General features: G+C 36.7%; 4 protein-coding genes across 7 annotated transcripts; all 4 read left to right on the plus strand.

The window, feature by feature from the left end:
* Positions 1 to 27,846: 27,846 nt before the first annotated feature.
* On the plus strand, positions 27,847 to 28,664 carry foxl2l (forkhead box L2-like). The gene has a single exon (XM_028453647.1). It carries the CDS (start codon positions 27,903 to 27,905, stop codon positions 28,662 to 28,664), a length of 762 nt encoding a protein of 253 aa, XP_028309448.1. The 5' UTR covers positions 27,847 to 27,902.
* Positions 28,665 to 30,209: 1,545 nt separating this feature from the next.
* Positions 30,210 to 45,286, plus strand: tmem201 (transmembrane protein 201). Its single transcript, XM_028454064.1, has 11 exons — positions 30,210 to 30,417; positions 31,576 to 31,696; positions 31,788 to 31,982; positions 32,061 to 32,240; positions 33,888 to 34,252; positions 35,601 to 35,801; positions 39,915 to 40,132; positions 40,996 to 41,058; positions 42,177 to 42,464; positions 43,687 to 43,818; positions 44,321 to 45,286. Exons 1-11 carry the CDS (start codon positions 30,308 to 30,310, stop codon positions 44,416 to 44,418), a joined length of 1,971 nt encoding a protein of 656 aa, XP_028309865.1. The 5' UTR covers positions 30,210 to 30,307; the 3' UTR covers positions 44,419 to 45,286.
* Positions 45,287 to 48,312: 3,026 nt separating this feature from the next.
* Positions 48,313 to 79,389, plus strand: pik3cd (phosphatidylinositol-4,5-bisphosphate 3-kinase, catalytic subunit delta). Of its 4 annotated transcripts, none has more exons than XM_028453573.1 (23): positions 48,313 to 48,637; positions 50,621 to 50,825; positions 53,140 to 53,368; positions 53,472 to 53,683; positions 55,817 to 55,993; positions 58,530 to 58,685; positions 60,253 to 60,339; positions 63,354 to 63,575; positions 67,490 to 67,586; positions 68,532 to 68,662; positions 68,738 to 68,788; positions 68,865 to 69,032; positions 71,748 to 71,869; positions 72,748 to 72,891; positions 72,973 to 73,072; positions 73,154 to 73,320; positions 73,770 to 73,879; positions 74,772 to 74,850; positions 74,943 to 75,110; positions 77,019 to 77,142; positions 78,013 to 78,158; positions 78,263 to 78,395; positions 78,524 to 78,661. In XM_028453573.1, the coding sequence occupies exons 2-23, from the start codon at positions 50,685 to 50,687 to the stop codon at positions 78,659 to 78,661; spliced, it is 3,102 nt and encodes a 1,033-aa protein (XP_028309374.1). In that variant the 5' UTR covers positions 48,313 to 48,637; positions 50,621 to 50,684. The 4 variants fall into 4 exon arrangements, with proteins under 4 accessions (XP_028309374.1, XP_028309373.1, XP_028309372.1 ...); XM_028453572.1 differs by having other exon boundaries at positions 48,314 to 48,637; positions 60,250 to 60,339; positions 78,524 to 79,389; XM_028453571.1 differs by having other exon boundaries at positions 48,314 to 48,637; positions 50,651 to 50,825; positions 60,250 to 60,339.
* A 2,561-nt stretch (positions 79,390 to 81,950) lies between these two features.
* ctnnbip1 (catenin, beta interacting protein 1) lies at positions 81,951 to 110,067 on the plus strand. Its single transcript, XM_028453315.1, has 4 exons — positions 81,951 to 82,091; positions 93,003 to 93,117; positions 95,773 to 95,863; positions 107,884 to 110,067. The coding sequence occupies exons 2-4, from the start codon at positions 93,022 to 93,024 to the stop codon at positions 107,940 to 107,942; spliced, it is 246 nt and encodes an 81-aa protein (XP_028309116.1). The 5' UTR covers positions 81,951 to 82,091; positions 93,003 to 93,021; the 3' UTR covers positions 107,943 to 110,067.
* Positions 110,068 to 123,458: the final 13,391 nt, after the last annotated feature.

Genomic DNA, 123,458 nt, shown 5'->3' on the forward strand with positions numbered 1-123,458 from the left:
GCCAGCGTGTCACAATGGCAACAAGTGTGTGGAGCTGGGGGCAAGCTTGTACAGGCATGGGACCCATAGCTCATGAATGATAGCTTAGCAAATGGCCCTCCTTTGACTGGCTTTCATTGCAGGGCCATCTCTCGTTTTCATTCATACCCACTCAAAAAACTTGCCCAGCTTTGTTAGTTTTGATTGGTTTAGGATTCAGTGTTGGGTTTTGTGCCATTTTTTCATGAGTCAATTATATAGTGAGGCAGAGGAGGTTGTGTGTCTGTGGCTGTCGGTGGTATTTGGGTTGGGGGGGGGGACTTTTTTTGGTGCATTTTTGCTTGTTAAATTAGCAGGAGCTACGGTCTCACGGTATGGTCGCCGTAGCGTTGTAGAGCCATCCGTCATTGACCAAAGGCAGTGAATGTGATTCAGTTTTATATGAATAGTCCTTCCTGGGGGGTCAGGACTTTTTTTTTTTTTTACACCACGAAATGCTGTTTTCACAGCTTACCATAAATTCAGCCAAATGTGCATTCATTAGACTTTTACTCTTATAAAACAGCACTGCATCCTTTTTTACCATCTACAATACTTAAGGTGGTTTCTATAAACTGAATCTCTTCTCTAAGTAACATCGTGTTTGTTCCAAAAAAGCCTGAGGTCTTTACTTTTGTACTTTCTGCTCTGAAGTCATATATTTGTCTAATATAATCTCGTATATCAGTATAATGAGCCTCTGTCTCGCCTTGAGATAAAGCCAGGCGGAAAGTGTGACCCCTGTTCTGACCCTGGGGTAGCAGTTTACAGGCTCAGGAACAATCGTCCTATTGGTAGATAACAACAGCATCATCCTTCCAGGCTCAGTTCATCACTGTCACCTCTGCCACGTCTGGTTAAAGTTTCACTAGTCTTCTGTTTTTTCTTTTTCTTTTTCTGGCAGCTTGACTCACGTGGTCATGGGAGGAGGAAGATGAGACGAGGGTTTGGTTAATGACAGGAGGAGCTGATCGATTGATTGGTAAACAAACAGGCTGAACTGAGTGAGGCAGACTCCTGGAGCTGACTAATCTGTCACCAGTGACATTTCCATCCATCATAGCTCATTATCAGGACGTGTTGATAGTAGTGATAGCTTCAACGTAATCTTAAGAAGTTGTAAAACTATCAGAATAAAAAGGTTTTTATTTATTACCATGCATGTTTTCACATAAAGGAGGAGTGAGTTTAGGGTGTGACTGGGGGAGAATTGCTCGCAAGGTGTTTGAGTTCTGGGCGGCTGAGCGGGGCGGAACAAACACGTGCAGAGTCACCAATCGAACGAAGAGCAGACATGACACCAATAGCACGTCAAGCATAGATCTTTTTCCATAAATGGAGCTGGCGGAGGAAAATGGCATGTAGTACTGTACAGATTTTTGGTTTTAAAGCTTCTTCTTGTTGTGCTTTCAACGATGTATCCAGGTCTTTTAAAACAGAGCAGAGCGCAGCTCTGACAACTTCTCTGTGGTGGGGGACATGGTTGTTTTGACACTGCTTGGTGACATTCTTTCTGGACGGCTCTGATTTAGTCGGTTTCATTCGAACCGGGGAAGTGAGCAGAAACAGCGACATTACCGTACCCACTTTCTTACAAAATGTAAAGAAATAGTTGTAGCTTAGGAGAATTGTGCAGTTTGGGAAGAATCAGATGCGATCTTAACTGTCCCAGAGAGAAGAAGTTGGATAGCAGCCAATCACCTTTGCAGAATGGTTTACACGCTGCAGTCCGCCTTCGTCCCAAGCTGTGGCTGCAGCGTACCAGCCAGTGATGGAGTTTGTAAGGATGCTATTAATGATGGCACAGACAAACTTTGTGAAACCACAAAAGCATACAAGAGACAGATTAAAACAGAAATAACCAAAACTATTTCCTTTCTAAATATAAATGAATCCTTACACTTATAATTGATTGATTGGGTGAAAAAATGAGCATTCACACACAGTGATTCAAGCTATATTGCATATTGTCTGATTTACGATACGATTCATGATTTGCACATCTCAACAATATATCCAATACTAAACAATACGCTATACACTGCGATATCAAAAATTACAAATTTCATCTTTAAAAGTACAAAATGTTATTAAATACAATTTATTTCATTTTTAAAGTAAATGGGAACTAACTATAATTCAAGTACCAATATCATAAACAAGTGGCATTATCAAACTGTCAAATTACATTTTTCAAAAAAATTAACTTTTGCTTCTACAACAGATTCTGATTCTCTTAAGTTCTCATTTTTATTTATTTATTTTAAGTAACCACATACATCTATCTTTGCGAAATTAAATGTTTTGGGGGGTTTTTTTTCATTAAAAAACATGATTTAAAAAATCTTTACATTTTTGGGATTGATATGATAATCACACGGTAAAATATTGTGTGTGTCATTTTTCTTACACCCTTACGAGCAATATGATCAAAGCAAATAAGAATCCATTGATGTCTTTTTAGTTGTATGTCTTGGATGAAAAGAAAGATCTTGAAAATTGTGTCAAAATACTCTTACCAGTACACAGTGGCATCAGCAATTTCTGTGGCATGGTCAAATGATTCATACAAGATAGTCAGGAAAATAATTTAACTTAATTCAAATAAAATGATGTTTCACATTATAACAACAGTTCAAAAGGATATGTCAGATAAATGCCCTTAAAGGGACCCTCCACTTATTATTTTTTTTACAAGTTAGCCTAAAAGCTTTGAAATATACTTTTTTGAAGATCTGTGCTTCAGAAAACTCATAATTATGTGCATATTATCATATTATTGTCTTTTTAAGATGGGCTTAATAGAGTCGGTGATCCTCCCTTGAATGCAGCATTGCATGTTTCTCAGTCAGTTCGCTTCTTCATTCGCTACATTCACGTCACGAGTCATTTTAACATTTACGATTGCCACAAATCCACTATTAACACACGTCAGACCACAGGATAATCTTATAGGATAATCGGTAACACTACTTGAAGTTTTACACTTAAGACTGATATTAATAATAATGCATTGGATTTTATATAACCCTTTATCATAGACACTCAATGCGCTTTACAGAATTAAGGCATTATTCTTTCACGCCACACTTAATGGTGGTAAGCTACTATTGTAGCCACAGCTGCCCTGGGGAGACTGATAGAGGCGAGGCTGCCATTGTACGCCATCGGTCCCTCCGACCACCATCAACACTCGCTCGCACACTACATTCATACTAGGCAATGTGGGTGAAGTGTCTTGCCAAAGGACACAATGACACTGGTCTCCCATCCAACTACTAACCAGGCCCAGACCTGCTTAGCTTCTGAGATCTAATGAGATCGGGCAATGATGTTGGCATTTTTTGTGTTAGGGTTAAGGTAAGGGTTAGGGTTAGGGGTCAGGGTAAAAAAGGGTTAGGGTTAGGGGTTAGGGTAACAAAGGGTTAGGGTTAGGGGTTAGGGTAACAAAGGGTTAGGGTTAGGGGTTAGGGTAGCAAAGGGTTAGGGTTAGGGGTCAGGGTAACAAAGGGTTAGGGTTAGGGGTTAGGGTAACAAAGGGTTAGGGTTAGGGTTAGGGGTTAGGGTTAGGGGTTAGGGTAACAAAGGGTTAGGGTTAGGGGTTAGGGTAACAAAGGGTTAGGGTTAGGGTAACAAAGGGTTATGGTTAGGGTAACAAATTACACTTAATGACTGCCTTCATGACACCTTGTTTATGCTAACGACAGGTGTCATGTCATAATAATAACAGCGTAATGTCAGCCTTTATGTGTAGAATTTCAAGTAAAGTGTTACCAGATAATCTTATAAAAATAAGATAATCTGGCAATTGCCGTCCTTGGTCAGGAAGGGGGAAAGTCAAGACAGCCTGATTATCTTTAAGTGTATACAGTGCTTTAGTTCAATCCTAAACATCCTACTAACATTCTGTTTTATTGTGATTCACATCCACAAAGTCCAACTATGTCTTCAGCGTTAGTAACGCAGAGTCAGCTTCCCTTTAGAAACACTATTTAACTTTTTCGTTGCCTTTATTCATGAGTTAACAAGTGTTGTGACAGTGATACCAGCTCGTCGTGTTTATGAATGAATGTGCAGCTGCTGCAGGTAAACAATGGATTACTAACTGAAACAAAGTATTCCTCTAAAGAGCAAAGAAGTGAAAATGAAGCATGAGGGGAAGAAAAGGATTCTGCGTTTATGTATGAATGAACCCTGCTGGTCGGCTGCACTTGCTTGTATCATTGTAAAAAGAAACAATTATTAATAAATACAAGACATATTTAAGTTTCCACCAGCCTGTTGAAGTTTTTTGGTTAAAAAAAAAGTAACAAAGGAACCAGCTAACTTTAAATGACAATGAACAGAAGGACTAGAAGCCAATAATACCTAAAGTAAATAAATGTAGAGAAAGAGAGACCAGGGGAAAGAACACAATCAACTGCTATGAATGTGAAAGTCTTGTTGTTCAACACAGTGTTTGCCCCAGATGGTTGAACTTATCACCCTATCACAAAGAGGATGAAAAAAAACTAAAAACCTGTGGTAGCGCTTCATTGGAGGAGCTCAGGCCCCCACCGCCAACATTTCCTGAATAGAAAGGAAAAAATTACATTTAATAAAAGCATTATAATATAAGTGTCTAGGATATAAACCGTTACAAACTCTCTGCCTGTCTAAGGTAATATAATTGTTATGTTCTACAAGAGACACAAATATTTTGTAGCTGGTATTTAATTTGTAAATGCTGATTTGATTTTCTTTATATCCTTTAAAGTATTTTTACAGTAAATCCTTTTTAATGAACTCAACCTGGCATTTATGACTGATTTAAATACTGTGTTGCCAAACCTTTTACAAAAAAGTACAGATATTTTCACTTTCTTCTCAGTAACAATTTAGGGCAGTGTTTTTCAACCTTGGGGTCGTGACCCCATGTGGGATCGCCTGAAATGTCTAGTAATAAGAAAATATTAAAAAAAAATACTGATAAAATTAAGTTTTTATATTTTTAATAAAATAAATGTATTTTTTATTATTATTTTACGTAATTCAAGGATTTTTTTTATTGTCATTATGTGCATGTACATGTACATAACAAAATAACATCCCCACGTTTCCTGTTAAGCCCTGAAAGAATGAATAGAGTAAAATGATAATAGTATAAAATAATACAAATAGAAAAACAGCAATATAAATATAATAGAAGATATAAAAAATCATAAAAAATATACAATGATATACAACAAATAGCGACAACAGTATCACAGAAATAGTTTTACGAAGGGTCCGAAAGCTCAAAAAGCTTAAATAATTACAATTCTTTTTCAAATTAAAACACCACGCATACTTTCTCTAACAGCTGTTTTTTCTCAAATATATAAATTTAGTTCAAATAAAAAGAAGTATGAAAATATGTGAGATGGTGCATATTGTCACTTTGTAATTGTAACACAGTATAAGAAACATCAAAAACTAATTTTAGAGAAAGAAAGTTTCTGGGGTCGCCAGAAATTTGTGATATAAAAATAGGGTCACGACAAGAAAAAGGATGGGAACCACTGTTTTAGGGTAACATTAACAAACCAATACCAGCCAAACAACTGTAAGAACAATAAAATGTTTCATTATCATCCCACCACTTGAAAACAATCAACAATCATTTACACACTTCTTACATACACTATAATCTTGCACATATGTATGATAGAAGACAGTTCACCATCTTCCAGCCACTATAATCATCTATTTTCATCCAGCCCATTTGCAGAGCCACTGAAAAGCTTCTGGGCAATTAAAGCATCTCCACAGACCTTCCTTTCCAGTACAAAGATGGTTGATAGAAAACCTTTGTCTGTTAAACAAGCAGGCCACACATTGGGCTTTGCTGTTGACCAGAGAGCAAATGTTCTGATTTTATTTAAAACCCAGGTGTCAGACTGATGTCCTGCCTTGCTCCCCTTTTGTCTCATCCACTCTGCATAGCAATGACGAGGACATTGCAATATGTTTGAATCGTCGAGGAGGGCCGAGCCCGTATTGTTAAAGAGGCAAGCTCTGCATATTAAGAAAACACAGAGGGAGAGCAGGCCTCTGAAAAGAGCTTTGAATGAGAATCAATTAATTTTCATTTACCTCCATTAGCACTGGGCAGCGATTTGCATCTGTGAAGCCATTGCCAAACTGGCAGCGGCCTTTTTAGATGAGGGAGAGGGCCACATTGGCCTAATGATGGGAGGCACAGAGAGAGGCCTGTGTGTGGGAGGAGAGTCCGGCCCGTCCTCTCTCCTCTCATTAGCACCTCAGTGCCCTGTGCTGCTGTCACACAGCGAGCCCTCACATGTAGGCAGATTATTTACCACAACTTCAGATCAAGGCACGTGAAATGTAGAAATCAACTAAAATCTAACAAAATTGTATCAAATCCATTGAAATCTATGAAAATTTATAAAAATAGACATTAAACAGATTCAAATGGCTTTTTCGTACAAAGTGCACCCAGCATTGCACGCAACAGGCACCAGCAAACCTCCACAACCAGTAAAACAAGGAAAGATGAATCAAGACGTTTAATAACTAGGGTTGGGACAATACACGGGTTTACGATACGATTCAATAGACCGGGGGTCACCAACCTTTCTGAAATTGCGAGCTACTTCAAAGCTAGTGAATAGTCCGAAGGGCTAGCCTGGCAAGAGCCAGACTGATGGGTAGCCCTCCCTCTAACTCGAGTTCTCCACATCGGTCTCGGTCTGTGTCTGGCGAATCCTTTCGGAACCAAGGAGGGACATGAACAGAATGCTTGAAGCTAATTGGGCAAAGCGCCTGTCCACCATGATTTGTTTTAGCCAATCACACGGTAACAAATGATGATGTCGTCATCGGCATGTGCCGCAGACGCTGCTACAACAACAACAACAACAAGGCTTAGCTGGTGAAAACTTTCTTTTAGGATAGTAATGCTGCGGTCATTATGTCGTTGAGTGACTTTTTTGCAACACGAATATGCTGCGAGTTAAGGACACATCAACAATCCTCCTGCGTCAACATCTTTCTATTTTGATAGCCTAGCTAGTTCCTCTCCCCACAACTGCGCATGCGCCAGTTTTGCTTTGGCGCTTCGGCTTTTGTCACACCCGGATATCCCGCCCTAAACCACAACACTGCCGCATGATTGGTTCGAACCGTTTCGGTTCGGATTCGAAAGGCAAAGACAGGAACAGCACAAGATGGATTCTGGTGTTTGTGAACACCAGGAGAATCCATCTTGCAAGCAAGGTTACCGAATGGCTACCAGTTTAAAAAGCAGTCATTACTAAATGTTCACGTTTTCACTTGAAGTTTCAACATGCAACACTTCTTGATTTACGCAATTGTTTTATTTTCATTAGTTTTCACAGGAAATCATCATGTTCCTTTATTTTACTGGCCACTAACAATTTTAAATAATCGTAAAACATGTAACATGTAAAATACATGTAAAATTTAATTTAATTATCTAATATTTTATGGAAATTCCACTTCTTTAAAAACAAACAAACAAACAAACAAAACATATCTTATCACAATCCATATACAAATCTGTGACACTTGAAAATGTTTGTCACAATGTTTCATTGACAATTAACATTTAAAGATGGGTAATTTAATACAAAAACATATATAAGTGCAGCAGTATGTATGTAACTCTATGGCACTGCCTTTATCTATCTGTTTTATCTCTGTGTGGGTTTGAAGCCTGGCAAGTAAATCAGATTTTAGTTGGAGCTCATTGGTGACAAGAGCTCCAGAACAGGCCTGAAGGCACCTCACATGCAGTCATGTGGGCTACCTGCAGGTGCCCATGGGCCCCCTGTTGTTGACCCCTGCGATAGACCAATAGTTCTCTAACCTTTTCTGTTTCACCCTCTTTTAAAGAATGGAGTTTGATAGACTATAATGGGCTCACGATAAAGATATGATATTTCACAAAATTGCAGTTGGAAAAATAAACATGCTTTTTTACATTTAACTCTGGACCTTCTTGTAAATTAATCTGGGTATGACCTTTTTCGATAGCAATATCCATCCATCCATCAATAGGAATATAAAAAAATTGAAAAAAAAGGGCATAACCCAGTGTGTCATAAATCATGTGGATTAAACAAAAGCAAAGAAGAGCATATGACTCCCATCATTTTCTCTCTTAGTTGCTTCCAGTTTCTTTCATAAATCACAATAAACTTTAACGTTTGTTTTTAAAGCTATTATTATCATTGCTCCATCATTTTTATTGAAGAAGTCGACTGTCCATGAGCACAGCATGGCTTTAAGGTCATCCAACCAGCTTCCTTCTGACTGGCCCAGGTCCAGCCAAATTAATGGGGTGACCGATCTTTTGCAGTTGCTGCCCCTCGGCTCTGGAACAACCTCTCCACTAACCTGGGCCTCTTCAAATTAAAACTAAAAACATTTTTTTTTATTTGGGATTACTTTTAATACCCCACAGTAGTGTTGCGATGATTTTTCATTTTATTTGATCTTGTTCTTTTTTTATCCTGTTTATTATTATTATTATTTTTGTTCCCTTACCATTTGTAAAGCACTTAGGCCACCGGCAGGCTGTTTAAAAGCACTATAGAAATAAAAGAAAATACATCACATTACATCAAAATCAACAGCTAATGAAAATTGTACAAATTACACAACTGAATGGTGTTTGAATAACTGTTGGAGCAATCTCATTTCTGCCCCATTTCTCACCAAGTAAGTGCTCTGTCTGAGGGTTAAATTACACCAGGATTAGACATTTATTGCTCTGCTACACTGCACACACGGCCTCTATAGTCCACGTGTAGGGTGGAACTCAGACAGTATGAAATTGAGCGGAAATTATGAGCAGAGAAGAGGATGAAAGAAGAACTGGGAGTGAGGGGGCTGACAGGGTCACAGATGTGACATTACATTAACAATAGGAATGGCAGAGGTTAAAGTGTGGGGGACATCGGAAGCAAAGCTGTCTCCCAGCTGTTTGCTTCACCTGTCTATTAAAGGGGAATATATTTCTTGATTTCAACAGGACAATGGAGTGATTTATAGGATCTAAAAGAAGGTGGACTGAAAATAGGCTGATTATTAAACAGGGATCAATGAATCATTTTGTTTCTGGTTTTCACCCAAAAAGTTTACTTTAAAACTAAACTTCTCATCAACGTCTGTCTGGAGAGCTTGGACCTTTTACAACAACATAATGTGGGCAATAGACAGATATTGTTGTGACTCTGTACAAAACAACCCTATTCTAAAACAAAGGGAACAAGACCAGAGACCGCTGAAATAAGATGGCTTAATTGTTTCTTGACAATTAGACCATCACTCAAGAGAACACTAAGCAACCCAGCAAAAGTAGAAAAGGGAGAAGGCGGCTAAAGAAAGAGATAAAAGAAAAAGGCACTAAAACACCCACTGAGCGCGAGAGAGTTGGAGGGAAAGCGGGAGAGGGTTCCGCCATTGAATACTCGACAGGCCAAAAAGAAGCAGAAAGCAGTTTACAATACTGTACAATGCTGTTCTGCACCATTAAGTGGCATGGAGGGCAGGACGAGGACAATGGGCTTCTATCCCCACGGAGAAGGCCGGCAGCTCCAGAGGAGTTCTCCCTTTCAGCCCATATGTCCACCACGGCCTCACAGGATGCTCCTCTCGCCCCGGCCGCACGCTCAGCATCTGGATGCAGGAGGTCCAACGTCTGGTGCTGGGATAGGGACGTCTCCCCAGTAACACAGCAGCAACACCCTAAAGATGCAGCAGGGCACCTCTCAAGAGATTAGGCAGAGGAAGTAATTTAGGGTGGATTTTGGTTGGATTTAGGGTCTTAAAATCCCACTGAAAACATAATCCCAGGACAATGGTAACCCTGTTATTAGAATGAAATTATCATAAACTTTAAATGTAATTACTTGAAAAAAAAGTTTCTTTAACCTGACTTTTCTGTTAGTCACTTTACAATGTTGATACTTCTTACACTATCGCTCTTGGTGATTTTGCTTTCCTTGTGTCTGCACCTGATTTGCTACGCATTATCATCATTTTGTGTCACAAGCTGTGTTTCCATTACCCTTGGAAATGCGCAAAATCTAAATAGGGTAATAAACACCTGAATTTTGAAAAAACAGTCAAATATCGCTAAAAAGTTTTTACGCTTTCTTGAGGAGGAATTTCAGATGTTTCAATATTGAAATGTGTTGCAAAAGCGCTATGGAAACACAAATACACGTCACATTTCGTGACGTACCTGGTCACATGACCATTTCTCTCTGAGAAAACATGGCGCGGTACGTGTAAACGGAAGAGGAGACCGAGACATTTCTTAGTAATATACCACATTAGATGTGAAACAACAAAGGAATGCGTTATAAGGAGGGTTGGAGCATCCATCTTCCTGCAACAAAGTCTTGCAGGATGAGGTTTTACAGGAGTTACAATGTTTCTGCCCAAAACAACCTTCAATGGAAACACGTTCACGAGCAAAATTGTCAACATTTAGAAATATAGCTTTTATTTTGCAAAAATCTGTAATGGAAACCCAGCTACAGTTTGTACAGAAAGTTTTGGAAAATTTAGGAATGGTTCCAAAGGGTTTTAAACATGAACAGATGCATGTCCAAACCATTTACATGACTTTTGTTGGTGCACGTTCCTCTGTGCTTGGTGGAACCGTGTCTCCCGTCCTCTTTGGATTGGTGACAAAGACCTGTCAGAATGATGGATTATGAAGCTGCTGCCTGAAATTCAAACAAGGGGCCAGCCTTAACTCCTGTCCACCCGCTCACAGAGCCACAAACCTTGCCAAAGAGAAAAGTATAAGCTGAGCGACCGCAGGAGAAAAAGACAAGGTGGGGGTGAAGCCGGAGAAGAAGAATCTTAACAAGTGTTTACCCTCTTTCTGTTGCCAAGCTGTGGTGCAATAACCGACCGTAGCGAAAGGCAGGGCCTGATCCACAAAGAAAGGCCTCAGTCTGCTGGGTCAGGGGTCACTAACTCCACCATTGTCTCTGACAGGGCAAGCACACTTCAGCTTTTCTCCAGCTTTCAAAGGCCCCACGATGGGGGTGGACGGATAGGCCTGAAAACACTGGGTCAGGACCGGGGACTTTATGGTAGTTTGGGAAGAAAGATTTGGACCCCAAAGGTTAAATGAAGAGCGAAAGAGCCCTTCTGTCCAATTACTGAGGGACAAATACTCCCTGTGACCCATCAGTGTCAAAGTTCACTGAAGCCATTGGTAGCGGCACACTTTGGTGCATTATAGACCAGATGAGATGAGCCTCTGCTCTGTTTATCTAAGTGACACCTAGTCCAATAGTAAAAGTATAAATAATTACAGGGGTTGTGCGCGAGCTGCCACTTAGTAGAAATAATTTATAGACCAGCACTGGGGTGAATGGCTCAAACAGAAAACCAAAGGCACCAATATTCTGAAAGGCAACCTATTCTTAAACAAAACAGGTGAAAAAGTATCATGACTGAAATCCAAAGTTGAAAGGCAAAACATAAAAAAACTGAGATCGTGCTTGTTATAGCTGTATGCTATAGTAGTTAGTTCTCCCATATACCCATTGCAGTGCAGCACTTATGGTCTTAATACCTGCTGATATAAGACCCAGCATAGCAGCCTGGTGAGAAGTTTCCATATCAGGAGATGACTGGATTAAAATTACCGAGTTCTGAGCCTATTGGCCGTCAAGGATTAAAGTGAGGAATTAGACCATCTACATTTGTTGGGTTAACAAGCACAGTGCAGCATTATGAGATTATTTATAGCACTTTCTTTCTCCGGGAAACAGAATCCTCCTCAAAGTTTAATATCAAAGTTAGTTTATAGGAGATCGATGAGGAAACCCCTATCTTAATCATTTGAATATCAATGGAATTTTGTATTGTTGTTGTCAAACTAAAACTATCAATAGTAAGATATTGGAGACATGCAAAGACTGAAATAATCATTAAAAATCTCAAGATTTGCAGAGATTTCTGTAATTCATTTGAAGTTTAAAATGTAATTCAAATCCCTGCATCTAAACTTTAGTTGGTCCATGAGGCTTACCTAACCTGTGAATTCTCACAGAGAATAAAAAAAATGAACCTGAGAACAATCCATCAAAGCCCTGAGATGCAGCCGCCTGGAACTCACTGAGCCCTTAGAAAGCTTTAAATCTCTTCCTCTGCAGAATCCATTTAGCATGGCTTTGCCACACTTCACCATGGGGGTGCTGGGGCTTGATACCAAGCGTGGCACCACAAGGATAAATTATGCATCCAGTGTTTGTGTGTGTCGGTCCTCCCTTGTGTTTTTCGAGTGTGTGACGGAGAGTCTCGCTCTTGGGTGTAAGGGTTTTCCCCCTCTCCTCTCTGCAGGTCTCATGAGCCAGTATAAGCCTGTTGGACACACTGGGGTAAAGGCGAGTCACTGGGAGTGAGCCAGGCTCCCAGAGTCTTACAGACCCTTAGAAGGAGCAGGATGACCTTTAATCAGGGATCAGGAGTCCAATCTGCAGCTGGAGGCCTGGAGGATCCCTGACCACTGCCCCGGCTCCAGGTCAGACCCAGCTGGTTGTCCAGTGTGAGCCGGAACACTAACCCAGCCTTAGACCGGATGAAGCACTCAGTGAACACATGAGGTGTACATTAATGAAGCAGGCTTAGCATTCATGTGTAAGGTCTTCATCAACATCACCGCTTCACTGTTGATGTTGGCTTTTCTTCACTTCTGTTAGAATAGAGTGAAGTTACTCTGTAGTTGGTCAAACCTGAGAAGCTTCAGAGCAACAGAGTCAGAGGTTTGCTTTGCTTGAATCAATCAATCGTTTATGAACAGATTTTAGATGACCAGAACGAATCAATGAGAATAGCTGCGTTTTCCATTACCCTTGGAAATGCGCAAAATCAAACAATAACAACCGGAAATGGAAACACTCAAATATCGCTGAAATGTTTTAACGCTTTCACGAGGAGGATTTTCAGACGTTTTGATATTTAAATGTGTTGCAAAAGCTCTATGGAAACACTTTTTCCACAAATACATGTCACAGAGCGTGACAAACCTGGTCACGTGACGTGAGGTACGTGGTCACTGGTCAAATGACCACTGCTCACATTTCTGAGCATTATACTTAAAAATGATTACTGCCACATTAGATGTAAAACAATAAAGGAATGCAGTATTATAAGGAGGTTTGGAGTGTCGTCTTTCTGCAGCAAAGTGCTGCAAGTTATGAGGCTCCTGCCCAAAACAAACACGTTCTGTGGACAATTGTGCTTTGTCGACATTTAGAAATATCGCTTTTATTTTGCAAAGATCTGTAATGGAAACCCAACTATTATCAAGTCAATAGGAAAACAAGCACTCATCTAACACAGCTGTGTTAGATGAGACAAACTTCCTGAATGCGCAAAGACATCAGCTGACTCCATCCCCGAATTCAGTTTATAAGATTATTTATTGATTTCTTATTTATCATTTGGGGTCTAGTGTGTGTGCTATGAGTTGTTTAATGTGTATTAAGTTTAGTATTTAAAAGAAAAGGCAGACTTTTTATTTGTAATTTTTTTTAGATATTTGCCTCAAACTGTTTTTAGTGATAAACTAACTGTCCCTGAGGTAGTTTTTTCTGCAATTGTGTGGTTGAGTCCCTCTGGTGGCCCCCAAACTTCTCTGCCCGGCCCTCATCCAACAGGTGTCCTATCCAGGGGGGATTCACACTGCCTCAGGCCCAATGTCAGCTGGTATAGGCTCTTTCAACCCAGTGACCCAATACAGGATAAGCAGGTATATGAGTGTAGAAATATTGTGGATAAATTATGATTATTTTTTTAAATTAAATATCAAAACTTGTTTTTCTACCTGCCTCTTACTTACAGTATATGAAGGAGTTTTAGTATCAAAGTATATACAGTGAATCAGCCTTATATTGTCTATTTAGGTAAAAATCTGATGATATCTTTAATCGTAAGGTTTAATTGTGTAAAAACTGACAAGTGGTGACATGACGTGAAATATTTAGTCATCAGCTTTTTTTTCCAATGGCTTTTTTTCTGTTGTCTGGTTTTCTCCAGCTCTAAATTCAGTTTCTAAAATGCGTTTTCCAAACGATTGGCCGACTAATGTGTACCCTGCCTTTTAAATAGTGTAAACCAGGGGTGGCAAACTCATTTTAGTTCAAATACGAAGCAGTTTGATCTCAAGTGGGCCGCAGATTTTATGAAGGAAAACCAGTCATTTCAACAATGTTGTGCCCTAGTTTGCACTTCGACGTATACATAAAAAACAAAATCTGTAAGAAACCGACCATATCCAAGCAACAACTGAGATATATCAGTCCCAAAAGGATCTTCACTTTAAATTCCCTAGACTTTGTGACCAATTTCTATTCAATTAAGGGAAATATTATGTATTAATTGGAGGAAACATAAAGGATTTTGTAAGAATTTTTATTTTTTTCAACTGTTTAACATTAAAAATGACTGGACCTATCATGCGATATAAGCACCGGGAAAACTCTGAGCTCCTGAAACTATTGTTGAGTTTCATTTATAAAGGCAAGGCAAGGCAAGGCAAATTTATTTGTATAGCGCATTTCATACTCAAGGCAACTCAATGTGCTTTACATGATAAAACATTCAATTGTTTAAAATCAATAAGAACATTTAAAATCATCAGTAAAAATCAATTAAAATCATCTGTAAAATCAATTAAAATCCTCAGTAAAATCATCATTACATCAACAACATGACAAAAAATCTCTCTCTCAATCATATGCAGTAGAGAAAAAAAGTGCCTTTAACTTTGATTTAAAAATGTTCACGTTGGATGCTGACTTCAGCTCTGCTGGCAGTTTGTTCCACTTCTTTGCAGCATAACAACTAAAAGCAGCATCACCATGTTTACTGTGAGCTCTGGGCTCCACTATCTGACCTGTGTCCATAGATCTGAGAGACCTGCTGGGTTCATACCTGACTAACATCTCACTGATGTATTCTGGACCAAACCCATTCACAGATTTATACACCAGCAGCAGAACTTTAAAGTCTATTCTGAGGCTGACTGGGAGCCAGTGTAAAGACTTTAAAACTGGAGTAATGTGCTCTGACCTCTTTGTTCTGGTTAAGACCCGAGCTGCAGCGTTCTGAACCAGCTGTAGCTGTTTGATGCTCTTTTGGGGGATTCCTGTCAGAAGACCATTACAATAGTCCAGTCTGCTGGAGATAAAATGATTCATGTTTTCTCTGTCATTTTTACTTTCTCCTGTGGGCTAAATTGAATGCTCCAAAGGGCCAGATTTGGCCCCCGAGCCATGAGTTTAACACGTGGTGTAAACTGTAATAGGCCTCAACATCCAATAGTAAGGAATAATGACATACGAGCATTTTATTAATTGACCAGATATCATAGGAATATTAAAATAGAGAGTTCTGTACATAAAATGTATGAATGCTTTAGTAACACACATTATCAGAAGTAAAAGTACTCACGGATTACAAGTACTCACATTACTGTAATTGGGATGTTTTGGTGGGGACTTGTCATTTTTTGAGTATATCTTTAAATCAGTCATTTTACTTGTATGTTTTAAAAGAAGTAAAGTGGAGTTACATTTCTAAATCCTACCATTACTGAGTAAATTATTTTATATTTTAAAATGATCAATGATTGTGAAACTACAAAATATTAAATGACCAGACAACAATCAAATTCATCACATCATAGCCGACCAATCATCATTATTTTCTCAGTTAAGTTCATAAATGTAGCTATACTTAGAACATGATAATCTTTTTGTTTTGAATTGAATTCATTAGTGTTATTTTATTCAAAAAAGAATTGTACATGTTGACAAACCTTTTATTTTATACAGATCCCTTTGTGGAAAGTAAATTAAGTTCCAATTGTGTAAGATTTCATCTCTTCCTTTTTAAGTTTAAACATGAGTTGTTTACTGTAGGGAACCGTGACAAGATTTATTACCAAAAACAAACATAACTAGTAACTTTTACTTTGAGTACTATTTAATTGAGCTACTTTTTACTTGTACTTGAGTATTTTATGTATGACTCAGTTTTACATGAGTACATTTTCAATCAAGTAACAGTTATTCTACTCGGGTAGAATATATCAGTATTTTTTACACCTCAGCACATTATCAACACATTGGCCACGTTTACATGAGAGCTTTAATTCCTCTTTAAAGTGGAATAAAAGTTAATTCCTCTTTAACCTGACCTTGTCAACACATAATTCCTAATGCTAATTTAATTTGAATTAAAGTTCATTCCGAATTAGGTGGCTGGTTTATTCGGTTTTTAATTCTGAGTTAGAACTTGTAAACACTTCATTTGGTTAAAGCGGCTTTAAGTTAATTCGTATCATTTTGCGCATGTGCGACTTTGCGGCGATGACCCGCTGGTGACGACATTATCCAAGATGGCGGCGGCCCAGACACCAGCCTAGACTATTTAATAAGAGCCTTAAAAGACATGGATATAATGAAAAGAGTGGATGGACAGAGGCATAAACATGCAGAATTACACACGGACCTCGGTAAATACGGTAAACGGAACAGGCTTCACCGGACGGCTGGTACTAGGACCTGGAGACGGAGTAAATGTGTCCCTGTACTCCATGTGCAGGCTATAATATCACCAAGTTTATCATTTTATCAGTTGTTAGAGCCACTGTCTTTACCAGGGAGCAAATATTTATTCCTGGTGATTGTTTTCCAGACTTTTACTGAGCTTTATTTACCGGTGATGAGTTCCTATCTCTCTTCCACTCAGCAGTCCAAACTGAAACCCTGTGTTATTGTTGAGCTGCTGCTTCAAAACTACAATCAATATAAAAGTGAAAACAGTTCTCATGTGTGGTGTTCTGTGTTATAGCCGACAATAAGAGGTTTGTTGTGTGTTTTCCCTGATAGACGTGATACGTCACGTTCTCCCACTGTCCAATCAGAGCCTTCCCAACCCCCAGACCGAAAGCGGAATTAACCTGTTTTCCATGGAAACACGAAACAGAACATTTTAATTCCGAATGATTTAATTCGGAATAAATAATTCGGAATTAAAAAACATCACGTAATCGTGGCCAGTTACTGTTACAACGCACGCTCCCGCCATCTAGAGGAATGCAACCCCCTCCCTCGGTCACCCACCACAAGCATTCGCACACACCCCCCACTTGTGTTCGCACTACCATCCCCTCTTGGCCTATTATCATATTTGATCCACATCGCCTCCTTGCGCTTTACTTTTTTCACCCTCCCACATGCACCACCAGCAAGGCATGCCCCCTTTTCTTTGGCCACTCTCAGGGAGAAGAAGAGGAGGATGAAGAGGCAGGGGCTTTCATAAGGAACAATCTACCAGGGAGGCAAAGAATGAGCGGGCACTCAATTAAGAGCTGCCCATTGAGCCTGCGGAGTGAGCCTGAATGTGGGCCCCTCCAAAGGAATGGAGTCCCATGAATAGATTGTGGGCCTTCATGAAATATTAAAGAGCGGACGGATTTCCCACAATATTTGTACACCTCCCTTTGTGGGGATTTCTCCCTCCATTGAGCCTGAAACTGTTAACACATCCGCTCTGAAGCGCGGCTCACAGACTGCGCTAAAGAGCCTCGCCCTTTCTCTCGCTGTGTTGTCCAGTCTGTCTCCTTTTCTTTTTCTTTCCTCCATCACCCACCTTCTCTTTTCTCTCCCTGTCTTCCAACTCGTGGGATATTCATGGATGGGATTACAGCCGTTCTAATCACCACCTGTCCTTGCCCCAGAACTGTGGCCTGGTCAAGCCAAGCAGGGAAGCATCCCCTTCGTATTAGAGGTCACGGTGCTAACTGGTGACCCCCTGACTCAACCAAAACACACCTGGAATACACAAATACAGTATACCCGGATTGATAACATATTAACTGTAAATCAACAAGACATGCACAATGCACACAGGACAAGGCAAATGCCCTTAATTTACTACACTTTTAAAGTTCTAATTATTCAAAAATGAAGTGTATTTCTCCACAGAAAGAATAGTCCAAACTACAACAATGTTCACAAAGATTCTTTACTCCTGCATTCACTTTCCTCTTTCCCCCCCTCTCTCACACACACTGGGATAAGGGTGAGTGGAGCTGCATGGAGACTGGGAGTTGTGTGGTTAAGTAGTTAAAGCTTCCATTAGCATCAGAATGCATATTCTGCCATGAGTCAACATTAATTTGCAGCAGAATTAGAGGGTCGAGGACGGGCCAAAAATCTAAAGCTCTCACTGAAAAGTGTTCTCGTGCACAGTATTAATGTTGGCTTGTGAATGTATGTAATAGAATTTGCGCTTTTCTTCTTATTTCTGTTGCACAATTTGAGCCTATTTGTGGCTTGTTTACAAGTGGTTCATTTATTTCTCTTTGAAGGATAGAAAAAATAGACAGACAGTCACACACTCATCATATCAGTCCTATGGCCAATTTAGAGACTCCAGTTTATCTAATTTACTGGGCCACCAATAGAGAAAACTCATTTTAAGTCCATCTCATAACTCAATTTGACCTGTTAAATAATTATTTTGCTTTTACTCATAAAGCTTCAATTTAAGTAACTTCTGCATGAAATAATTATTACAACACACAAAGTAATGAAATAAAGCATGTACAGTTGTATTATTACAACTGGATGGAAAGGATTGATGTTATTCATGCTTAACGCCTCAGTAATAAAAGGGTGTAGAAATCTGGGGCATCATTTCAGGATTGGGTCTTTCTAACCAGTGTCCCAAGGCTTAATAAACATGTACCTATAGGTAAACATAATAGTACAAAAATATTTTATTATTTCATAATTGAAATGACAATCATTCAAATGATTATTTGTCAACCAAAAAGTTATTTATTTACTGTACAAAACAATGCGAAATATGTTCTTTAAACATAAATAAAAACCTTCAGATACCAAAATCAAGTATGTTCACTTTTGCACAAAACAAACTAATTATTGCACATGATGTGTCTTTGCTCTATAGGATTTCATTATCAAACCCAAAGTGTTTCTATATAAGAGAATTTGACTTGCTTTGTTTGTTTACTAAGCGTTTTTGCTGTGTTTCTCCTGCCATGTTTCAACAACAACTCCTCGTGTTGGCCTGCAGGCTAGCCTTAGCTTTAGCTTTAGCTTTGTTAGGGGCGGGGCTGAGGAGCTTGCACGCGCATCCATTAAACAACTCAAAGTTAGTATTGATAATTGTTTTTTCTTGTGCCAAGCTTTATTCTTTATAGATATCCTAAATCGTGGAAGTTTGTTTTATTTAGCAAATGAAATGTAATTTAATAATCAAAATCATAATCGTATTCGAATTTTGATTAATTGCACAGCCTTACCTATAGGTACAACCAAATATGGCCCTGCTATTATTCCTCTTTTTGTTACCCTCCCAAACTCCCTTTCCCTTGTATTTCCCCCCTGTAATGCTGCCCCCCCCCCTTTTCTTATGTTTTTTTCTTCTAATAAAGTCTGGTTTACTACTACTTTTTTTGCAAGAACAAAACATGCATAGATGTGGCAAAAATATTATACAGTGTTATATGCAGACGTGGCAAAGTTTGTTTTTGTCTTTAAAGAAAAAAGGTAAGGATTTGCTCCAGTTTTGGGGGTCTACTTTCACCTAAAATGACTTGCTTTTGATCATTTCATATATAATAAATGTAGTTCATTAAAGCTGAGGGGAAAAGTTCATTGTAGTAAAGAGTTTGGCCTAAAATGATAATCAAAGTATGCACATATCAACTCAGTGAGCCCTCTAAAGTTTATGTCTGTGTAGAGCAAATGGTCACAGGAGGTCCAGCTTTGGAGCACATTGGCCAGCAGACCCCTTGGTCTGGCCCCCATATGCTTAGGTCTGTGGTCCAGGCTGTCAGCATTGCTCTAGCACATGGAGGACAGTTGGGGGCTTCCTGGGGTCATGGGGTGGGGGATCTCATCCACTACTATTGTACCCAGTGAGATAGGAACGGAGCAGATCCCAGCAGGAGAGATGGGGGGCTTTTCTATAGGCTGCAGCTCCCAGTGTCCTCCATTCCCTCCCTTCCTTTCCTTGGTAGATTGATACACTATTGCTAAAATGTGACTTTCTTGTGCACTCTTATGAACCTGCTCCCCCCCCCCCCAACACCCCCCCTTCCCACCCACGCATCTCACAATCCTTTTCTCCAGTGGAGCTGAATCCAGCCTTGCGTCTTTGTTTTTAATCATACCCACATCAAAGTCACTCTTGAGAAGATATTAAAATGGACGTAGGGGCCGCGGACAAGACAAATCTCCTTGGCTTCTCCCGCACACAATGCCTCTCATTTAAATTTCCCCATATATTGCTGATCAGCATGCTGAATGGTGCCCCTGATGAAGTGTTGTGTTTTTGTGGTACCTCACATGAATTCCAAAGACCCCAGGGATACATTTTCCTCTTTTTGTCTTTCACTTCAAAGTTATTTGGAGTGAAATGTGTTGGCATGAAACAAATGGGGGGGCCACCAGGTTCAACACATGAATGTTGTTTACCAATCTTCTCACAGAGTCAAAGAGCATTTGAACTATGTGGTCGCCACTGTGCGAAACAAAAAACATTCAACAGGCACTGAGCTGTTTTCAGACATGAATCCATGTACGGGGCAAAACCCTCTCCTTTGTTCCAGTCCAAAGAAGAGCTACTTGTTTTGATGATTTCTCTGTTGGGTTGAACTCGGCTGTGTATCATCACATGAAGGCATTCAGGGCAACTTAAGTTCATATTTGGATGTTTAAGGTCATTATTCAAAACATGACATTTGCATTGATGATTTGCTGTTCTCCGTTTAATTCGCAAAGCAGTGCATCATTCAACACCAAGCCAACGCAGTAACTTCACAGTTTGTGTTTAAATGTTATCCGAGGGTTACACTATGAATATTCATGTGAGCATTGAGAATAATGACCAATCTGACCATCAATACAAGTAAAGAACTGTGCGGTTTTTGGAGTGTTTTTTTATGTTGTTTGGTGTGTTTTTAAAGTCCTTCTGTGTGTGTTTTTGCTGTTTTGTGTGTGCTATAATTCATTTTGTGTGTTTTTCTGTTATTTTTGTACTCGTTATGTGTATTTCTGTATATGTCTTTGTTACCTTTTGTGGGGTTTTGTGTCATTTTGTGTATTTCTGAAGTCATTCTGAGTGTTTTTGCTGTTTTTAAGTGTTTTATTAAGTCATTTTGTGTATTTTCGTTTTCATTCTCTGGTATTTACAGTATTTTTGTAGTAATTCTGTGTATTTATGTTGTCATTTTGTGTATTTTTGTTGTTCTTTTGTATATTTTAGTGTAATTTTGAATGTTTTTGGATTATTTTTGTGTGTTTCTGTTGTCGTGTATTTTGATGTAATTTCTGCATGTTTTTGGAGCCATTTTGTGTACATTTTGAGTCATTTTATGTATTTCTTTTTTGGGGGGGCAAGTCATGCATGAACTAAACCAAACGATTCAGGAAAAATAATTCTCATTAACTTTGGCAAAAGTTTGCCAAAAAAAAGCATAAACATTTTCTAAAAAGCAGAATACATAAAACTGATGACTTTTGCCAAAATCACCACATATATTGTAAAATAATTGATAACACTTCACCCAAAGTCAGAGAAACACGACAATGAATTCTAAAAAAATTTGCAAACTGCTTTCTTTCTCATTATTTATTCGTAGAACAAGTGAAAATGGTCCATCAGGAGGCTAGTATTTTTTAGCTACCTATAAGCATAGAATACTATTGTGTCATATTTCAAGTTGACTATTAGGACTAAAATGATAGGAGTGAGACATTAAAGTGAAAAAGTAAATGCATTGCACACTGTGGCGGGTACGGGGATAATTATTTCATTTAAATACAATAAACATTTGCTCCAACATTTCAGCAATAGATGAGAGACCTGACAAAGCATCTGAGTATGTATGTCAACCTACATTTCTTAAAAATATGGATCCCACAACAATAATATATGTTTAAATGTGTATACGTACACTTATGTATAAAGACACATTATTTACACTTGGGCTATTTTCTGGAAAATTGTATTTGTGTTAAAATAAAGTTTTACTTTAATTGTCATTGGTGTGTGCAGTGAAACATGTTTAAAGCTCTACTGAAGGAATTAATTATTTCTCATAGAACACCTAATAAAAAAAATACCTTAGGAAAAAGTAAATGCATTAAGCAGGCATTAACAATGTGAATTAAAAAAAATATACCTTTATCTCCAGACATGAAATAATTATTTGATTTGATCAATCATTTAAAGTTAAAAGAAAGAATAATTTAAAAAGAAAAAGACTGAATGTAATGTTTGAGTGCCTGTAATACAGGATGCATTTGTAGATCTTTTTTCTTCTTATTCATTTCATTGATCCTGTTCTTTATGTTTGACATGCTTTCTCTGCTCAATCCTTTAGTTTTCTAGCTTCGTAAAGCGAGAGTTTGCTGCCACCTACTGACTAATACTTAGAATAACTACTCAATGTGACAGATCCACAGTTCATTCATTTCTAGGTTCTTGAAGGAAGCCATATCCCTTTGTCCCAAAGCATCACATTTAATAAAACTACCAGACATCTAGCTGTTGATAAATTACATGTTGATCAATGAATCAAAAGGACATGATTCAGAGCACAAATAGAGCTCACATATACTAATATTTATTAATATAGGAATTATAGTAGGCTATTGTATACAGAGCAGGTGTAGTGATGTATGATTTTTCTCCAGTTAAAGAAGTATATTCTGTATATATTGTACTATATCTATTTAATTCTATCTATTTTATATGTATTTATTTTTTTTAAAAAAAAGACATCAGGAAAATGCTTGCCATGTCTCATTGAACAGCTTAAGCAGGTATAGAAGATTGGTAACTTTTTGGTTACCAATTGGTGACTGTTTAATGTTTTATTTAATGAATTTGTGTGTTTTAACATCTGGTGTCTTTTTTCTCAAATGCTGTTGGTTTTTTATATGTAAATAAAAGTGTTATATGTTATTATGTAGTTGCATTTTTCACTGTTTATTTTTAACTTTATAATTCCTGTAATTTGTGTAATTTCTTAATAATTCTTTTAGGGTGACAATTGAACATTCTGTCCAGGGACTGCAGATGAAAAATAGCCTTTTGCATACAGTAAATCTGGTACATTTTTCAGTATTGATATTAACGTACACTATTCCTGTTAAATAACTAAATAAAATGTTTGTAAAGTTTAAAAAAAAACTTTAATGACAAATCAATTAAATTAATTATGAAATTAATTAAAATCTTTGAATGGAACCATAAGCATAACCAAATCAAGACGATGTGAACTTCTAAGAAGATATTATAAATGAGCATCGGTGCAAAAAATCCCGTAAAAGTAGTTTTTAAAGACGTAATCAGATAAGTTCTTAAAAACTGCTTTAGATATACGGTAGATTACATTATCTATAGGAATAACTTGGTCTGCTCTTATAGGAATGATACACATACGGCTGCTGACAGCCTTTTTTTTTTACTGTATACAGTAATGTAAGTATCAATCAAGAAAATAAACTGATTCTTCCTTGTGAAAAGCATTTCAATAGTTATGCAAGTGTTATGACTATGAGGAACATGTCTAATATTTGACTGTGTTCCTAACAAAACATAACATTCATACAACCAGGACGAACAAGCACACAGACACATAAACTCTTAAACGTCGGACGTACGTGGCAACAGGTGCATTATCAACAAAGAAACAGCTAAACAAGCTACAGCATAGCATGTACAGTACATCAGCTTTAGCCTTGTTTGTTGTTGTTTTTTTGTCAGCAAGATGCAAAATAAGTCTCATGCGTCGGTTTTAAAATTGATATTTTAAAATGTGAAGTACAGGTTTTGACATTGTGTCATTGTGAATCTGCACAGGTTACACTGAGGTCAGCTTATCTTGGACAAACTTGGCTTTGGTAATTAGGAGTTGATTATGACTGTTATTCATCTGTTTTGCACCTGAAAGCCACCCTTTTTACTTTGGGAGTCCATCAACAATTGCGTCATTAGATACACGTTGAATGAAAAATGTAAAACCTTAGTTTGGACAGTAGCTCAATTATATTCACAGCCAAACATGACATGGCATACATTCATATTGGGATAAGATGGATTCCTGGTCAACTGTTACAGATTTTTGTTTAGTATTGGGTTGGTAGGAAACTTTGGTAATTTCCCCGTCTGCCTTCTATGGGTTTATGCACTAAGTATATATGTTTAAGTTAGTTGAAATCAACACATCATGGTTCAGTTGGTATATAAAAGTATTTCAGCAGCTGGGCCTGTACAATATTATTTAATGTATGAGTGAGGTCAAGTTAAAACAATATATATATATATATATATATATATATATATATATATATATATATATACATATATATATACATATATATATTATACTGTGAATTGTTTGACTGTCAATGTTGAATACATATGTTTAATTGATTTATTCTTTGAAGCCTTAATACTCATTTATACAATTGCAATGTTTTCATTTTAGTGAAGTTAATACACATTCAGAGCCATGAATGCCAATGGGACTAATAATTTGCATAATATATTCGTCCTGTGTTTTGGTTTTTGGTCTTGGTTTTCTTATTTTTGGTGAATTTTTATTTGGGTGCATCCCTAATAATAAATACCATAAGATAGATCAGAGGCAAATGTGCATGAGCTGAAGTGTGTTTGAATTGTTTTGAAGGGCTTGGACTTTGATGTGACTTGTTGTTCTGCTGCTACCAAAGTGAAGATGGTCTTGTGGTGATCCCAGCAAAGGCCTGGGACTGGTTCCTGATATAACTACTGTACTTACTGTAAAAAGTCTACGGAAGCAAGTGATGTTGTTAGTAATATCTGAACTCAGAGCTCTTTGTGATCAACCTCTTCACACATTTTGCAACGTTTTTTGTTTCGGATTTTACAAAAGACTACCAAAAACCTTTTTTTTTATTTTCATAAATTCACAACAGATCTTCCATATTAATTCGAGAAGTTTCCATTTGTTGTTTTTGAGATTGAAAATATTTTCATTTATGATCCGTATTGTGTGTGGTAATGTTGATCTTTTGACTAGTCTGGAGTGACAGTCAGAGGACACCGTCACACACCATCAGTCCCTGATCAGCCTAAAGGAAGAGTCAAAGCAAAGGTGTGGAGTCACATGACCTTTTGAAAGCGGTTGCTGTTCTACACTACTGCAGCTCTATGTTTATCTATGTTTATCTATGTTTATCTATGTGCTCTGTGCGTAAAAGGTATTCGAGGTATGATGGCATGTAAGATCAAGATCGTGTGTGCGTGTGTGCACGTGTGCGCGTGTGTGTGTGTGTGTGTGTGGCTCTTTCCACTGATATCTTGATGGATTAGAAAAAAATCAGTGCAGACAATGAAATTTGAAAACACTAATTGTAAATAAAAGCCAAGAAGTAAAACCTTATAGTTTACTTGTAAATACAAATTAAAGTCATCAAGTTAAAATATAGTTACAATTGAATGTTTAGCTATTCTTAGTTTTTTAAGCCTATTTAGAAAGTATTATTATTATTATTGCAATCACACATGTTTGGTAAAAATGTAATTAAATTTAATTTAATTTAATTTAATTTAATTTAAAAAAAAACAACATTGTGACAGCTAAAGGGAAATAACATTTCATAATCAGTAATGCTTTATTTATCTCGGGGGGAAATACTTTCTTTACACAGGCTCAAGAAATATTTCAAATAAAAAGAATAAACACTAAAAAAAGAAAGAAAACGTACATAATTAAGTAAAACACTATTAATTAAATAAGGATTAAACACAAGTGCACACATTACTGTACAAAAAATAAATAAGATAAATAATAATAATACAAATATAGAAATGTAATGTTCTCCCCATGCTGCGTGGGTTTCCTCCGAGTACTCCGGCTTCCTCCCACAAACCCAAAACATGACTGTAAGGTTAATGAGTTTCTAAATTGCCCGTAGGAGTGAATGTGAGTGTGAGTGGTTGTCTGTGTATGTGTTGCCCAGCGATGGACTGGCACCCTGTCCAGGGTGTACCCCCGCCTAGCGCCCAGTGTGAGCCGGCAATAGGCATCAGCAGACCCCCGCAACCCTGATAAAAGTGTGAAAATGGATAGTTGGATATACAAATGTACAAATATAATACACATATATATACAATAGAGGTGTCCCGATCTGATATTGATATCAGATATCGGTCGGATATCAGCCAGAAAAAGAATATCGGATTTTATTGGACAGCATCTAAAATCTCCGATATATATGATATTATATTTATTAAATTGTAGAATACTGTAGATATTATGTTGAAGGTTAAAATGTATGTAACCAGTTGGTTAATAATAAATGGGTCAGTTTTTCTCATACCTCTGTTGCTGACTATTGTTCTCTGTTTGAGTAACATTACTTGATCAAGGCTTTTTTAACATTCCACACTACAAAATAAGTAATAAAGTATGTATTATTCGTGCTGATATCGCATCAGATCGATATCTGCCAACATTCAAGGCTGCAATATTGGTATTGTATCGGAAGTGAAAAAGTTGTATTACGGGGCATCACTATTACACAACAATCAAAGCTAATTTGTCCGAAAATGTACACTTAAATTGAAACTTATTCCTGCCCTTTTACTTCAATAGCAACCATGAAGAGCTTGTAGATACTATATATATATATATATATATATATATATATATATATATATATATATATATATATACCTGATGATTATTACTAAAACATGACTGCTTAATGATAGCAAACATGTGAGTGCATTTGTGTCATCTGTATTTTTTGATGAGAAACTTATCAAATGATTTGGTTATGCAGTAGTGCATTGTGTTAATATGGGATTTTGATTTGTTTAGAGTTCTTCAATATCTATTATAATCTGTTATAGCGCATTGAGTTATACATATTTATTATAGTGTTATAGTACTTGGAGTGCATGGAAACACACACACAGCGTGTGCATCTATGTGACTTAAATGTGTTTTAATGAGAGAACATATTTCATTGGACTCTCTTTCAGCAGCTCAGTCAGTTACAGGGCTGTAGAATATTATTTAATGTACGAGTGTGATTAAGATTTAACCTTTATTCATTTTATTGCATGTTATGCATTGCTAGAATGTCGGTGCAAAAAAAAATATTTACACATGTTTAATTGATTTATTCTTTCAAGCTATAATATTAATTTATACAATTGCAATCATTTAATTTTAGTGATGTAAGTACACATTCAGAGCCATAACTGCAATGGGAATCATAATTTGCATAATAATTTATTCCGGTGTTTTTTTGTTCTCGGTTTTGGACAGTCTTTTCATGTTGATACATCCCTAATATTTTCTATGCAAAAAAGAAAGCCATACCGGTCAACAGATAAGTTAGAATAATTTAGTCATCTAGTAATTAAGTAGTATTAATCAAATTATATTTATCTTGTTTTGTTGCTTTATATGACATGTCAAAGCAAATCACCAAAATGCATTAATCAGTTTATCTGTATTAATTGAGAATGTGTTTGTAAGTGATCATCATAATGTCATAGCTGAACAGCCTCCAAAACCACAGCACTTCAAAGAGGTTTACTGATAGTAGATCTAAGTCTAAGTGTAACCTCATCACATCAACAAGTAAAGCACAAACAGCGTGAGAACCACGGTGAGATGAAAGAGCCATAGTACCATCTGCGCCCTGCACCTGTGGGTGGGGTGACACTACCTGGAGACCGGCACAGGACTGCGGCACTCAGCAGCGCTCAGCCCCGCAGAGACGCACACTCAGACCTGCGCTATGGATGGAGATCAGAAGGTTCAGCTCCTGGACATCAGCTCCAACACCCCCACCACCTCAGAGGAGCCCCAAGGTGTGGAGGAGCCGCAGAAACCGCCCTACTCGTACGTGGCCCTCATCGCCATGGCCATCAAAGAAAGCCGGGACCAGAGACAAACCCTGAGAGGAATCTACCACTACATAGCCTCTAAGTTCCCGTTCTACCAGAGTGGTCAGCAGGGCTGGAAAAACAGTATCAGACACAATTTATCCCTCAACGAGTGCTTCTTCAAGGTCCCCAGAGAGAGCGGAGGGGACCGCAAGGGGAACTACTGGATGCTGGACCCTGCGTTTGAGGACATGTTCGCGAAAGGGGACTACAAGCGGCGCAGCAGGGTGAGGAGACACTACAGACCTCCGTGTGGGGCCGGGCCCTACCTAACCGGGCCCCCCGTGGACTACCCGCACTCCCTGTACGTGCACCCAACGTGTAGCGGCTCGTGGTGTCTGTGCCAGGCATGCGCGTACCAGCCACCTCCTCCTGCACTCACCGGGAACCCCTTCAGCATGACCCCCGAGTTCAGCGCCTCCTACGGTCCCCCAGTGCACTTCCACTATGGAGCCTGCTACCCCCGACCCCCACCGTTCCTGGTGCCCCAGAAAGGGTGTGTCTCCGGAGAGGTGAGTCTCCCGATGAGTCCCGAGGGAGGCTCCGGGTCCGTGGCCCTCAGCTACCAACAGTTCCCCGCCTGTGGGGGACAGGGACAGGGACATGGTCAGTAGAGGACCAGTGTGGGAGTCCTTTAAACTGACAGATCACTGACCCATGTTCACAGACCTGTTCCACGTTCACAATGACGTCACAGATTGTTCCAGTTATTGCTGCTTGCCAACAGACTTGTTCACTTTCTACAAAAGTTGTTTACCCAATATTTCCCGTGTCAGTGTTTAATATTTCATGCCAAAGTTGATGATAATGAAGTTGTTAGACGTCCTTTATGTGGCAACAAAAGCCTCATGGTCTAAACCAGCATTTACGGGTTACTGAGTCATGATAGACGAGTTACTGAGTCATGATAGTGCAGAGTGACTCTTGTTTTGTTTAAAACTGAATGTTTTTGAATATTTAATTTAGAAACTTTGAAAATATGTTTGTTTTATTGTTGGAAAACACGATTTTACATTTTATTTGTCCTTTTGTTTTGTGCACCTGAGTGACATAAAGCACTAAATATATATTTCCAATGAATTCAGGGTGTTTGCTTGATGTAAAATGCATATTGTTAAAATTAAAGTGTTGTTTTTTCCACGAAATACCCAATTACGTCATTATGTTTAGTTTTGATTGTATCGTTTTCTAAATATTTGAGTTAAAATTTTAAGTTGAGCAGCACTCAAAGTTGTCAGCACTTCTGTCTCAAACCATAAAGTCCCTGTAGAATTAACTTCAACTCTTGTTTCCAAATATTCAAAAACGTTGTTGTTAGGTTCCAAATAACCCTATATAGAATAAAGTAGGTAGATGAGATTAATGACAATTAGGTTAAGTCAATTAGAACAGTCAAAAATGTACGAATTTGTTTTTAAATGATTAGTTTATTCATATTATTGTTGTTTTTTTTTAGGAAATAACACATTATATGGAGTCACTGCTTTCACTACTTCTTAGAACATGAAAAGCACAGTTTCATAGATTTCTGAGTGTGTTCTAACCCAGACCTTCCCCTAAACAAGCCATGCTACAGAACTCACTCACACGTGCTGTCCCTTAGAGGAGAAAAAGATTAAAGTGGCACATATTGTGCAGTTGTTTGTTTTAATAAATGTGCCTGTGTGGCATTTTGCATCAGCACATTTAACACAGAATTGTCTTTCTGGTAGGACTTTATTGAGTTAAAAATATCAAGATTTATGTCGTATTGCCATTTTGAGGAAAAATATCTCCCAGCTCTACACCTTATAATGCTAATTATTATTGGCCTCGTTTTATTATGAGAAAAATATTTGATTCCAAAGTGGTACAGTGTAACTAAACACTGTACTGTATACAATATATCTACATGTACCTTGGATAGTGTGTAAAAACAAAACAAACAACCGCTTTCTGTTTGGTCTACAGCTATTATTATTATTTTACAGAGATCAGTACAAATAGAAGGGGATTGCTTTTTTATTTTGTTATTTATTCAAGTTGTATGAATAAAATATATCCACTGGTTTACAATTTAACAGAACAATATAAACATTGGAGGGAAGGGCTTACTTACGCTGGAAAGAGTCCATTGTGTTACGTCGCTTCCGGTTCCGGTGTCTGGGCGGTAACAAAAAACTCCCACTGTCGGGATTTGTTCTGCCGCGCGTGCTTAGCTGCACCGTGCACTGCTACAAAGATAATTTCTTAAACTTGGCCTTTTTTTCCACCTGAAATGGAGACTTTTAACAAGCTAATGCTGGAATACCCCGGGTTGATGTACAGCGGGGTTGGAGCGACTGCGTTCGTCGCCGGCGGGGCGCTCATCTACAAAATTGCCACCAGGTAACTGGTGTGTGTATGTGTGTTTAGCTAATGCTAGCCTCCCGTTAGCACACGTAAACTCCCTACACCAGGTTTAGATGTATCTTCTATGTTAAATGTGTCTGCGATGGCTCACTGCGAACTGTGTAGAAGTACAGACCAGAACTTTAAAAGTTTAAGATAAATGCGGCTCTTACCCGCGTTCATGTAGTGACATCTTTTAAAGTTTATTATCAAGAGATTCTGCATATTTGGGCTGGGCAATATGGACCAAAACTCAAATCTCGATATTTTTTTTTCAAAATTGCGAAATACGATTTTAATCTCGATATTTTTAATTCAAATAGTCTTACCAGAAAGACAATTTTGGGTTAAATTGGCTGACGTAAAATGCCACACAGGCACATTTATTAACAAACAGCAGCACAATATTTGCCACTTTTAGCTTTTTCTAAGGGACAGCATGTGTGAGTGAGTTCTGTAATGTGACTTGTATATGGAAAGGTCTGGGTTAGGACTAGGGCTAAGCGATATATATTGAGTTTTTCATTTTGACACACGCATATATATATAATAGCTTATTTTGTTTCAAAATACCTGTTGTAGGAGTCACTGCTTTCTCTTTTTATCAGAACAGCATAAAAAGCACAGTTAGATGGATTGCTGCTGATTGTGTCTTAACCCAGATCTACCTATAAACAAGCAACACTACAGATCTCACTCACATGTGCTGTCCCTTAGAGGAGAAAAAGCCTCAAGTGGAACACATTGTGCAGCTGTTTGTTAATAAATGTGCCTGTGTGGCATTTTGTATCAGCAATTCAAACCCAGAAGAGAACGCACTCAGAAATCCATCTAAATGTCCTTTTCATGCTGTTCTAAGAAGTAGCGAAACCAACAACTCCGAAAACGAGTATTTTAATACAAACTAAGCTATAAAATAAAATAAAAAAATTTCATGATATCCAAAATTGTAATTTTCTATATCGCCAAAATAAAAAAACTTTATTTCTTGAATCTCAATATATTGCCTAGCCCTACTGCATATGTGCATTTTGGTACACTGTCTCTGAGGCATTCACAATTGCTAATTTGAAGGTAATGCTTATTTATAAGAATCCACATTCAAGTGGTGACATCCACGAGTTTGAGTAACAGTTTTTCTTTTCTTGTGTACAGAAAGAAGCCAACCCATGCAAATGTTAACTGCTGGTTTTGCAATGGCAACACAGTGGTGCCATATGGAAACAGGAATTGCTGGGATTGTCCCATCTGTGACCAGTACAATGGCTTCCAGGAGGTGAGTTTAAAATATTTTGGAGACCTCTGATCAAATCTAGTCTCTCATTGTGTTTGGTAATTATCTCTGATGGCCTGTTTGTATTTTTCAGAACGGCGACTATAACAAGCCGATACCAGCTCAGCACTTGGAGCATTTGAATCATGGAGTATCTGGAAGCCTTCCGTTATCTGAGACACCCAAGTGTCTGCAGTATGTCAACTGTCAGATGCTGCTCTGCAAGAAGTGTAACAATAACCAGTCTGTAAAGATCAAACAGCTGGCCTCATATATGCCACGGGATGATGTATGCCCTTTTGTCATTTGATTTTATGAATACACAGATTATTGTTCTTAATGTTTACTTTCCTCTTTTTAACTCCAGGAAAGCTATGATGAGGAAATTGAAGCCTACAAGCATCACCTTGAGCAAACATATAAGTTATGTAGGCCGTGTCAGACAGCAGTAGAGTATTACATCAAATATCAGAATCGGCAGCTTCGCACGGTTCTCCTGAACCATCAACTCCGGCGTACCAGAGAATCGGATATGGGCTTTGTAAAGGTCAGTCTCTACATCTTCTACTGTGGATGAAACAATTAATAAGTCATTTATTTACTCTATAAAACTAAAGAAAGGAGTGCTGTGGCATATTGCTTTAGACTGAAATCAGTTAATTTAGTGCTGGGTGATGTACTGGTTCAAACAGAAACCCAGTTATTTTTTTAATTACGTTTTATTATACTGCTGACTGACTATGTAGCCTCCACACAACATTAGGAAAGCAGAGTGATGGAATGAGGCGCCGCAGGACATAGTTTGAGAGGGAGCTGTGTTGCAGTTGCACTAATTAAGCATGTGTTGTCCAACCAGTCCACGTCAAACTCGTTTGGTTTGTAACCAGATAAACAGAACCAACCAGCTCCTGTGAATGTTACACAGGGGACTGAAGTCTCTGAGAGCACCTGCTGTTAGCAGCTGTTAGCATAGAGGTCCCGCAGGGGGCATTTATTATTCAATCTGTTTGCAACAAAATAACTTAACTATCGAGTTAATGATGTTTTTTTACGACAGTAATTAATATGACCTCTTTGTAAACAGGGTTAACACCTGTATTAATGCTAGTGTGGACATTAGTGTATTTTTACAATATTCACACTTCATGAATAAAAAATGAATTTGTTGATATATCACGATCTTTCACCAGGCGATTATTATATCGCACCATAAAAAGATCCAAAAAGATTTTTTAAATCACGTATTAAATACTCATTAGATTCTGTTGTTGAAGCAAAAGTTAAACTTTTTTGAAAAAGGTAATTTTACAGTTTGATAAACATTCCACTTGTTTTTGATAATGGTACTTGAATTACAGTTAGTTACCATTTGTTTGTTCTCTCAAGTTTAAAAAAGAATAATTAATCGTAATTCATACCTTTTTTCTTGGAAAGGTGAAATGTGTAATTATTGATATTGTGACATATTGTATTGTTTAGTAACTGTATATCGTATCATAACATACAAATTGTGAATCGTATCTTCAGATTCATGGCAATGCACAGCCCTAAACATGACAGAAAATGGGTCATTCAAAGACACAGTAATTGATTGCTAAATAATGAATAAATGTGGTTTACAACTTTACACCCAGTTGTGCTTTAAAAAAAGAAAAAATGTATCAACCTGATGTGAATTTTTGGTCATACCGCCCAGTAGGGGGTGTCTCGATCCGATATTGATATCGGTTCGATATCAGCCAGAAAACTAATATCAGATTTTATCGGACTGCATCTAAAATCACAGATATAAGTGCTTCGATAACATTTTTTGCTCCAGCACTTCTATCCATAGGTGACTGTGGTTCACACTTTAACAAAGTTACCTACTGTTGCTGACTATTTTTCTTTTTCAGTAATATCACTTGATCAAGCCTTTTCTAACATTCCACACTAGTAAATAAGTCATAAAAGTATGTATGATTCGTACTGGTAACGAATCGATATTGGTCGATACGCAGGGCTGCAATATCGGTATCATATCATAAGTGAGAAAGTTGTATCGGAACATCCCGCCCAGCACTGTTATTTCATGCTTTGTCCTTTTAGATATTGGTTAAAATCCAACCATCTTGTCATTCTACATGTGTTGTGCTGTCTTGTGTGTTTACGAAGAACACTGTACATACAATGTAACCTTGTTTTCTTTTCTCAGAGTTCCCTGTCTCTGTCCTCTCCCTTTGGTGTCATCCTGCTGCGGGCCCTTGTCTTCCTGATATGTGCTTTCCTATTTGCTACGTCTATGTGGGATTTTCCAGAGCAGTCCTTATCACCCTCTGGCTCTCCGACTTTAAGCGGGGGTGTAGTTCCCCCAAAGCCTAAACCTCACAATGAATCTGCCTCCAAAAACGACAGCAGTGGACCCCTTCCCATGTGGCAGGATCTGCTGCAGCTGCTCCCAGACCAGGCCGTGGCTAATGCTAAGCTAGCATGGCAGTACGGCAGAGACAACCACCTGGTTGTTACTTCTGTGGGCCTCCTGACCTGTCTCACTGCTATTTTCTTAGCAGGACCTACCAGGTATGCAGCATCCAGTATTAACTTTGCAACAGTAGCTGGGTTTCCATTACATCGATATTTCTGAATGTTGATCAAGTATAATTGCGCTTTGAACATGTTTAAATTGAGCGTTGTTTTGGGCAGGGGCCTCACCACTCCCATGAAATCTCATCCCGTGAGACTTCGCTGCAGAAAGACGGACGCTCCAAACTTCCTCATAACACTCTGTATTCCTTTGTTGTTTCACGTCTAATGTGGCAGTAATAATAATTAAAGGGGACATATTATGATATTTTTCACCCAACCCCAACAACGTAGTATTTGAGGTTTATTTTCCCTAAACCGTCTGTTTTCTGGAGTTTTAGACCTCTGAGGAGTCACTATCTGACCAATTCTAAAACCGGGCTGTTTGAGTGGGCGTGCCTGTAGACACTGACTCCACACAACAGTTAATCACTAGCTACTTTTTTTTTGCTATACACACACTTTTGATATTGTTTTCAACCAAAAATGGATGGATGGATATTTAAGCAGATATTGTGATTGTGAGTCAGAAAAACGCTGTTTCATGAAGTGTGCGCCGTACAGCAAAAGTAGCTGTTTCAGCTGCTTCAAACACTTAACGGAGCTGCTATGTTTCTTTCTTGTCATCTCATGTAGAGATTGCATGAATAGTCCATTCAAGGTGATAGTTTTGCTGTTTTGTCCGACCGCTGCATCACACTGTCACAAACACAGTTTTGCCAGATTCGTGGTTCGTGTTTGGGCTGTTGTTATTCGGTGGGTGGGTTCTAAGATATGATTGGGCTAGAAATTGTCAATCTAATCTGGCGACACTGAGTCCCAATTTTACTTGTGACGTCACAAATGTAGAAAATTTGAAACAGCGCAATTTTCTCTGTGTTGTAAGACTTACACAGACCACAAAGAAATGACTGGATGGTTTTTTGTCTGCTGCTGGACACTCAAGTTACCTTGTGTGATCAAAATATTCATACATATACATTCATAATATAGTATAATGCTAAGAAATGTCTCAGTCTCCTCTTCTGTCTACACGTACCACGTCATGTTTTCTTGGAGTGCAGTGGTCATGTGACCAGGGACGCCACGCTCTGTGATGTGTATTTGCAGAAAAAGTGATTCTGTAGTGCTTTTGCGGCACATTTCAAAACATCATAAATACCTCCTCATGAAAGCGTAAAAACTTTTGATCAATATATGAATGTTTTTTCGAAATTCAGGTCTTTCCATTACCAGTTTTTATTGCGCTAATTAGATTTTGTGCGTTTCAAACGGTAATGGAAACGCAGCTACATTTTACATTTTTCCACACAAAACTAATGTGTTTTTGTAATTGGATGTTTAGGTTGAGGAGGATTGATGCCGTAGTCTCAGTCCTGTGGTTTCTCACCCTGTGCCTGTGCCTGGCTGAAGGATACTTCACTGATGTTGTGGGATGGCTGGACATGGTGAAGCTCAGCACCATCGGCCTCTGTTGCCTCGTCAGCTTTGCTGCTGGTGCAGCAACGCGCAAACCAATGGGTCCACGAAGAGCCAGATATCGAAGGTCAGAAGCTGCGCAGTGATGTTGTCGTTGTTTGACGCGTGGAAATGTCGATTCCCTCCAGTCTCCCTCCGTTCATGGCTCGTGTACCACAGGATTGGTTCAGTCAGATGTGTTTATCCCATCAAGTGTTGCCTTTCTTCACTTTTCACTACTGTAGATTTATAAACAATTCTTCTGTGAATTTTAATTTCATCTCACATATTTGACCTCCATTTGCATTGACTGACAACACAACAAGACTGGGACACCAACAAGTCTCGGATTGTGTGTGTGTGTGTGTGTGTGTGTGTTTCAACACATGATCTGCACACGCACCAGTTAACTGACAAGCCCACAGCAGTCGGGTGCATTCTACAAGTTTATTAGAGGAGGAAAATAACCAAGTTTCTGTATTGTTATTTTTTGAAAAGCATGTTCATGTTCTGTGTTAAGTTATCCAAAACGCAAAGTTGAGAACTCCTTTTTTTTGTTCTAAAGCAGACTTTGTAGGTTTAAAAACGTAATAATACCAAACCATAGTGTTTAGGAATTATTCACTGGAGTTAATCAAAAACTGTTTGAAAATATGTAGTTTTTGTCATTATCCATTGGGGTTTTTTTTTTCAGTCAATTTAGTCAAATGTGTGATTTATTTTTTAACTGTTGTGGTCTTGTGTATTTCTAACTAATTTTAGACTGAGAGACTTTCTTTAAACTAGTATTAACCTTTTTTGTTCTGCGCTGTGCATTGAATGAATGCCTTTTATTTGCTTTAGTATTAACTTGTACAAACACGTCAGGCCACATTGATGATGGTGGACATGTAACTTCCCAACACTCTTATTGAATTTCAACTTCTGTAAGGAGATTTTTTGGAAAAGTACAGCATTTACGCCTCTATAGTTAACAGAGTATGAATGAAAGATTTTATGCTTCATATCTACTCGTTTGTGGTATTTTGATCAGAATCACCCCCTGTATCAAAAGTTTGTGGTTTTTATTTTATTATTTTTTAAGTACTGTTTAAATCTTAAAACTGGTGTTTTTAGTTTGAATTCATGGTTAGCCTGTATTTATTTAGATACTACATGGCCTGAAATGAGCAATTATCATAGATTTTTGTTTCAACAGCGTTATTGATACATATTTTCTACAAATGTTCTCGTTTGTTGCCATTGTTTTTGATTTTTTACCTGTGTGATATCAGTTCACACTATGTACGTCCTTATCTTAGATTTCATCTTTCTGCTGATAATGCCTAAGTTCTGCTAATTTTTACATTTCATTTCTAAAGTGCAAAGGTGTCTGGTAGCCAAGAACTTTACATTTTGAGTAATTATTCATTGTTTTGTAACCCAAGTCTGACCCTGTTGAACTGACAATATGTTAAGATCAAACTTTTTTGTGGTGTAATTATCCATTTTTTTGTTTTTCTTCTGTTGTGTTTTGTGCCATACCTAAAACGTACAGTATATCATGGTATTTACTAGATGATTTCTCCAGGCATGTTACGTTGGCTCTTAATGGGATGAAGGCAGTTTAACAGGAGCTCATTTGGCTGCTGAGGTTATTTTCCTATCTTTTTATTTAAAAACAATGTATCTTCAATAGTAATGTTTGTTCTGGTAAGAAGTAGTTTAAAAACAGTTGGTTACACCTCAGTTAAAAACAGAAAGTTGTACCAAAGCACTAAAATGTCTCCTGTTAACATTTTAATCTGTTTTTCTGTAACGAACAAATATTGTGATTTGCATGGGATTAATTATCAGTTCTTGCATGAGTCTTTAGATTTTTATTTAAAGGGGTCTTTATTTTAAAACTGATGTGAATGATGTTTTAAACTAAGAGTGTAGATTGTAATTAATAACTACTCAGTGTGATTGTCCTGTTTATAAAGTTAGGCTCATACATTTCTCAGAGCTTTGAATGCTGTGATTTAAAATATTAGAGGTGCATAAAACTGTCATGTACAATAACTATCTACGTATTTAAATGAGTAGACTTTTTTTTCTGACATTGTTAGAAACCCAGTGCTAAGATGGCAGCCTAGGTGTTTGTAATGTTATAGCATATTAAAATGAAAACAAGTCTTCTGTTTCACAAGCTTTCACTTAAAGCTTGAAATTATTAACGCCAGCATATAGCAAGATTATAATATGTTGCAGAACATGACAAGTTATACAGTGGTAAATGGTGTTTAATTGAAGCTTATTGTGTTTCAGTCATGTTTTTTTTATTTTTACCAAAAATGAAACATATTTGCCAAAGATGCAAAGTTGTGCTAAAAAAAAAGTGTTTTTTTCTCGGACAAACACCCAGTGCCATAAAGCTTCAAATAATTCTCAAATGCACACTAGTCTTTTTTCATTATTTTACGATAATGGGTATGACTTTTGTTGTATGTTTAATTTCCAAATGTCCAAATTATGGCTAAATTCTGGTGCTGTTTTACGATTTTGTTTGGGTCTAAAGACTCATTTACCCTGTTACATGTAGTCTTTTTCATTTTATATTTTTCTTTAAAAAAAAAAAAAAAGTTCAATTACTGACTGAAAACATTTTCTTTTGAGTTCATACTCTACATGTATTGAAGACAGGAATGTATGTAGTGTAAGTACAGTGAGTGGAGATAAACACATGCTATTATTTGAAGTTCGAGCTGAGCTTAGTTTTGTGTTAGTGTTGTTTAACCTGCATGTTTTTGTAGATTTCCTCTATCAATGTTACAAGCTGTACACATCCACTGATCCTGTAAACCTTTATGTAGCTAAAGCCACTGTATGTCACAAACTGTTGGAGCTATGAACATGTTTTGTGACACAAAAGCTATAATTGTATTTGTAGAAAAATTTTGTTTTGCAAGGTTTTGTTTGACTATGATAGCCACGTGTGTAGCTAACAAATGTTACTGTCTCACTGTGTCAAAGGAAAAACACTAGGGCAGAGATGGGCAACTTTTATAACAGCGGGGACACGAAAATGTGATTTTTTTTTTATCCTAGGGCCACATTATCAACATTAATGTCAAATTTTAGAATAATGAGCAATCTGAGCATTAATACAGGAAACAATACGTTTGTGCTGTCATTTCATGTGTTTTTTATGTAATTTATTGTTTTATTTCATTTTTTGTGGTTGTTTTGTGGAATTATTTTCTCATTTCTGTCTTGTATGGTTTTACTGTCATTGTATGTGTTTTTGAGGTCATTGAGCATTTTTTTTTTAATCTCATTTAGTTTGTTTTTGTTGTTTTGTGTATTATCTGCCAATTTGTGTTTTTGTTGTTTTGTAATTTAATGTTTATAGTTTATTTTTGTGGTTGTATGTTTTGAGTCATTTTGTGTATTTATAGTTTGTTTCTGTAATTTTATATGTGTTTTTAGCTCATTTTATGCATTTACTTCAAGGGCCACTGAAAATTAGAGCAAGGGCTGGCTGCACGTGGCCCCTGGGCTGGCAGTTGCCCATGTCTGCACTAGGACCTCGTTATTTTACCCAGTGTTAAGCATTCATCCAGTATTTATGTGTGAGTAGCAACGTCAAAGTGCCATTTTCCACTGAGATCAAAATAAACTGCTTTACTTTTATCTCTCTGTAGACTGTTATTGATAACTAATAAACTGCTGACGAAAGGAACCGTCTTTTAGCTTGTTTTTCAACATACAGAACGGTACATCTGCCCTTTTTATGACATGTCTGCAGATTTGGAAACGGTCTCTTTCCTACATAGTATTACAGAAAAGAGAATGTCAACATTCAGGATGGCTTGGATTTTTTTTTAAACGGGTAAAGGTTAAGTGTCGCTCCTTTTTATTGGATCACTGGGGCTGTTGAAATGTAAGCGCTGGGTTGTCTGGCTACATTTCTAAAAAAGGTTTTTTTAGTCTTTTGCTCTCTGCTGCCATGTGCAGTTGAACAGTGAAGTTACACAGCTTAGAAATTACCTTAATGTCAAAACTTCACATTAACATCACAAATCTATCCTTTTCAAACGCACACTGATTAAGTCTTACTCTGTACGTTGAATTTGCATCAGCCCCCACCCACCCCCCTCCGTCTGCTTCAATCTGCTCTTGTTCCACCCAATTTTGGATTCAAGGAGGTCGACTGTTGCATTGCTCTTGTGTTTTACAGATACCTTGCAGGCAGCTCAGAAGTCTTCTCCTTTAGCCAGCCCTTTTCACCAGCGTTCGACCCCACAGAGTCCTTCATTCCCACTCCGCCCCCAAACCTCCCCCAGCTCATCAACCGCCAGCACGGGCATCGAGAGCGCAAGGCCTCCCCCTCCTCGCTGCCAGGCCGCCTCAGCAGAGCCCTACGCCTCGGCACCATGCCCTCACTCGCCAGGACAGGTACGCTCTGCTCGTCTGCTTTCCTGTAGTATACTAGTTTTTATTATTGTTACTGACAGGGTCATACACAGCAAATGACTAACTGCCCAACTAACATTTTAACACTCTACAGCGTGGGTGTCAAACTCATTTTAGTTCAGGGGCCAAATAAGGACCAGTTTAATCTCAAGTGGGACAGATTATTTTTATGTGAGAAAACAAACATTTCAACATTATTGTGCACTAGTACATACGTACTACGTATACATAAAATACAAAATTATGTAAGAAGCTGACAACGTCCAAGTAATGATAAAAATCAGTCCCAACAGGATCTTCACTGTAAATTTCCTAGATTTTGTGACCAATTTCTATTTAATTAAATAAAAGATGTGATAATTTGAGTCAAATGTAAGGGTTTAGTAAGAATTTTGAGATTTTTCCTATTGTTTAATATTAAAAAAAGACTGCAACAGTGCGATATAAACACTGGTAAAATTGCGAGTCCTGCAATTTATTGCTGAGTTTCATTTTATAAAATGATTGTTTTCATTTAGTCATTTTCAATTGGATCCTCCAAAGAGTTGGATTTTAACTTTATTGTGCTCTAGTTTTTAATATCAGTCCCTGCAGGTTCTTTCTTTCAAAAATTATTGATTTTGTAACCAATTTTTTTTGTAACTTCGTAGAATTATTTGTTAGAAAGACTTTTTTTTTCTTCGAGGCCCTAAAAACATCATTGAGTTACATTGAATTTGTGTATTTGAAATGCCAACAACTGAATTATTTGGTAATTTACACATGAATTTATGTTTTCTCTTTCTTGACACATGTGGTCTGAAGGTTTATTGGTTTGAAGTTAACACTCTTTCTCTCTTTTTTAGATTCTGGTTATTTGTTTAGTGGGAGCAGACCAACTTCCCAGTACAAAGACCCACCATCCTCTGGTATGCACAGTTTCACCGAAGCTGCAGGTTTTTGCACTCCTTACTTGTTGTACTGTACAGCAGTGTTTCTCAAAGTTTGTGGTGCCCATGCAGGTGATTGGTTTAATTTAGTTTTTGACTTTCACCCCTCCACGTTTATTTATGGTAATGAATTTAGCCACGGATCCCTTGCATACAGTAAACACCTCATGTATAAACTTAAAAAGCAAGAGACCAAATCTTACACATTTGGAACTTTTATTTTTTAACATTTATTTTCCACCAAGGCATCTGTATAAAATAAAAGGTTTGTCAAAATGTACAATTTTTTTTTTTTTTTAAATAAAATAACACTAATTAATTCAAACAAAAATGGAGAAAAAAAAATCTCATGCTCTTCTAGGGCTGCACGATTATCATGATCAAGGCCAAAATGATGATCATGATTATTTTGAACAATATTATAATCACAATTATGTATCATGCATCAGGAAAAAATAATCTATTTTTGTTGCACTACTTTTAAACAAACATCTGTACAGTTTACAGTGCAAAATGAAGCTGCAATTTAAAATGTACCAAAGGCTAACTGATTAAATACACTATTACATAATGCAGAGCCCATATTTTAAATGTAAATATAGCTGATGATCAGGTTAATTTAATCGTTACAACAAAAATCATGATCATGATTAAAATTTGATTCATTGTGCAGCCCTTGATCCACATTTACGAACTCTAAAACAGTGAAAATAACCAACATTAAATGCTGTTTTGTTTAATGTTTAATCTGATATGATGCATTTTATTGTTGTCTGGACGTTACATTTTTTGTCCATTCATTTTAAAACAAATAACAGTAATTTACTCAGTAATAGTTGGGTATAGAAATATAACGAATTACTTTACTTTTTTTTAAAAATAACTGATTTAGAAATATACACAAAAGAAGTACTAGTACCCATAAAAGTAACTCTATTACATCTGTTACTTTCACCTCTGGTTCCCTGTTAGTTAAATTAATCAGGATTATTTGGGGGTCAATGGTTGCAGGTGAGGCTTTAAAGTTGGTAATAATAATGATAAAGAAGTTTGAGAACCACTGCTATACACTAATATGTTCTCCGTTCCTGCCACAGACTACTTCTCTCTGAAGTCGGGGAGTCGTCTTTCGTCTCCAGGCCCGTCTCCCACTCCTTCCATCTCTGGCTCAGTCACGTCCAGTTCCAGCTCTGCCAGACGACGTCCCCTCATCTCCCCCGCACGCCTCAACATCAGCGGCCGGAGACTCCGGCTGTTCTCAGCAGATTCAGAGCCCAGGTGCATGTCTCCGCCTACGACTCCGCTCCATTTCCTCAGCGAGCCGACCTCGTCTGTTTACAGCGGCTGCGTTTCACCGGACACGTCACCTATCCACAACGACAACGGTAAGAAGAGCTGAGGGAGGAGCCTCACTGTTGTTCTCAAAGCAACCACTAGATGGAAAGGAATAGTTGTGATTATTTCTTGCTGTAGAGCAGTCTTTTTTTTTCCCATGTACCCCTTTTTTACATTTTTGTCAAATCATGTGTACCCCCTCTTTATATCATAAGTACCCTCACCATAATTTCATACGTTTTTTTATTTATGGAACAGCGGGCTCTCCTAATCCCCCAACTTTGTCACATTGATTCATAACATTGGTTCCCTAAGGCTTAATCTACAAATTTAAAACAATGAGTGGAATTTAAAGTGGAATTCATTTTTTAGAAAAAGTTGTTTTTGTTTTTTTAAACCATGCATCTTTTATGTGATAACTTTAATAGTAAGTAAATACAATCTCCTAAAATGTTGCTAATCATTGTCTCCTATTGTCAGAAGTCTGATAAAATGGCCTCTACAGCGTAAAATAATCCTGTTTCAATAAATTACAAGAGAATATAGTGTTTTATTGAGCAATAGTACTGTTAGTTTGTGGTAAATTTGTCCAAAAAATAGCCTAAAAGGATTCTTTCCTGATAGCTTTTAAATTAAATATTAAATCTTTCTGAGTACCCTCCTGCATTGTGCTCATTTACCCCTAGGGGTCCACATACCCCTGTTTGGGAACCACTGGTGTAGAGCACTCAAACTCATGGCCCAGGGGCCAAATCCAGCCCTTTAGAGCATCCAAATTGGCCCGGAATGATAGAGAAATCATGAATAATTTTAGAAATGAAACTCAGCAATAATTTGCATGTGCTCACAGTTTTCCCAGTGCTTATATCACATGATTGCAGTCATTTTTTTAATGTTAAACAGTGTTTGAACTTAAAATATTTCACTTTTACTTAAATTATTACATGCTATTTTACTCAAGTAAATAGGAATTGGTCACAAAATCTAAGTGAACTTCCTGTTGGGACTGATATCTGTCACTTATTGCTTTGATATGGTCGGTTTCTTACATATTTTTGTAATTTATGTATACGTAGAAGTGCAAACTAGAGCACAATAATGTTGAAATGACTCGTTTTCCCACATAAATAAAATCTGTGGCCCTGGTCCGTATTTGCCCCCTCAACTAAAATGAGTGTGACACCCCTGCTGTAGAGTAATAGAAAGTTGGTTTGATATAGTGTATTTATTTATTTCTAGGTTGACAGTTTCCTCCTGACCTTTTTTTTCTAGATTTGAGCTCTTTGTTCAGAGAAGGCAGTGTCATAGAAGAGGCAGAGAAAAGAAGCAGAAGCTCCTCTGGATCCTCTGCATGTCTGGTTGGGACAACAACTCAAGGCCTGGATGTCGTTCCTCCTCCTAAAGGTAAAAGCCCACTGGGAGATGGATGCTGTGTCTATAATGATGCATTACCTCTCTGTTATACCACACATGTACTTAAATATGACTAAATATTAAGTTATCAAATAAAATGAAAACTAAGCACATTATCGGTGGTTATGTAGCTATATATTATCACTGTGGAGTCCAAACTAAAAAGTGCAATTCATTACAGACCTACACACAGGTACTGATCATTTAGAACAATTGCTTGTTTCTTTACTTTCAAACTTCTAAATTTGATTTGCTGTTAGAAAAGTCCTTGTTCTGCAAAATAAAATATATTTGAATGCTTGTGTCTAAGCCTTTAATCTATCTAGTAGTGTAGAATATGTGGTGTTGGACAAAAGTACTTTACTGGTTTTAAATTAGTAAAAAGCAAAGTCTTTGGATAGCCCCTGAATAATGTGTGCACAACTCATTAATAATAACAATGTGTGCAAAACACATGATGTTTTTTTTTATTCTGATCTGTTTTCTCTCTCAGGTTTTGCAAAGCGTCTAATGTGGCCTGGACTCTTGTTAGTGAGCCTAACGGCCAACCTGTTATTCTCCTGCGTCTATTTGTACAACAACTGGAGGTGAAGCATCCTCCTCCTGTTTCTGGAACTGACTCAGGCTCTGGACCCCGAACCACATGTTTCTGATCATCTGAACGACGTTCAGCAGAACCACAATACTCCAGTGTTTAGGAACCTGTTTACTGGTGCTCTCATGCTCACTGTACCCAACACAGATTGGGTTGTGAAATGAAGTCCAGCTCATTTACTGATTTATTGTCTTTCTGCACTGGAACCTGACGCTGTAAAGTGTGTGATGAATGTATTAAGTTATGCTACATGGACACAATATAAAAGTATGGCCTACTGTTCCTCTACTAATATTATGATTCTCTCAAAGATTGGAGATAACTAAGCTACATGTTGTGTTTGCTTTTTGTTTTTATTTTTACATAAATTAAGGTTTCACTACATTTAAGAAAAGATATGGTGCGGTACAAGCGTTGAAGTCAAAATGATACTTTTTTTTTCCACTGCCTATTCATCAATGAAGGTTTGCTTTTTCATACTTTTTCCAGGAAAGAAAAGAAAAGTCTAACAGTTTATAAACTGTTTACTGATTCAGATAAAAGTGATGCACACTCATATGAAAAACTACATATTCATATTATCTTCTATTACTTAGTTTTAAGCTAGAGGATGTTTTTTCTTATCAAAGCTGTAATTTAAAATCAACTTATTGTTCAGTTCTGAGGTTGTTTTGAATGGATTTAAATGAACTAATATATAAGTCGTGTGTGTGTGTAAAAGTGAAAGAGCTGGATTTCGTTACAGATGTGTGTAACTATGGAGACATTTTACAGTCATATCTGTAGTTATTTTTCAACAAGATTCACACCTAAATGAAGCTGAAACGTATTGTAGATCATTGAACAAACAAACCTCTATTTGAGTTAATTTGATCCGTTTTGTTCATCAAGTGTTATTTGCACATTGTACGTGTTTGTTGATTTCAGTGTTGAGTGGTGAACGATTTTGGTTCGTGATTGTAATAAACATCGATTTTCTAATAAAATATGTTTTGGTTTTTTTTGTCGTCACTGCATGTAATGATTACAAACTCATCCTCCATCAAGTTCAGAAGATTTGTGACGCTTGATTCAACATCAAGTTGGTATTGTAATTACAATTCCTTAATAGCAGTGGTTTTCAACCGTGGGGTCGGGACGCCTGGAATTCTACTGGGGTCACCCTGAAATGTCTATTATTTGGTTAAAAAAAATGTAGATATAAACAGATTAAAATTCTATTTTTTGAATTATTTTTCAAAGCATGAATATTAAATAACTATCCTGTACTTAAACTTTCTCAAATATTAAGAGTTCAAATAAACTGCAGGTGGCACATTTGTCACCCTGTGCACTAATCCGCTACTCTGTAACACTTTTATAAACATGACCAAAAATTAATTATTTAAGAAAAAAGTTCTAAACACCCTAAGATATTGGGTGTAATGTTTTTTTTGTTTCACATATCTTTGTAATTTGCTTGCTAAATAAAAATAACAAAAATCCTAAGAATAGTTATTAAAATGGAGATACTGTACTATGAAGGAATGTGATCTTTTTTTTAAAAAAGGAACTCATTACATTTCCAAATTTGACAGTTTCTTGACTTAGTGTCGTCTCAGTTACTAAGTAAAGGTCTGAGACTGTGTCTCAGACCTTTACTCACTTGGCTACAGACAGTTTCTCATCCTCTTCCCAGTACAAGCACAGATCTTACAATAGACTTCCTCTATCTCTGACCATTAGGTGATGTGTGTCTGGTTAGTTCAGTGGTTCCCAACCGTTCTTTGAATCGTGACCCAGTTTTAATATCACACTTCTCTGGTAAATTCCCCTTTCTAGAATTATTTTTTGGTCATGTTTGATATATTCTGATAGAAACACAAAGTAGCCCAAATTAGTGATTTAAAAAATATTTATTATAATGTAATTTATTATATATGTATTTATTATTTTTGATTATATATATATATATATATATATATATATATATATATATATATATATATATATATAATATATTTTTATTTGAGAAAGTGAAAATAATGAATACAGTTGTTAAAAATTTTGTATTTTAATTTTGAAAATAATTTTTTTTAAAAATTGACTTTTTTTAAAAAATCAATATACATTTCAGGTGACCCCACATGGGTCATGACCCCAAAGTTGAAAAAAAAAAACTGCTTTAGTTTTAAATGAGGTTTTTTTAGATGAAATAAATGAGTTATCATGCAGTAAAAATATAAAAGATCTCTAGATTTAGGTAAACGTGACCAAAGCACTATGATGCACAGGATGGCTGCCCTATTGAAGAGGCTTTTTTGCATGTTCTCCCTCAATGGGTCGACGAGTAATTGATTAGTACATTTTAAAATGATCATTCTTTTACAAATTAAAACAACACACAATCTTAAATACTTTTATTATGTCCAATATAAATGTAGTTTATAACAATAATAAATAGAATGCAGTATGAAAATATCTGAGCTGGCACAACTTGTTACTAATACTGGCTACTCTGTATTTGTAATACTGAATTACAAACTTGATCAAAAACTAATTCTAGAAAAAAAATTGATTGAAATTATTGATTCAATTCAATTCAAAATGAGGTCATGATCCAAAAAAAGGGGTTTTACTATTTAACCATTTGATGTTAAACTACAACTACTTGATAAAGATTTTGGGGCTTTTCTGACTCATGGCTAAAAAAAAAAAAAAAAGTAACAATTCTGAGTGAAGGGCGATAAGTGTGTTTTTGGTTCCAGTGTATTGATGTGACCAGATATAGTTTCTCTTCTGCACCATCACTTCCTGTTTTCAGCAGCTGGTCTGTCAGTCTTATCTGTGGTTTCATGTGTCGTGTCAACAGGATGTTTTCATACCGATCCACGTGTATGCAAATAACCACAAATGTTGGTTGGTTTTTTTATTTTATTGACATTATCCAGCTCAAAGGAATGTTGATTTGGAATTCAAAGTATGTTATTGACAATGAATTAGTCTATGAAAAGAAGAAAGGATAGTCCTAGAATTGATCCTGATACAGTGTAGGAGACACATATACTACTGATATCTTCTTCTTCTTCTTCTTCTTCTTCTTCTTCTTCTTCTTCTTCTTCTTCTTCTTCTTCTTCTTCTTCTTCTTCTTCTTCTTCTTCTTCTTCTTCTTCTTCTTCTTATTATTATTATTATTATTATTATTATGTTTCTGGTTTGTTCTAGTTTGGGGTTTTTTTGCACCATCCACCAAGTCACATTCCTTGTATTCTTTTAAACTCTAATTGACCAATAAAACTATATTGATTCTCCATATATATATATATACAGTATATATATATATATATATATATATGTATATATGTATACCTTTTAAACTAACTAAAAAAGCTTTTCCTCTGTTTCTATAACCTCTTTTGGTTTGTGACCCCATTTTTAGATCACATATTTCTGGCGACGCCAAATCATTTTTTTCCAGAAAATTAAACATATCTTTATAAAAGTTTTAATGGATATATGTCAGTCTGAATACATAAATGAAAATCTGAATATATATATATATATATATATATATATATATATATATACACATGAAAGTTTATTTATTTATTTTATTTATTTATTTATTCAGTTCATTTCCGACATGGTTGCAGATAAGAATATATTTCATACATAATGTTCTCATAAGGGTGTACACATTTACAGATTAGTTGTTTCTTAAGTCATATATTTGAAAAATTGCAATAATAGCCTTCTACTTTAATATATCGTATGTACGGTATCGTGACCTATGTATCGGACACGAATCGTATTGCGTATATCGCGTATATATAATGTAATGTAATTGTAAAATAATTACACACTCACGGGAGCGCGCACCCGCAGAGACACACACACACACACACGCGCGCGCTTCCTCGAGGCGGGAGCGCGCAGCTCTGCCGCCTGTGGGCCGCAGTGAGGCGGGGAGCAGCTCCACTCAGAGCCGGTGAGGCTCCATCATTTCCCGGTTAGTTCACCGACACTGGGACTTAGTTTCACCGTCTCACGAGAAGCAAACGAGCGCCTGGTCCGTGTCCGTGTCCGTGTCCGTGTCGAGGGTTTCACTGACAGAGACGGACTCATGTCACCGAGCAGCTCCAGCCTGGACCGTCGCTGCCATCATTAACCAGTGATGATGGTGTCACACTGACACTGTCACTGACGCTGACTGACAGCTGAGCACTGCAGTAACAGGTTGGTGAGGATTTTACTAACATACAGTATGCCAGACTCTGTGTGCTTTACTGTAGTTATTCTGCTGTAGGTTTAACAATGTGTCTGTGAACAGTCCTCAATGCTGGACCATTCAAACACACGTCTGTAGAGTCCAGTCTGTTTTCTTCTCTTATTAATACACACAGTAACAGTAACAGTAACAGTAGCAGTAGCAGTGCTGCTGCTGCTGCTGCTGCTTTCACTGAAATCAATAGAACGACTAACTATTGAATTACACTCTAAATGTGGAGGTTAAGTTACACTATCAGTTAAACCATTTAGTGGAAAGAAGCACCGATTTTAAATGAAATATCCAACGCTATTAATACAACATGTAAAATAATAATAATCTCATAAACTCAGGGTTATCTGAAGGGTATTGTTGTTGTCTCTTTAGCTGACCCTGGATATTCTCTTTTTACAGAATTAGAATCAGAATACCTTTATTCATCCCAGGTGGAAATTGCTTTTGTTGCATCCACAGGGAAAAATAAATAAAATAAATAAATCACAAATAAAAGAATAAAAACGTTTAACAAAGACGAAAGAAAGAACAAACGTTAAATAAGTGTATAATAAAAAATAGGGATCAGATACACACACATCACAGTAGTCAAAAATAAATTAGGACAGATAATATGAATAATAATAATAGTAATGCAAATATACACACACTTCACCCCATCAGTTACTATTAGTATTTAATTTATGTGTGTGTGTGCATATCATGTGGATGTTTAGACTGTCTGATGTTCATTCATTAATGGAACATGTTAGTGTGAGTGGGTGGGCACTTCAACATTTTGTCCTTAAATTGAATATTTTCTTTCACAAAACTGTGTTGGACTGCCACCATTTAATGCATTTGTATGAAACCGTTACTGGTAGGGCTGGGCAATATATCAAGATTGAAGATATATCGAGTTCTCTATTTTGGAGATATAGAAAATTACAATATTGCCCATATTGATATATATTTTATGGCTCATTTTTTATTAAAATACTTGTTTTAGGAGTCACTGCTTTCACTGCTTCTCAGAACAGCATGAAAATCACAGTTAGATGGATTTATGAGTGTGTTCTAACCCCAGACCTTCCCCTAAACAAGCCACACTACAGAGCTCACTCACACGTGCTGTCCCTTAGAGGAAAAAAAGGCCAAAAGTGACACATATTGTGCAGCTGTTTGTTAGTAAATGTGTCTGTGTGGCATTTAGCATCAGAAAATGTAACTTAGAATTGTTTTTCTAGTCTGAATTTATTTGAAATAAAAATATAGAGATTTATATTGTATATCGCCATTTTGAGAAAAAATATTGAAATATGAGTTTTGGTCCATATCAGCCCTAGTTATTGGTAATATTTATTATTCATAATATTGTATTGTTTTTGCAAATATCTGTATCATATTGGTATATATTTGTATCTTTGTATTATTATTATTATTATTATTATTATTATTATTATTATTATTATCCTACTTTATTTTCTACTATTGTAATGTGTGTGTATCTGACCCTATTTTTAACAGTATTTTACTTGATTATACACTTATTTATTGTTTATTCTTTCTTTTATCTTTGTTAACGTTTTTATTCTTTTATTTGTGATTTTTTTTTTGTGGCTGTAACAAAAGCAATTTCCCCCTGGGATTAATAAAGGAATTCTGATTCTGATTTTGATTCTAATCAATAAATGAAGCGAATAATTGATATAGATTTTAACTTGGTACAAGACGCAAAACCTAGAGAACTAGAGGCTGACGTGTGTGATCTAATAGTTACTACAACTTGTTTTCTATCTTGCATGCAACCATATATGCAATACTGGACAGGATGTCATAATATGATGGTTGCAAATCCAGTCAGTGTTTATGTTTGTATAGGAGGAAGTACTAGTACTAGTAGCAAACACGTTTCTGCCCCACACACGTTTAATGATGGTGAACTTATTAACCCCCAGCTGTGTCTCCTCTGGTGTTCCGGTGTCCAGCAGAGGAGCTGACAGTAGATGAGAGGCCGTCACCATGCCCCCAGGGAAGTATGGGATGCAGGAGGAGTGGGAGAAGGAGGGGGACCAGGAGATCCTCATGGACTTCCTGCTGCCCAATGGAATCTTCCTCAATTTCCTTGTGTCTCCAAACGACACCATCAAAACCATCAAAAAAGTAGGTGTCGTAACATGTTTATGGTTCCTTTGAATTCCACACTGATCATCTGTGCTGCTCATGTATGCTGTCTATAATAGAGAGGCACATCGCTCTAAGGCAGTGTTTCCCAACCAGGGGTATATGAGCACATTGCAGGGGGTACAGGGAAAAGTTAAGAGTTTATTTCCAAGATAATGAAAAATATTCTCAGTCATTTCATAAGTCCTTCAATAAAATGGTACGTGTGCGCTATGACTTGTTTTTAAAGTTTAAATGTCTGTTTTAAGGGGACATATTCAAAGAAGCTCCTTTTGTGGTAAATGTCATAAAACTTATATATAACACAGGCAGGGTAATTATTTGATTTGTATTTATTTATTTATATTACTTATTATTTTTATTTTTTCTTGTTTTTTTTCTAATTTCAACTTTATTATTTTTCTCTAATAACAATATAATCATAATATATTAGTATTAATAATACAAATGTTTACTATAATATTATTTATTATATTTATCATTTTTATTGTTAATTTGAGTTAAATAAGATGATAATGCCTAAATATTTACTGTTCAATTTAAGAAGATGAAATAAAATGACTTGCGTTGAATATTCAGTTGTGTTATGTGGTCATGGTATGACAAAAAGGCTCAAGGGGTACACAAGACAAGAAAGGTTGGGAACCACTGCTCTAATGGACTGCAGTTCCAAACAGTAATTTAACAGACACTTTACACTCAGACAGTGTGTGTGTGTGTGTGTGTGTGTGTGTGTGTGTGTGTGTGTGTGTGTGTGTGTGTGTGTGTGTGTGTGTGTGTGTGTGTGTGTGTGTGTGTGTGTGTGTGTGTGTGTGTGTGTGTGTGTGTGTGTGTTGGCATGAAGGAGGTTAATGTGGCCACAGCAGATCAGCTCTTCAGACTCTGTGTGTGTGTGTGTGTGTGTGTGTGTGTGTGTGTGTGTGTGTGTGTGTGTGTGTGTGTGTGTGTGTGTGTGTGTGTGTGTGTGTGTGTGTGTGTGTGTGTGTGTGTGTGTGTGTGTGTGTGTGTGTGCGTGTGTGTGTGAGTGTGTGAGTGTGTGTGTGTGTGTGTGTGTGTGTGTGTGTGTGTTTGTGTGTGTGTGTGTGCGTGTGCGTGTGCGTGCGTGCGTGCGTACCAACAATTCCGACACTTCAGCCTGTCTGATTGAGTAATGATTCCTCGAGAGGCTGCAAAGATGATTAGGACAAAAGGAAATGTGTCCTCTCATCATAAGTAATCACAAATGTTAGAAAGTGTGCAAAAGCTGCCAACGTATTGGTGAATTGGTTCATGATTATCGGCCATTAAGGTATTCAAAGAAATTGAGAGCAGTGACAGCTTTAAACAAGAGTACTCAGTAACAGATTACACAAATATAACAATAATAATAATAATAATAATAATAATAATAATAATAATAATAATAATAATAATAATAATACAATTATTTTACAGTTCTTTGTTCCGATTGTAATATAATCGCATCTTTAGTTTCTCATTTTAACAATAGATTTGTGAAACTGAGGGGAATGTATCAAGGTGTAATGATTGTAGTACAATTGGAAATGTATTGATTAAAGGTGCAGTCCGCAACTCTCAGATCCCTCCCTCCCCGCTGCTCTCTTGCCCTGCCTCTAAACTTTCCAAAGTCCCTCCCTCAGAGGAGCTAACAAGCTAATGTTAGTCCGACAGCAACATCACAGTAATATAACATGCTCTGTTAAAAGCATATTACTGCAGCGCTTTATGTGCACACACCTCAGCAGCAGCAGCAACACAGTGTAAATTACAGCAGCCACACGGAGGCTGCTGCGCATACACATGAAAAACACATGCACCACAGATTTCTAGCGTAACAATTAGTCAAACATAATGTAAATCAAGCAGCAGTAATTACCTTTCAAGCAGAAAACTCACCAATTCCATCTTCTACTCCTCCAGACCATACACTGTAAAAAAGACAACGCTCTAGCTCCAGGAAAGGGGCGGGGCCTGTGAGCAACAGCTGTCAGACAGTCCATCAAACACAATCCTGGCTCTGATTGGTGGTTTTTGCTCGGTCGCGGTGCATTCTGGCAATCTGCCAAAGGCTGCAGCAGCATCAGGGGGGATTCAATGTGTCTGTTTTTTCACACAAACTACTAGTTTCATGTAAGGCTGTCCTTACATAGTGACAGGTTTCTCAATATATTTTGATTCCCTCTTGCATCGATGAAGCTCTCAAACAACTAAATTTGTTCCATCACATGTGCACTGTTGGTCAGAAACGTCCGAACCTGAGTACATGCTGACTTGGTTTTTTTTTTTTTTTTAGATGGTCTGGAAAAATGCTCGAAACGAGGCCTTGTTCAATGGTCTGGGTGATCCAGAAGGATACGTCTTCACCTGCATCAACCAGACGGCAGTGAGGGAGGAGCTGGAGGAGGAGTCACGGCGTATACGTGATGTGCGGCCCTTCATGTGTGTGTTGCGGCTGGTTGCCCGGGAAGGAGACCGAGTAGAGAAACTCACCAACACCCAGATTAGCCTTCTGATCGGCAAAGGTCTGAAGCACAATGATACGTTCCACATCCGTTTGTTGTGAATGTAAAGTTTATCATTCCAGAACAGTTTAGTTTCACTTCATCAAAGTCCTATTTTTCACAGGACTGCATGAGTTTGAGGCCCAGAAGAACCACGAGGTGAATGAATTTCGGAGTAAAATGCGCTCCTTCTGCGAGGAGAAGGCTCAGAAGCGTCAGGGGTTGCCATGGCAACAGTGGATGGAGTACAGCTTTCCATGTGACCTGGAGCCATGCAGCGCTAAGTCAAAAAACAAGAAGAAGATATTCATCAACGTCAAGTTTGAGGCTTCTGATGTGAGTTGTTGCTCTGAGTTACATTGGGAACATTTAGACTAAACACCTCAAAAGGCCACAGTCCTGTTTGTTCAGAAGCAGAAAGCTCCAGAGTAGTTTTTTTTTGGCATTTCAGTTTCATTTTGGGTGAAAGTTTTAAGTGAATTTGAGCTTCTTTGGTAATTCCCCACCTTCAACCTACAACTCATAACTAAAAAGACTCACGACAGCAAAACTCCTTCAGTGAATGTGTTTTTTTCTTTTAAAAAAATGAAATCAGTACATGACAAAGAATTTGCATGGCAAAAAAACCAAAAACCAGATACTCTTTTTTTTTTTATACACAGTATATTTCGTTTCTTGGGCCTCCAATTTTCCATTTCAAAATTTCCTAAATTCCTTTACTGGATCAAGTTACACTTTACCGTTTCGTTTCATCATCTTTCCCTGTTTGAATGACTTTACTAGCTATTAAACTTCTGAAATCGTATCAAACATGTTAAATAAGCTTAATAGAGTCAGCTACCGTTATCAGTGATGTGCTGTGACCACTAGGGTTGGTTAGGCACTTTGCAAATCGAGACCACCAAAGACAATTTCATATGTTTTATGCTCAGGTGTTGGTCTCCCATCTTTTAAAAGCTGTCATTTTTCCTCAAAAGAAAGATTCTTAGCGCTGTCATCCTTCCTGTAGTGTTATCCCGCCCATTAGCTAGAGAACGTAGCAGCAGCGGCCACATTGTATCAATTCATTAATGCACTGTGAATTTACATATAGCATTTAGCATAGCACGGTTACGTCCAAAGGCAGCGTAGAGAGGTGCCTTTTTACGTAAATGGTTTTCATCTTGGGGAACTGACTGCACATGCGCAAACACGTAAAAACATGCTATGGGTAATTTTGGGAGGGGGTGTGGCCTCCTTGTGCCTGAGACCGTGCAGCGTCTCTGCCATACCAGGAAATAGCAATGTTTAGTCATTTGGTCTATGAAACGCACAAAATGCTGACACTTTCAAACTTATAGGTACTGTAGGCTATCGGAAATTTAAAAATAAATAAATAATTATAACTACATTATAATTATATTATAATTAAAACAAATAATCAAAACATCAATTCACTCTTAGGAAGGCACTGCCTACCTTGCCTACCCTGACTGCACGTCACTGACTATTCATTTGACATTTAAATGCTTCAGATGATTTACAAAATGGGGATGTTTACGCTGAAGCTATGTTGGCCACACGTTAGCCACACTGCTAGTTCCCCACTCAACCCTTTTAACTGGAAAAATCACTCACGTTTTGCACGAAATCGCGTGCAGCGTGTGATTGTAGGTGTTTCTGCTGTGATGTGTCACCAGGTAATATGATCACCAGTTCAGCTAATACACCAACAGCTAAACCTACCTCTGAACCACTTGTTTATCAAAACAATAATAATAAAAAAAATAAACTTTTCAGATGCATTCATTTTTAGCCACAGAATAGTATGATCACTTGACGAATCGTAACGTGTCGCGGTTCTCAACTGGTCTCACCCTGGGACCCACAATTTTCCGCGGTCATTAAATTGCGACCCACTTTTTTATTTTTTTAGAATTCAATCAACCAAATTTAGTTTTTCAAAAATAGCTGTTGAAAACACACATATAATCTTTTTTAAAACATAAATCTGTATAGTTTCCTGTGCAACTGCAACATGCATTTCACAGCATACCTGTCAAAAGAAAAGTTTATTTCAAAATAAAAGACAAGTCCAACATAAGAGACATTAAGTATCTATTTATTTTTGAACAGCTGTCCACGACCCTTTTTTGGGTCCCAACCCACCAGTTGAGAATTGTTGTCTTGACAATGAAGCACCAGTTTTTCGGAAAAAAAATAGCATGGAAATGTGTGATATTAACCCTAAAACATGCTTGTGAGGCATTTTCATGGCATGTTGGGGTCTGATTTTAAACTTAAGAGCAGGAGAGAAAAAAAAACAGGCCAGAACGTAAATTCTGATTTTTTCCGTTCTTTTTTCTGCGATCACTGCAAATCGGAGTCCCTACATTTTGTCCTTGAACATCTCTTTTTCCCCCCAGTGAATGTCACTCCTCTATGTAGATGATGTCGCTGTTTCAGTGATGCCGCATGTTGCTTTTCCAGGAAAGTTTCATGTTGCAGCAGGAACCCCAGGACCTTCCCCTGGCTCTGATGCGCAGCGCCCTGAAGAAGAAGGCCACTGTTTTTCGTTCGTTGCGACAGGAGCCTGAGGACTACACGTTACAGGTCAATGGGAGGTGGGAGTTCATCTTTGGAAAACACCCACTGTGTCAGTTTAAAGTGAGTAAGTGCTACTCTAGTTTTATGTGAACAAAACAGAAAAAAGAACCAAAATAAAGCTTTGTTTCTTAACATTTTCCCCTGAATGATGTATAGAAATAAAGCAAAATAACATGAGCTGGTTCAGTATGATAGTTTCATGCTTTTCAGTTTGCCATTATATCCCAATTCCCAAAAGCAAAAAGTTTGAGGTTTTTCTACTTTCACACCCTCAAAAAAAATAAAAATAAAGTTCCATAGTTCTTTAACAGGCAACAATTAACCATAATATTTTGTATTGAGGAAATATTACCAGAAATTAGTGCACAGGTAACAAACTATGTTGAGATTTAAACTTTATTTTGGTAAACCATTTACACGTGTTTGATTATGTATTATCATGAAAATACTTTTCTTACACATTTAAAAAAAAAAGAATAGATTTGTATATATATATATATATATATAGGATGTTTCCACCTAAATTATTGTTCCTATGGGAAATGAATCCCTGAGGATTGTGGGAGAAATGTTTCTCTGGGATATTTTATGCATTAGTTGTAGTGAACACTGTGTGCTGGCTGCAGAAAGGCATCTGTGAATAGTCAGCGCAGATGCCTTGTGAAAATGTTTTCATGACTTCATGCTGTCTGAAATCATTTGTAAGACACACACACACAAAACAAAAGTTAAATGGTAAAATAATCCTCAAGAGAACTGACAGGTAGAGGGAAAACATGATGTGAAACATTATTTAATAATTGTTTTTTTAATGTATGTGTAAGCCATTGAACTGTAACATGGTTGAATTGTAAATGATGGTTTTTAATAGAACTTCCATGCCAATTACAATTATCTGAACTCAATTACAATTCAGTTACGATTACAAAAACATTTTTTCAATGACAATTATGATGTCATAATTGTAATTAATTAACAATTACGCGATTACATTTAAGAAGTATAATGAAATTGAATGCAATGTCTGGTGCATTTTATCTGCCTTAAAAACAGTATTATTCTTTTAAATAGTTTTTCTTTGTGGCGCTCGTGCTGCTGCCTGCATTAAGCTCATTAGCGTTCAAAAAAGGAAGTGTATTAACTGTCAGATCAGGAGTGAAGTGAGTCAGTGTTTTGGTTGCATGCGACTCCTGTGTCGTTTTAGAAACCGTACCTACTACCTACCTACATACTGGGCTGACTCATATCAGTCCAGAGCAGCCCCGCATCCATCCGCACATAATGAGATTTAGGCTGCATTAACCTACAGCAGATGAACAGCCTTCAGCAGTCGACCAGTGCTGTCTTCATCTGTAGTGGAACTGAACTGGCTGATGGATGCAACAGCACATAGGGAAATAAAACAAGTAGAAAAACTGTTACTTGATTGAAATTGTACTCAAGTACAAATACAAGTAAGTCTTACGTAAAATACTCAAGTACAGGTAAAAAGTAGCTCAATCAAATAATACTCAAAGTTAGTAGTTACTTTTAGCCCAACGTTTATTTTTGGTAATAAATCTTGCCACGTTTCCTTTGCATACAGTAAACATCTCATGTAGAAACTTAAAAAGGAAGAGTTTTATTTTCCACAAAGGCATCTGTATGAAATAAAAGGTTTGTGAAAATGCACAACTATTTTTGAGATAAAATAACACCAAAGAATTCCGATAAAAGTAAACAAATGATCACACTCTAAGTATAGCTAAGTAGGTTTATGAACTCTAAATCAGTGTCATGCCATGTGGGTAACAACATAATGGGTAGAAACCACAACCTGAACCATAGAAAGTGGCTTTGATTAAAAATGGAACGACTAAGAACATATGGATTATGTTCAATGTGTCATGAAACAGAAATAAAAAAAATAATCACAAAACAGTTTAGCCAGTAACGGTTGGGTGTAGAATTGTAGAAAAAGCATATTATTCTACTTCCATTAAAACGTACTTAAGTACAAGTAAAATTACTGATTTAGAAATATACAAAAAAAACCATCAAAGCAACTCAATTACAGTAATGTGAGTACTTGTCAGAGGTGACGAGTAACAAAGTACAAATACTTCGTTAATGTACTTAGTTTTTTCTGGTGTCTGTACTTTACTTTTTTACTAATTTCTTTTTTTGGTGACTTTTTACATTTTAAAACAAATATCTGTACTTTTTACTCCTTACATTTTAGAAATGAGCTCGTTACTTTTAAGAGAATCAGAATTATTTATTATAAGTGCTAAATTCTCCAGGTGTAATTTATTTCCATGTACCAGTATTCTACAAGTTTAAAAAAAAAAAAAAAAAAAGATATGGAATTTGTTGGTTTAAAAAAACCCTGTTTTATTTACTGAAATACATTTAGTAGCACGTACTTTTTTACTTTTACTCAAGTAAGGGAGCAACTTCAATACTTGTACTTTTACCCGTCATTTTTTATTCAAGTATCTATATTTTTACTTGAGTACTGAAGAGTGAAGACTAGTACTTTTGTCACCTCTTGTACTTGTAATATGTTACTTTCACCTCTGCATTTAACCACCCTTTTTTTTTTTTTTTCTTTTAGTACATTTTCTCCTGTTTGAGAAATGACGAGAACCCCCAGCTCACCATGGTGCACCATTCCACCATCAGCAAATACCAGGAGGAGCAGGGCAGGATGTGCAACCACATATACAGGAGCTGCGCCATGTCCAGACCTCCTCCTCTTCCTCAGAAGAAGGTAAGAGGTCGTCTTTTATCTACGCCGCAGCACTTCTCTTTATAACTACGCTGCTTCCCAAGAAGTCTGTGGACTTTGGAACACGCTGTGCTGCAACATGTAGATAATTCACACATTTACTGCAGTTTGACAGGAAGCAATAGAACAGAGGTGTCAAACTCATTTTAGCTCAGGGGCCAAATACAGTATGAACCAGTTTAATCTCAAGTGTGTCACAGGAAAAAGAACAATTTCAACATTAATGTGCCCTAGTTTACACTTCTAGTAAATGAGACACGCAATATCCAAGCAACAAGTGACCTTAAACTTAAATTAACTTACATTTCCTTGATATTATGAACAATTGTTATTTAATTTAGTAGAATATTTGAAGACATTTGCAGGATTTTGAAAAAAAAAAATCCATCAATTTGAGATTAAAAATGATATAAGCATGGAAAATGTGTAAATATGTGTTCATGTGTATTTGGAGGAGCTGAGACATCGACAATTAAATAATTTTGTAATTTACACAATGATGCATGTTTTTTTCATTTTTACTTTATCCTACGGGCCAAATTAGATGCTCCAAAAGGCCGGACTCGGCCCCCAGGCCTTGAGTTTGACACATGTGCATTAGAGTTAACCGAGTTACTTTCACAAACATTTCGAAATGAACAGTCTTTACTTGTGACTCAGTCTTATGTTGAAAAGACACATGCAGTTCCACCGCAACCATACCTTTCATACGCATAGTCATTTTATTTGTTCAATTCATTTCACTCAGCACTTTCTACCAGGGGTGGACTGGGACCAATAGTCAGCACTGGCCTTTTGTGTCAGCAACACCATGTTAAGCTGTTATTAAGTCAGTGATGCTCAACACTCTTTACATCTGAATTTTAGTTATTATTTCCCCAGAAAAACCATAAAAGAGTGTAACTTCAACCGATTTTGGTCATTTTGCAACTTCTTTTGTCCCATTTTAGCCCTTTTCAAAAACTTTTTCAGACTTCCGCTACCATTTCCCAATAAATATCCTCATTTCCCTTTTTTTGTCCATTTTTGCAAGTTCTTCTAGAAACCGGACCGGCCCACTTTGGGTCATCGGCCCACCGGGACGATGTCTGGTATTCCAGATGGCCAGTCCACCCCTGCTTCCTACTAAGCATATACCATATTTTCCGTCATATAGGCCACTATTTTTTGTTTAAAGTTAAGGATGCAGCCAATACAGCAGTCAATGTGTGGAATATATATATTATGAAAGTTACCATTACAGCGATGCACTCTATACCCCTGAAAATACAGAACCCGCTTTCTGGAATTATAGTGGTTTTGTTGAAATTCAAGAATCCTTAAAAGTAAAAAAAAAAAAAAAAAAAAAAATTCATCGAACACTTTTTGAATCCATATATTAAAATTGTGCAAAAATACATCTTATCTTTTCATGACAGTTGCACAGCTATGTGTTGAGGTGTTACCAAACAGGAAGTTGTAGCAATAGTGACTCCAGTGAAAGCTTGGAGTGTATTTTGAATTGAAAGAACAAATATAAATGTCATCATGTGTGACCCTGATGCAGCAGAACACCTCGTCTCTCTGGGCCATCAATAAGCCTTTCAACATCCACCTGCTGCAGGGGAGCCGGGTCAACGCAGATGAAGGCATGAAGGTCAGTGTCAGGGCTTTTTGTTTTCACTTTGCTGCTCAATGAAATGTCCCATTCACTTGTTTACTAAGAGCTTTTACATCAGTAGTAGGAACACTCAGGGTTTGACACATAAATGACAGTGTAGGCCACGTGATCTACACCGCGTGTTTCCCATAAATCATCAAGGCGGTTGGCTAAAACTTGAAAACAGGAAGTGGGGAGTCTGGTTTTCACATCTCATTCTGAGACATAGAAATTCTAAGTAAGATGACAAGCCTCACGTTTTTTTTTAAAGGCTAGGTTAGCTTACAACTTCACTTTTCTTTGTGCTTGTGTGTGTGTGTGTCAGGGTTGGGGTCAATTACATTTCTCATAATCATAATCCACGTTCAATTACAACTCATTTATGATTATGTGACCTGCATTTTTCCCAATTACAATAACAATTAAAATTATTATTTTTCCATTTAACCACAATTACATAGCCTGAAATAAATAACCCTATAAAGCTTGTTTCTGTTAAAGGGTTTCTGTAGATCTTTAGAAAGTGTTAAAGGGCATTAAAATAAATTGTTGTCATTAAAATGTCTTAAATCAATGTTTCAAAAGTTCTAAATTTTAACACATAATATGTTTGATTTTATGATTGTAATCAGTCTCACATTTTTTTTTTGTTTTTTTTTAAACAAAGATTTTTCTTCATTTTTTTTGTTTTGTTGATTTTTTTTAGATTTCTGGCTATTTTTTTTTTAGTCATCTTGTGTTTAGGAGTGATTTTAAATATTTTAGTTTGTTTTTTTGTGTAATTTTGTGTGTTTATTTTGAGGGTCGCCAGTTTCACGTCTGCACTAGACACTAGCAAATACATACTCTGACCCTATGTAATTCATGTGGCACCCCCCCCCCCCCCATTCTGTTTACTTTGAAATTGGTCTTAAATTTAATTTCAAATGGCAATGAAAAGTGTTTAAAAATCTTGACTTTAATTTGACTGAAGCTGTAGGAACTCTGCGTTTGACCCATGTCTTCAATCAGCTTTAAAATGCACAAAAAAATATAATCTATCATCTAATATGTTTCTCATCTCTTGGTTATTTTGTTGGGCTTCCTAATCAATGAACATATTGGTATAATTATTTTTAGTGTGGGCGTCTGAGCCTTTTTGTCAGTATATCCCTAGATTTAATTTTTATTTTATTTTTTTAAATAGTAAAATGATCCTAAAACTTGATATGAAACATATTTTAATAATTGTTAACTGTAACATGGTTTCCACAGGTTTGTGTTTAATTCAATCGTAATTATAGAATTTTCATAACAATTGCAATTATGTCATAATTGTAATTAATTATCAATTACGCGATAACAATTATAATTGACCCCAACCTTGGTGTGTGTGTATGTGTGTTTGTGTGTGTAAATGAAAACCTTTTCATCGTTTGAAGAATGAGGAACAGGGTATTGTGTTAATGTGTGTCTGTAAGTCTGTTTAATCTCTAACAACGTTAATGATTAACTAACTTATTAAGTGTCTCTTCCGGCCACTGGCTTGGGGCATCATGACTCATGATGACTAATCTGTTCCTTCACGATAATACCAACACTATATCAATATCGTTATGGATGTGGCTTCAGACTCTGTTGGATAAAGACAGTTCAAGTCTGTTTGTCTTATGATAAAAACCAATGAAAAAAAACACATCTACATAACCTCTGTAGATGTTTATCTATTTCTGAGGAAGGTGTTGCAACGTTGTGCCTGTTGTGAATGTGTGAACTCATTGACTCATACCGTGAGTGATGCAGGAAACTGTTAATCATCATGCAAACACTTGCACACGTTCCACAAGTATCTAAACTAGTGCTCGAGATTTAAGATAATCAAGTTGTATATAGAAAATAACAATATGGCCGAAATCAAGATATATATATATATATATTTTTTATTTTTATTTTTATTTCTACAATCACAATACAAATCGTATCATACAAGTATGCAATATTATTCATTGAGTACAGTCAAACAGTATCCATTTTTACAAATTTCCATATTTATGAGATATATATTTTATAGCTTATTTTGTATTAAATTACTCATTTTAGAAGTTGCTGCTTTCGTTTCTTCTCAGCAGAGTTTACATTTACAATTACAATTTCAATTATCCATGTTTTATTACAATTCAATTACGATTACAGTGATCTGAATTTTTCCCAATTAAATTATGATTACTTTTTAAGCCCCTGAAAGTCAATTACAATTACATTCTCAACTACTAAAGTTCAATTACAATTAATCACAATTACTGACTATGAAATAAATAACCCCATAAAACTCAACCTTCTTCTTGTGTTAGCTTTCTGTTAGCATATCTTATGATAACAGGTCGGTTTTGACGCATGCCTTTAATAAAAAAATACAAATGCAAAAATAAAAAATACACTAACAAATATTATCTATCATCTAATTTGTTTTTCATCATAAGTTTTGTGTTAAATTAAATTAAATTGAATTATAATTAGGCATTAGCATAGCATTAACATTAGCATTAACCTAGCATTAGCTGAACATTAGCAATAAGGTTGAAAATTGTTGAAAAAGTTGAAACACCAACTGATTTTTAAAATTACAATTATAATTACACCATAATTACAATTAATTATCAATTACAATAATAATTGACCCCAACTCTGTTCCCCCAAAACAGCATAAAAAGCACAGATAGATGGAGTGCGTATTAACCCAGACCCCAGAAATAAAATGTATTAGTATTATATATCGTTTCCAAGGCAATTCAACGTAGATTACGAATTTACGTTGCACATTTTGATTTGTTTTACTCTGTGGAACCGAGTCCTTTGAATGAATTCTCGGGAACGTGCTACGTGTTATTCAGTGCGGAGATGTTCCGGGGGCCCGGCCGTAGTTCATCTGAACTTGTTAGAAAAGATATGAGTTTTGGTCCATATCGCCCAGCCCTAATTTTCAAAGCACCAAACATTGAATTTATCCAATCACTGTTGTGTGTTCTTTACAGCTGGTGGTGCAGGCCGGCCTGTATCATGGCAGTGAGCTGCTGTGTAAGGTGGTGACCAGTTCAGAGGTGACCGTGTGCTCTGAGCCGCTCTGGGATCAAAAGCTGGACTTTGACATCAACGTGGCCGACCTTCCTCGCATGAGCCGCCTCTGCTTCGCCCTCTACGCCATCATCGAGAAGGCCAAGAAGCCCCGGGGCACTAAAAAGAAGAATAAGAAAGCGGTGAGTCATTGGGAAACTATTCAATTACCCATGTTAAATTACAATTCAACTACTATTACAGTGACCAGCAATTTTTTTCAATTACAATTCAATTACAATATTTTTTTATCCTCATAAAGTCAATTATAATTACGTACTTAATTACTAAAGTTCAATTACAATTAATCACAATTACCGAACGTTAAATAAATAAAGTTAACCTTTCAACTTTGTCTGTTTTCTGCTGTTGTTTTTTTCTCTGGTTTTGTGTTTCTACTTGTAATGTTTGTCTTTGCAAAAACAAAATAATAAAATAAAATAAAAAATATTTTCACGGCAAAATCCAATCAAACAATTAAAAAAAAATAATAATAAAAGTTAACCCTCCTCCTGTGTTAGCTTTCTGTTAGCATCTCTTATGATAATTGTCCTAAATCAGCTGTAAAATACACTAAAAACAAATATCTATAATCTAATTTCTTTCCTGTTTATTAGTTATCTTGTTAGGCTTCCTAATCAATGAAAATATAGGTTTTAATATTTTTGGTGTTGGTGTCTGAGCCATTTTTGTCTCAGTATACCCCTAGATTTAGCATTTTTTTTAAATGGCAAAATGTGAAAACATATTTTAATATATGAAACATATTTTAATATATGAAACATATTTTAATATATGAAACATATTTTAATAATTGTTAACTACATATGTGTAGAACTGTACATAGAACTGTAACATGGTTTTGCATTAAATTATACTTATAATTGCCATGAAAGTTCTACAAAAAATTACAAAGTCAATTATCTGAACTCAAATACAATTTAATTATGATTACGACAGCAAGAGATTTTCAAAATTATAATTGACCCCAACCCTGAGTCAAATAATATTATGATTCAGCCTCAGTGTATGGGGTTGTGTGACTGACATGTTGTCAGTGTGTTGTGTTGCGCTAGGGTGTTCAGTGGTAAGACTGCGGTTCACAATTCATCCGCCTCACAACTTTTTTCTGTACACCGGTCCGAAGAAAGAGTCAACAAAGGTTTTCAAAGAATTTCAATTATAGATTTACAACCCCCCCCCCACACCACACACACACACACACACACACACATTTTGCTGACACAGGTGGGACATTCTAGAGCAGTGGTTCCCAACCATTTTTGGACCATGATCCCATTTTGATGTCAAGAATTTCTGGTGATCTGAAAGACATTTTTTTTCTAGAATCTCTTTTTGCTCATGGGGTCAATAACGTGACACCTAAATATTTTGTCCAACTGCTTTATCTTATTTAAAAAAGGTTTGAATGCATAAAAGACGCCAAATATGTAGTAACTTAGTACTTACTAAATTACTTCTGTCATGCATTCTGTGTCAAAATATCACGTGGTGCGACTGTCTGGCCATGACTGCTGTGTTGAAATCTATTCAAATTTATTTCCTGCCCGATTTTAGTTTTATTATAATCCTGTATAAGATTACAAAGTATTTCTGTTTTTATTCCCATCAGAATAAACATTCATGCAAACCAAAAAGTGAAAGTATAGAACACAGTTGAAAAAGAAAAAAAAAAATTCAAAAATGTATTTCTAATCTTTTTCTTAATCAATTACTTGATATTTCAGGCTACCCCATTTAAACTCCAGGCGACCTCACGTGGGGTCTCGACCCCAATGTTGTAAAACACTGTTTTAGATCATCTAAATAAATAGTATTTTCTAAGAAAAGACTTGAATGCTTAAACCAGTGGTTCCCAACCAGGGGTACGTGTACCCTTAGGGGTACTTCAACACACCTCAGGGGGCACGCAGAAACATTTGTCAATTTTTTTTTTGTTTATTTTTGAGACAAATTTCCACTTGCTCACAGACATTTTCCTTATCTATTTATAATACATTGTGGTGAAGATCAACACCTAAAATGGTCAAAACATCAGAAAAATATGAGTGAAGCTTTCAGACGAGCCTTCTGACACAAATGCTCTAATGAACTGAGCAGCAATCACTCATCTGAATTAAAATGAAAAGAAAGCCTAATAAGTATATAAACAAACATAATGGAAATACAATTCACTCTGTGCGCTTCCACACACTTGCTCACTGTACACTGAAAAGTACAGTAAAAAAAAAAATTCCCCTTTCTCCTCTGCTGTGGTCTGAAAGTTTTTTCAGAGTAGGCCTTTGTGAGTGTGTGTGTACGTTGTGGGTATCCAGACTACTTCTGCTTTCTAAGCCACTTCCCTCTTGTTGTGCTCGGAACAGTTGTCCATCAGCCAGAAGAGAATAACAAGAGGAAGTTGAGCTATTTTGAAGCTTTTTTTTCAATCTGTTGAATCACTTATACAAATATTGGTAGGTTAAGCAAACAAACATGTATTTTCATTTGTTTGTATAGTAACCATAATATTCCTAAAGGTGTTATAGATCTGATTATAGCCAAAAATTCACACAGCAACTGATAGCTGCCCAGAGGAAGGCTCAGAACACTCATTACTGGTGAAAATATTGACAGTGTGTGTGGAATTACAATGAGCGTATCAGAGCAATGCTTTCAGCCCAATATATACATATCACAATGAAATTAGAATCAGAAAGGATTTTTTTTTGCCAGGTACAGTTTTATTAAACAGTACAATAATTTAACTTAATAGATGGAGCGGAAAGAACACACGTCAACACACCGAGGCGGCCATTTGCATCATATTTAGATGAAAAGTGAGACAAAAACAGGAGGAGAGGTGAGGGGAAAAAGGCGGGTTTTAAACTGAATTCCCTATTGGAGAGGACAGTATAAAACTAGGAAAAAACCACCTCGGCATACATGCACAAAGTAAAACACAGTCACAAAGAGCTCGAGACCATAGCACATGAGCTGGGGGGAGTTCTGGGGGAGGGGTGTTGGGGGCGGGGCCAGGGTGGAGAGGAGGAAAGGATTTCCAGCTGAATATTATTGATATTATCATTATGGTCAAGATAATCAGGACATGCATGGAAGAAACTCAATAATTGTTATTTTTAAACTGTCTCCCTTCAGGACTGATCATCATTTTACCCAAATAAGACTTTTAAACCCAATTCCAATTCATTCTTTCCTAAGAAATTTTAAATGAAATATATCTGAAATAATAGAGTGAACATTTGAAGACTTTTAAAATCATAAATGTTGGTCCAAAAGTATCAAAGGAACACAATGCAGGCAGTATGTTAAAAAGACAAAAATATGCAAAAATGTGCAAAAATTCTCTAAAAATGTTTGAGATCCAGGGTTGGGGTCAATTATAATTGTATTTGCGTAGTTGGTAATTATTACAATTATGATGCAGTAATAATTGAAATAATAATTTAAAAAATCTGTTGCTGTTGTAATCGTAATGAAATTGTAATTGAGATCAGATAATTGACAGTATACTGTAAATAAAGTGGCTTACGCATAGGCATACATAGTTAACAATTGTTAACCTGTGGGAACTCACAAATTACCATTTAAAAAACATTAATACCAATATTTTTATGGATAAGGAAGTCTAACAAGGTAACCAAGAGATTAAAAACAGGAAAGTTACATTTCATTCGCCTTTTTATTAAAGGCTCAGTAATTGTGTTTGGTTGTAATTTCACTTTAGTCACTGAGAATACAATTGTAATTGATTTCAGGGGGAAAATAATTTTAATTTAAAGTGTGATTGGAAAAATGCTGGTCAACGTAATCATAATTGAATATTTAAAGATGTAATTACAATTTAATGATGTAATTGGGGTCGGAGTCAGACCTTTAATGAATGTACTTTACAATCTGGGTTTTTGTCATTAAACATGAGAGAAAAGCGTCGGAGTTTGAAAGAAATACCAGCACCAGTCCCAAAGATTTCAGCAGTAGCACATTGTGGATTTTACACGTGGTGGTGAAACTAACCTGGACCTGTTTGTGCTTTCAGGACTGTCCTATTGCCTGGGTAAACACCATGGTGTTTGACCACAAGGATCAGCTGAAGACAGGAGAGTTCCTCTTATCCACATGGCCGTCTGTTCCTGGTAAATTGAAAAATCCTGTTTCCACCAAAAATTTCAGAATCAGAATTCCTTTATTAATCCCGGGGGGGAAATTGCTTTTGTTACAGCCACTTAAGAAAAAAGAAAAAAAAAAATCACAAATAAAATAATAAAATGTTTATCAAAGACAAAAGAAAGAATAAACGTTAAATCAGTGTATAGTTAAGTAAAAGACTAAAATAAAGTAAGATAGATAATAATAATAATACAAATATACAAATGATACACAAATATGATACAGATATTTACAAAAATAATACAAATATACAAATATGATACAGTTTAAACACATTTGTACTATTAGCCTCTCAAGTTTGCATTAATTGAAATCCCTTTAAAATGATGTTGTCACTTAAGATCAGAGGTGAAAGTAATGGATTACAAGTACTCACGTTACTGTAATTGAGTTGCTTTTATGTGTTATGTGTACTTGTAATTATTTGAGTATATTTCCAAATCAGTAATTTGACTTGTATTTAAGTACGTTTTAAAAAAGTAAAGTAATTCATTACATTTCTACACCCAACCATTACTGAACAAATTATTCGTTTTTGTTTTAAATTGATCAATGGACATTGTGAAACTACAAAAAGTGAAATGACCAGACAACAATCAAATGCATCACATCATAGCCGACCAATCAGATTAAACGTAACGCACGACATTAACTGCATTGAATGCTGATTATTTTCTCAGTTTTAGAGTTCATAAATGTAGCTATATTTTTATTTATTTTTTAATTGAATTAATTTTACATTTTGACAAACCTTTTATTTTGAGTATGATATATCAGTACTCGTTGTTGTTGTTGTTTTTTCTGTTTTTGTTTATTTATTTATTTGAGCAACATAAAAAAACACATTTTATGTACAATACATAACATGTACATATTCAAAGGAATGCCCTGATTATGAAGTTTCTCCACAGATGATAAAAGTGAGCTGTTGAACCCAATGGGAACTGTGGAGAAAAACCCTAACGTGGACAGCGCTGCTGGACTCCTCATTCGCTTCCCCAACATTCTGCCTCACCCTCTTTATTACCCTCCACTCGACAAGGTATTGGCCTAAATAATCACACACAACTATCTACACCCCATAGCCACATTTAAAAAGGACAACTCCTTTCTTCAGATTTGTGTCACAGAAGAAAATGGCGAGACAGTTTTTGCCAATAAAGAAGAGGTAAGACTACATCAGTTTCAGAAGCTGATTCCATCTATTTTCCTCGTCCTAATGAGTCTTTGCTCTCTGGCTGTAGTACACGAAACTAAAGGAAATCATGGACAACAAAAACCACACTGAGTTCTTCGAGGATGAGAAAGAGCTCCTGTGGAAGCTTCGCACCGACATCCGTGATTGCTACCCTGAAAGTTTGTCCAAGTTGCTCCTCATCACCAAGTGGAACAAGCGGGAAGATGTAGTTCAGGTATGAAGAATAGTTTGAAAGAGCCACAAATTATAACGATTCGCCCGAAGTTACACTAGGTGTGTGGTCATATACAGCAGCTGCACCATTGAAATTTAGAAGTTGTCTTTGCTAACAGGCGTCGCAAAGAGCTTCAGTTAGGCAGACGTATTTGTCAAGCACATCCCACAGATGTTTGACTAATTATTTATACAAAAAATACACAAAATGACAACAGAAATGCTCAAAACTACACCAAAAAAATACAAAAACACACAAAATGACTCCAGAATCACACTACAATGGCAACAAAAAACAATAATTATACAAAAAATGCACACAAAGACAACAGAAAGTACACATAATGACTCCAAAAAACATACATTACAGAAAAATACACCAAATGACAAAAATATAAAAATGAGTAAAAAAAAACCAGAAACTTTATTTATCATGTCCATGTCACATAGAAATAAACCAGGGAAATCGCACACGCTATTTTACTTTGCACCTGCAAATAAACCTCTTTATAACACTACAGAGTACAGAGTATGTACACCTCTTTGTACATCCAACCTTCAAACACATACTCATTTGGCCATAATTGACAACTTTACTTAAGCTCCTCCCACTATATGAATACATACTTTCAACGGGCACTGTACTAGCCCCACAGATGCTTGATAATCCATGTCACAAAGTGGTTTTCTTCCTCAAACCATCCTGAAACTTGTCTATTTTGTAGCAGGACATACAGTATTATTTCGATGTAAGTGCCACCAGAAATACTTAAAAGAATGTACGTGGTCTGTTCCGAAACAAGTTGGATTGAATGCGTCAAAGTCACATCCACATGGATGGGAGAGTAAAAATGTTCTCTCATCCCTGTTGAAGTTAAACTCCGCTTCCTGATCTCGAAGGCTTCTTTGATTCAGCGTTTGTGTTTATTTCCCTCTGATTAAATTATCCTCTCCCACACCTGGAGCTCTCTTTTCCAGGCGACATGGGGCGTGGCCAACCTGAGAGAAGTTGGCCACGCCCAGGAGGAATTAATAAGGACGCATGAATGCGATCAGTAGATGCTTTGATGCTTTCCTTAATGAAATAACTCATTGGGATGCATCAAAGCAACCACTAAGCTGGGTTTCTATTACAGATTTTTGCAAAATAAAAGCATTATTTCTAAAAGTATTATTGCGCTTTGAACATGTTTCCATTGAAGGTTGTTATGGGCAGGAACCTCGTAACTCCCATGAAATCTCATCCCATGTGACTTTGCTGCCTAAAGATGGATGCTCCAAACTTCCTTATAACACTCTGTATTCCGTTGTTGTTTCACGTCTAATGTGTCAGGTAAGAAATGTCCCGGTCTCCTCTTCTGTTTACACGTACCGCGTCATGTTTTCTCGGAGAGAAATAGTCATGTGACCACGTACCTCACGTCATGTGACCATGTGCTTCACGCTCTGTGACTTGTATTTGCGGAAAAAGTGTTTCCATTGCACTTTTGGGACATATAGAAACGTCTGAAATTGCTCCTCATGAAAGCATAAAGACTTTTTTGCGTTGTGTTTGCATTACCAGTTTTTATTGCGCCATTTAGATTTTGCACATTTCCAATGCAGCAACTAGAGGCCTCTGAGGAAGACTGACAGTTGGCAGTAGAAACAGAAGCTGCTATGAACTTAACCAGCTTCAGCTGAATACCAGCAAGACAAAAAAGCTGATGATTGATTTCCGACGGAGAATTTCACATTTCACTCCTGTGAACATCCAGGGTTTGGACATTGAGGTAGTGGAGAACTACAAATTCCTGAGTGTTTACCGCAATAATAACTGGACTGGACCGACAATACAAACACCCTGCACAGGAAAGGCCTGTGTCGCCTCCACCTGCTGAGGAGACTGAGGTCTTTTGGAGTGTGCAGAGCTATCCTCCGGACCTGTTATGACTCTGTGGTAGCTTCTGCTATCCTCAGTGGTCTGCTGGAGAGGAGGCAGCAGGGACAGGGACAGGAAGAGACTCAATAAACTGATTAGCAGAGCGGGCTCTGTCCTGGACCATCCACTGGACTTTATTGAGGGAGTGGGTGAGAGGAGGATGTTAGCCAAGCTGACATCCATCATGGACAACACCTCTCACCCTCTGCATCAGACTGTGGAGGGTCTGAGCAGTTCTTTCAGCACCAGACTCATACACCCTGCACAAAGGAGCACTACCGCAGGTCACTCCTCCCATCTGTCATAAGAATGTACAACACGAGCATAGCCTGAAGTGTTTTGTTTTAGTTTTTTCTCATCTGTAAATAATGATGTTCCTCCACAGCCTTACTAATGTGCAATATCACTCACACTCATTGTAAAACCCCACATACCACTTATTCATATATATACTGTTATCTCGACCAATATCTATTATCCATTTATTTTATTTTTAATGTTCATGTCTTTTTTTTTTTCTGTATTTGTACTTAGCGTTCTGTTTTGCTTACTCTTTGTGTCCTGGCTGCTGTAACATGTGAATTTCCTCACTGTGGGATAAAATAAAGGAAATCTAAATCTAAATATTATTTCAAAGAAGAAGACAAAATGAACTTGCTGGAATTATATTATCAGTTGTGTTGTGCATGGACTGGAGGAGTTGAACCAAGATCATTTTTGCTGTGAATGAAAAGTACTAACCACTATCTCACAGTGCTCTTTAATCTTTTTTGAATCTAACTTTATTTCCTATAGATGGTGAGTTTACTGGAGAGCTGGCCTGAGCTTCCTGCCATTCACGCCTTGGAGCTCTTAGACTATAGTTTTCCTGATCCCGCGATCCGGTCCTTCACCATTAGATGTCTCAGGAAACTCAGGTAGCAGCTACACTATCCTCCATAGTAGGGCTGGGCTATATGGACAAAAACTCATATCTCGATAATTTTCCTCAAAATGGCAATATACGATATTAATTTCTGTATTTTTAATTCAACTACAGTCTGACCAGAAAGACAATTCTGGGTTAAATTCGCTAATGCAAAATGCCATACAGGCACAATATGTTCCAATTTTGGCTTTTTTCCTGTAAGGGACAGCATGTGTAAGTGAGTTCTGTAGTGTGGCTTGTTTAGGCAACCTTGGGGTCAGGACCCCATTTGGTGTCGCGAGACACTGGTAGGGGGTCGCCAGATGCCTTGAAGGAACTAAGAATATTTTCTGATCAATTTGAGCTTATTTTTGACACCAAACTTGCCATATTTTTGCTCCTTTTAATGCATTTTTGCCACATTACTCCCATTCATGCCACTTCTCCATCAAACTTCAATGCTTCTTCTGCACATTTTTTTCCACTTTCAAGGCATTTTCTGCACTTATAAACCCTTTCCACCAATTTTACAACCAAACGTTGCATATATGGACCTATTATTGTCAGTTTTAACCTCTTTTCACCATATTTCATGCTTATTTTTGCCAATTTAAACACATTCACGATTTGTCATGCCCTTTTTTTGCCAGTTTAAACTAATTGTTCCTACTTTTTAAATTACATTACCCCAACCCCCTAAAACAAGCATTTTAATGTAAAATAAGCTATAAAATATTTTGTATATATCGATATAGGCGATATTGTAATTTTCTATCTCACCAAAACAGAAAACTCGATATATCTTGAATCTCGAAATATTGCCCAGCCCTACTCCATAGTTATCTGCAGCTCGTTTCTGTTTTTCATCATAATTTCTTTTTTAAACAGTGATGATGAGCTGCTGCAATACCTAATCCAGTTGGTCCAGGTGTTAAAGTACGAGTCCTACCTGGATTGTGTGCTCACCACTTTCCTGCTGGAGAGGGCTTTGGCTAACAGGAGGATAGGACACTTCCTGTTTTGGTATCTTAGGTATGATTGGCTGGTGAAAAAAAGAAGAACCCACTCACACCAATGCTAGAGTCGATCTAATGCTGAATTTGTTCGTTGCAGGTCAGAAATTCACGTAGCATCTGTGAGTTTGCGATTTGGCCTCATTCTGGAGGCTTACTGCAGGGGAAACATCCACCACATGAAGGTTTTAACCAAGCAGGTGACATCAACCAACAGTTAAACTAACTAATAGGTTTGTCAGATGTTTGCTTTGTGCTGACTGATTGTGTCGCTCCCGCAGAACCAAGCTCTGGTCAAAATGAAGGCCCTGAATGACTTTGTGAAGTCGGGCTCCCAGAAGATGACGGTGGAGGATTTAAGGCTGTGTGTCAAACAGGAATCCTACATGGAAGCTCTGTCAGACCTGCTTTCACCACTCAACCCCAGTGTCATCCTCGCTGAGATCTGGTTGGTCCCACACACACACACACACACACACACACACACAAACACACAAATTTCTGAATTATCTGAAGGGCTACCAGTTTAATACACACAGAAATACTACTACAAGTTCCCAGTTTCTCTTTAATTAAAGGGAAAGATAATGAAGAAAGACTATTTTCATATACAGCTCTAAAGTCTGTACTCTGTGTTTAACAGTATTGGTCATAGTTGGTAAATATGTTTTGTTTTATTGATGTGATAAGTACAAACTGTGATTCCTAATATTTTCTATGGTAAAAATGGTAATACTGTGATTATTTGTTGGTACTTTCAGGAAAATAAAGTTAAATAAACCATTTTTTTATGCAAAGGTTGCTATTGGTAACCACCTTTTGGAAAAGGTTGAGTAGTTTGTCATAGTTTAGGATTGAGTGTTTTTTGTTAATCCTTTTCTTTTGGTGCTGTTGCAGTGCAGATAAGTGCAGATTTATGGACTCCAAAATGAAGCCGCTCTGGCTGATGTACAGGAACCCGTGGCCTCACGCTGACATGTTGGGAATCATCTTCAAAAATGGAGACGGTAAGAGGAGTTTAAGTCTACACTGAACAAAAATATAAACGCAACAAGTAATACTTTTTATCAATTGGGCAATATTTCAACAGAACATTTATTATTTTATTCTTGCCTTATTATTCAGGCAACAAAAACAATTTACTGAGCACAGTCCAAACCCACCAGGGGTCAGTCGATAGAGTTGATAGAACTCGGTACCAAGTGTGTCCATCATTGGCATCACGTAAAGCCGTACATCTCTGGTGCATAGAATTAACCAGATTGTCAACCGTGGCCTGTGGAATGTTGTCCCATTCCTCCTGCAGCGTAACTCAGAGCTGGTGCTCGTTTCCTGGAACCACAACACGTTGTCTGACTCGCTGATCCAGAACATCCTAAAGGTGTTCACGACAATTCACAGTGCTGCCAGTCTCTCAACCGGCTGTCACAGATATCCCACCTTTCATCATGCCATCATTCCTTTTGACCTGTGACAACTGTGGCATTGTGACTAGTGACAAAGTGCACATTTAAGGGTGGCTTTTTATCGATCCAGCTCCAATAAATGTCTCTGTACTGAAATATTGGAATATTCAATGAGTGAGTAATCTCGCAGGGAGTGGTCAATAGGAAGTGGCTCACTAGAATTGAGCAAAACATCATCATTCAGTTCACCAATAAAACACTATTATGAACATATTTCACAACAGATCTATTTAACTCAGCCTTTTTGGTTTGTGCGTTTATATTTTTGTTCAGTATATACAGTATATAGGTCACATATGCACATAATGCAATGTAACATCTCTTTCTGGCAACACTTGGAAATGTACACAGTGTAAGAAAGGGAGTTTGACTATTAAACACTAGTAAAAAGGTCCCGTTTAACTCGTATTTGTGTTTCTTTGGCCATATGCAGACCTTCGACAGGACATGCTGACCCTGCAGATGATTCAGCTCATGGAGAATTTGTGGAAGAAGGAAGGCCTGGATCTCAGGTCAGAGCTTCTTTTCACAACACTGCGTGCACACTGTTTGTTTTTTTTGCAATGACGTCTTTGATTACAAGCTGACTCTATGTCACTCTCAGGATGATCCCATACGGCTGCTTGTCCACTGGGAACAAAATGGGGCTCATCGAGGTTGTAAAGAACTCCGACACCATTGCTAACATTCAACTCAACAGCAGTACCAGTGCTGCCACCGCTGCCTTCAACAAGGATGCCTTGCTCAACTGGCTGAAATCTAAGAATCCTGAGTGAGTTTGGTCATTTACAAAAGCTCAGTGAGACACAGGATGTTTTTTTCAGTGTTAAACATTGTGAGCTCAAGCTTCAGCTCATGCAACATTTCTATTTTTGCCTAAAATTGCCTGGCCCCCGACCATTGCTGCGCAGTATCTATATTTCAATATGTAATGTTGCTTACCAAGTTGCAAAAGACATTAAAATATTGTGATCAATGCATGTTTCACCCAAAAAGCACTTAAGATCATTTCAGTTCATTCTTCATGATGATGAGCTGATATTAGGCTATTATTTGTAAGATTTCTTAATGACACCCATTAGTCATAAATGATCTCAAATTGCAGCAGTTGCTCTGGTGATAATTTGGGTTCTGATTTTTTTTTTTTTTTTGTGAGGTGATGGGATGGATGAAATAGGACATTTTTTGTTATTTATTCAAATAAAAAGTAGTTTGTCCAACTGTTATGCTGACACTGTATTATTTGTGCAAGCTTTAAAAATGTAGTACTTGCGTGAAGTCCGTTGATCATCTATTTATTCAGTCTTGATGTTTCTAACTTCCTTATTTTATTTCTGAGTAGAGTACAATATTTTTCTTTTTACATCAAAAAGCATCTTTTTTTAAAAATCCATCTACATGCAAATTACAAGAGGACATTCAAGTTGTTGTAATATGCAACCCCACCAGTAGATGTCCTCAAATCCTCTCAATCTTTATCATAATCATGTACAAAGACGTGAGCTTTTGAATTCACTCAAAAAAAATTCTAAGTCACTGATTATGTGTTTAGACAAAAAAAAAGGCTGTCTCATTTCATTGTATTTATTGATAATTGAAAAGGGACAATGCACATTAATAGACAGACATGCTGTAAATGAGCCGGAGTTAGCCAAAAGAGGCTCATTTTCATCTGATGTCCCTGGCCAGATTTGAAAAGGCAACGTAAAAAGGTTAGCTGTGCATTGGCAACGTGAAATTGGGTTTTTTTTTTTTTTTATTTGTTTTTTTTTTATAGATATTTTCTCTGTAGTTTGCAATTCTTGATATAGCTGTGCTGGTGTCCTTTTAACCAGATATTAATATATAAGACCTTGTCCAAACAATAGGTAGATTAAACAACAGTTAAAGTTACAGATTTTTTATTCAGTGCCTGAGTCATTTCCCTTTTTTTTTGTTAAAGCTTGCTCACATAAGAGACCTTTTCCATAAGAAATAGGCTTTAATTCATCACTTTGGCAAACCAGGACCAGGTACAGCACAAATCAACCAAAATATACCCAACTTAAAATATGGCAGCATTTCACCTAATGCACAAAAATGAGTCACAGCTCAACTTGATGGTAATCTTTGAACTGAATGAGTGTTTGAAATCATTCTACACCACTGAAAGATACTGTATGTGTTCATTAAACTGTTTAAATGAAAAAAACAAGTAACTTCTCGTGATGCTGTAAGAAAAACCTGCCTCTTTATTTGTTTATTTGTTTGGTAACGTTCCTTTGATCTTTTATTGTCCCCCACCACAAAGTGTGAAGGGGGATATAGGTTTGAGCCCCGTCCTGAGATAAACAAGACAGCTTTTCTCAGAAACCGTTTAAGATAGGATAACCACATTTGGTGTGTGGCTTCAGGGTATCAATACCTTGATGGAGTTCGAAATTGAGGAGCGCGCAATTATTTTTTCTGGAGTTATTGTCCTTTTTCCGTTTTTTTTAACTCTGTTTGAGTTACTTTCAAAGGGGACAGCTTTTCTGAGAAAGCGTTTAAGATAGTTAGTTATTTTATATTCTGATGTGATAATATTTTCTTATGTATACATCTAATTTCTTAGATTTAGGACATTTAGGAAAAGGTTGTGAGTTATGACAACCAATCTGGCGGAGGATGTTGATGACTATGTCTTCTTGTTTTCCTCCAGGGACAAACTTGAACAAGCAATAGAGGAATTCACGCTGTCCTGTGCTGGCTACTGTGTAGCTACTTATGTCTTGGGCATCGGAGATCGCCACAACGACAATATCATGATCAGGGAAACTGGACAGGTCAGGTTTATTGTTTGTTGCTTTTCTAGAATTCTCTACACTTTTATTTATTGCAGTCCAAAAAGCAACTAATATTTGAATTTTTGTGTCAATCTATACATTTACTAGATCTCTAGTATATCTCAACTCCTCAGCCTGTACAAGAGCTTACATTGCATGACTCTTTTTAGATGTTTATATTGATAAAAATGTCTGTCAGCCATTTAGGAGTTTTAAATCACATTTTTACCTCTGCCAAGTGGGTATTATTTTCACTGATGTTTATTTATTTGTTTGTCTGTTAGCAGGATTATGTCATTTTGACACAGTTTTAACCACAGATAGACCTTACGCAATGGAAGATTCCATTACATTTTGGAGGGGAGCCGGAGCAATTTGCTGACTCGGGATCAGAAGGAAAATTTCAAAATCCCTATTTCTCATCATTGGCAGGAATTCAAAAATTCACATTTCAGTTCATAATTGACCAATTTGACTCAGTGTGGTAATGTGGGAACCAATCCAACATAACTGAGTATCATCTGGTTTGAATCTGGGTTGTGCATTTTATCGTGTTTTTGAAACAAATAAAAAAGGGGGGCCCTGCGATGGACTGGCACCCTGTTCAGGGTGTACCCCTGCCTAATGCCCAATGAGAGCTGCAGATAGACACTAGCAAACCATCGCGACCCTGAAAAAAGGAACAAGCGGGTCAGAAAACTGATTTCAAAATGGTAGTGCACATACATTAACCTTAAAGTGAAAGTGAGTGTGTGTTACTCTGAGTCTTTGTGTGTAAGCTTCCTGTAACCATGAACAAGATAAGTAACTGTGATTGTGGACTGGGAACATGAATATCCCATAACGTGTATGTTACTCTTTGCACTTCAGCTGTTCCACATTGATTTTGGGCATTTCCTGGGAAACTTCAAACGAAAGCTTGGGATCAACAGGGAACGCGTCCCTTTTATCTTAACGTACGACTTTGTCCATGTGATTCAGCAAGGGAAGACGAACAACAGTGAGAAATTTGAGAGGTACGGATGTGTATTTTTACAATACTACATATAAATCAGTGCATATACAGTATATAAAAGCTTTGTGGGATTATTACGAAGGAATTACTGTACTTTTCTACCAGGTTCAGAGAATACTGTGAGCGGGCCTACAAGATCCTGTGTCGGAACGGGACATTGTTTGTCAATTTGTTTGCTATGATGAAGGCTGCAGGACTACCTGAGCTCACCTCCTTCAAAGATATCCAGTATCTGAAGGTATGAAACATCATATTGCTGCTTCAACTATGACAATAATGATGTCACTGATGTATCCAAAAGTATTTTTCAGAAACTTTATTTTTCACTTCCTTCATGACATTGATTGGTTTTGGGTTTTTTTTAAGGACTCCTTAGCTCTTGGAAAATCTGAGGATGAGGCACTGAAGAATTTTAAAGTGAAGTTCACTGAAGCTTTAAGAGAAAGCTGGAAGACCAAGGTCAACTGGATGATGCACTCATTGGCCAAAGATAACAGACCCTGATATAGTTTGAACCAATGACATTAAGGAAAAAAAAGCCAGAACTCATGGAATGAGATAAATATCAAAACCAATGTTTACATCAAACTGTCCAGTACATTGAATAGTAACTAATTAAGGGAATTCAAGAATACATGGATACTCCTGGAACTTTGTTTTGATAGAATTGCGTTCCCTGGGACGAAATCCGGATCAGACACATCTTTGGTGGGAACCGACTGATCCAGATGGCGAGCAGAATGAAGACGTTCACTTCAAGGCTTTCAGCCCAAAACTCTTTAGGGCTTCAGACAATGAGGAGAAGTTGAACCACTCCTTGAGAGTTTTTGTTCAGTTTACACACCAAACATCTTTGTTCCATAAACTTGATTTAGCTGACTCTTTGCCATTGTGTCTTACCTTTAGCTATTTTCAAAAGCATAATTTATTTACGTTGGTACCTGCAACTATTTTTCAAGCCATGGTAGACATTTGAAAAGTATTTGATGTTTTACTGCTGTCAAAATGAGAGTGTGTTATTGAAGTACAATCTGTTGCCTTTGTATTGCCAATACACATGGTGTTTGGAGAGTTGCAGTGAGAAAGTCTCTATTCTGCATTTTGCACTGCAGATTTTATTATTCAGGCTTGTAAAGTAGTTTGTCATTTTGTAATATCAAAGCTTTTATTTCAAAGTGTCAATCTAAAATTTAAGTCCACTTTGACTCCCAGCTAATAAATGAGATGTTGGTGCCTAAAATTCTTGTTCCGTGTTGCTTAAAATCCCTTAAATTGCCTTTAGAATAAAGTGGTGTCTTAAAATACTGTAGATGTTCCATGGTAACATGTTTCTAATAGAACAGAAATAAGTGTGCGTATGTTCAGCTAATTTGCCCTCATCCCCAGCCTTAAATATAACGAAATCCAGATTGGCATTTAACTGAAATGTCGAAATATTTCTTTGATGGTATCATTATTCTGTAACAAACACAGAGCCAGTGAAAAAATCCAGCTCTCCAAAGTGTCAATGCTCAGCAATATTCCACATGTGGATGCTACATACATTTTAGGGGCCATTTAGGGTACTTTTTTCCCACTCTATCTTGTCTCTGGGTTTGGCTTTTGTAACATTTTAAAACAAAATAACGTGTTCTAGTTGGACCGCTAAAAAACTGAGTAAAAGTGATTTGTAAAAGGACAAAGTATTTAAAATTTTGACAAATGTTCCAAGATTGGTTTTGTCATGCTATGCTAAAGGTATGCTAGGTGATGCTACCATTGATGGACAATTTGCTATTTTTACTTTTGAATATAATTTAGTTTAGATTTAGCATATTTTACATTGTTCCATGCTGTAGTGCTTTATCTAAAATAAGTTGTTCTAGAAACATCGAGAGTAACTTTTTTTTTGACATGATAGCATTCCGACATGTGCAAAGAAAGACGCATGACGAGTTGTGTGGCTGACATTTATTTGTCGTAGTAACAGCAGCGTACACAAGTTTGAAACAACTGTTTGAAATGTTGGATATTCTGCTGCTCTGGTTTGTTCGTTTGCACCAAGTGACATCACTGCATCGTAGCATAAGAAGCATGTGGCTACATAATAGGAAAAACTTGTGGATCATCAACACAGCAGCGCTCCTTTCCACAATACTTCAGCTAGCGGAAATAATGATAGAATCATCCTATTTGAATTGTAAGAAAATGTTCCAAGATTATCATTCACCTTTTCAAAATTGAGAATTAGCTTTGGATGCCACCATTGTAACCCCATTCAGAAAAAGGGGCTAACTCGGTGTTTTCCTAACGTTATTGTCCCTTGTACTCCTTAGCCTTTATCTAATATTGCAAGTACCCCTTAACTAATGTTATACATTATTTGTGTCTGAATGCTTGTCTTTCCTGCGTCTCGTTCAACATTAACCTTGAATTTAGGGCTTTTTATTCATGGCAGTGGCTATCCGTACATAGCCATATCAATATACAGTACCAACATATTATATTTGTACGTAGAGCCCTCATTGGCTAGTTTAGGTCACGTGATTAAGACACTACGTACTTGTACTTCTGTTTGCAAATAATACGTAGATTCCTAAACTACATTATGGACATGCTACATATTTATGAATTGTTGTGATATTCATACGTAGCGCCCCTCATTGACCAGTACGTCTGTTTGTTATTAATACGTAGATTTCTAAACTACGTTATGGACTAACTAAGCCTAACCCTAACCCTAAACTACGTTATGGACTAACTAACCCTAACCATAACCCGAACCCTAAACTACGTTATGGACTAACTAACCCTAACCGTAACCCTAACCCTAAACTACGTTATGGACTAACTAACCCTAACCCTAACCCTAAACTACGTTATGGACTAACTAACCCTAACCATAACCCGAACCCTAAACTACGTTATGGACTAACTAACCCTAACCGTAACCCTAACCCTAAACTACGTTATGGACTAACTAACCCAAACCATAACCCTAACCCTAAACTACGTTATGGACTAACAAACCCTAACCCTAAACTACATTATGGACTAACAAACCCTAACCCTAAACTACATTATGGACTAACTAACCCTAACCCTAAACTACGTTATGGACTAACTAACCCTAACCCCAAACTACGTTATGGACTAACTAACCCTCACCTTAAACTACATTATGGACTAACTAACCCTAAACTACATTATGGACTCACTAACCCTAACCCCAAACTACGTTATGGACTAACTAACCCTAACCCTAAACTACGTTATGGACTAACTAACCCCAACCCTAAACTACGTTATGGACTAACTAACCCTCACCTTAAACTACATTATGGACTAACTAACCCTAACCCCAAACTACGTTATGGACTAACTAACCCTAACCCTAACCTTAAACTATGTTATGGACTAACTAACCCAAACCATAACCCTAACCTTCTGAGGTGGATTTGAATTCATTGCATGGAATGGTCTTCCGGAAACATCATAGGCCACATACAAAAAGCAATGGAGGTTGTCCATACGGCTACGATCGCATAGCCACTATAATGTTAAAAAATAAACCTCCTGAGAGGTGTTCAAGTACCCCTAGGCCGGGGTACACGTACCCCAGTTTGGGAACCGCTGGCATAACTAATGCTTATTTTAAAAAAAAACAGTGTATTTAGTAATAAATACAATACACATCACTGACAAATTATGCATAAAATCAAAATAGTAATATACTGTAAATAGTCAATAAAACACGGTGGCAGATGCTGCCTGTGGTAGCGTTTAAGGTGAAACAGCGCCCCTGGTGGTGGGTGGCGGTGGTGTCTGACCGGCAGGAGGCTCGGTGCTTCGCTCAGTCAGCCGTAGCTGTGCAGACTGGAGGGATGTGACCCCGGAACAGGACAACAGCCCATTGAAATACAGCTCAGAACAAACTAAAGCTGGACCAGGAGGGGTGAGGTCTTTTATCCCTTATTTTTTTAGATACTTTGACATGGTCTCCCTCAGTCAGTGGTTGGAGAAAGTAGGTTAGTGTTCGAGTCCCAGCATGAGGTACCTGGATAATGTGAGCACCCACAGGAACTTCATTCAGGCTTTTGTCTGGGGCGTGCTAACCCGCTAGCTCCGCTGTTAGCACCGACCGCTTTGACAAGGGTGACGCGGTCCTGGTGGCGATAAAATGAAGCATGTGCCTAAAATGAATCGCAAGATACGTGTCCGTGTTTGAGGACCAGGTCTGGGTCTAAACCCTGGTTTGATATTGGTGTAAATATGTAGCGAAAATGCTGCTGAGGCTCACCGCCTGCTAGCCGAAGCACCGCTACAGTTTGTACAGTCCGCGTCTAGCAACACAACATAAACCCTACTCTTTTTTTTTTTTCTTTTTTTTAAAGAAAACGCTGTGCAAACCCCTGTTTTTCCTCTGAGTATTGTGCTTTTAAATTTTCCATGACGTTTTTGTATTTTTCCGTCAGTATTTATATTTTAAAACTACAAATAATGAGGGTTTTTTTTATGTTGATATTTAGCTATGCCATATACTGAGACACATTTACAGTTTTGGTTTAACTTGCACAAGGCAATTCAATGTGCTTTACATGAATAAAAGCTGCAACAGAAAACATTTAATAGTTTAAAAATGAATAAGAACATTACAATCACCAGTAAACACATTTAAAATCAGCAGTAAAAACTTAAAATCAACAATATTATGATTAAAAATCTCCCTCTCAGTGAGGGAAGTACATTAACCCACTCAGAGCACCTATTGAGAAAGTGTATTCATCTATAAATACTGCTCCATCCTTTCAAATCTACTGTTACAGTTTGGCATTTTATTTTGAATTTAGGCTTTGCAGCTTAGATTTGACTCGGGATGATTCACTTTTGCATTTCTATTTTTGGCCTGGGGCACTCATGAATGTATTGTGCCAGGCTGCCTTTGACCCAGTGCTCGCCCTCTATCACCACATGTCAGATTGGATGACAACTTTTTCAGAGTCCTGGAAACTGGCACCAAGCAGACAACGGGACGTTGAGGAGAGCTGATATTAAAGATCTGTCCATAGAATGTTAGTGTTGGGGGGGTAGTTTTCTTCTGATTGAGAGGTTGGGGGTTTGATTCCAAGGCTATGCTTAAGAAAACAAGTAAATAGTAGCTAATTGTAATTAAAGTACAACTATCAAAAACAAGTGGTATGTTTATCAAACTGTCAAATTACCGGTACATTTTTCAAAGAAGTTTAATTTTTGCTTCTACAACAGATTCTGATTCTATTAACTTTTTGTAAATTCTTTTAAAATTAGTAACCACATACATCTATGAAAGTGCTCAGTATTGGATTTCTAAGTGCGTTCTAACCCAGACCAAACAAGCTACACTTCAAAACTCACACATGCTGTCTCTTATAGGAGTGCTCTTCTATGACGCTCCAAATAAGATGCCACCACCACCACCATCTGGTTCATTTAATGATGGCTTGGCCTGTGTTTGGCACAGTTTGCAGTTATCGTGTCAGCATTATTCAGGGCGTGTTGAAGCCTGTTGTGGCTTGACACTGTAATACTAGACTTGCTTGCGTCCACTCTTGGCAATCACACTTGGTTAAAATAACAGAAGCTGTCACATGACTTCATTTAGTAAGGTCAATTTAAGTGAAACATTGCTTTTCACTCTCACTTTTTTGCTAGTGTTTCCATGACTTACCATTTTCCAAGTCATTGCTTTCTGTTTTACTGTCCACATCAAATCCAAAGCAAGCCTTCAGTTCATCCTTAAGCTTCTTGCTTTATTCAAACATTTGTGTCTCCAGATTTTACATAAAAGTTATTGAAAATTATTACAATTCATTCAAATATGCAAATATGAAACAAATGAAATCAAGTATTTTATTTTCTATATAAACAAACCACAAGCAGAATACCAGCAATATGTCTAGTAAAAAGAAAAAGAAAAAAAAAAAAACAAAGTGTTCCAAATACTTTTCCGAGCTTGTGGCCATAGAAAATACTTTTGAATGCCTAAAACCTTTAAGCTGTAACAGTTTATCCATAAGCTTCTTACTATTTTTGAGCTTTTACGTGTCCTGATTTTACATAAAAGTTATTGAACCTTGCTAATGAAAAGAACTCTAACTATAAATGACCTGAAAAGGAGGGTTATAGCTTCACTTCCATTCAGCTTACACACAAATGGGATAAATGCTATTTCATTTTGGTTAACATTAACACCCATTATGGTGAGTATTTTTCAACACTTTCCTCTGTAAATGCTATCATACTTTGTTTATTGCATCGTTTTTTTAAGTAGCCTATATATACTCCATTGTTTTTTTGCATCTTTTTTCTGCGTAACCGAGGACAGATATCATCCAGGTGCTTGTGAATCACAATGTTTTGAGTGACGGCCCTTTTGAAAATCTTCGGACTGATCCCCTTAGGGACCAGATTAGGACAGCATCTGTTTCAGTGCCTTTGAGCATCCCTGAGGAGTTTGCATAGATGCTCTGATCATAAACCACCGGAGCTTCTTGAAGAATCTTGGGAAAATTGCATGCAAGAATTTACACGACTTTTTTTTCAAGCCAGCAATGGACAACAATGCAATAATCGGAATTATCACCAGTTCCTCAAGAAAGTTGTCATCCATTTACAAACTGAAATCCAAAACCTAAACTTTCTTTGTTCAGTTAGGTGTAGGTTTATGAAATTAGATGAGACAGATGCTCATACAGTTAGCTTTAGCTTGCATAGTCAGAAGAACAGAACTGTATTAAGCAAGTTCAATACAGGGGGATTGTTGGAGTTCATGCCTCACATAGTGACAACAAGACATGACCTACTTATCAGCATTGTCCACAAATACTGTTGCTATTGTTGAGATTGCTGTGCAAAGCAGTTGCTGATTGCAGTCTCTTCACATGTACGGCCAGTAAGTCTGAGTCAGGGCCTCCAAAGTCTGAGAATTGATCTCTACTCCTGCCCCCATTGGAAGGGATTTTGGCTGTGGGTACCGGTAGTTGTTTTAATAGTTTTCCTTTTATTAGGGAAAATGTTCGTACCACTGACAGTGGCTCAGTGGTAGATTGGGTAGTCCTATAACCCAAGGGTTGGGGTTTCAAATCCTGCTCAAGCCAAGTCATAATCATTGTGTCCTTGGGGATGGCACTTCACTCACATTGCCTTGTATGAATGTGGTGTGAGTGAGTGAGTGTTGGTGGCGGTCGGCCCCAGGCAGCTTCGCCACTGTCAGTCTGCCCCAGGGCAGCTGTGGCTACAATAGTAGCTTACCACCACTGTGTGTAGAATGAAAGAATAATACACAGCAATGTAAAGCGCTATGAGTGTCTATGAAAAAGCGCTAGATAAAATCCAATTGATTATTATTAGCGATGTAACAATTAATCGTAAGCCAGTTAAAAATTGATTCATAGGTATCACGGTTCACATCGATGCTCTGAAAATTGAATCGCAGTACTTTTTTAAACAGCAGAGGGCGCTATATATCCTCGTCTAAAAGTGTAGGCGGCGGGCGGAATTTGCTAATACAGTACTTTCTTTCTGGCCGCTTTCTACTCTTAAACATGTTCATAAATGATTCCTTACCCCTTTAGCACTGAAAGAATATCTGTAATATTACGTGAATATCTGTAAAAGTCACGTTTTTCTATTAGCTCTTTCTACTAGCATAGCATCTCTTCTTCACAGCAAGGATATCTGCATGCCAACCGACCACTGGGTTACCAGTGCTGGTTCAAACATATATCTGACGTAAATATAGTGCAGACTGTTTTTTTTTTTTTTTTAAGTCCAATTGTTAAGGCACAAAATGCATTTTCAGTTTCACTTTTAAAAAGAAAAGGAACTATTATATAGTTTTGCATTGTTTACTATAGAACCAGAATTTAAATTTATAGGCTTCTTCTTCATTTGTATTATTCCTTTATTTATTTCGTTCAAGATTTATTTTTAGTTAAATTGCATTGTTTTGAATAGTTTATCAAGGGATTCTTTTGACAATGAAAAATAAAAGGAAAATAGTACAGTATTTTCTCGTTTTTTCCCCCAAAAAAATAAGGGAAAATTTGTCTACTTTCCCATTTTGTAAAATCGTGAGAGAATCGCGAACCCAGTATCGTGAATCGAATTGTATCGGGAGTTGAGTGAATCCTTACATCCCTAATTATTATTAATAATAAAATGATTAGTCAACTTATCAGTTTACCAATTTTCTTTTGCAAAAACTAAGCTAGGACGAGTCTCCCAAAGTCCAGCAGTACAACAAGGTTTCTCTTTAAATACTCAGGAATGAGTGACTTGCTCCTATGTTAGGTGATGTGATGTCTGCTTCACACATATTGTCGGATCTCTTTTTCTGTGCAGCATTTAGTGGGAAATATTCCCCCAAATTGGACGTTCTCGTCCATGACTGTGTAGCCATGTTGCTGCCGTTTGTCAATGCTTTCTGGTCAGTCACACGTGCACTGCAAAAGGCAGAGATGGTAAAGATGAGAAATAGCTTAATCCTCAGGAAACCTCCTCCACAACATGGCAACTTCACCACACCGGCGGTGAAAAAACTAGCAATGATCTACAACAATTATTGACAGTCACATTCATCTGCAATTAACTTTGTCTTCGATTTTTGTCGACAAATCAAGTGGGTCACCCGATCCACATGTTTTTCAATGTTTTTATTTTCCATTGTATTTAATGTTATCAAATGGTGTACGGCAATAACATTAACAGAGGTTCCAACCCAGTGCTTCTCTCTGGAAAACCAGTCGCTATCTGTCAGCCATCAGAACATGAGGGTCAGAAATGTCCTTTTAAGCTGCTGGACTTACGTATGGTATGGAATTCTATCCTGCGTGTTCACAGGCGTGACATACCAAAAGCTGCACGCCTTTCTAAAACAGCACATCAGCAAATTTCTGCAGGATAAGCCTTCAGCTTCACTGCTGCCACTGTATCTGGATCAGAATGCTTTGGATTTGTTTCTGTTAGCAGAAAACGGACAGAAAAAATGTGTTCTGAAATGAAGAAGGCAATCTGACCTGTTTAAAAAAAAAAAAAAATATATATATATATATATATAGTCTTTGCTTTTTATTTAAAATGGGGCCCAAACATGTCACCGGAATGCCCAACATGCTTGTTTCGGGCCAATATCAGGCTATTTTTTTTTTACCAAAACTGGTGCGTGAAACTCGTCTAAAAAAGGTAACAAATGGAAAAATATGTGCAATTCTGCCCATAATGCTTTTCAAAATCTTATCTTATAATTTTAATAGAGACATTGTTATCTTGTGACTGAAAATGAATGCAGAAGTCTGAAGTGTTTTTTAATGTGCTGTGATGAACAAGTGGTTCAGATTCTTTGGAATGAGTTATGAAAATGGTGTATTAGTTGAACTGGTGGTCATTTTACTGGTGACATTTCACAGCACCTCTAAGCACACGACTGCATGTGATTTTGTGCAAAATGTGAGGGTCTTTTGCTGGTTGGCAGTAGTTAAAGGTTTCACAAGTAATGTTTTGAAACCATATCACTCATTTCCATGAGCAGTGTGGCTAAGGTCACTCGAGCAACTTTTTTAGTGTAGCCATCCCATTTTCGTAAATCATCTGAAACATATAAAATGAAAATATATATTTACAGTAGTTGACTCTATTAACCTTATTTCAGGAGTTTTATTAGAGATAGTAAAGTCATCTAAACGGGGAAAAATGACGGAACACAAAAGTGAATTGCAAAGGATGTGAATGTGGAAATGGGTAAACCCTGAAACGGAATTTGGGAGATTTTAAACGGAAAATCAAAGGCCCTACCTGTGTACCTCATCAGCCCAACTGCACATTGGTTTCATAAGGATTTGTGCACAATACTTGTATTTTTTATATACACAAAAAATTAACTTTTATCATGCAGAGTATTGTGTACAAAAGCTGATTTTGTATATTTATCTCTTGTTATATTTATCTAATGACACCCAAGGATGCACAAAAAGCAAAAATAACAAACTTGCTTTTAGAGCAGGGAAAATGTCATTGTTTTTCCAGCTTTTACTTTCAACCAATAGTTATTCCTATTCAATCTGAAAGACAATAAATTAATAAAACAAATATTAGATTGTGTTTTCACATTTTCCATACATCGTTAGGTAGTGCTTATAAACAGCTGGTTTAAAAGCTTCCAAATCTCTGGAAGGTTGAATATGTATTAATTTATGCATAATAATGTATCTATTTGAATAGCATGTTGTAGTGTTTGTATGACAATAATTTGCAGAACATTATAACTAACTTGTGTGTCGCTATTCCCTGATTCTGATTTTCAAATGTCAAACATGTGCAATTAGTACAATAAAGTAAACTGAAAAACAATCAACAAATCAACAATAATAAGACCCAACGTGTCCGAAAAGGAGGGACATTTAATGTACACTGTTAATGTGGCCAATTTGGATTTTTTTAATGTTTCCCAACAGTGACTGTTCATCATAAAAGCTTTTGATGTTTTTTTTAATTTTTCCTTACACAAATGGAAAAACAGAAAGCTTGCATTTCTTTTTTTTAATTAATTTTGTTCCATCATCATTAGTAATGGTGTGGTTTAGCTGGTGTATGTATAGGGTTATCTGAGGATCTCCACTCAGCCCAACACTGATAGAGGATGGGGGATTAAGCCTCTATCAGCATTAAAGAAGAGCCTTTGATTTTGTCTTGAATATTAGCTGCGTGTGTCTAAGACTGTTAGAAAATCCCTCAAGGGATTAGTATCGAGCCTGCCAATATTAAAAACCCAAAATAGGGCGCAGACAAAGGAGGCTGAAAGGTCCCTTATTGTTGTCATTTAAAGGATTCAGTACTGGGAAACGTAATCTATAATAGGGTCATGCTAGGATGACTCGAGAACAGAACATAATAATGTTAATTTAGATATTTAATTTTTATTGTAGTTGTATGTAATAATAATATCTATCCTCTCTTTTTAAAGTATTCTGTAAAAATACACTGCTTTTTAAAGTGTTTTTATTTTTATGTGGAAATATTATTTCAAATTTGACGAGGCTTCTTCCCGTCCATTACACTATTGTTACAGGCCAGGATTTTTTTTTAATATAATTTGGGCTGATATCCATCCAGCATCATTTTCTAAGGCTGGTTGACACAGTGGTAGGGTAGCAATGATGATGCACATGTTAAACACCTTTATACTGATTGGTGTGGCAGATATCTTAAACTCTTTTCAAATGGTGGTGAAATTTGGAAAGAATTAAGATTGATGCTTATTATATATATTTAAAAAGTACATATTGTAAAACTGAATAGATTACGATTGCATATCACTAACTTTGGTTTCCAGAAAATAGCACACATTAAAAAACACAACCAGATTCTGAAATGTTGGGCTGACCTGATTGTGAGCTTGTGTGGATTAAATGTCTTTTGCATCACATCCAACTTTCTCTTAGTACCTTGCATGCAGTATTAATCTTACATGATCTATGGTCTATGGCAAATATTATGACAATTTCTTAAAACATCACTAAAACAAGGAGTAAAGTATTTATTGTTATGTGTTGGACCTCACTTTAACCCAATATGTTTTTAATGGTGTAATTCTGCTCTGAGGCCCTAGAAACCAAACTGTAATGTAAACATTGCCGAAAAGCTAGTTTCTTCAGGTGGATTGCTTGCAGTTTATTACATAATAGTATGCATCATGTTAATCTCTGCTGTATTACCATTAGTGTTAAAACTGTTGTTATTCCAGCACTAATGTTAAAATTGAAATCAATAAATTAGCCTTGTTTATGGCTCTTTCTCTATCGCACAAAACAGAAAAAAACAAGATACCGGTAATACATTTTGTACTAATTACAGGCATGTTGTTAATGGGACATTGCTCATTGCCTTTATTGGTATTCGTACTTTCTTTGTACTTTCTACAAAGCTTCTTCAAGTGCGATTTCATAAGAAAAAAAACTGCTGGCCTGAAAATAGTCAAGAACATGAGCAGAATTGGAGCTGAATGAGGATAGTTCCCTAACGTCAAAAGCAGACGTCATAGCTTCTGAAAGTCTTTTTAATGTAGAGGAACAAAGTGGATTATATTGTCCATCCAAAACCCGAGTGTGAGTCCCAAACTATGCCTGAATAGTAATGAGGTTTTGATGTTCCGAGTCTTCAAAGACTACGTGTTTTGGCTGTTGGAGCTGTCCTCATTTACGGCTCCTGATGCCGTCATTAGCAGTGACACCTCAGTCTTTCCCAGTCTGTTCGCCCCACTGGCTGGTCTTTCTGCTTTGATACTTACCTTGCCCATTTGTCTGGAGTGAGAATAGACGTGATCAAACGTGTCACTGTTCCAGATCTATCACCATCACTACCCCCAACCAAATGCACTATAACGTCACAATTCCCTAAAGGCTTATTGAGCAGCTGAGCTGACACCAGCAAGCTTTCTGAATCATTTCAAGACCGTCCTGTAACACTGCACGATTTTTAGCTCAAAACAAAATACAAATTTTCTTTCTTTCCCTTTAAAAAAAGACATTGGTTTGAATTATTTCAACTATTTTCTTTAATTTGAAATAATTATGTAAGTGTTTTTCCAAATTGCTTGGGTAGCGCTAATTACTATGGTGGCCTGGAGGAGCACAGCCCAAAGACGGCCTGGGGAGAGAGACTCATGCTGTGATTAAATGGAAAAATCGATTTTCCGATTTTGCCTTTTTTTAAAATCGCCTTCAATAAATAATCCAATATCGATTTTATATCGATTAATCGTGCAGCCTTGCTATCCTACATGGAGATCTTTGCGACTCCCCCAATTAAACTGTCCGTCATATAAGGGAAGTGAATTTGCTTTGTCCTGTCGTGTCCTGATGTCTGAAGGAAGTTCTTGCAGAGGAGAATAAGCCAACAGGATGAATCCCCACGTTCTACATATACATTTATCTAAACACCCTCATAGTGACAATCAAATACCAGTCTTCTGCCAACGATACCCCCAAATTATTCTCTATTCACTGAGTTTAGAAAAAAGGGGACATCATTGCAAGCCAGCTCCTCTATTAAACATGACCGAACATCAAACGGCCTGTCGTCATGTGCTTATGGCCCTTTGGCCTTTGTATAGATAAGGGGCCAAAAAAATTGCCAGAACTAAGACTTTTATTTTTTTTAGTCAAATATTCCTTAGGGAAAACAGACCGACAGAGTTGCATACTAATATTCCCTGCATTATATCTCATTTTGTTTTCAGCAGATTTCAGCTTTGGAAACATTTGCCAAGCTCTTCTCCGCGAATTAATTTCCTGCTTGTACATTTTTTTTTTATTTTGCAAATGTAAGCTGTTATTTCTAGCTACAATTCATATAAGGTACAATGTGTTCTTGGATTATTAAAAAAAAAAAAAAGGTTTAATGTGACAACAGGCGACCTTGATGTCTGTGCATTATCACAGAGGAGCCAATCCTTTCCTGTCGCCTGCATTAGCATAGTCAGCTTCTTTTATCCCTCCCTTACTCCCCCTCTGCCTATATTTTGTGCCTCTGCAGACTGACAGTGAAAATAGGTCATTAGTTAGACGGAGAATAAGAGATAGAAGCAGGGAGGGGTAAGATCTGTAAGAAAGCTGTCATGCAAAATTAATGAGCCTGTGAAGTAGCAAACCTGTACAGTGACTATATAGAGACTAGATTTCTGACTTTGCTCAGTTTTTTTTATTGTGTTAAAGTAGAGATACTCTTAACTCTTCTACATTTTTTATTGCTGACTGCTAACGTTTATTTAGCATTTCTAAAGGCTGTAAGCATTTATGTATGTGCCATAGATCAGTGTTTCCCAAATGTTTCACAGTAATGGACTTGGACTTGATTTTATATAGCGCTTTATCACCACACTGAAGCAGTCTCAAAGCGCTTTACATATCAGCGCATTCACCCAATCACTCTCACATTCACACACCAGTGGGACAGGACTGCCATGCAAGGCGCTAGTCGACCACTGGGAGCAGCTTAGGGTTCAGTGTCTTGCCCAAGGACACTTCGACACATAGTCAGGTACTGGGATCGAACCCCCAACCTCTCGATCAGAAGACGACCCACTACCACCTGAGCCACGGTCGCCCCAGAAATACCAGAAATAATCAGCATAAATCAGGGTCAATTACATTTTTCAATTACGTCTTCAATTATTTATGCTCACGTACAACTCAATTATGATTTCGGTGACCGGCATATTTGCCAGTTACTCTTAAAATGAGAATTATTATTTTCCCCCTAAAATTCAATTACAGTCCTGTACCCCTTCAGAAATTGATTTTTGATTTTTTTTTCTTTCTTTCAATGCACTTAAAAATTACTGCAGACATCAGATATATTGTCAAAAGTGCAACTTTATTGCTGTGATTGTCCTCAAGAGGTAAAATGCATAGAACAATCCCAAAATAAAAAGTAAATGAGGCTCTGTCATTCAACAATTTCAAGCTTTAACCCAGGTTTAAGCAAAAGTGCAACAGCAACTTCACAGTAGCTTATATTTTCTGATTAAGAAATCAGATAGCTATGTATTTTATAACATATAACATTACAATTAAAAAAATAATTAACTCTTCCCTTAGCGTCTCAGCATAGTGCGAATAAAACATTAAACATGCCTGTGGCTCACATATAGCCTACTCAAAGGGTAAACAAATGTAAACAAAGAGAGGGCTGCCTCACATTGCGCTACGGTAACCCACAAGGACGATTTTTGGTTCCTTTCGCCCATCCCTGGGCTGATGGTGTGTCTACCTGCAGTGACACTGATTGTTAGTGTTGCTGTCAACTAACATGGATGTATCTTTGTGTCCAGAGCCACAGGAGCAGGGGGGATGAACCGCGAGGAAGCCCCAGGGAAGTCTCCTGAAGACATGTACATCCAACAGAAAGTGCGGGTCCTGCTCATGCTAAAGAAAATGGGATCAAATGTAAGTACTCAGCACTCCACAACACAAGAGGACACTTTATATTAAGAAGTAGGGCTGGGCGGTATGACCAAAAATGTATATCAAGGTTTTTTTCAAAATTCTTACGGTTTCACTGTGTATGACAGTATATAACGGTATATTTTCTACTGGTTGATAGAGGAATTACTGCAGTAGATTGACTGAGGATGCTCTATTTTACTGTCATGATGAGTGAATATTGTAGAATAATTCTCCACTAGTAGTAATACAGCAGCTCAATGGCTCTTTGCCGCGCTAGCTTAGCTTTAGCATTAGCATTAGCTTGATTTCTAGCTTTAAATGCTGCATACTCAGTGGTGTGGTGGTTTCTTGTTGTGAATAATGTAGCGTTTTGTTTGCAGCTCGACCAGGACTTATTTCCGCGTTATATGAATTACAAATTGCAATTCTCTGCTCTCTTTTTTTGTGTATTACTGCCGACATGCTAAGCTAACCGTGCCTTTGTGTCCGTGAGTGTTGTTCTCCTGTTGCAGAGGCATGCTCACATGCAGCTTCAGAGCTTTCAGTTACGTCTTTCTTATTCATTTACACACGATTTACATTGCAACTACCACCAGAGCGCTACTGTTTATCTTACCTAATTAGAAGTGCAGCATTGAAAAGGGTCCAGTCTGAAATGCGGTGCAGCATAGCGTTCTGAAAGTTGTGTAATGAAATACACCGGTACGGCGGTATATTATAAATTCATATCATAACAAAAATATATACCGGTATTCGGTATTAACCAGTACCGCCCAGCCTTAGTACGAAGACAACATCAGTTAGTTTTATTGGCTGTTTTGATTTGATTTGAAGAAGCTGGCATGTTCACTAGATATCATGTATATCCGATTATTTGCTGAAAATGGAAGAAAAAAAAAGACCCACATAAATTGACACATACTCCCCTTTCTAAATTGGCCATCTCTCATAAAGTATTCATCCGATCAAACTAAAAATGTACAGTGTGTCTATTGAATAATCACGGAACAAATTGGTCAGCAGAATTTTGTGGCCATTTGTTGAAATGACATAGAATCACCCAAAGGGCAATAGCAGGTTTAGATGACATGAACAATGTGTTAATGACTGTGTTACATTTCTGTTTTTATTAACATGAGCACACAGCAACTTTGAAGATGATTACATGCTGCAGAAGGAATTATATTAAAGAGTAACTAAACCCCAGAAACACTTTTGTCTGTTGAAAACAAATGTATTTGGGTATGAAGTAGTTTTGTTGATTGATAATAGTCAAAGTATTTAAATAAGGCTTTTTTGTCATAAAATATAAGGGTGATTGCTCTCATTTGGATTAAAATCTGGCTATTACAATATAATTTTGCCATTGGCTGAAAATGGTGGTTTATAACGTTTTGGAGGCGTCTTAGTCACACCTATACAAACTATCACCTGTAGACCTGCAGTCTGTGGTGAGTAGGTTGGATTGAGAGAATTGTGAATAGAAAGTTATAGTGAGTATTGAGTAGGTGGTTAGCATAGCATAGATTGTTCTTTGTAGATTCTATAGTATAAACTGGGTGTGTCTTAACTGCTCCAGGAGCCCCGCCCATTATCAAGCCATTTTTTAGTGGCACGCCAAAACCTCAGGGTTTAGTTATTCTTTAAAGATGCTGTGGTTTCAATGCAAGGCAGCTATTTGTGAATTTTTGTAATGCAGTAACATACACATAAATTTGATACTGCAATAAATGTTGTTTGAAAGTTCCATTTGAGTAAGCACAGTACCTCTGTTTAATAGGCTAGTGTTGTTCCTGTTGACCTTCTAACAAATGAGTTGAAAAGAAGCTATTTTAGAAAGCTCCCATTTTTCCCAGTACACACTGAGATCTCGGCTTTACAAGAACATCAAACTCAGGAACATAGATTTTCTGTGTTCACCTGTTTGGTTCAGATCTGTATTAGCTTTTACAAAGCAGCAGCTATTCTCCTTGGTGTCTACACTGTTCCCATGTACCAATTCATCTCTAGATGTATATTGAACAGAAAACTACATATAGTTTATAGAACACAGTACACAATGCCTGGTTGCTGTTTAAAATGAGCCTTTTTCCTCTGGAGGAAACATAATATTGTTACAACATAATATTGTTGCACCAACCTCTTCATTAGTTGCCAAACAATGGGTGTGTCATTGATGTGCATGATTAAACACAATGAGGCTGCAGCTTCTGTAAGTCTCATTTTGCAGCTAGCTCATAATATTCTATACAACTGGTAGAGATTATGAATATGTTCATTTGATGCTTATTTTGAGTTTTGGATTAGGAAAAAATTACGAGGCTTTGTATATCTACCAGAAACAAAACAAACACACAACAATCAGCCTTAGCGTTTTGAGTGAAAACAGCACTTTTTATTCTTGCTATGTTTACTAGTACAATGTTTGACAAGGTGAAACTATGATCCCTTGATGACTGAGTCATTGGATCCTTAAAAATAGCTGCTCTGGTGAGATGCAGAAGAACGTCGACACTCCTTTGAACAAAATGATTCAAAAATACTTTTTTCAAAGATAGTTTTTTCCTCACTACCTCAAAGAAGACATTTTGAATCCAAAATCCTACAGGGTCTTTTTATTTGGCAAAGTTATTCACCATGTCTGCTTGTTTTCAGCTCACACCAAATGAAGAGGCTTTCCTCCGGAATTACGCCGGTGTGGTCCACAGTCAGATGAGCCAGCTACCACAGCACAATATAGACCAGGGTAAGGCTGCTACCACACGCTCAATAACTCCAACCCTGTTCACCATGCAAACAGGAACTGGGTCTGGGTTGAGATTCATTGTCAATTATAACTAAGCTCTCATATTACAGGGCAATTTCTGCCCTTCCAAAGTAATAATTAGACTTTTTCAGATACAGTTTCTGCACTTGATTTCTAGAGGAAGTAAAATTCTGGTTGTAATACCAGTGGACTGTATGAAACATGCTGGGCAGTGACGCACTTATTAGCAGCGCCCCAGCAGGCCAGACAGGCTGTATACTGGAGTTGATTCATCAACCCACCATCCTTGAGAGATTACTCATTGCCAATGCTGACTGAAAACAAGTGAGTCATCCCCTGAACTAAGGACGTTAGCAGGTAACTGTGTGGCCTAAATTCTTTGAAATGTCACTAGAAGATCTATGTTTATAACCAATCCATCATTTTGTACCATATATGGGACTACTTTACTGCTTGAAAACCTGTGTTCTGCATCCTAAAATAACCTGATTAAAGACATTTCAATTGGATTGACGCATTTAGCCTGCTTTTTAGATCATTTAGCAGCTTTTTCGGTCAAAATGACGATTCCTGCTGCTTTTGGTTGCTCTAAATAATCAGGAAAAGTCAAAGATGTCGATGTAATTACTCTTTGGAGAAAAGAAAAGGAGAGAAGGTGAAATGAGGGAAATCAACTGCTTACTAAATTCTTCAGAGGTGAGCTTTAAAACACGTCTTTTTTATGCAATATATTATGTCGATTGAAATTAACTATGTGCACTCTCGCGCATTTAAAGGCTGAAACATTCCTTTTGCACATCAAATCAAATCTTAATTGGAAATAAAATTATTTAAAAAAAAAAAAGATTTTGAAGACTAAATTTTGCAGCCACCAGGCCTTAAGTAGGTGGCAAGATTATTCTAATCATTCTACAGTATTTACCTTTTATTAACCAGATAAATATAGAATTATGATTAATATAGTTTTACTAGCCACACAGTTAAAATAAATGATCTATTAGCAACCTTTCCAAGCTAATGGATTTCAGTTTAAGGCACAGCAGCAGCAGGCCCCTCATCATGCCCAAATGAAGGCACTGAGGACGATGGGACAGTTTTATGAATAATATGTTGTGCGCAGCATGCTACATGGTCCCATAGTGGTCATTTGGTTGTTTTCATGCATGTTAATAATATAGCTTTTTTTTGTACACCTTTACTTTGTGTATAGAAATAAATGTATTTGTTTTTTAAGTAATACCCCCTCCTCACCCCAAAAAATAATAATTTCATCAGTCAACATTAAATTGTAGCGAAAGTATGTTGTAAACACAATATTCAATAAACCACTAAAATATAGTAGAACAGATTTATAAAATACAAACAATTGATATGGAGTCATTAGGTTATTGTGGGAAAAAAAAGAAAGTTTATATTATAGTTTTTGGGCAAGAAAAAAAAAAGTTTACATAACTTACAGTAGAGGCCCAACAAGATGGTTTGTACCCAGGGCCCAAAATGTGGTTCTACACCCCTGGTCACATTATTCCACTGCTTTCCAAAAGTGGCTTTATGGTGAAATGTTTGTACATTTACATTGCAAAACAATTGACAGAATATCTTATAATTACATTAGCAGTATTTCTTTTGTTAAACCTTCTTGTTTAGCCAGTAATGGTAATGTTGTAAATAGCACATAGTGGTGGTCCTGTTTTCAACAGCAGAGAGCACTGTTGAGCTTCCATAAGTTTTTTTCAGCTTTGAATCACCAGAGGGTGCTGCACAAAGCAAACTGAAAACGAGACCCTGCAGTTACCTGAGAGACGAACTGTTTTTAGAAAGCTTATCAGCTGCTTTTCAGGCTCAGTCTCAGACGTTGCTCCCTGATAGCAGCACCGCTGTCCTCCTGGGCTCAGGCCTGCCTTTGTATGATATTAGCCCCTCAGGGAAACTTTAATCCAAGGAAATTGACCATGACGCATCACACACAGTGAAGTGTCGAATATCCTTGTATTTGTCCTTTCACTGTGAGAAAACAATCAGTGCTGTTTGTTTTCAGGTAGATCTCCTTTCCTGTGTCGCTAGTCTAGTTTTCAGCTTGTGTAAGGTGCATTCTTTTAAGTTGCTTCATCTTTTTGTGTTTAAGCCTTTGACTTTATCCTGAGCTATACTGTCATTAGGGCTGGGAAATATATCAAGTTTTCTATTTTGACATTATAGAAATCACCTGTATCGATATATTTTTATTTTATAGCTTATTTTGTTGTAAAGTACTTGTTTTAGGAGTCGCTGTTATCATGAAAAGCACAGTTAGATGTATTCCTGAGTGCATCCTAACCCAGACCTTCCCCTAAGCAAGCTACGCTACAGAACTCACTCACACGTACTGTCCCTTAGAGGAAAAAAAGACTAAAGTGGCACATATTGTATAACTGTTTGTTAATTAATGTGCCTGTGGGGCATTTTGCATCAGCAAACTTAACCCAGAATTGTCTATCTGGTTAGACTTTCTTTGAATTAAAATCATTGAGATGTATATCGTATATTGCTATTTGGAGAACAAATATCGAAATATGAATTATGGTCCATATCGTCCAGCCCTAGCTGTCATATGTTGTCATGTTTTATCCTTAAAAACCTCTAAGAAATATAAAATCTAATTGGTGTGTCAGGTCCTTGCCGCACATGACAAATAGATCTTTTAAGTCTGTTTTTTTCTTGGTGAGCAGAATGCTAAGCAGTTTATTTAATGTGACCAAAAGCTGCACCCTATTTAAGTACATCATAAATCGACACTGATATTTCAGTCAATATTTAATGAATACTAAGCGGTTTGAATGACTCACTGATGAGCTGTCATTTCATTCTGTTTATACTCCTTCTCTAACTTTGTACCTTTTAGTCGGCCCACAGCTCTGTGTCTTTACTCTGTCAATACAGTCAGGAGGAAAGGCATGAATTATACAATTAATAGTGAGGGGTGTGGGGCTATGCATTATACATCACAAAAACAGACTCGTTTAGTTTCATTTGGCGACTTGCCAGAGGATTGGTAGCCACCTACACACTTCTGATCCTTTGAGGTGGAGCAAAGAGGGAGGCCTGTATTTGATCTCTTTTCAACTTGGTAATATTATTTTAAAATATTGAAAAAGAAGAAAAATGTCATCACCAGACATCAAGTCAGTGTGGCTAAAATGTAATAAAAGGAGCAAACTTCAAAACAACTTTAACAATGGTACAAGAATACATTATTATCCCTGATTCTCGATGACATATCAATTATTGTTTAAACTTTTAGTCATACAGTTTAGGGGTGGGAACCTCTGGGTACCTCACGATACGATACAATACGTGATACTAAGCTCACACTAATGATTATCTCATGATATGACGATACTGCGATTATCGATAAATTGGTCAGAAATCAATTTACAATAATCTGACATAAGAAAAAAAAAGATTAAGTGAAAAAATACAATTTTTATTTTATATCTCTGAAAGACGATAAATTGAAAAAGTGTCCTATGAACAGTGACACTATTTTAATGCAAGTATCTCCAAAAGTGCTTTCTGTAAACAAAAAATAGGGTCTTTCTTACCAATAAAACAGTATATTGGTTCCTTCAACAAACAGTGACAAAATTTCTGTGAAGATGTACCTGCACATTTTACTAAAAAAACGGAAAGGGTTTTTTTTGGGGGGGGAGGAAATCGATAGCACGAGCGTATCGTTAACCGATCGTGCGAAAAAAATATTGCGATATATCGCCGTATCGATATATCACACTCCAAATACAGTTGGATCAAAGGATAACATGGTTGATTGCAATCTAATGTGACATTTTGCAATGGCACAAATGACTTTGTGAGTCCTTGTGGTTTGTTCCTGTTGTTTTTTTATCTATTGAAATAAATTGTTGCGTATACTATACAGCAGTTCAGAATCATGCAAGGTTTGAACAATCCTAAAAATATGTTCTTTTCCTGTTTAAGGTTTTAAACCGCAAGACTACATACATTAAAAATAGTGTCTAATAAAGGCAAGTTTGAAAGTGGAAAAATCTTTACAAAAAATAATAATGATAAAAAAATATTAAAAATTTTATTTCAGAAAAATGTATGTTAATCTTTTAATGAGCCCTTATTACGTACAGTGATCATGTGGCTATTTGTATATTGCATAATTATATTGATCATGTTACTGGATTTTGTGGGCATGGTAGAAAAGTATTAGTAGAAACAGGCCTTGTATGATCTATGCACTGATGCAAAAATAATATAGTTTAAAACTTGACCATGCTTATGATGCAGTTGGAGCAGCGTGGAAAATATTACACCAATATCTGTGCTCATGTGTGAAATATTACTCTGGCTCCTGCTTGTGCTAAACAGAAGAAATCCAACTTTTGGGAATATGGGCTGTAAATACTCGTAAGTCTATGGGTCACTGAATTAGCATTTCAGATGGTTTTAATTGGCTGATTACCATACATGCAAATACTGTGCTTTATTTTGCTATTTTATTCAGGCCTAAAGAAATTCCTCGCCGAAGGCTTGGGGAATTAAGGAATATTTTTAACAGCTGTCTTGTTGTGAATGCTTTAGTAAGTTAGTCTTGGTCTCACATAAGGGTGAAGGACACTGGACGGACAGGACTTGATGTATTTTATTTGAGCTCTTGTTATAAAGAAATGTTGATTTTTGACAGGGAGGATTGTCTTTATTGATAAAGCAAAACGCTGGCGTGAGACAGTAATTGAAATCATTAATAGAAATAATTTTGCAACTTTTATGGCTTCAGCTTTTTCTCGTTATGAGAAAAAAGGTATAAATTATTTTTATTTTATTTAGCTGTGCTACATTTATTCTTAATCATATTTTTACAAAAACAAAGCCTCTGAAGTACACACTTGGTACACATTCTCATTTCATTTCAGGTTACCTTTTATAGAATCTAAAATCTTAAGTATAATCACATTTCATCAACTGTAAAATAAATAATCACATAAAGGTGCAGTCATTTCTATAAACGTAGCTTTTTGCCGTTATCCCGATATTGTCTCATTCTCAATTTCCGACATTAACTGATGAGAATCTATACGTAGACCCCCTTCACAACCTATATGTCATATTACACTGTATACAGTATATCTGCATTGAATTAACACATTTAGCTTACTTTTAATGTGATGCCCCACTGCATTTAATCCACATAAAACATCATCTGTGCAAAATAAGAAAACAAATTCAACTTCTTCTTCCTCTTCCTCTTCTCCTTCTTCTTCTTGTTTACACAAAAAAAAAAAAGAAAGTCAATTTCTCATTATTTGCGAGTCAAATATGATGATATAATATATGAATGGGGCATTACCCCATATGTGTCACGGGGGCCCCAATTTTAAAATGACTACTACTCCGTTAATGCTACCCCATTTTCCGGCCATTTCTAAATTTATCGAAACATAGTTGTGTGATATATCATTTCAAAGAATTTCAAAAAAAATACATAAAAATAAATAAGTTAGACAAAAAAAAAGAAAAAAAAAAAGGAAGAAACGAGTTTGGATGTAAAATTATCTGTGTTCAAATTAGGGGACGGATCTGGATAAGCATAATGCTTTTTTCCGTCGCCCTTTCCGGCATGCAAAATGACAAAAAAAAAAATAAAAAAAATAAAAAAAAAATAATGATGTGATTTTGCTCTGAATGTCAAATGAATTTCTGTGAATGCAACCATGTCGGAAATGAACTGAATAAATAAAAAAATAAAAATAAAAAAATAAAGGCAGTTCAATGTAGATTACGATTTTACCTTGAATCGAGTCTATTTCACTGAATTCTTGGTAACGTGGTACGGGCTATTTGGTGCGAAGACATTCCCCGGGCCCTGTCGTAGTTTATCCGAACTTGTTTAGTAATCGATTATTCGAACCATTTTTAAGCAATTGGATAAAAGGTTCTGGATAGAAGTGCTGGAGCGGAGTCTGGAAGGGACTGCTTATAACAGAGGTTATAGATGCAGGCTGACATAATCTGATGGAATATTGGATCGGGATATTGTGATAATTTTCCCATTGTAAAACTAATAAAGTGATAACTTACTTTAAATTATTATATTTCCTGTAGGTCTTAAATTATCATATTTCCTGTTGTTTGGGCCTGTAAATTGTCATATTCCTTTGACAGACTTGCTTTTTGTCTAGTTTGGGCTCACCTTGTGTCCTGGGGTTCTCTTTGCTGACTCCAGCAGATTGACTAAATCTTTTACCAACAACTCATCTTGGTTGCATCCCTAAAAAAAACGTGTGTAGCAACCTATGATCATATGATTGGATAAGTCACGCAACACCGCGCAAAAACAAACATGTCAGACAAATAAAGCAAAAACCAGCAACACATTAACACCAATAAGCCACACACAACGCAAAGCCAAGCCAACAAGTGCTCTTACCAAAAATGCGGCCACCGAAAACACTTTTATCGCCAAAATAACTCGGCTGTAACAGGATGTTGTCAGCAAACACCACAGTCAGTGCACGCTTGTCTGAAAAACAGTCCAACAGCACCAGGCAGCCCTCAATCTACGCCTGACGCGCTCCTCCAAATCACTTATCAGAAGCATAAATTCAGCTTTACAGTCTGTCAGCGCACGTTTCACTGAGATCTTCAGCACTTCATTACAACTGTATTTTATCCGTGTTATGAAGATCATGACTTGAATGTGGGTAGAAACAAAGCAGTGCGCACAAAAAATTAAACACACGGCACAGCGCGCAGGAGACGGGAATCAGAGGTTTCGGCCAAGAATTTTCATTTGGTGCATCCAAATAAGACAATAAGCTCATTTTAAAATATTAATCGCAGACTCCAGACAGCACATTGGCCAACCCCTTAACAAATGAAGAAAAAATCTATGCACCATTTTTTCGTGTGAAGCAAACATACGCACTTGCACCTTGAAGTGTTTGCAGCGGGCCTTTATTGTTACTAATCAATATGTATTAATAACGAATCCCTCTGCTTTAGTAACGTTTGCTCCTTTAAACGTTTTCTCTTTTTATTTTTGCAATCAGATAATTCTGGTCATTTACACATGCTGCCTGCAATGTTTGTCACCGATGCCGGCTTACATCTTTGCAAAGTTTTTCTTCTGTTCTTCAGGCACAAAAACTTCATATTAGTAGGCCAGGCTGTCATTGGCTCTTGGCAGGGAGGGATGTTTGCAGGTGTAGCATGTGTGTGGGTGAATGACACATTCCTCTGTACATCATTGAGCTCATAAAAAGATCGACACTCCTCGTCTGACTTTCTCCAGGAAAGTACTCAGGTCACTTATCCAGGGCTACAACAAAAATAAACCAGAACTTTGTTGTAAGCAGCAGCATCACCAACGGCACTGATGATGCAGCCTGACGTCGCTAGGCAACAGTGATGAGGGACTGAATGTTTCCATTGCTAGTTTGGCTTGTGTGTGTTTTGAAGTGTGAGGATGTAACAGCCAGATAAAATCAAGAGACGTCTTAGGCACAGTGCTGCTCAGGTGAAGTTCAGACCTTCATTTGGCTCTGTGTCCATCTCAGGAGGTCAACTGCAAGTGATTCGGCAAATTTTCATAGACTGTCTTTGATCAGACTGAACTCCTTCACACAGAATAAATCTGGATGGCATTCATCACAATGAATTTGTTTTATTTCAAACTCCAAATAAGGAGCTGGAACACTAGAGTAGGCACCGTCCTGCTTCCTCTTTAGCACCGTTACATAACCGTCTTCTTCAAGAATGCAAAACGTCTCCAAGCAGATGATGCTAGTTTTATCAACTAGAGTGGAACAGCGTGTCTCGGCCAATATTTTCATATCCTTCAGTTTCAAGTGTCGGCATCATCTTTGCTTTAGCTTTAATTAGTTAAATCTGGTGCTCCCGTTTGAGAAGGAGCCTGAAATGCATAATAGAAGTCTGACACTCCCCTCGCCAACCAGAAAAAAAGTTTTGATCTTACAAAGCTCTTAAATGCAGCAGCGAGAAGCTAATTATTTTGTGCTGTGTGAAGGGAAGTGGTCCGCCCTTTTATGTCAAATACATGCGGAAGCTGGGAGTCCTGGCCTACTTTCATCTTTATAATAAGTAAGAATAATAAGCACTGAAAGAGCAGCTGCTTTTTGATCGTTGTTAGTTTGATGTCAAATTTTGATTTAGGTTTAGTCAGTCATATTTTTTTGTGAAAATTTAGCCATCAGGACTTAAGTTTTTAGTCGCCTAAATCTGTTTAATAATTCCAGCAAGTACATTTTGTCTTCTTTTTTGAAATATGTTAATGTTTCATTCATTGAGACAACTATTTTCAGGAAATGTACTTTGATCTCCTGACATTTTTCAACTACCAAATGTCAGTCTTCCTCAGAGGCATCTACTGATAGCTTCTATGTGTCCTTATGAGTTATTTCTGGATGTGGCCAACCTGAGAGCTCTCTCGCACTTTTTAAAAGCAATCAGTAGATGGCTCTGAGGAAGACTGACAGTTGGTAGTCGAAACATGTCAGGAGATCAAAGTAAATTTCCTGAAAATAGTTGTCTGAATGAATGAAACCATAACAGACTAAATCTGTTGCAGATGGTGTCGACTAAAATATGAAATCATAAGAGTTTATGCATATCTTTAAAGATTTGATTAACATTAATAAATGTGCTATGGCATGGTATTAAGGTTTCTAAATAAACAAAGACAGATTTAATTATTATTATCTGAACATCATTCATTTTATGTTATTTTCCTTTATATTATGGCATTATAAACAATAAAACAAGTTATTGTCTAGACAGTGAAACCGACATTGCACTGGGCCTGCTCTTCCTGAAAGAGGTATGCAATAACAAAAAACGTTAGAAAATGTATACAGTATGCTACTATAAAAACATTAGTGCGAAAAACTAACAGAAAAGTTAACTATCAATAATGTAGCATCGTATTTTCAAAACTGTTTTACAAATGATGCCTTTTTCCCCTAAATATTTAGAGAAATTCTGAAATGTTTAAATATAATCAAATAATAAATTTGGGAAAATTCACTCTTCAGCCTTTCTAATTCGACAATAGGGGAATTAACCCAAACAAACTTCAAATGATGACAGGTTTTAACAAAGGCTCTCAGTGGCATAAAATACACTGATATGACTTCAATAATAAAAAAATGAGCACAATTTACACTTCCTTGATAGAGATTTCTTGACAATGAAGGTTTGCTTTTATTTAGTTAATTAATTAAAATGGATTGAGTCAACCCATAATGCTACCTTTTCTATGCCATGTGTTTTAATTTCACCTTAAAGAAGATTGTCATGCAGTGCTCATCACAGTCAGACCAGACTGAGCCTCTGTAAACGGGCCCTAAATAACTTGATGTATCACGGTTGTCAACAGACTAATGGGCTGTTTTGTGCTAAACAAAAGCCAGCTGACAAAGTCCTATTGTGCAGCAGTGGGATTTATGTATTGACTCAAACTGAGTTGTTCCTCATTCATTTAGTAACACTGAAGGAATGCAAGATGTAGAACGATTTCTAGCTTTATGGGCTGAAGATTATTTCACTGTCTCATTAGTTCTTGTATTGTTTTTTGTTTTAAAAGACCTGGTGAGTTGTTGTTTTTTTTTTTATTACCGGTATTATCGTCTGAAATCTTTGCTCTCAGATGATGTCTCATACATCCATACCAACGTTTGGCTCAGTGAAACTGACTGAATGGTATCGAAGGCTCAGATCTGACACTGTTATTATCAGTGCTGATCAGCAGGACAGACCCAGACTGTGTGTTACTGCAGGGTTTGTAAACCACTAAGTGTGCCGTGAAAAATTATTCAATTTCTAAAAAAAAACATTTTGGAAAACAAATTCATTATTGTCTGCAAATATGCCATTGTGTTGCTGTGAGCCCCTCCCCGTCCCAAAGAGCACAGACATAATAATAATAATATATTTATATATTATACAGTAAATAAAATAACAAATTATATACACTTTTAAACTTACTTTCATGCCTTGCTAGATGTGTATATAGTATGCAAAATATGAAATATGATAAAATATTTTGTTGTTGTTCATTTGATTCCTATTAAAAACATTTAAAAAATTACTGCAGATTTGTTAATTGTACATTTTATTAGAAAGAAGTAGGGCGAGATTCGATTCGATTTTTGATTTTTTTTTCTTTCTTTCAATGCACTTAAAAATTACTGCAGACATCAGATATATTGTCAAAAGTGCAACTTTATTGCTGTGATTGTTCTCAAGAGTTAAAATGCATTGAACAATCCCAAAATAAAAAGTAAATGAGTCTCTGTCATTCAGCAATTTCAAGCTTTAACCCAGGTTTAAGCTAAAGTGCAACAGCAACTTCACAGTAGCTTATATTTTCTGATTAAGAAATCAGATAACTATGTATTTTATAACATATAACATTACAAATGTAAACAAAAAGGGGGCTGGCTCACATCGCGCTATGGTAGCAGCAAAGATGTACCTAGAAAATGGTTGTGAAACACTGTTACTGTAGCTCCACTCTGCTTTTTGTGTCAGCGAACAATGTTTCCAATGCATTCATTTTTATTTGATGACAATCAGAGCGATAAACTGTTACTGTAACGATCTGAAATTCACTCAACTGCAGTTTGAAAACATTTGGTGAGTCTTTGTAAAAAAAAAAAAAAAATGTGTCAGGCCATCCTTGTTTCTGAAGAATCGGGTTAAATCAGGGTCCGATCAGCAGATATTTGAATTGTAATGAGGACAGCTGGCCTGCATCTCCTTTGTCAGGGTGTATCTGTCCCTCCATGATGGATGCTTCTTCTGATGAATTGTTGTCAATATGAGCAGTTCCTCTTCCCTGGGTGCGTATTCACCCGTGTGCATTTTGGAGAGCAATTGTTCATCAACTACCAAATGCGTTGACACTTTTCTGATGCGTCAGGGTTTTGTCATTTTGTAAAATTGTCATTTTCTAAATGATTTGATTTGTAACAGATGAGGCTGTTTTTGTGCCATTGGAGCCTTTGGTAACACTATACTTCAAGTTTTATATATAAGGCTGACATTACGTTGACATTATGCTGACATTAGCATAAATAAGGTGTCATGAAGGCTGTCATTAGAGCTGTAGCTAACGATTATTTTTGTAGTCAACTAATCTATCGATTATTTTTTCGATTAGTCGACTTGTTTTTCTGTTTTGAAGCACATAAATCAAGTCCATAAAATAATAAATAACACCTTGTTTGAAAGAATCCTGACAAGTTAGAAAATGTCTAATAAATGTTATCCAAATCACATAATTGATAGTAAATTAAAGAGGCTTACTGTTCAGAATAAATGCGAGTATCAGCAGAAAAAATATTTCAAAGCAGTTACGTTACTAAGTCACTGATAAGTGAAGATTTAAACATGCTTTCAGATGTACACACATACCTAATAAAACCCATTATTAATTAATACCTTTTAGAATCACAGACTGTAGGCTAAAAAACACATCGGATTAGAAATAAAATATTGGGTAAATACCAGCGGTAGTGATGTCACACCTCTCTCTGTCCGTGTACAACCCGGGGCTCGGCTATGATTCTGTTTCGTTGTGCGTTTATCTCCGTCATGCTTTAATGACACTTAAAGTGTTTCACTGCTTTGTTTTCAGTGAAAAGTTCTGAAGCTTTAGGAACTTATGGTGGCGTTAAGCTTCCTCAATTTTTGCCTCTTTCCGCCATTCTTCTTCGCTGTTTACTTGCACAAAGTTAGTGGGGCGACACTGATCCTAGCAGTCAATGTAAGGTACTGCAGCAGGAAGCGGTCGCAAGCTGGACTTTAGCATTTATTTAGAAGATTAAACAACGCATCGATGATACAAAATCTGCATCGTCAATGAGTCTGTTTTTTTTTTTCCACACAAACTACTAGTTTCACGTAAAGCTGTCCTTACATAGTGACATCGCTGCACTCAGGTTCACAGTTTATTTTCTCCTTTTGTCTCTCAGGTGCAGAGGACGTGGTGATGGCGTTCTCACGGTCAGAAACGGAGGATCGGCGACAGTGACCCTGGCCAACATCGCACACACCCACCCACACTCCACACAAACACACACATACACAATCACACCCCGGATCACGACACAACACTGAAGATGGAAAAGATGGAACGTCTGGGAGGAACAGAAGAGGAACGTCGCCTGATCGGCTGCTTAACAACAGCCGCTCCAAAACACGCCCACGTGGTTCACCCTGGGCTGACGCTTTGGCAACAGGTTGTGTGTATGTGTGTGTGTGGATGATTATTTAATTTTTTAATCTAATATTTGGCAGGTTGGAGGGGTTGGTCCTGTTTTGCATTGTTTGAGGCTTTAGGCAGTGTTACTTGTTCTGTCTGCTGCAGTTACCGGAGGAAAAGGGCCAGTTATCAGCTGACTGAAGCAAACGCACAATCTGTTTGATTGTGTTAGAATAGATTTTACTTCTCTCTGTTTTTTGCTCACCCTCACTGGGCCGAAGTTCATTTTTACTGCTGTTTTTATACCTGCTTTTATAGTTATACAGCGGTGTCATTTAGAAGGAAGCAGAAGAGATGCAGAGGTTACGGACATGAACTCCTCCAAGGTAAAGAAAAGAAAATGGAAAACAGGATTGAATAATGTAGCATTATGGAATTTCTCTGCAGCCTGTGATCACACACAATTTACACAGACCTGACTCACAACATGGCACAAAAAAACAGATTGCAACAATGAAAAACACTTTGCAATCCTTTGATCATGTTTTAGACCTATTATAGGCTTTAGGATGATTTTATTTAATTCTGTGCATTATAATTGATTTTTTTTTCTCTCAAATCTCTTGAAGTTTTAAGGTCAATTTATTCATATAAAAGTTGGACAAAACAACAGTGAGTGTTTGTTTTCACCATTTCATCAGGTTTGTGTAAATGTGTCCGATTTTTATCTATAACTTCTCTAATGCACAGTTCCCCAATTCAGTTCCTCGAGGCTGCTGTCCTGCTTGTTGACGTTTTTTTTCTTATTTTTTGGAGAAATGTTTGGCTTCTTGTTTTTCTTTTTGTTTTGTTTTTTCTGTTGTGAAGGAAAAATGAAATACTTCAACACACTACCAAACATAATCCAACATGAAACACACTCCCCAAAGCAAAGTATCAATGTGTGGGGTTATTGTGGCTTTTTTTTTTTTTAATTCTTCTTCTTCTTTAGTTTTGTTTTAATTTTGTACATACACGTGGAAAAAAAAAAAGTGCCATTTGTTTTTTGTTTTTCTTCCCCCATTTTTGTCCCATTTTTCTTTTTTAAACCTGTAATATAAAAGTAACTGTTAAAGATAAGACGATTTGTAGTTGTAATTTATTGTTTACAGAAATAAAAATGTATTATCAATCATGGAGAACAAGTAGATGGAGGAAAGACGTCTTTCCAGTTGACACTAAAAGTCACACACAATTGTCAGACTACCTTTACCGTGGCTGTACTGCATCTGTTGCACTATTAATCTACAGTTTGTTTGGTGAACAAAGACAAAGTGAACTATTGCATCCACTCAGTGTTGATGGACTCGACTGGAGACGCCTCAGATGAGTATTTGGTGAGAGTCGACACGATTTCACCGTGTCATGTTCAATATTTAATGTGTTTGAAGTACAGTCTGCGGTTTGTTCTTTTTGTACAAATCATTGTTGTGTCTTCAAACCAAGCATGTCTGCCTTGTGTTTTCAGTGATTTCATTCGCTGAGGATAATGGAAGCTTTCCACCATGACCATTGTTTGTACATTCTTAAAGATTGTGGAAGCTTTACGGCTCTATTCAAACGTGGTCGGGCAATTACCTCCAAGTGAATGTCTTCTACATCATTGCAATGTAAATGGCTCACAGGTTGGTCACTCTACCATTGACAAGAGATTTGCTTACACAAATGTTTACTTTTGTGGTAAAACTTGTTTTCTTTTATTTTGTCGGTCTATGCATTGTTTTGTTCTCCTGTAAAAGGTCTTACTGTATATTTTACCTTTCAGGGTTGTTCTGCAGCCGTTGGGTTGTGAATGGTCGTTGATGTGTGTGATTTTGCTACCAATTTAAAGTATGTTGTTGATTTGAGACTAGGATTGTGCATCTTTTTACTGTGATGACCTGCCATCGCTTTGTTGTTGTTGTTGTTTTTTCTTCTTTTTTTTTTGCATTGGTTTTGTATCCGTTCACCTCAGTCGTCGTTATTTAGTTAATTTTGTAACGGCGGCTGACCATGTTTGGACTTTATGCTTCGACATCCTATACCAACTGAACCATTAAAAAAAACTTTTCAACAGTGTAGACTTGATGTTTTTGCTTGTTTTTTTGGGTAATAATCAAGGAAGAATGCGACATGTGACAATCTGAAGGTTTGCCTTTCTTACTCCAAGCATAAAAACTACATCAAATATTCTTGCTAATCTTCCAGGTGTTATTTCCAGTTATTTTGTAAAACAATTGTCAGATGATGATAGTTAGAAACACAATGACTAAATGAAACCTGTAAGTGGCTTCAAACATAATTTATCCACAACTATTAATTGATGAAATATTGTCGATGTCATTGAGCTAATTAGAAATTTCAACTGTAGCTTCACTAATTGACAAGATAGCTGTCAAAAATTCAGTTAATAAAAAATACATATTGCGTTTAGACAGCATGGAGATGTTTAGTGTTGTACCCAAGATCAAGACTTGAAAATCAGGACATCCCATTTAAAAAGCATGATAAGGTTGAGTTGTTATAGAGCATGTTTCATTTAATTGTAGTTTTCTTTTGAAATATATTTCATGAACAAAAACGAGGTGTCTGCAACATCTTCAATGCACAAAATACAAACATCTCTAACCTTGACATACTTATAAAACATTACTGAAATGTTCTTAAATAAATAGCACACAGGCAAAGTACAGGAAAAACAGTAAAAAGGTACTGTCACAGACTAAGAGCTTATGAAATATAAAACCACCAAATAGTTAAAAAATAAATGAGCTAAAACAAGAACACGGTGAAGTTTTTGTGACGAGGTGCTGTAAAAGGCCTAAACTCTCCCTGTGAGTCTGTAAAACATTCCATGAGCATGGTTACACACATGAATACATAAAAGTGGCTTTTATGTATTTAAAAACCACTGATGAGTCCAGAATTATATTAAACATCTGGGGAAAAAAGTAACTGTTTCATGAGGCCTATACTTAGACTGATTATTTCTGACTAGAAATAAGATGCACTGATATCCCAGTGTTTGACACACAAGATATTTCCAAACAATCAGTCTGCTAACGGCTAAAGTTTGGTGTTAAATGTTGAAATTACAACATTAATTAATCAGGAACAGTTCCTTCTCTTTATTATTGCATTAATGAAGTTGAAGAAAATCCCAAATCTGAGTAAAAAATGCTCTCAAGTCCAAGACATGACCAAGACCTTCATAATATTCTTGGTCTATAACACTAGGAGATAGATTTAATATGTTTTGCAGTTTAAAAAAAAAATAAAGTGATGGACTTCATAGTTTGCAATAGGTTTAAATATACAAAAGTTTCTTCAGTATTGGGGTTACATTTTGGTGAAAGTGGCAAATATCAAACATATATGGTTGATTAGTTGTGAATTTTCAAAACTTTAAGGACCAGCTTTTGGACAATTGGCCTGTTTTTGCATCTGAGGGAATTTGGTGATTGTGCATGGGAAGTAGCACTGGGCAATATATCGAGATATATCGAGATTTCTATTTTTGCGATGTAGAAAACTACAATATTGCCTATATTGATTTATTTTTATCTTAAAGCTCATTTTGTATTTTTTTTTTTTTTTTTTTTTAAACAAACTTGTTTTACTTCCAACAACAGCATGAAAAGCACAGTTAGATGGATATCAAGGTTAATATCGTATATCGCACAAATATAAAGACTTAAGCTTTGGGCTATATCGCCCAACCAAAATGAAAAGTGTGATTTCCTCTGAAGAAGAAGTTGATGTAGGAGAATAATACGTTCCCTTGGCCCCTCCCTCCCCAAACCACAGTAGCACAAACAAACTTTAAAACTCAAAGTATGACTCTCAAAAGTCATTTAGAAAGCTACTGTAAATTAAGTCCCAGTAATGCAATGAAAATGAGCATCAGCTCAGTCTGGTTTTTTCAGGCAGATGTTTATGTTGGATACTAATCTGGTCACCAAGCTGGAGAAGGGAATACATGTTTTTTTCTCCCTTGCACTAATTATGAACATCTGCTCAATGTTCCAATACCTTCATTCACAGAGAAATGAGGAAAAAAGCTATTTAGGACGAGCGCTGGGGGTAAATGAGCAGCTGGACACATTTTCAGCACATTGGTATTTAATTTTGGTTTCTCATCAGAACAAAAATGATTAGAAGTGATTAAAGCAGCCGCAGTGTTTTACAACCAGGATCCATGTAATCTGTACTAGTCCTCACCAGGATGGGTACGTCACGCATAGCGGTACTTGGAAACATTAATGCATTTATTTTCAACATATTGAGTTAATTAATATCCTGTTTCAGGTACTGTATGTGCCCAACTATTGACATTAAATGGCATCAATGGAAAAAGAATATGGTGACCTTATTTAACTACAAAATCTTTACTAACATGTTGAAAGTTATACTACCAAATATTTTAGCCAATATATGTAATAATAATAATGCATTGGATTTTAAATAGCACTTTATCATAGACACTCAAAACGCTTCAAAGAATTAATATATGAAATTGACTAATTCTGCATCTCTTAAGACAATGATATTTACTGCTTATTACATGTTATTACAGTTTATTACATATAATCAGATATCATTGTGGCTTATTTTATTGCATATAACTGCTTATTACATATAATTACTACTTATTACATATAATTACATGTAATTACTGTTTATTGCATATAATTACTACTTATTACATATAATTACTACTTATTACATGTAATTACTGTTTATTGCATACAATTACTACTTATTACATATAATTACATGTAATTACTGTTTATTGCATATAATTACTACTTATTACATATAATTACTACTTATTACATATAATTACTACTTATTACATGTAATTACTGCTTATTACATGTAATTACTGTTTATTACATATCATTACTGCTTATTTCATATTATTGCATATAATTACCTATTATTGCATATAATTACATGTAATTACATTGTATTACATATAATTACCTATTATTACATATAATTACTGCTTATTACATATTATTGCAACTGCGCCACCACCACCCGGTGATCAAAGTGATCAAAGCCTGCATAGGTCTACCGCCACAGTGATGATGTCAACAGTCCCAGCTCTCCAATGATTGGCTCTGGCGCACACATGACTCTGCTGGCTCCGCTCCCGGTGGACAATTTTATGAAATTATTCATGAACGGTATCATTGCAGTCAGAACGTCAAATCCGACATCGCACACCTTTGAGCCAAGCAGCAGCCATGTTGAAAGTCTCAGGTCAATCTGAGCCTGATCCACAGAATTTGAGGAACAGACAGACAGAGATTGCTTGCTTTATAGAGAGAATATACACATAGAATATATTTTTTATTAATTACTAGATATTTCAGGCCTCCCCCATTAAAAGTTGAAGCACAGGGGATTAAACTGCAAAGGTTAACATGTATTAGCCACTGTTGCTCTAGCTGTAGGAGAGAGTGTGAAGGCCAACATGTAAATAAAACAAAGGCTAGTCATTCAGTGATGGCTGAACTTGTCATGTAAAGAGATACAATAGAAAAGGTTGGGAAACACTGTCCTAGACTAGAGATTAGAGGAATACTTTGACTATCTACACCTGCTTCAGGATCATGTGCAGCATGATACAGTATGAGCCTTTTCTCTGTGTGTGTCTATGTATGTGAGCTTTACAGCTGATAACTACACATCCTGTTACGTAACCGTGTGTGTGTGTGTGTGTGTGTGTTCCTTTAGAAAACACAGAGGTGAATGATGAGTCCCAAAAATGTGAACTCACTTTAAACCTTGTTCTTATTAGATATTATACTGCTCAGTGAGGGATTAGGTAATGGATTACAAGTATGGTACTCACATTATTGTAATTGAGTTGCTTTTATGGGTATTGTTCTCTTTTGAATATAATTCTAAATCAGTAATTTTACTTGTTTAAAAAGAAGTGAAATAACTCATTACATTTCTACAACTGACCATTACTGAGTAAATTATTATTATCATATTTTTTATTTATTTATTTTGTTTTAAAATGAACAACAGACATTGTGAAACTACAAAAAATGATCAGAAAATAATCAAATAGATCACATCATAGCCGACCAATCAGATTTAACGTAATGCACAGCACCAAAACAGCGTTGAATGGTGGTTATTTGTTCTCAGAGCATCAGCAGAAGATTCTACAAGCACTATGTAACCAATGATGACAAAGCGTCTGTTATTGGTGTTGTTTTATTTTTAAAAGATTTTTACATTTTGACAAACTTTTTTATTTTATACAGATGCCTTTGTGGAAAATAAATGAAGTTCCAATCGTGCAAGATTTGGTCTCTTCCTTTTTTAAATTGATACATGAAATGTTTAGTGTATGCAAGGGAACCGTGGCAAGATTTACAGTATTACCAAAAATTAATTTGGTTTACTGAGTACTATTCAATGTAGCTACTTTTTACTTGTACTTGAGTACAATTTCAATGAAGTAACAGTGTTTCTACTTGAGTAGAATATATCAGAACAGAACTTTCCCACTGAAATAAAAATTGGATGTTAAAAACTCAAATTTGACAGAATTAACTTAATCTCATTGGATTAAAACAATAAAAAAAAAAAACACACGTATATGCACTTAAGTAAATGTAAATAAATTGTAAAGCTTTTTGAACAAGTAGATTTATTGCACTTTATGTACCTGATTTTTTTTTTTGTTTGTTTTTTTTTCCCCTGCTCAAACTATTTCAATTTAAAAAAAATAAATAAAAAAGTAGCTGGAAAGATTTCATCTGGTGCACATTTGGTCCTTTCAACTAAATACATGTTTGTTTGTTTTTTGTGCAAGGTCTCTACTCTGCTAAATAAAATAGTTAAATTAATATTCTGCTAAACAACATTAATTCATTTAAAGGCTAAAATATATATATAATAAATAGGAAAAAAGGCTGTGGGGTTTTTTTTTTTGCTTTTTAAATTATTAAGAGCATTGACTGGAATATTAAGATTGTATCCTTGGTGTGTTTCTGTGGGATTTACTGTAATGAACCAGTTTTACCTATAGTGCCAATATATAAAAGCTTCACACTCAAATCTTTTCACAGCGTTAACACAAAAAGGATAAACATCAGAAAACATACAGCTTTACTGAGTGTGAAATGAAATATGAAAAAGCCCAAAAGCAAGTTGCACAGTCTTCACACATCATTGGGTAATAATGATAGCATGACTAAGGTGACATTTATCCCAAATAAAGGAAGTGACCTCACTGTTAAGTGATCCACGCACAAGCTTTTAAAAGAGCAGCGTGTTTCATAACACGTGTCATTTTAATGGTAATATCTGACCTTGATTTGACCTTTTTCTGTTCAGATCTGAGCGCTCCCATAGCAAACTGCAGCACGTGTAGTGTAGTAGTAATAGTTTAATAATCAATGAACCATGTACATTGTTAAGTATAAGTGTTGCCATTTGATGCGTATTAACAAATAAGATTTCTACCTCATTAATAATCTTGTAGTAGCTCCAAATGTTTTTGGCACCCCCATTTTTTTCCAGAAAAATCACGATTAAATGCAAATCGGATCCGGATGAGCCTCGGTGAGGTAACTGATGAACCAAACTGACATAACTGTGTCAACTTTCATAAAGATCACTCACTTACAAAGCAATACATGATGTTTTGAATTTTGGTCAATGTTGAGATAGGGATTTTTACCATTTTTTAAGCTGATCCAAAATCAGTATATTGTCCCAGTTCTGTACAAAAATTTGAAAAGATAACATCTTTGACGGAGGTAATTAAAGAAAATTATGCAAAATAACACAATACACAAAAATGAGAGAAATATATACGCAATGACACAAAGAAATTACAAAATGACAACAAAAATACACAAAAAAATTACTCCAAAAAACAATACAAAAATTAGGGATGACCCGATCCGATATTGATATAGGTCCGATATCAGCCAAACAAATATCAGATTTTATCGGACTACATTAGGTGCAGTCCAGTACTAGAATCAATGTGATCAGCTCCACCTTTCATCTTTGAAATAGAATAAATAAGAGTGTGTGAGCGAGGTGGAGAGAGTAATGGAGCGAGGGAGGTGACTTTCACCTCCTGACTCATCATATCAACCAAAGCCAGGAGGAATCCACTGAGAAAGAGGGGGAGGAAGAGGAGGGTGATGAAGGCATATGGAGTAATGCAGCACTGCACAAAACGCTGCAGATACTCCCTAAATCTCATGACTAATAGATGAGATTTGCTCTCACTTCCCTCGATACTGACACCAGCTACAGCTGGGCTAACAGATAAAACACAGTACAGTTATTTTGCACCAGATTCAGAGATAGTGAAACAGCAGCAGGTAAAGAATATATCCAGGACAGTGGGAGAATAAAAAACATTTATTGTTTTATGAAAAAGAAAAAAGGACAGGATAGAATGAGGACACAGCTGTCAAGTTTTGGATTTGAAAATATGGGAAAGCGTCCCACCACCCCAACCGAGCTCCAGTATCCTTTATATTTTAAGACAGATGTACAATAAATCTGAAATATCACTATAGTTAAACACTTACTAAACATAATCAGGTGATTAGAATGTGGGTATACAGGCCTAACTTTGTAGACAGTGAACTGCTGTGAACATTCCTACTTTATATTACAGCCAAAATGAAAACAAAATATGGAATATGAAGCACATTTAAAAAAAATGTAATATACTTACAGTTCATATACAAGTCAACACGTTGCATATTTACTGTTAATTTCACATTGCTTGACTTCAAGTTAGACATTTACATTTTATTTTCATCACACACACACACACACACACACACACACACACATATCTATATACAGAGGTGTAAAGAGTATATATCCTACTCAAGTAGAAAAGAAACTTTTTAAAAATGTACTCAAGTACCAGTGCACATAAGTCATGCTTAAAATACTCAAGTACAAGTAAAATGTAACTGAATTAAGTAGTATTCAAAGTAGTTATTTATTTTTGGTAATAAATCTTGCCACGGTTCCCTTCCATACAGTAACCATGTCATGTATAAACTTAAAAAGGACGAGACCAGATCTTGCACAATTAGAACTTAGTTTATTTTCCACAAAGACATTTGTATAATATAAAAATTAAAAAAAAAAAACATTTTTAAAATTAAATGACACCAATGATTTCAATGCAAAATGAAAAAAAAAAACATCAGGCTCTAAGTATAACTACTTTTATGAACTCTAAAACTGAAAAAATAATCAGCATTCAATGCTGTTTTAATGCCGTGCATTATGTTTAATCTGATTGGTCGGCTATGACGTGATTAATGTGATTGTTGTCTGGTCATTTCTTTTTTTTTTTTTTTTGTAGTTTCACAATGTTTGTTGATCATTTTAAAGCAAAAATAATAATAGTTTACTCCGTAGCGGTTGGGTGTAGAAATGTAATGAACTATTTTAATTCTTTTAAATTTTATTTTAGTACAAGTAAAATTTTGGTAACTTTTTATTAGGGAACACCTATTAATAGGGATGTAACGATTCACTCAACTCCCGATACGATTCGATTCACGATACTGGGTTCACGACACGATTCTCTCACGATTTATTTTACAAAATGGGACTGTAGACAAATTTTTTTTTTGGGAAAAAAACTAGAAAATACTGTATTATTTTTATTTTATTTTTCATTGTCAAAAGAATTCCTTGATAAACTATTCGAAACAATGCAATTTAACTAAAAATAAATCTTGAATGAAATAAATAAAGGAATAATACAAATGAAAATGAAGCCTATTAATTTAAATTCTGGTTCTATAATAAACAATGCAAAACTGCATAATAGTTCTTTTTCTTTTTAAAAGTGCAACTGAAAATGTATTTTGTGCCTTAACAATTGGACTTTAAAAAAAAAACTGATTTTGCTTGGACCAGCAGAGGGCGCTTGGACCAGCAGAGGGCGCTGGTAACACAGTGGTCGGTTGGCATGCAGATATCCTGCAGTGAAGAAGAGAAGCTATGCTAGCAGACAGAGCTAATAGAAAAACGTGACTTTTACAGATATTCAAGTAATATTACAGATATTCTTTCGGTGCTTAAGGGGTAATTAATCATTTATTAACATATTTAATAGTAGAAGGCAGCCAGAAAGAAAATATTAGCAGACTCCGCCCGCCGCCTACACTTGTGGTTGGTTAAAAAAAGTACTGCGATTCAATGCGAAAGTACTGCGATTCAATTTTCAGAAAATCAATATCAACCGTGTTACCTATGAATCGATTTTTGACTGCCTTGCGATTAATCGTTACATCACTACTGATTAACCATTAATTAGTTTCTTATTAGCTTTAAATTAGTAACATATTGATTCTTAATTAGTCATTATTAAGTACCATTAACTAAGAGTTTTCCGTCAATAACCTCAGAATGATTACTTATTAGTAAGTAATTAAAGTTGTGGTATATGATCTCAGTATGCTATAGGGTTAGGGTTAACCCTGTTTAGACTGTGAGACTAAGGTATTCATAAGTACTTAATATTGACTCATTAAGAGCCATATGTTACGAATGCTAAAGAGCAACTAATTAATGGTTAATAAGTGTTCCCAAATATAAAGTTACCAAAATGACCCATAAACGTTTTATTCCACCTTTCATTGACCTTGTCGTCTCCACATTCCTGCTGCATCTTTGGAATAATTGGTCGTGCGTGGTTTTGGCTGCTGTTTGGTTAATCACATGGGTTCGTTTCCCTCACTTTCTTCTTTGAATCATTCCACTATCAACCGAAACCAAAGAATCCCTCTCCGTCTGTCCACAGCTCCTCTGAAGGCGTCATCACTCCAACCATCTGCTCCGGCACTTTCTCACTGGGATATGGTTTTAACAGAAGCTTATTTCCAGCACACCTGCCCACCCCCAGGTTTCCCACTCCACTGCTTCCTCTGAATGAAACCGGATTCAAAAACAAGTCTGTGGGTAGAATATATGGCAAGCCCCTCTGGATTTATAACAGGGGTCACCAACCTTTCTGCAACTGTGAGCTACTTCATAGGTACTGTAAGTACATAGGGCTACCAGCTAGAAAAACACTTCTTAAATACGACATTTTCAAGGTTTCACCTTAATTAGAGCGTAAGATAGGCTAGCAGTAACTTCAAAAGGTGGGAAATAAGTCCAGTAAGTTCTTTTTAAGCCAGGCTACCGGACTCATAACGCCACTCACTTTGTTGTTGTTGTTGTTGTTGTTGTTGTTGTTCTTCTTCTTCTTCTTCTTCTTCTTCTTCTTCTTCTTCTTCTTGTTTACACTAGTTAAAATCGCTTCTCCTCTGTTATTCGTGAACGGATCGGGCTGAAATTTGGTAGCTATAATCTATGGATGTGTATACATCGACACTTGGAGCCCGATTTTTTGATTTGGGGCCCCAAAAGAAGAAAAAAAACCAAAAGTCGATTTCTCATTTATTTGCGAGTCAAATCTTACTGTGTTTGGTGGCACACATACCAATGTATAAATGGGGCCCATTACCCCGTACGTGTCACGGGGGCCCCATTTTCCCAATGACTACTCCTCCGTTAGTTCTCGTTAGATCGGAATGTAGTTTGGTATAAATACTCTATGAATGAATATGATGAGATGCTCGGAGCCCTTATTTTGAAATAGGGAAGGGGGCCCGGGGGTCCACTCCCCATTTCCAGTAATTTCCAAATTCATGGGAACATAATCATGTGATATATTGTTTCAATGATAATTCAATGTAAATTAGGATTATGCCTCACACAATTTGATTAGGGGTCCTAGGGCCCACCCCCCCTTTTTAGGCAATTTACATTACCGTTGTTTTCTTAGTTATTTGTGAGTCAAATATTGCGATAGTTGTTGGTACCAAATCATTGACACATACCAATATGTGAATGGGGCCCATTACTCCATGTGTGCCACGAGGGGGCCGGGGGCTCACGGGGGCCCCATTTTTCAAATGACTACTCCTCCGTTAATGCTCGTTGAATCGGGTTGTAATTTGACATCGAAATTCTATGAGCGAATGTCAAGAGACCTTTTTGAAAGGGGGGGGGAAACGGAGGCCCACCCCCTTTTCCGGTAATTTCTAGATTTATCAGAACACAGTCATATAACATGTGATATATCGTTTCAAAGGCAATTCAACGTAGATTACGATTTTGCGTAGCACAATTTGATTTGTTTTACTCGGTGGAACCGAGTCATTTCACTGAATTCTCGGGAACGTGGTACGTGCTATTTGGCACGGAGATGTCCTGCTACTGTTTTTCACATCACAGAGATCCGTAGACGCCTCTGAATAAGACTGGCAGTTGACAGTTGTCTAAGGAGATCAAAGTTAATTTCCTGAAAAGCAGTTGTGTGAATAAATGAAACCACATATTAAAAGGTAGGAAATGTGGAGGTTTTACCATGAAACACTTTATTTCTCCTAATCTATGCAATCGTTTCATTTTCATTACATTTTAAAGAAAATCCACCTTGCGTTTTAAAAAATCTTATATATACATCATATTATATACAACATACCACTGACCATACACCAGATCTGCAACACCTAAAAACATTTGTCACAATGTTTCAGTGAAAATAAACATTTAAAGATGGTAATTTATTTCTCAGCATTATTTAACTACACTTCTCATATGTATGTATCTTTGTGAGTTTGAATCCTGGAAAATAAATCATATATATATATATATATATAGCACATAGGGCTGGGAGATACTGTATATCAAGTTTTCTATTTTGGAGATATAGAAAATTACAAAATGTACATATGTTTTTTTTTTATAACTTGTTTTGTATCAAAATACTCTTTTTAGAAGTGGCTGCTTTTGCTACTTCTCAGAACTGCATGGAAAGCAAAGTTAGATGGATTTCTGAGTGCTTCTTATCCCAGATCTTCCCCTAAACAAGATTATCAAGATTTATATCGTATATTGCAATATTGAAAAAATATGACTTTTGGTCCATATCGCCCAGCCCTAATAACACGAGTAAAGAAGAGGGAATATTAGAAGTAAACTGAAAAGTAATGCTCTTCCATCTATGTTCAACTTCTAATCTGACACCTAAATTAGTTTAAGTTATTCTGGAAAGTGTCTTGCTTTCTGACCCACCAATGCATCAGTTTCACAGCCTGATGAATGGACAGATTGTTTGGACAATATGAGTTTGTGCAACCACAGCTGAGAGTCTAAATATTATTCAGGGTGAAACACTTGTTTTTAACAATGCACATGCAGCATTTCTATGGAAATTTTTCAGATAAAGCAATTTGTACACACAGGTGTGACCATGCATAGAAACAGAGCGAATGTAGAGAGAGTTTAAATAGAAAAACCAAGTGAATTCCACAGCACATTAGCCACATTTCCCAATGGCACAACTATACTTTAATTTAAAAAACACTGGTATCTACCTAGCATCACCTTATGCCTGGTTAAACACTGAAAGTATAAAAAATAGCATCAAACCCGGATTGGGTTACCTTTAAATTTCATATAAAACCATTTTTTCTTGTTTTGGTTCTGACCCAACCATGTTAGCATCAATCCCAGAACTTATTTCTTGAGCGCATTTCATACACAAAGTAATCCAATGTATTTTATGTGATCAAAAAGTGCAACAGAAAACATTTAATTTTAAGCAGAGTTTGAAATCAACAACAAAAGCAATAAAAACATTAAATCATATGTGTCAAACTCAAGGCCCCGGGGTCCAAATCTGGCCCCTTAGACCATCCGATTGACAAAAATGACAGAAAACATGAATTATTCTGTAAATTATCAAATAATCCTGTTGTTAGATGGACAAATTCAGCAATTTAATGAAACTTCACTCTATTTTTAGGGGCTTGCATGTTTCCTTTGTTTATACCACATGTCTGCAGTCATTTTTTTTGAAAATTGTGTAAAGAAGTGTCAATATTTCCACAAATCTTGCAAGTTGTCAAAAACAATGACAAATCTGTGCCCCATTTAAGATCAAACTGGTCCATATTTAACCCCTGAACTAAAATGCATTAAATCAACAATAAACTGATTAAAAATCTCCCTCTTGGTCCATCCATCCATTTTCATACCCGCTTATTCCCGTTTAACAGGGTTGCAGGGGTCTGCCGGTGCCAATCTCCGGCTCTCATAGGGCGCTGGGCGGGGGTACACCCTGGACAGGGCGCCAGTCCATCACAGGGCAACACAGACACAGACAACCATTCACTCTCTCATTCACTCCTATGGGCAATTTAGAGACTCCAATCAACCTCACAGTCATGTTTTTGGATTGTGGGAGGAAGCCGGAGTACCCGGAGGAAACCCACGCAACACGGGGAGAACATGCAAACTCCACACAGAAAGGACCCAAGTCCACCCCAGGGCTTGAACCCAGGACCTTCTTGCTGTGGGGCGGACGTGCTAACCACTAAGCCACCGTGCGCCTCCCTCTTAGTCATTACCACTAAATGAAATAAAGGGCTTTTAACTTGGGTTTTAAAATGGTTTCCATGTGATGCTGACTTCAGCTTTGCAGGGAGTTTGCAACACTTTTTTTGCAGCATAACAACTAAAAACTGCTTCCCCACGTTTGCTGAGACCGTGAACAATACAAAGTTTTTCTCCACCAGTGAAGGAAGGCCAACAAGTTCATAGGGTTTAACTTTATTTATCAATATCAATGATGCAGAGAAGAGACAACATACACGTAAATATAAATGGAGTTTATTGTAGTATTTTCGTAGTATGTCTTCTTTCAGTCGGTGACCCCTTAGAAGTCTCCAAACATCTTTGCTCATTGTGATTCACTGCATGCTTCGACTCTTTTTAAAGCGTCACCCTAAAGTGATAAAGACATTTCCTGAGGAGGTTGGAGCTGGAGAGAAAGATGCAGAGTCACCATCAGCTTTATTGGCATTGATGAATGAAACAAACTCTCAACTCTGAAGTTTAAAGCTGTGTTTATTACACGATAGAAGCACGAGTCTTTAAACCAGAAACATAGTATAGCTCAGTGTTTTTCAACCTCGTGGGGTCGCCTGGAAATAAAATGGGGTCACCTGACTTGTCTAGTAATAATAGAATATAAAGAATTACTGATTAAAATTTAAAAAAATTATACATTTATTTTTTTAATTATTATTTTGCGGTTAAAATACATTATTCAAGGATTTGTATTTGTCATTATATGCATGAACATGTACATAATGAAATAACATCCCCAAGTTCCCTGTTAGCCATTAAAGAATAAATAAAGTAAAAAGAAATAATAGTATATATTAACAAAAAAAAAATAGAAAA

Source organism: Gouania willdenowi, chromosome 7, assembly GCF_900634775.1.
Source record: "Gouania willdenowi chromosome 7, fGouWil2.1, whole genome shotgun sequence".
Taxonomy (NCBI): Eukaryota; Metazoa; Chordata; class Actinopteri; order Blenniiformes; family Gobiesocidae; genus Gouania; species Gouania willdenowi.

Coding starts and splice junctions, on each gene's coding strand:
- foxl2l (XM_028453647.1), top strand. CDS start 27,903: ATGGATGGAGATCAGAAGGTTCAGCTCCTGGACATCAGCTCCAACACC.
- ctnnbip1 (XM_028453315.1), top strand. CDS start 93,022: ATGAACCGCGAGGAAGCCCCAGGGAAGTCTCCTGAAGACATGTACATC. Junction 93,118..95,772: donor TAAAGAAAATGGGATCAAAT/GTAAGTACTCAG, acceptor GCTTGTTTTCAG/CTCACACCAAATGAAGAGGC. Junction 95,864..107,883: donor ACAGCACAATATAGACCAGG/GTAAGGCTGCTA, acceptor TTTGTCTCTCAG/GTGCAGAGGACGTGGTGATG.
- pik3cd (XM_028453572.1), top strand. CDS start 50,685: ATGCCCCCAGGGAAGTATGGGATGCAGGAGGAGTGGGAGAAGGAGGGG. Junction 68,663..68,737: donor ATTACCCTCCACTCGACAAG/GTATTGGCCTAA, acceptor TCCTTTCTTCAG/ATTTGTGTCACAGAAGAAAA. Junction 77,143..78,012: donor TGATCAGGGAAACTGGACAG/GTCAGGTTTATT, acceptor TTTGCACTTCAG/CTGTTCCACATTGATTTTGG.
- tmem201 (XM_028454064.1), top strand. CDS start 30,308: ATGGAGACTTTTAACAAGCTAATGCTGGAATACCCCGGGTTGATGTAC. Junction 35,802..39,914: donor CGAAGAGCCAGATATCGAAG/GTCAGAAGCTGC, acceptor TGTGTTTTACAG/ATACCTTGCAGGCAGCTCAG. Junction 40,133..40,995: donor GCCCTCACTCGCCAGGACAG/GTACGCTCTGCT, acceptor TCTCTTTTTTAG/ATTCTGGTTATTTGTTTAGT.